The sequence below is a fragment of the Larimichthys crocea genome, chromosome III, assembly GCF_000972845.2.
Source record: "Larimichthys crocea isolate SSNF chromosome III, L_crocea_2.0, whole genome shotgun sequence".
Taxonomy (NCBI): Eukaryota; Metazoa; Chordata; class Actinopteri; family Sciaenidae; genus Larimichthys; species Larimichthys crocea.
The window spans coordinates 26576741-26695970 of NC_040013.1; the positions used below are offsets into that span (position 1 = coordinate 26576741).

General features: G+C 42.7%; 1 protein-coding gene and 2 long non-coding RNA genes across 12 annotated transcripts; 2 read left to right on the forward strand and 1 right to left on the reverse strand.

Annotated features, from left to right (window-relative positions):
- The first annotated feature begins 1365 nt into the window (after nt 1–1365).
- On the forward strand, nt 1366–72892 carry mef2cb (myocyte enhancer factor 2cb). Of its 9 annotated transcripts, none has more exons than XM_019275952.2 (12): nt 1366–1629; nt 9554–9685; nt 33603–33830; nt 43582–43785; nt 58495–58638; nt 58834–58971; nt 61495–61675; nt 62540–62587; nt 67521–67693; nt 69111–69240; nt 69626–69761; nt 70002–72528. In XM_019275952.2, exons 3-12 carry the CDS (start codon nt 33777–33779, stop codon nt 70348–70350), a joined length of 1557 nt encoding a protein of 518 aa, XP_019131497.1. In that variant the 5' UTR covers nt 1366–1629; nt 9554–9685; nt 33603–33776; the 3' UTR covers nt 70351–72528. The 9 variants fall into 9 exon arrangements, with proteins under 9 accessions (XP_019131497.1, XP_019131500.1, XP_019131501.1 ...); XM_019275955.2 differs by having other exon boundaries at nt 61498–61675; XM_019275956.2 differs by lacking the exon at nt 58834–58971 and having other exon boundaries at nt 61498–61675; nt 70002–72892.
- LOC113745622 (uncharacterized) lies at nt 70785–75214 on the reverse strand. The gene is made up of 2 exons (XR_003462260.1): nt 75075–75214; nt 70785–75030 (listed from the first exon to the last, which is right to left on the reverse strand). It is a non-coding gene; the product is annotated as an uncharacterized LOC113745622 (long non-coding RNA).
- A 1643-nt stretch (nt 75215–76857) lies between these two features.
- On the forward strand, nt 76858–117855 carry LOC104926806 (uncharacterized). Of its 2 annotated transcripts, none has more exons than XR_002042970.2 (4): nt 76858–78459; nt 95664–95759; nt 114142–114240; nt 117525–117855. It is a non-coding gene; the product is annotated as an uncharacterized LOC104926806 (long non-coding RNA). The 2 variants fall into 2 exon arrangements; XR_797236.3 differs by lacking the exon at nt 76858–78459 and adding an exon at nt 80706–81075.
- Nucleotides 117856–119230: the final 1375 nt, after the last annotated feature.

Sequence of the window (119230 nt, forward strand, 5' to 3'; positions counted from 1 at the left end):
CTGATCGTCCAAATATATAGGGGCACAGGTAGTCATGGTGACAGAAATCTTCCAAAATAAACAGATTAGTCGATTATCTGTGCCCAGAAACATGTAAACAATACAACCGGATCGATACAAAATATATTTGACTGTCAGAAGAGTGTGAATATCTATCATCAAGGGAACACCACTGTTTTATCTCTTCTCACTGTGGATTTCCTCTTTTGGATGTATTCTGGGAAAATACCAATCTATATTCTACTCATCTTTCCTTCGTGTAATCAATCTCCACATTAGCAAATTGGTTGATTTAAAGAGGGATATATAAAACACTAATTTGGGTATATCGTTCAGTGTCATTATCTACATTAGATTTTGGCATCAGGTGTAAGACCCTGACTGGAAAATACTTGATGAAAAACACAATTACCCCTGTGCCTCCCCCACGAACCTCTGCTAATGTGAAAACAGTCACAGAGGATATTACGGTTTAAGCTTGTTGATACTTACGTTGTACTGAATGTATCATTTAGAAAGAGAAATGGCTTACAGTCATGATGCCAACAGCTAAGGTAAACTCCAAACTTTTTTCTTGGATGCAGACGTATGATCTTTATCAGGTATTAATGAAAAAATGACATTTCCTGAGCATTGTGGTTCTTTTAAAAAAAAAAAACAAGACCGTAGGCGGATTTTAGTCATAGATATACTTAGTTAAATGAGTTTATAATTACCAAATTATAGGTGTATACCATTGCACCTGGTATTTTGACATTTGACAAGATGCTATCAATGCCGGCTAATCGCTTCCATTGGATAAGTTATTTATGATTCCCAAAGATTATACTGATGCCGGTTATGAAAAGAGTGACAGTGTTTGTTACAACAAGGTTTCTTTAATGTGTTTTGCAGCTGTGATACTCTAGGTCATCAAATGGAAAAAAAAATAATAATAATAAGCTTTCAAAATGAGCTCCGTCTCATGATATCTTTTCTGTCAGATTCTTACAGAAAGGTTAAGGAAACACAGCGAAAGTATGGATATTTATCTCCACCTGTAGCAACTTTCAAGAGACTAATGAGAAGAATGTTGCCTGTACAGTCGAGTTGCGGATGTGTGAAGGGGGGGAAAAAGGGGAGGAGGGGGGAGTCTTTTTTTTGCCACTGTGAAGATGGCAGCATTCTTCGGGGGGCAATAATCCAAGGCATATATGCCAGTGCTGACAAAGGTCTGGGGTGAGTGTGTGCGTGAAGGGGAGGAGGGGGCTCACTGATCCCTCAAAGGCTAAATTTACCCAGGAGTGATGGGAACAGGTGGATTCAGTTGGGACAGAGGGGTAGGGGTGGCGGTGGGGGGGTGGTGGTGGTTTGGAAAGAACCAGACCTGGTTTCAGTTCAGACAGCGATCGGGGGCTAACACACAACCCAAATCGGGGGTTTCTATTCAAAGCCAGCTGGTCTGGCTTTATCACATGCAGGACATTTATTTTAAGCAATTTGTCTGTATTTTTTTGTTGTCTTTTTGTCAACTATCTCTTTTATTTTCCTTTAATGTTTTATTTTTATTTTTTGTAACTATTTGATTGAGCTGGGCCTTAGCTGGTGCCGCAGGGTGTAACTTCCTGGGGAAGCAGAGAAACGGCACGGGTGAGTTTTCACAGTACACCTATTCCCTTCCTTTTTCCCTCTCCTCTGGATCTCGTTCTGCCAGTGGAAAACCTGTCTCCGTCAGGATTTTGAATCATACTCGGCGCAGTGGGTCGTGACATGTTTAACAGATTAAGCCGTAATTTTGATATTTGAGCTGCTCAGTTTCGACTGCTCTGAAATATATTTTGAAGTGCTCTTGCCTAATTGTTTCATTATAGCCTCGCAGGTTTTATGAATGACGTCTTTGTCATGTAGCCCAATACAAAAACGACTGTACCGCTATGAACAAGGCCAAAAGATGCACTTAATTGGTGTTTACTTTGAGTTTTTCCTGCTCAAAGTAGAAAGACACCAGAGACGCTTTAACACTGCTGAAGGAGGAGTCAGGTCCCAGCTGTTGCCAATCACCTCTGTGGAGAACTATAGCTGATTGAGGCTCCTGGAACTGTGTGTGTGTGTGTGTGTGTGTGTGTGTGTGTGTGTGTGTTTGAGTTTTAAAACTCTACATTTTTATTTCTCTAAGGCAAGACAAATGGTTTAAGCCACTAAAGTGGAACTTTATATTGTGTAGTTTCTCTGTTTCTAATTCTTCACAGTCAGTTTAGGTTACTGGTACTTTTAAGGGTAATTGCTTAGAACATCTCATTGCACAATCTGGAATTATCAGTGAGAGAAAAGAGCGTGGCCTTAACATGCTGTTTGCTTTAGAAATGACTCATTCCCTCGAGGTAGCTACCTAAGTGGCAAACACACACTTCAGTAGCAATATGTGTCACACAGTTCGGTGTTTAAGTAAGACATATTGGGCAAACTTTTCTAAAACGAAGGAGAAACTTTTGTCATATCAAATGAACAGAGAGCGGTTTATTCCTAACCGAATGGCTTCGCAGGAGACGGAGACAGAAGAATAGGTCTCTACTATAGGGCACGTGTCCCAAAACAACTAGATGGAATTTCATACTAAAGCAAAGGCTTTGTTTGATTGTAATGAGTGGTGGACGGCTGTTGGATGTTTTCCTTCAGCATTTTAACTGTAGCTCTTGGATGAAATAAGAGAAGTCATATTATTCCTGAATTTTATATCTTTGTATACCGAGTACATTTGATTTATTTTTTTTTGCGTCCCATATCTTTATTGTGCAATCTGCTGCCACAAGTACAATTAACAATAGTAATGAAGATCAAACTAACAAATCAAAAGAATATTCAGAGAGTGATATAAGTGGACATGTACTCGTGTCCCCTATTTCATACCTGGTGAGAGTTACTGTCCTCTTGCTATTAACCTAAAGAGGCAGGACGTGAGAAACTTTGACCCAGTTTACAGGAACCACTCGGTCCTCACTTATTAGCTTTTCTGCCCCTGAATTCCACGGCTTTGATGGTCAGCGGAGCTGAGGAAGCGCGTTGTTTTCCTTCTCTGTAGGGTGGCGAGCGCTCTTACGCAGTTGCCTCTCTGCCTTTGAAACTCTCCTCATCCTGTCATTTCACCTTCACACTCTGCTATTAGTTTCATTGTTGCTCTTCTTTATGCAGCATGAATAGTAAGAGAAAGTTTATCTTCTCTGCCGACAGCTGAAATGTGGACAAAGATGAAATACAAAGTTAGGATGGTTTCGTGTTTAATGTCATTCATAATACAAAAGCTGAAAAATCACAGAAATATATCAGAGGCAAAGAGATTTGTGGTTACTGCTTGTTTAGTTATTAGTGGAATATAATTTAATGGAATGGAGTTATGCTGTCTGAGGTTTCCACTGGTGCTTTTGTGTAAATTAATAGAAAGGTTAAGATACAGCACAGAAGTAATTTGCAAGAGCAGTAGTTAGTTTCCATGGTTATTTGGTGGGCACCACAGATCCAGATGCTCTTGAGTTACCCTAGACATGTTACTGTAGAAAGTGCATTTCATTTTTTAAAACAAATTATCACTGAACCGAGACCTATTACACACATGGAAGCAGTTTCAATTGCGATGGCTTGGAAAGTACAAGTATCTTTGTTCCACTGTAATGGCTTACAGTAACGGCATGGTAATTTTGTTCTTATTTCCCTCTTTATTCTCTCCTACTCTCTTTATTATTTCATTTTGGAAATTTTCCAGCAGTAGTCCGGCCTCCTGTATGAAAACTCTCTTTCCATCTACCCCCCTGAGCACTGTCGAGGCCAGAACACAGTATGACGCTCTGCCGTCACTATACAACGCCTGTGTGCCGGGGCCGCCTAAAATCTACAAAACACGAGTGCTGGCGCGAGGCAGCTCCTTTGATCTGCAGCTAATCTCAGTTGCCTGCCTCCCCTCTGATCGTGTCTGAATAAGAATGAGTCGGGGTGATCCTGGAGGCACAAAGAGCTTTAGACGCTGCCGCTCGTCTGCCGAGCTCCACCGTGTAACGCGGGCCTGCGCCCGATGGTCGCTAGGCCTCGCTATCACACATCAGAGCTGGGGATCCCTCATTTAGACGCACATTATATTCCGCTTGCTTTTCTTCACAGTGAGATGCTATCAGCTGCTTGTTGAGAGTGTGGGAGAAGTTGCATAGCCGTGCTGAGTGATCTTTAATTGTCAAGGGAGTTGGCTGAGGTCAACAGCTGCAGGAGGGACTTCTGCTGTGTAATGGTTACTATGGGAATTGGAAACTGTGATGACTGTAAGCTTTTGTGTTCTAGTTGAATGTATCACATTGGACCTGTCAGCCAAACACATTATCAGTAAATCTTGGAACTTATAAAACTGTCGTCTCGTGTTGTTAATGCGAATTCTTAAGAGATCTTTGTGTGATCTAAACTCTGATCTGAAATCACAGATCACGATATTTTACATCAACGTTAGAATTGTTGTGGCTGCTTTAGTCTGTCTTGCTTTAGTAGGGGAGGTTACACTATAAATGCCACCAAATGCATTGCCAATCCCCTCCAAAACAAACCACATTAGTGTTTTCTGATCCGTTTCCACAACAGTGAAGACATTGTTTGTCAGTGCCTCTCTAAATGCATGTTATATTCATATGACTGTTTTCTGAACTGCCACCATTATGGGAAAAATGTCTTTAGGTTTAGTCACAGAACTTACTTGGTTACGGTTAGGTGAAGATGGTGAATTTAAGAACTGTGGCTTCAGTTTAGGGAACTATCGTGGTTATGGTAAAAGGAAACCAATGTTGACAGTTATAGAAAATGGGAAACAAACAGTGGTCCCCCATGTGAGAGTCACATGCTGCATAACGTCCCGCTAATTCCACCTTTGCTCCTAAATGAGTAAGACTGTCAATTTGCACAGCCACAAGAGGTCCTTGTCAGGTAAACGGAGACATGGAGTCATGTTAGGCATTTAGACAAACAACCAATCATGTCATTTTTATGGTGAGTATAAATACGGAACTGTAAAACTGAGACTAATTTTGGCTTACATTGTGGCTTACTGTGTTTCAAATCATTTAAGCTTTCACGTGTCGATCGTGGATCTTACTCAAACTTGGGATCTATTGTATTTGTGCACATTTACCACTAATAATGTTTCAGACACAGCTTCTGCATCACTTCAGGAAACACCGGTGGGTACCCCTTGAACAGAGAGAGAGAAAGAGCGAAAGAGAGAAAAGTAACATTGGCATCTTTCCTTTATGGGCACAATTAGAGAAAGGGCAGCGGGAACAATGAAATAACTGTGCCTGCGTTGGAGCAGTTCATAGGGAATTACTTTTCCAACCATTTAAAAGGAGGAAAAATCATTAGCAGAAAGCGATTTTCTTCTTTCTTTTTTCCTCACATGAAGCAATCTAGTGGAGACAAAGAGAACTTTGAGCCCTTGATATACAGACAGAAAGTCTGGAAATGACACTCTCTACAATAGAAGACACGGGAAGAGGAGTGCAAGTGTCAGGGATTAAAATAAAAAAAGGAAGTCAATTAAATAATTCAAATGTTTGTTTGTGGGATAATGGTTACTGATATTTCATTTCTGTTCACATACCATGAATTTGCTTAAATGCTTAGATAATTCCTCTAAATGAAAATAGTATTAGGCTATTCAACAAATTAAAAGCACTGTACTGTAGGGTTAAAATAAAAACACAAACACTAGTTAAACATTATTTTGGTGAGACCCTCCAGCTAACCCATGCAGTTTATACTGAGAAGGATGCAGAGCTCCCCTGCAGGCAGCACATTTAATTACACAGCAGTGTCAGAATGTACCTCTATGGGCAAAATGTGTTTCCCATATGTAGCAGGTGGCGCACTGATGGCACCTGTCATGTATACCTTTACAACATACATGACATTAAACATGTCGATTGTAAACTCAGGAAGCAGTCTCGACAGTCTCATCAAGTTAATTAATCTACAGATATCTAATCAAATAATATATCTAGTCAACAGCTGCTCTTTGGATTCTAAATATCTAAATGTTATTTATTTATTATTCTTCATTAAATTCACGAGGTGGCATAGTCTGCTCTTTGAATTAAACTAGATTCATATAGAAGACTAATAAAACTTTAATAAGTGGCACAGCCTCTTTTAGCTTAATAAGTGTGTATGCGTGCGTGTGTGTGTGTGTGTGTGTGTCCGTATCTACGTGTACATGATAGTAGAACAAAGTGAAGAAGCAACAGGTCTGATGAACAGCTCCCCAGCGGCTCTGTGTCTCAGCTAGTCAGCACAGTCACAGGACCATGGGGCTTTTCCTATGATGTAACTGGAGCATCGGGCAGAACAAAGGGAGAGCTTGTTGTTCAGCTTGTGCCTCATCCATAATGCATAAAAGGTGTACAGACAGAAAACTGTTGGTTAAACACGACACATGCAAATCACCAGTGTCGTCTCTCGTTTGACACTGCTCTGCAAGGGGTCGTTATGTGGCCATTACCGTTTCAGAGGCCTTCTGGCTTTGTTATTATTACATTCAAGTCTGTTTTGTATGGTCTGATCCAACAGGGTCCTGTTCGGAAACTGTACTGTAAGGACAAGGAAATGTATGAAATGGTACAGTGGATTTCATGCTGGCCAGACAAAGTTAATGGCCAAACCACACAGAGAAACTGCGTTATTGAAAATAAGGCTCTGTATGGTTTCACTGAAAAATGAGTCATACCATTATGGAACACAGCAGCTAATGATAAGTAGACATAAGTTCTTTCTTTTTTTTTTTTTTTTAATTCAATTCTTTCTTTTTTTCTCTCTCTTACTTATAAAACCAAACCTATAAATCACTGAGGTGGCTTTGGGTTTACGAGCTGTCAAATCATTTAATGTCCAAGTCAAAAATATGTTTATTGTTGAGAGATTCCTTTAGTATTTAACAGAAAAGCAGATAAATCAATGAAATGACTACTAGCAGAAACATGTTTACATATAACGTGTATATTTTTATCAATATACATTATTATATATTTACAGTTTGCAAAGACGCCAGTTTATATGACTCAGAAATAGTTTAAACAGACTGCTTTCTTTCAGTTGTACAATCATCAAGGTAATATTGCAGCAATCTAAATTTAGGAGGAGGAATGTCACCTTTATATTACAAAAAACTAATTTGAGTGTACAAATAAATACTTCGCCAGAATCATGAATTTCTTTGTTTTATGTATTTTGTAATATGAGGACATATGATTTCAGTTAATTAAAAGTGATTTTCTCACCTTTGCTCCCCTAATTATACTGTACAGTGGTACAATTCCTGCGACTGTAATTACTGATGATATTGCCCTCTGAGTTTCATTATAAACCTTATTAATAGGGAGCTCCAAATCATGTGTAATATATCGCTTTGGATAACTTACACAAAGACCAAGCGCAGAGCGGCAGGGAAATGTCTCTCATCTCTCCTGCAAAGTGTGAGATGACTTCTCAAGTAGGTATGTGTTTCCTGAGCGTGGAATCCAGACGTTCAAGTTGTATAGCTCCTGTATGAAATGACTGAACATAAGATTTTAATGTTTAAATGTGTTCTATTTTTAAAAAATATATAAAAATGGGTATATGATATGTCGTATAAACAACATACATGGCACTTACACCTTCAGATTACACATTAATATGATTTATCAGGCTGGCCTTATATGTCATATATGACAGTTTATAAATATATCAATCAATATATTTGTATATAATTTCTTCATTTACTTCTTAGTTCATTTATTTAATTAAAAGGCTAAATATGTGGAGCAGAACTTAATGATATGTGATGGTGTAGATACTTTTTCAGAGGTGTTTGCATCCTGTCAACATTTCACAAATCAATATATATATATTCATAATAGATGTTTGTGAGATATGAGTATTGGGCGGCCCCTCAAACACAGATATCTTCCTTTAAGTTTAGCCTTAAGACGGACACACACACAAAGACACACTAATGTGCAGGAGTAAGATCTATAGATCCCCAGCTGAGCCTGTGAGTTAAACTGGCCTGCAGGTCTTTCTGAACCCCCCATGGGGAGTTTGGGCGTCACATCATGTAGCATCAATCCAGTGTCAAAACAGCAAATGTCTCTCCAATTCATTAGGGAAGGAAACACAGGAAGGATGACTGAAAGCAGTAAATACCAAAATAAAGCTAGAAGCATCCTCAGACAAAATCTGACATACAACAAATGTGTCTCGTAGTGCTTCCGCAATAGCTGGCTAATTCTCAGGAGCAGCGAGGCAGAGTGCTTGACAACATCATCTACTGTGACAGGCAGATTGTGTTTTCACGTGAGCATGATCGACAACAGATTGCAGCGAGCCCGGGCTGTTCCTGTTTGCCCTGGAAATGTGTTTGTGTTTATCTTTTGCTTGAGAGAGGCATTCCTTTCTTTCCCCCTCCGTTACAAAAAAAAAAACACACACACACACACATACACACACACACAAAAAAACAAAAACAAAAAAAAACCACACATTTTCAGGCGAGCTGTTCTGCATGTGTGTGTGTGTGTGACACATGCTCTGAAGTGACTGCCAGGAGAGGCTTAAGAAACAATCCAAGCAAGATCAATATCAGCAAACCGCACTTATGTGTTTGACTTAACATGCAGTCGCAGTTTCCCCTCCTCTCTTTTTATGCACGCCTGATGCCAAACCTCACGAAATTGCATTTACCCAAAAGCCTAAAGTGTGTGTATACACACTGTGACATATTTGAAATTACATAATTGTTTTGGCAAACTGTTGATTTTTCTCCACCAGGCTTTGATGAGACTGTCAACCCGCACTTGACACACACACACACACACACACGTCAAAACACAAGTTCAGGATTGCATGTCCTAAGAGAGGAGGGAGGGACAATGGCTAATGAGTTGAGCAAGGAAACTTTCAGATAGCAATAATCTAGTTTGTTGTCATTAAGGCAAATTAGCTCAAGATAACACAACCTACAATATTTAACCTACACGCTCGGTGTTCTTACACACTCTTATTGTGTACCTTACTAAATTTACCAGCTGTACGAGGCATAATGTGACAAACTCCGAACGACATAATTCAATGTAACAATAATCTGCCTATAATGCTTTGAGCTGTTTCAACCATATTCAGATTCAGAAGACTCCCACTTGGTAATCTCAAGAGAAAAATATACAGTGGGTCTTCCCTACTTTGCATTAAATGTGTGAGGCTTCACTATAAGTTTATCCCTGTAGACAAGTCAGACAGTCATTTATGAATATGCATAAGCCAGTGTTTTCCTCGTTTAATGATTTTTCACCATTCAAATATATTCAATCCACCTCCCCCTCCGTTTATTTCTCTCTTTTTTTCATATAACCATTAAACACATGTGCGCACACACACACATACACACACGCATACACATGTTAACATGGATCCTGCTCTCTATGTGCAGGGTGCATGCAAACAATTACCATTTTTCTGGCAGGTTCACTCTCTCTTCTCCCTCCTCACACCCTCCCTATGTTGCCTCTCCTCCCAGGTGCCAACCAAAGACAACCTCAAGCATTGTGAACACTGAAAGGACCTCTCCAATGAATCGCTGACAGCAGCATAGAAAAAGCTACGAGACTGAGGGGCACGCGAGGCGGCAGACGAAGGAACATTGAACGTGGTACGTACGATCACGCAGGCGCCCATAGGTGTCCATATGTCAGTGACATACTTAATACAATTGCTAGTAGCTTACGCTCAGAGGTCTGAAAGAAGGAAATTGTATCTGTTAAGGGTGTCAAATCTGTATCTTTCATACATGCTGATATGTGATGCCATTGATATCTGCCATGTTGCATTTATGAACCCAGTGTGTCTAACAGACTACACCCTATTGATTATTATGGAGGTCTCGAAGGCCAGAGGAAACGCTATTAAAGATTAAAGGGTCAGGTGATGTGAAGGTGGTATCCCGAGTCATCAGATACCAGTGGCTTCAGTTACACACTGTAATGTCCGCCCGTCAAGAAGATTAGCCAGCTTGATTTATTTATTAACTGATTTCATGTCCCGCCATTTCCTACCCTGACTGACTGCCTGGGTGGGTGGCTGGCTGCATACATGGCTTATGCTTCACAGGTGAACTTCAAAGGAAGGGAAAGATTAGGGTGCCGCTGGGTGTCCACTTACACTTCACGCACTCGGTTGTGACAGGCGTGTACTGCAAAGCCATGCTCATGGGGGATGTTTGTCTGCATTTAGACCAGAAAGTTTATGACAAACATTTTTCTGTAAAATGAGCGGATTTCCTGACACGGAAAATTTATGGGGCTTTAATTTTTTCTTTAATATGGAAATGGTTAAGATCATGAACTGTATGCAAAACTTTGGCCATCCAAAAATATTGCTAACAGACTTCAAACACCAGTAGTCAAAACCTAGGATTATATATTTTCTCTTTTTTCTGAGGCTGGATTAATGACAAACTCAAGAGTGAGACCTGATGGTGCATTAGAGTATAACAGGCTACATTCAAGACAAGCCATTAAAAGCCTTTAAACTGATACAGCACCCATATAATGTGAGCATAATAGAAGCACAGTATTACAAGGCCTATCTGGGATACATCTCTGTACAGAAAGCCATTGCGCTGCCTGTCTGCGTGCTTATCTGAAGTGGCAAACTTGCTGTTCTAATTGTTATCTTCACACTAATAGAGTGGATGTTTTGAAATCATTTTGGTTGGATGGATAAAGGCTTGGTAATTCCCCCATGCTTACTGTCTGTGTCAGGGCTTATCTGCAGGAGATAGCTGGGGTCCTGGAGAATGATTGGCGGTGTGTGCAGGAGGCGGAAAGTTTGTAGTGACTCAGAATGGAGGCAGCATTCATGTTGGCTCACTGAACAAGAGCCGACTTTTTATTTTCATATAATAATTCTTAAAATCTGTTTTTCCTTCACATAAAAGGTCATGCATTTTGTCTTTAAAGCTTTTTTTTCCCTAAATGTTTCTAATAACAAGTGAAACTATTTCAGGAAATTTGCTGTATGTCCCTAACCTGAAAGTTTTAGCATATTTCCCATTTAATCTGACATGCATGAAGTCTGCCCCAACAAAAACATCAACTCAGATCTAGCTGTTTAAAGTCTGCTGCATATGCTTAATGTTCTCTCAGTTGGTTCATTAGTTAAAGCACACATTCCCCCATCATGTTCCTCTAGTGGTCCTCTCTGAGCAGTTAATTGCGCGTCCACTCTATCGGGGCTGTGCGCGATAATAAAGCATTAAGAGCCGTGCCTCTTTCATTAAAGTAGAGTTGGGAAATGTGAGCCCGCCCCCTTTTTCTTTTTTTTTTCAGGAGTCCAAAAAAAAAAAAAAAAAAGAGGAAAAAAAAAATCGATTATTTCTCCTCGCACTGGGAGAGAGGAGGAGAGGGTTTGGGGAAAGACTCGGTCAGGATTTGTGGGGAAGGAACAGAAACAAGCCTCTCTAACCATCACCATCAAGACGTCCAAGCAAAGCAGCATATTACCGGCACCACCTCCAAACATCGCCGCTTTACAAACACCGCTCCACCGGGTCCCTCTGCGCTCACCGGCACCTCGCAGCGAGACCAGGCGAAGCGTCCTCGCCGCCTCCTGAGCAGACACTGTCCGATCAGAGAGAGAGAGAGAGAGAGAGGGAGGGAGAGAGAGAGGGAGGGAGGGAGATAGAGGAAGATAGAGAGAGAAAGAGGGGGAGAGAGAGAGAGAGAGTAGTTTTCTCTGACATTATAGAGACTCCTACCACGTACTGTAGGTTACTTTTTTTTTTCCTCCCGGCGACGTCCTCTGCTAAGTTGCGCTCCTGGATTTTAAGTGCGTCTTGGCGAAGTCCGTCACCATCAAGCGAGCGGCTTCAACCTTTCCTTGTCAATCGGCCGGACCAAACAACCGGCGGACCCGCTTGTTGTATCTTTCACTTAAACCCGGACAACAAGATTTCATGCGAAATAAAGTAAGTACCGCGCACACGCCACTTGCCACTCACTCGCAAAACATCCACAAAGACGCGCCGCATCATATGATCTTTATTTTTTTAATCTTCCAGATTGGAAACTTAAAGGGGCTCTATTTTTCACATGCGCGCTGCCTCCTCAACAAAGTACAGTAACTGCGTGTATTGATTTGTTGTGACCCTGATCGACTTATGCCGGTGACAACTATGTCATATAATTACAGGCTGACATCAAATAGCCTGTTTATGGTCTATTAGGAGAGTCAAGGTCTGTCTCGTGTTTTAGGCAGTGTTACAGTTTGTGTCGACCTTGTGTGTGTGTGTGTGTAGCTTTCTCGTGTCCACATGCAGGCGCACAGCTCCAAAGCCACTAGCTACTGAATAGGCTGCCCTCCTTTAATAAAACATAATACAGTGTGTCCTGCGCAATGGGATGGCACAGGAAAAGTTACACTATTAGTTTAAAAAAATGTTGACTTTAATAGTCCTGAAGTAGACAGTTTTTTTTTGCCTCCCCTCAAACAATATGACGAGAAACTTAAAAAAAAACCTCAAAGACAAAGAGGGGAAAATGCATGCAGTTCAGAAGTTTTTAAATTTCACATAATTTGCTAAATTAAAGCATCAGAATGTAGGAAAACTCACCACACATAATATTCAGCCTCACTTTGAGGATATGTAATTCTTTATGAATTGTTGAAGCAGTCTAACTGAGGTGAGGTGGTAAATCAGGATAACCTGTACATAACTTTAATAAATATATGAAAGAAGAACTAAATGATGTCCACGTTCATATTTTCCACATGATAAAACAGCAGATAACAGTTTGAATTGTCTGGATGTCATTTCATGCAGACCACAGTGATAACACCACTGCAAATCAGTGTTTTTTTAGAGACGCTTTGGCGTGTTCAGCCTGAATTATAATTTGTTTTTCCCGTGACTTTGTGATTGTGAGACTGTTTTGACTTTCAGTGCAGCGAGTGACATATTTATAAAAGTGAGTTTAGATTAGTCTGTGGCTCTATTGAACCTGTTGCAGTGAGAGGATTAAGAATGACACCATAATTAACCTGTGGCAACTTTCACAGGTTGCAGTTTTTTCGAAATAAAATTCGATTGATTTATTTTGCACTCAAAGTGTGGATACGAGGCCCACTGAGCTGAGGATGGTTATAAAATGAAAAATGACTACAGCACACTTCATTTTAATTTAGACCGATTGTGGCACTGACTGGGCTGTGTGCATTTAACTCCTGCTCCTTATTATGAGCACAGACGTACATGTGTATTCTCACATTCTTGTGAATTTGTTACAGAGATAAAGTTTTATACAATTTTTGATCGTCGAAATAAATACTGTCCATTTAAAAAAGTTTTTAAGAAATGCTATAAATGTAGAGATGGCTACAGTTTCTCAAAATGAATACAACCAATATGATATTCACAGCACATTTTAACATCTATATGCACTATTAAAATTGAAATACTGTTTATTAGGGAGCACTTTGGAAAAGTAACATTTTTAAGTGATAAAGTGTTGCGGTCTAAGACAGCATATCAACCTAATTTGTGGCTCTGTGAAAAGCGTACAACACACACTCATTCATTTACTGCTTGATTACCTTTCACAATTAATTCAATTTACAATATAAAAAGATACATCCTATATAAATGCAACATTTAAGATACTTTATTAAATTTTAAGAGCAGGTGGTGTCGCAATACTTTTCGTAATCCTTTATGCGGTTTTATATGAGTTGTTTACTCGTGATAAAATATCTTAAAGTGTATTAATCTATAAAAAGATTTTACACATGGCCTTCCCTCTTCTGCCTATCGTCAATGAAGTTGTTCTGTGTGGCCTGTCTGGCCTGTTGCTCTCTTGGGATTTAGCGTTAGGTTAATCCGCTCAGAGGAAGGTGAGCGCTCGCATGTGGACCCACGATTACACACAGAGGACTCTGTCAGCCAAGCTCTGTAATCTCAGAGACCCTGTACAAACACACACACACACATGCACACGCACGCACGTACGCAGTCGCACTCAAACGCACACACACACACACACACAAATGCTTCGACAAAAGCATGGTCTGCCTCCTCTTTCTCGCTGTCTTTTTGTTACGTTCACACACACATGCACACACACACACACACACACACTGACACCCACACTATCTGGCCTGCGCTGCTTTTGTTTCTCTTATTCTCTTAAGACCTCTCCCTCTTGACAAATCATTTGGGATTTTGGGCACTGATTCACAAAACCAACAGTGACAACACACTCTTACCCTCCTCACAGAGAGGGATTAGAAGGTCACGTGTCCCGGTGATTGGCCAGGGCATTGAGCCGATTGTCAGGGCACTTTGCTGTACACCAGGGGCTCAGTAAAGCTTTAGTTAAGTGAAGGGAAGGGACACATTGTGTGCCATGATCAGGGTTTTGCCATGTGTTTTAAAAAGTGCTCAGACAAAATCAACATACGATGGCCTATTGCTTATATCTTAATCATGCGTGTCTGATATAATGGCCGTTATGTGTGTGAGTGCTTATCTGAGTGCTGTAAAATATGTGCTTTAAGCTTGCCTCGTTTTAAAGAAGGGAGTAAAGTACACCACTGTGTTTAATACTGTACAAAAGGCACGTTTCAAGATCCCCTCCTGGAAAACCAGATCTATGAAAACATTATTCTTAATGGAAACATCAGAAGCATTTATGTTTAAGCAAATAATTTAATGGCCCGTTTTGCTATGCTTTAAAGTTTTTTTTTTTTTTTTCAAATATTTTGGAAGGGGTTTGCGGAGTTTGCTCAGTTAAACATCAGTAAAACTCTCATTTGCAGATTGCAGGTTGGCAAGATGTGCAGGTAGATATTGAAGTACTGTAATTGGACTTCATGCCCTTTGGCTCAAACGAGAAGGTAATATAAGAGTCAATTGTAGAGAATCATATTTACCTCATATATAAGGAGCATATAATATCCTAAACCGTCAAGAGACATCCCTGTATATCCTGTAAAGTAATGCAGTGTATTTCGGGGTTTCGCACTTTAACTTAAATACAAGTGAACACCCTAAACACCTCTCTTTTTAGTCAATTTATCTGACACAAATAATGTGTAAATGTTCATCCATTTGCTTAGAATAACTTTTTTTCTTAGCTGCGCATAAGCAGATGAAAACACTTAACTTTAATAATAACTCAAGGGCTTGTTGTATTCCTGTTTATTGCACAAGGCAGGTGTTCCCTCGTTTGCTACATGGGAGGAAAAGTCTTTTTTTCGTTTTCATACATTTTTTATAGTACTAATGAAACGCGCAGGGCCCAACCTCACCATGTGTTTTTTACTCATTCTGAACAGATCTCCCTTTCATTGTCCTAACTGTTGTACATGTTAGAGATGTTTACCCCAGTGTTTCTTTGCCTTAGGAGCTCTGTCTGTATATCTTCATAAGAGCTGCAATTACTCATAAAAACTTTAAAAATAATAATAATAATCTAAAGTAAATAACACAGTCCTTGGAAGGTTTATGGTGGGATCGAATGCATATATTTGAATATGTCCTGGTTTTTGCATAATGATGCAAAGTCTTCTTCTGTCTCTATCTAGTAATTAGCGGTGACGTTCAGCAACTTTCTCTGTATGCTGTAAGTGGATGGGGGTGTGTGGGGTTTGTTCACTGGGGTGTTAAAGATCACAGAGGAATATATAAGCCTTTGATGTTTAATTGTATTGTAAAACACACTTTAGAATATTTCTGCATAAAGTAGACTTCTGGCTGTGCTGTGCTTTGTGTTTGCTGTTTCTTTGTGTGTTTGTCTGTCAGTATGTGCTGTGCGTCTGGGAGGTGTGCGTGCGTGCGCGCGTTCAAGTTTGTGGCATGTCTCTGTTTGCGCGTCGGATTGTTTGAGCTTTTGTGTTTTGTTTTTTTTTTGTCTGAGTTTTTGTGAGGTTGTTGCTGGTGTATATTCAAATGAAAATGCGTGTATTTCTTTTTCTCCTTTATTCTCACGCTGGAGAGGGTTGGATTTGATGTCTTGGATGATGGAGCAGTCTGGAAAACAGTGTCAGTGTGAGTGCTGAAAAGACAAACTGAGAAGACAGATGCACAGAAAGACAGAGAACACACAGAGAAGGGAAAACGTAGATCGAAATCTATTTGAGCTGAAGGCGACTTGAGAGCAGAGCGACAGAATATCTATCCACTGATCAGGTATTCTTCATTTAGGAGTGATGCTTTCGTGATGTCATGCTTAACACACTGATCTAGATGAACAGGATGTCCTGCCTTCTTCTTCCTGTTTCCTGTTTCCTGTTGCCTGTAGGTCATTATGGCAGCAGCTGCCTGCTGGGTGGTCTGTGCTGAGCAGTGCTGACCACACAATCATATCGTCAGCTGCAGCCCACCTAAAGAGACACCCAAAACACCTCGCCATACTTGAGGCCTGCTCCCTGAAATATTTGGACAGGGAAAGAGTCCTGGGAGGAGGGAAGGCTGGAGGAGTGCAGGGAGCAGAGGACTTTGAATGATAAGACATAAGAGAAACATTTAGAGTAGAACAGAGGTTGGATTTCTTTGTCTAAACATCGGATGGTTCAGATCGGGCTGAATGCCTCAGCGTTTAGACTTAAAGGTTAAAATGAGAGTTAACACATTTACAAATGATTTCATTAACTTCCACATCAGACTTTAGTTGCCTTCCTGTGAGATTTAAATTTTTTTATTCAGGATCAAGGCAGCCTAGTCTGTAATACTCCATACAGTGCGCTCTTAACATGCTTTGCGGTAAATCCAGAATTAACCGGGAATCCTTTCGAGTGAGTTTTTGGGGTTAGTTTGAGGGGAAAAGTGTTTGCTTGTCCATGAGCATAAATCTAGCAACAGAAGGCATGTTCCATCATAAAACACACTGCCTGACCTGTGAACGGCGAGGGGGCAACTTTTTACCCCTTAATATGTTTTCAGAGAGAGACCCCCCGCCCCTTCATCATCTGTGTGGCACACATTTGGACTGCACCCAATGCCAAAAAAAAACAAAAAAAAAAGAGGTGTGGAGAAGCGAGGAGAGTGAGCAAAAAAAAAAAAAATGTAGAAATGTTTTCCAGTGGCTGTAATTTATCTTTGTCACGAATGCAACATAGCCGAGTCATTCTGCAACATAGTCCGGTGAGACGCACAGAGGTAGCTCTGTGCCTTGGCCTCACACAAGCTCACATCCATCTGAAACCCCTGCTCACTCGGCTGCCACAATCTGCGCCGTTGCCGCCGCCGCCACCACCACCGCCACCACCTCCTCCTCCACCGCTCCCCATCCACGCTGCTGCTGAGCTTCACACTGCTATCGCGTATTTTTAGCAGATCTTGTGTTCACTCTGGATTCAGAGGAATAAAAGTCCTGAATTTTGTGGCTTTTGTGTGATGTTGCTTTTGTAAAAAAAAAAAAAAAAAAAAAAAGTGTCACGCTAAATTGCCAATAATAGGCAGCAAAATTGATAAATCCAGCTCTTTTTTTTCCTCCTCTAAGGAAGAATATTACAGTCTTGACTATGATGCTTATTTTTCAACCATGGAGTGTCAGATATCTGGGCAAAGTCTGTAACATCAGGAGGTTTCGCTGCTCAACTCCGAGGGGACCGGGCTGTTGAAAATGCTGTTAACACCATCTAAGTCGAGAAACAGCTATATAAGAATCCGCGCTCAGTGCTCTCCCTCTTCCGCAGCGCACACAGCTTAACCAGGCGGTGTCCTGCCAAAGTCCACACCAGTGTTCCTTTCCACTGTCATCTGTGCCATTCCCACACCAAAGGCCAGCCTGTAAAAGAATGCGCAGCACAGGACTGTTTTGAACGCTTACATTACTTAGCTGACCAAAAGAAGTCGAGGGGAAAGCAGGACAAAGAAATGCAGAAAAAGAACAGGGGGGGAGAAATTTCAGCTGAAGTGCATCTTAAATCAAACTTAATAACACACAATAACATACAGCAATATGATGTGCCCCAAGGGTGGAGAAGGGTGATGCAACGCCCCCCCATGCACACCCCTTTTCTCTCACTGTCAATTTATTTTTTTTTCTTCTTACATTTCTTTTCATCCCGGCTCCTTCTGTCCCGTGATGTATGGCTTTTTCCTACAGTGGCTCTTCCAAAGTGCAGCTCGTGATGTCATTAATTTTATTCATACTTTATGGATGCTCTGTCTGGAAAAAAACGAGAGAGAAAAGGGAGAGGGACGATGTGAGGGAGAGAGGGAGGAAGAGAAAGAGAGCGGCCTACAGAGAGAGAGAGAGAGAGAGAGAGAGAGGAGAAGAGATGGTGTTGCGGAAGGAGATTTTCAGTGCAGTTGCATGTATAATGAATGAGGGGGCACTTTGTTTGAAACTCCAGCCCCGGCGCTTCACTTCAAGGTTTGCTGGGCAGAGTGGGGCCTTGTGATCTCATACCAGCCACTCTCTTTATCCTGCCAATAGATGCTTTCACCTGGCACTGTGGTTCGACCCAGTGGAAAAACAAATAACCTTGTGTGTGTATAAGAGAAACACACAGAGAGAAAGAGAGATGGGGGGGAGGTGGGAGAGAGAGAGAGAGAAAGCACTGACAATGGAACAAGGGGTTGGGTGGAAAGGGTGAGGAGTGGGTGAGAGAGAGGAAAGAGGTGAGTTTGTATAACAGCAGCAGTGCAATGACGCCCAGACGATACTGAGGAGAATACTGGCACCCAGCCCACACTTCCTAAATAGTGCTCTCTACAGAAATAGCTCAGCCTTGATATTGACTTTTGTCTGCTGTGTGTGTGTGTGTGTGTGGATGCGCACGTTTGAGCGTGCTCAATAGGAGGACAGAGATGGTTTCATTGTCTAGTGAGACGTTTTTTCACTTTGTTAGCGTCTGTTGTTAATTTTTGTGTACTTTGATGGATTTGCTCTTCCTGTGTGTGTGTGTGTGTGTGTTTTTGTGTGTGCGAGTATGTAAGTGTGTGAGTAAAGGAGTGAGCCACCTTTTATTATTTGGGATAAAAATGGCCTCCGTCTTATTTTTGGCCCTGTGCTGGACTCATGGTTATATAAATAGCTGAGGAAGTGCGGGGGATACCTGTCGTGGCTCCAGCCTCCCTCCAGCAGAGTCCCAGCGCCTCCACGTCACATCCATCCACCACCGGCCCACTGCGGGCCACGGCGGAGCAGCCCCCACGGGGACGGAGCAAACAGGATGGGACTCAAATTGAGGGTGTGAGAAAATCAGTCTCTGGAGTAAAACATAAACAGGCTTGCACTTCCAAGCACGAGCAGCCTGGCTTACGCTGTCAGATTTAGTGTAAATTACAGATGAGTTCATTTCTTTCTACAGACACTGAGCAGAGTGTAGTCTTGAAGAGAAGATGGCAACGCTCGATCGAGTGACTTCAAAATGAGAGCTGTGTTTCTTAGACACTTACTCCACCAGTGTAAGGTCATAGGGTGGTTTTCTCTCCTCTCTGCCATCTGTATGCTGAGGTGTCTTGTTAATTTCATTCCTGCGTCTCAGGCATATGCCATGCGAACAGCACTGAGAGTGTTAACTTTCTCTCTTTGCCTCACTGTTGTACACTGTTTCCCTCACATTCTGCTCGCACTTTCTTACGGGATGATATGGCTCCATATTTTTGAGGGTAATGAGAGTTTTGGAATGATGGGGCTTTCAATAAAAAAAAAAAAAATGTGTGAACCAACTGTTGTTTTACTGATAATGATGTGAATTTCAGAGTCAAGCTGACTTATTCATACAGCTACATATACATCTAACAGTTATTTATTTCTGATCCGTGGTCAAACTATGATTTAATGTCTCACTCCGGTTATTCCTTTTATCTTTTTCTTGGCATCATATTCCTCCATTGAGCCATCTTATTATTTGGTCTAGTTGAATCCACATTGTCACCCCCGAGATGCTCTTTTATCTGTTTAACTGTCATCCGGCACAAGTGGGTTGAGTCTTTCTAGTCGAAAGTGGAAAAACAGTGCATGTGAAGCCTGTAATTCTATTAAACATCAGCATCATCCCCGTTGCATATTGTTCACCCTCTAAATGAGTGACATTCTACATCTTGGCCCCTCATAATAGGGGCCCCGTAATCATATTGGGGGCAGAAAAGAAAGAGAGAACTAGAAGGAGAAATCTTTGAAAAGCTTTACTGCCCTTGGTGGACTGTCTCTTTACACGGCGAAAGCAAAAAATCATTCCCTTTTCTCTTTTTTTTTCTTCAATGTGCGTTTTTTCTCCCTTTCTCTGTGAAGGGAATTGTGCTGCCTGTTATTAATGTGCTTTTGACAGCTTAATTTGATAAGCGGGCTACTTGTTAAAGAAGCCTGGGATTGTTCTCATAGAAAGAACACGCTTTTTTTTTTTTTCTTTCTCCCTCCCATGTTCTTCAAAATGCTGCCGCACAGTCTGTCGATGACCCAGTTCTGAGAGATGGTCGAAAAAACAAGGAAGAGCAGTGCAAAATCCACAGGGAAAAGGAAGGAGAAGGAGGCAAGAGGGTAGCGGGAGAGGGAGAGAGAAAGATAGAGTGAGAAGAGATACTATAAGTAAGAAAGGCACTTGTGGGAAGTTAACTCGAATGCTTTTCTTTCTTCTCTCTCCCTCTCGCCTCCTCCTCCTTTACTCTTCCTCCTCCTGCACTGAGCAGCCTACCTTTCTGGGCTCCTCTTCCCTGTAGCCTAATCGGAAGAGAAACGCTGGGAACGATAACGGGGATTAGCTTCCACTGCTCGCCAGCTCCCCTTGGTTAAGTACACGTGTAATGAGTTGTTTATTTGGGATAATGCACAGTAGGCGCAGCAGAAGCCCAGAGCTGCCCTCCACCTCCCTCCTCCTCTGCTTACATAGACACACACACACACACACACAACAGAAATATGTACATTTTAGTAAATCTATAACACATGCAGTTACGCAGCGATGTACTTACAGCATACGTGGTGTGAACATTGACGTACGCGCAGGTATGTGCAAATACATACATTCACACACTCCAACGCTCCTACAAACACACCCACCCATGAAAATTCCCACACACAGCTGTGATGCAGGTCACTTGCTGTGCAGTGTTGTACAGAGGGAGAAAAACAGGGAGTTTGGTGTGTGTGTGTGTGTGTGTGGGTGGGTGGGGTGACGTGTGTGTGTGTGTGGAGGGGGGGGTAACGTTCTCAGGCCTTCCTTGGGTCAGAAGGCTAGGGGATTTTTCTCAGGGTGAAGAGAAGGGGAAAGAAATTGAATGATATGAGAAAAAATGAAGGGAAGGAACCAAAAGAAGGAAAAGGGATACGCTGTGCCCACTAGTCTGCACGCGTGTGTGTGTGTGTGTGTGTCTGATGCTCTTGTGTACGTGCACAAAGTTTGCGCATACGTGTGTGTGTGTGTGTGTGTGTGTGTGTGTGTGTGTATGTGAAGTGGAAAAAGCTGTTGCCTTGTGGAGGGGACGTGCTCTGCTATCATTAGCTGGGGGTGGCGGGGTTGGTGGGAGTAGGAGGGGGCAGGCGAGGTTATGTGAACGGTGCAGCTGTGCGCGCAGCAGAGGGATTTGAGTGGAGGGTGGAGGGACGGAGGGGGGACTCCAGGCAGCCAGGTCCTTCACTGAACCACCAGCTCGCAACACAGAGGAGAAGAGAAAAATTCAACCGAGCAAGCGAGCCCTGTGAACCAAACACAAGTCGCCGCCGCCCCCTCTGTCCGCCATCCCTCCATCCCCCACTCCTTCACTCCTCCGCTCCTCCACTCTAGCCCTTCACTTCCCAAATAGGAAAAAATAAATAAATAACGATTGATGCTTGATGGCAAGGATAAGAGTGCAAGAGAGAGGAAGAGGAGGAAAACAGTCATGATTTATATATAGTGTAGGTTATGCTTTTTCTGTGGTTTTACTCTCCTTTTTTCCGTCACCGATTCAGTCAAAATAACTTTGAATTTTTATTAATAATAATCTTTCAAACTGCTGTATTCACAATACAGAACTGTTGTTCGAGTTTGCTGCCTTTTTGTTCAGGGGGATTTCCCCACGACTTGACGTACAATTCCAAAAATCACTCAAATTTGTTTAAAGCATCCTTCCCCGCCTCTCTTATTTTGCTCGCTGAAAGAGTCGGAGCCCACGTAGCGAAAAGGATGGCGCGGCAGACGAAGACCCAAACTTGCTTGTCAGCCCGTGTGATCAGTCGCCGTAGAGAGAGAGAGAGAGAGAGAGAGAGAGAGAGAGAGAGAGACAAGGCAGAGGTGGCTGAGAGACGACAGAACACAGAACGGCATCGGCGTGCACTGCTAATGCATTCAGCCTGCCACCGTATCCAACAACAAGGAACAAATATCACACAACTCACTTCACAAGATGTTCCTACAACAACAACATCAACAATAACAGACACATAAATGCACGCACACGCGCGCAAGTCACACACAGGCGTGCGCACATGCATAAATAACCACACGCAGCATGTTAAAAAACCAGCCATGAGGAACAGGAATTTGAAAGCAAACAAACAAGTCAGAATGTAAGCAACTTGTCTGAGACTTTGTGACAGAAAAATAAATGAAAAACTGTAAAAAAAAACAAAAAAAAAAAAACATGTTTTGTTTTATGAGAAGAGGAGCTAAATTGCTGTGGTGCACCAGGAATTCAATTTCTTTTTTATTCTTTCAAAAACAAAGAAGTTCCTGTCAGATTTGAGCTGAAGCTGCGGACTATGTTAAGCACAATGGTGACTGCTGGGCTAAAAATAGAACGTGGTCAAACAGCAGTAGTGCTTTGGCAAGAGGGGTCATCTCCATGTGATACAGTGGCCTTCACTGTAGCCACATATTGAAAGCAGAGGCACTCTGCCAAAGCTTGTAGCTTCACAGCAGTAATTTAATATTTGTTTGTCTCTATTATTTCATTCTCCCCCTCTTTCCTTCTCCCTCTCTCTCTCTCTTGCTTATGGGGGTTAAGTAACAGTAAGCTTTATCAGATTACTGGGTCTGAGGTCTCTTTCAAACCTCTCTTTGCCATCTTGATTTTGTGCAGCTGTGCAGACTCTTTAATCATACGCTATCTTTTTTCACTCGCCCTCCCCTCCTCTCCTCCCTTCTTTCTCGTCGTCCCTCCTCCCTTAACATATGTTAATTGGCTGCTTTCTGTGACAAATTACGAGCGCTCGCTTTGATGAGGTCGGGTTGTGATGGTGCTGGGAGTGGAGTACAGTGGAACTGCCAGACCCTTGCCGGTTCCCCCTTAACCACTCCAAAAAGAAGCGCGGCACCCAGCCGATGACTAATGAGAGGCTTGGACTGGGTCTGGCCCGACTCTGGCCTTGGTGGGGCCACTCCCCTAAACAGAGGTTGATCTGTAGGTACCGTATGCCGCAACACACCCTCCACAATCCATACAACCTTTTGCCTCATGCGCCCCGCCACAAGCCCTCCTCTGGGAACTGTAGAGCCCTGTTAGTGTAGTTCAAACTGCGTGCTGAAAAAAAAAAGATTCTTATTTCTTAAGACGTGTAAATATTATGTCATTTTTTTTCATCACAAAGATTGAAGGTTTTCAATATAGATTGCTTTTTGATTTAATTTGCCTTTTATATGTTTGAAAGCCATCCACATTTGACAAGAGTAACACAAAGTATAGGGTACAACTTATGTCTCAAGTTTACATTGTGTGTGTGGGTGTGTGTGTGTGTGTGTGTCTGTGGTGAAGAGAAAGTGCCTGGAAACATTATACCAGCCCTGCTTAAACAAACACTAACAGTGGAACAATCTCTGTTTAATGATGCACAGCGTCAACAGGGAAACAATGCTCACCAATAATCAGCACAATCAGCTTGTGGTAACCAGAAAAAAAGAGGAGTGAACCTGACATCATCCCAGGGAGGTTTTTTTTTTTATCTTTTTAAGTGTTGGGTGGGGTGGTGGGGTGTCAGATTCTGACTCTGTCTCCCTTCAATCTGTCCTACAGCTTCTTTTTGCTCTCTCTCTACCTCTGTCTCTCCTTTCCGTCTCTCTCTTTCACTGTCACAATCTCTCTCTCCCTACTCTACGATCTAGGTTACTCGGTTTCCTAGCAGAGCACAGGGACCGGAGGAAGAAAAAAAAAAAAAAAACAGAAGGTCGAATCTATGAAGGACATCCTTGTTGAAGTGTGCAACCTTCTACTTCTCTGCAAATTACCCACACGCTGTGCATAGACTCAAAGCAGTGCTGTGGCTCTCACTTCAGCTCGGCAAGGCTGCGACCATGACACATAATGCTGCTGGAGTGTCATGGCAGGGAGAGGCAGTGTTCTTTAGAGTGTTAACTTTACAATTTGTAGTCTGTATTTTTTTTCTTCTTCCATCCCTTTAAGGCGTGCACATGTGCGATACAGAGTCATGCTAATTATGACAAGTGTCTGATTGATTTTGTCTGTATTTGAGTTCATTAACTCTGTAGAGAGGCAAATGAGATCACCACTGTTTGGTTGTTACGGTCAAACCTTAAAAAGAAAAAAAAAAAAAAACACAACTTTACATCATAGTTTCGTTGTGGGATCCAAATTTGCTGATCAGGCGAGACATGGAAAAATAGTAAATTCCACAACTTCCCCCGTAGAGCCGCTCCATTCCAACATGCTGACTTGGTTACAACAAACAAAACAAAAAAAAGAAGTCATTTTAATTTGTGTCTTCCCATCAGCAAGTATGCAGAACAGATAATGACCCATAAGTAAGCGAGCATTTCCAGACACACCAAACTGACGGACCCGCACGGATGCACCCGCACACACACACACACACACACATATGTGCAAAAAAAAAAAAGAAATGGTGACAAAATGAAGCTGGTGAAGAAAAAGGGAAGTGCGCCGGCATCTTGTGGTTGCATGAGGGTTAGCCATGTTAGCATTAGCCTGCGGGCCTTAATTGAGGCCAGGAGGGAGCATTTAATAATTGCTGTCAGAAGATCAAATTTAATTCTCCTCTCTTCACAGCCACCACTGCTGTAGGGTAGAGTGAAACAAATTGTCATCAGAGATTTCTAAATGAACAAAGCTTTTAATTAGGGTGATTAGAATGCTGTGGCAAAGAGAAAGAGTAAGGGGTGGGGTGGTGTGTGTGTGTGTGTGATGAAATCATCAGCGGATCATCTTGAGCCATGATTTTTTGGTGATACAGTGTGGCGTGGGGTGACAGGGGGACAGGGTTGGGTGCATGCGGAGCCGGGGCACGCGACTACATGGGAAGTTTGCTGTGCTCGAACATAAGAGTTTCAAACCTCTGACACAAACACACACATGCACACACACTCTCTGCCCTTCCAGCCCCCCCCCACACTGGAGAACATTGCTAACATCCTGAGACATTGTCATACTCGGCAGGGAACATAATTGGGTGAATATGTCAGTGCTTTGTGTTCTTAGTGACATGACTCCCGGCTGTTCCTGTGGGGGCTGGGTACACTCATTGAAGGGTTTATATTGCAATTCCACTGCAATGGTTCCTTGTTCATTACGGTGTTGCTTCTTCTTTCTTTTTTTTTTTTCTTTTTTTGCTTGTTTTATGACCATAATAGATAAAGCCAGGGGAATGAGTTATCACTTGTGAGTGTGTGATCATTCATGCACATGTGTGTGTGCGTGTTCATTTTCTGTTCCCGTCCCTTCAGTGTCAGCGGTTGGTTACACCTGGGTCCTGCGACGCACTGGGGGCAACATGTGAATTGAGACAGTGGTTTACACTCCCTGGAAAACGTGACCTGCGGCAGAGCTTTTTTAAAACGACTTTACAATGACTGGAAAGAGACAGAGACAGAGAGAGAGAGAGAGAGAAGGGAGACAGAAAGAGAGAGAGAGGAAGAAGTGAAAGAAACTGTGGCAGTGTTGATAAAGTGAAACTTAAGAGGATTTATTTGTGTTACATCAGATGTGCATATGCACCACTTCCATATTCCAAAACCATTTCAGTACCTCTCTTTTTTTTCCCTTCTGCCCAACTTGTGAACACTGTTCTGTTCCACCTTGCACTGTGTCACCTCTATTATGTTGATTTTTTTTTTTTTTTAAATCATCTTTTCTATCTCTACTTTATACTTGAACGAGACCATTGCCCTTCCTTATGCTCGTGCCATGGAAAGAATGAACGCACTGAATGGTGATTCATTCCAGCCTTTCCGGGGCCTCACCAAATTGTGGCTCGCCTGTGCTTCTGCTTTTTCTTCTCTTCTCCTTTTTTTTTTTTTTTTCTGATACCATTTTTTTTCCAACTTGGCACAAGGGTGAGTGTGTGGCAAGTTTGTCATCGCGGTCCCTCAAAGTTTATTTGTTTATCAGTCATAACTATAAGCCACTGTCACAACACGAAGCTGCTGACAATCGACCGGGAATGCCTTTTTAACCACGGCGACTCTTCCCACCTATCCCTGTCTGTCTAGCCTCGCCTCGCTTTCATGTGTGCCCTCTTGCTCGCCTGCCTTTGGCCTAGCAGCTGTGGCTTTACAGCCCTTGGCCTCCATTCAGAGAGGGGGGTTGACGTATTGTGTCAAGTCATTTTGTCCTTGGGGAAGTCAGCAATGGGCTATGGAAAGATGGCTCTCACCTGTCTCCATACTGGCTCTGACGGATGGCTACCTGTCTCCATTGCAGCTCTGATGGCCCAAGGCCCCTGTTTGGTGGTGCTGAGTGAGACATGCAGCTGCCCAAACGAAGGGCAGGGCTCCGTACCACCTCCATTTCTACCCACACATTATATTACCTGATACGATCACACTACAGCTGGTTTCATGAACAGAAACATTTCTAAATCTAAAAATACAAACCTGAATGAGTCATAATCATAAAGTGTTTTAGATACAAATGAAAATACAGCTGCATACAGACGCGTAGGAAAAACTCAAATGTCAAACAACTAAATTTAATATCGTTAGATGTTTGTCTTTGAATTCACTATCAAAAGAATACTTACATATACACACAGTATCTGAAAGTTCTGTATAAAAAAGGCCACATCATAAGTCATTTTATCATACACATGATATTTCCACTACTGGTGTTTGTATTTCTTCTGAAATATTAACAAGGTGAATAACACTTTAAGAGGAAGTGATGTAATTCTGTTTAGAAATGTTTTCCCACGTAACCGGTTTCGGTTTGACTGCTGTCGCGACGGAAAGCTCATGCTGCTGACCGCTGAATGAATTCCCAGTGATAAATATAAAAACGTATTAATGCTCAAATTATTATCTCATATTGTGCCACACCAATCATGGGGATTTACCCCAAAATATACTTTTTTTTTTTTCAACATCTTAAGTTCATTTGTTGAAAAGCTAATACAGTTTATATTTAGGCAGAATAAACAAACCCGGTTCCCCTGTTGCCTCATTAAAAAGATTTTTAACTTAAATATTTTTTGTCTTTTGATTAAAGTTCCCTTATAAATATAAGTATATAGGCCTCGGTGATGTTTTAGGGAACTCAAAGTAAGCGGAGCGTTTCATTTTCAGAAAACGTACAGCGTTCTGTTTATTTGTGTTTGTCTACCGTTGCTGATTGGATTTTCATTTCAATTCGTGTCCCGCGAACCGAGTGATTTAGGGAAGGAAGCACCTTAAGCACCTTTGATTGTCTGCGCCTGCTGATGTCACGTCCTTCCGCTGAGCTGTCTGTCTCTGTGTGTGTTTCCTGTCTTTCTGTCCTCCAAGACCCCGGGGCAGTGCTGTTGGATTGAAGGATAAGAGGGGAAACAGTGCTGGCAGAGTCTCATTAGTATGAAAATCAATTAAGTTTCAAGTTGATGTATAAAGTTTCAAGTTGAGAAATTGGTTGAACTGGGTTTGGCCAGAAATTGAGAGCTCATCTTGTAGCGCTTGAGCTGCTACTTATAACAATATACTTTGTTCCATAACGTCAATCACACTTATGAGTGCTTGACAGAGTGTATAAAACTTGTGCCAACCACAGGCTATTGGCTCACTTTCCTCCTCATCAATAGACAGGTGTCTCAGTTCAAAGGCACACAGAGATTGAAAATAGAATACATATGAAACTGTCTCAGTCTCACTAATGATCCAACTAAATCATGAGCTAATGGAGAGAGACAGGTGAAGACATATCCTCCGACACACACATAAGAACACACACACACACACAGTACAGCCTCTCAAATTCAAGTTTAGCTCACGCTCACTGGGAAAAAAAAAAAAGAAAAGGGAATGAACACATTATAAGATGATCCACCGCTATCACTCTAATCCCCAGATGTACATGTTGCTAATCTCTTTAGCTGCTAACATGTTAAATTAGCCCCTAATATCTGCTGAGATTCAGAGCCACAGAGGCCCACCTACGCGTGGGCTACCGCCCAGGTTTAGGTCACTCTTCTCCCCGAGCACTCGGAAAAAAAAAAAGAAAAAAGATACAGACATTAGAGTGGGGAGGGGGCGGGGGCGGTGGGGGTTGAGGGAAGTAGCAGTGATAGCCATTCGTCACCCTGCCTATCTCGCTCTGACAGATGGGTAGTGCGGCGTGCCACATAGAGGAGTCACTGCCTGTAATGACATTAGAGGCACAATGAGACCTGATACACTTTTTTATTTATTTTTTTCTGTTCCCATCCTGCCTGGCCATCGACTCTCTCCTTTGCTTGATCCTTCCACTCCTCTCATTTCTGCTGGTGTATCTCCATCCATCCTGACAGGAGATAAAGTGCTGTGTGTGTGTGTGTGTGTGCCACTATTTCCAAATAAAGCACAAACAAACACACATAAACGCACATGACAAACAAACGCATCCACATCATTTTATACACCGGCGTGCGTAAATGTAGCCGCGTCTGAAAAACACAAAGAAGAAAACCTCCGAAAAATCTACACATCTGTAAGAAAAAGAAAAAAAAAAAACGTTCTCGAGGAAAAAAAATAAAAAAATATTACACATGACAGAAATGCTCAAGTAAAAAAAACGGTGCACTGTGAGTGTGCACTGACATTCGGATTGTATTTGGAAAACCATATTAAAGCGCTTTTTTTTCGTCCTCCTCTTCAAGGAAATGGGAGTTTATTTAAAAAGAGAGAGCGTTTATTTAATGTACCATACACCTCCTAAAAGGTTTACTTACTGCAGTGTAATATGTTATTTCAAATCCTCACAACCACATTTCCTAAGAGGGGGAAAAAAAAAAAAAAAGAGGATACTGTGTTATATATATATATATATATATATAATATATATATATATATATAATTATATATATACTTTTTTTTTTTTTTTTTTTTTTTTTTTCGGACACATGCCGTGATTACCAAATGTGTTGCAGATGTACCATGAGCCGAGACTGTGCTGCCGAGGTGGGGTTTCTTGGAAAAACATCGCCAATCCTGTCATGATAAATCACCTTCCCCAATTTGCTATAACGTGTAGAATTAGGATTCGAGAACATCAGCATCAGCAGAATTTTACGGACGATGCATTCACAGGCACGCTAGTTTCATTTTTTTTTTTCCTCACAATTCTCTAAATGCAGAAATAAACTGATGGACGATATGTGTGCAACTCTTGTTCTTGGAACTAGGGTTTGTGCACTTTTCTTCTCTCTCTCTCTCTCTCCTCCGCGTTCACAAACAAAACTCTGCAGCTGTCTTTCAAAGTGACGAATTAGTCCCGAGCATGAGTCAAGGTAAAGTTCCTCTTTTCGTCGCCCCCTCGATTCAAAGGAGTCGTCTTCGGTGTCTGTCCTCAATAACAAAGCCACATTAACAAGCACCCTACAGACCGTCTATTAGAATGTGAAAAAGCGCCATGTGCTGTATATTAGTTTTTAGTGACTAAACACTTGGGAGAGAGGCGACCTAGAATCAAGCCTTGTGGTGCACTGAGTGTATATGTTCTCATCGTCCTCTCAGCTCCACTTCTGAGACACACAGAGAGAGAGAGAGAATGCTCATTAGATCTATGTGCTGAATCGCTGCTCCCTCTCCATCTCTCCCATCCTCCCCCAACCTTCATCCCCCTCTCTTCCTCTCTCTCTCTCTCTCTCCGTCCGTCTGCTTAACAGATGGGAGGGTCGTGGATACAGCTCTTCCCCTCCCCCTGGAGAGGCCTGGTGCCTGTTCAAAAGATCCCTCTTTATGCTTCACTCCATTTCCCTCTCTTCTCTCTATTTCTCTGTTTTTTCTCTCTCTCTCTCCACTCTCTTTCTCTTTCATTGTCACCTCTCTAACTCGAAGCACAGAGAGTTGGGACTCGGGATATAAAACAAGCAGAGGAGCAACTGTTGTCCTTCTGTCTGCTCGGTGCCAGCGTGCTCTCTGACCTTAGCAGTCTCCCGCTCCGGCCTCCGTCCAGTTACCAAGCTAGTGTGAATGCAGGAGTACCGTTAGTCAGACTCCACGGAGAAGATTAAGAAACTCTGTTGTGTATTCTTAATTTTCCACAGCTCATTCCCTCTTTCCCTGTGCCTTACTTTGGGATTAGTAAATTGGCTTAATGTGTGCAAGCTTGTTAGTTCTTTCTTCTGCCTCGCTCCGTCTTCATCTTCCCTTCTTCTTTCTCTCTCACCTCATTTGCCCTCTCAAGGTCAGGTGTCAGTGTCAGTCCCCTGCGAGAAATTCCTTCTGAGGATTACTGTCCCGTGCCGCTTGACCATGTCCACTAAGCCCCCGCTTGTTTCCTATATTTCCTTCCATTTCACTGTCTTGGCGTCATGAGGCTAAATTGGATTGAGTGATTCAGCGGTAATCTGTTAAGTTAAGTGATGCTCTATCCACCACGAGGGAAGAGAGATGGAAGGGAGAGGGAAGGGAGCCCGATGAGGAGGTGGGTACTCAGTTCTTATCCAGGAGCTGCCTGGCACTCATATGGGACGGGGGCGGGTGTGAGGAAAAGTGGGGGGGGTGGTGGTGGTGGTGGTGAGAGAGTGGGGAGAGAAGTGGGGAGGAGGGAAGGGAACTTGCATCGTTGTGTAGGAGGAGGTAGAGGAGGCGATAGTGAGAAGGGATGGGGAGGGTGGGTTGGTTGGCTGGCTGGCGGGGCAGGGGGGGGGGCGGCACGGGGCTAAGCAGCAGCAGAGCCTCACCTCAGGGATCGTTGGCTGGTGCTGGGAGCCAAAAGTAGGGATTAAATGTTCAGGACACAGGCTTAGTCTTAGCGTTAATGTTACGTAAGGCCTAAGGTGTTGCCCCAGCGGTTGTTGACATTGAGAGGTTCAGCTCTGCTCAGTGGGCTGTGGGAGGAACGAGGAGGAGGTGGAGGCCAGGAGGCAGGGATCACAGAGGTAACGCCTCTTTGTTTGGAGCGATGCCCGGGCTGGGTAGTGTTGAGTACAAAGACTGGGAGGGGATGATGCTGTCAGCCTGTGATTGAGGTACGCCGGCTTGATTGATATCCTTGTCTGGCTGTCTTGTGCCAAGCGCCTTGGTGTTGGGCTTGTAATCCTAGTTTGTCTGACAACATCCTTCTTTGTTTTCTTCCAGAGGGCAGCTCTTTGTTTTTCTGTCTATGGATGGGTGTGTTTGCGCAGAGCAATGCTAAAATGTTTTGGATAGCCTCTTCAGAGCTGCCACCGAGTTATTTTAGATCTTGTTATTATTATGATGGTGCAGTCCGGCTGTTGTCCTAACTGCCAAATGATGCATTTATGTCTGTATCTCATTTCTTGCATAAGTGGGCGTATTCCAAACCATCATGAAGTTTTTTTGTCATGCATTTTATCATTGTTCAAATTGTATTGTCTCATTTTGTTTTTCCTTTTTTTTGTGATCAAAGTTTTTGGCAGCGAATATTCGACATATAAATCAATGTGATGTTTTTTTTTTTTTTAGAAAGTGAATATATTTTCTAAATCTGCGTTATGCATATGGATGACGAAGACCCACATCATCATACTAGTATTACCCTTTTGTAAGAATCGAGCCTGTGCTTTCTGTTGCAAATAAAAAGATCTGCTAGTTATGTACTTCTAATACAGGCCCTGGTCTGCCACTAAGAGCCACAGTATCCCTGGATGTCCCTATTACTCACTTTCATTATCAACGTCCTATTCTCTCGTACAAAGAGGTCAAGTGCATAGCAATGTGCTGCGCTCACCTCAGGGGTTTAGAGCTTTCTTGTGCTTTCTCATGCATGTTACTCAATAAACACATGGATTCAGGTTAGGGGAAGATGAAAAAAAAAAGAAAAAGGGAGAAAGGAAGTGCATTACAATGTGCATGTATGTGTGCGGGAGAGTGTGCAAAGGAGAGAATATAAGAGAGTGAGGAAGAGAGCAAGGGTGTATAAGAAGAGAGAGAGAGAGAGAGAGACTGAGACTGACATGTCTTTTGGTGAAGCGGTGTCGTCTTCCACATCAATGTCTGATGCTTGTGCTGCCAGGTGCCGGAAATCTGGTTCAGAAAGGAGAGAAGAGAGAAGAAGGGGAAAGTAGAGAAAAAAAAGGCAGGGTAGATGGAGGATTTTTTTTTTTTTTTTTTTTTTTTTTTTATGTGACGGCGCTGACAGCTCCCCTGCATTGCACTGAGCTTAAATAATGGGATGCTCATTTGCATAACGAGGGACGTTATCACCTCTACTGTCAAAAGAAAACACAACAACAGTTCTTCTGCTCCTCCCTGAGATAGATTGGGTTGGCCTACTTTAGCACTCTGGAGAGATGCACTGGAGCTCTGGCTTAGCCAAACTCACACAAGAACACACACACACACACAAGCACACACACACCACACACACATGTGCACATTCACACACACACACACACACATGTGCACGGACACACAGTCATTCACTCACGCAAACTTTTTGGAGCGCAGCTTTCTTCTTTGCACATGCAGTCCAGCTCATCAGCTGCTGGCCTCCACTACTCAAACACGGGTACACACACACACACACACACACACTCACTCAGCTGTGCACACACATGAAAATGCACAAGTGCACTTATTCAGATGCTCCTCAGATGCACTCATTGACATGCAATGTCTCCAGCTGGATTAAGTTGAAGTTGGAATTTTGTTTGATTTGATTCATGTCTCTAAGAAACATCCCTTTACCATGTTTCAAAAGATCACTCTTGGCACTTTTTTTTTTTCTTCTCCTTTTCTTCTTCTTTTGTTTTTCGACTTAGTTTTACCAGAACATGGCAAGACTGTGCTCGTTTTTTTACATCTGTATTCCATCCTGCGACTCACGTCTGCCATTTTGGAGATGAGCGCTTCCACTGTCAATACAGTGCAGTTCGTGGGAAGAAACAAAATGTATTTCTCAGTCTGGAGGTAATGTTACAGTGTTGGTGATTAGAGCGTTTAAGTTAGCAGCACTTCCAAAACACTGTCAAACTCTCTGTGAACGAAGCGAGATCCTGACAGCGCTGTCTCCTCTCATAGTCGGTGCCTGGGAAAAAAAAAAAAATGCAAAAACTGATTTGCATGATATCGACAGTGAAAAACACAGCGGCTCTCACAACATTGTTGACAGATTCTTTGTCTTTCTTCACCTTCCCTTGTGGCTGCCATGATGCCACTTTTATTATTTTTTCTCTCAGTATTTTGCCATATTTCATTTCATTTAATGCTCATCCTCTCCTCTCCTCCTCCTCCCCTCCCCATCTCTTTCTTTCTTGCAGGTACGGATGCTGGAATCTTTGAGTTGATTGGAACAAATAGAAAGCAGAAGAAAAAAGAGACAGATAAAGAAAGAGCGGAAGAGTGAAGAGAAAGAAGAAGAAGAAGAAGAAAGAGGAGAGCGAAGAAAGCATAAAGTTCTTTAGAAAGAGGAGAGAAAGAAAGAGACGGGGACGATGGGGAGGAAAAAGATTCAGATCACGCGGATTATGGATGAACGCAACAGACAGGTAAGTCCCTGGGGGATGGGAGGATGGATGAGTATGAGGGTGGGGGAAGAGGAGGGGTGGAAGGGGGAAGGAAGGAGAAACACCCTACACCCCACATAGCCCTCAACAATGAAGGTCTTCTGGGAGTCTGGGCAATATGTGAACTGGGCGACAGAGAAGTGTATGCGGGGATATTGCTTTGGGTGGAAGAGTTCCATTGGCTTATAATGGCAGTCTTGTCTCCCTGCAATCTAACAAAACAGCGTGAGGGCACCAGGAGGATTATTTTTCCCCCCCAAAAAAAAAAAAATTTGCATGAGAACATTTGTAATTCTGAAAACCCCTTTTTGCATACAACTGTCCGCTCTAGGGGACTCCAGGTTGTGGCCTACACCACATAACTGTAGCACCCTTCACACACCCAACCTCTAACACCATGCCACCCAGTTTAGCTCACTGGCAGTGGAATATTACCGGGTAGGGGATGTTAACACCGTAGAGGCAGGGTGGGAGAAAACATAAACAAACAACCAAATAGAGATGGGATGGTCTAAAGTGACACACTTGGACTGGGCCAACAGGGTGGAGATGAAGGGTAGCCCGGGAGACAAACACTGTATAGGTATTTTTCTTGAGCTAAATCGGTAACAGTAGGACTGCTGTAGCTTTCCTCTGCACAGCACAACAGATACACATTTAATTCATAGCAATCGTCACATAAACAAACCTAACAATGGAATTACTGCAAGACACTTCTTAACAACAGCTGGCATTACTTGAGCGAGACATAATAAATTGCGGACAACGTGATTCAAGCAGACACTACCGTCTGTGGCAGGAAATAGATAGAGACAGAGCTCTCTCACTGCCCTCGAGGCCCTACAATTGATCACTTCCTGTGGCACGACTGACCACTGACACTTTGTCAGCTTCCTGGCAGCCCAATTGGATCCATACGCTGCTAACGTGGCCCCTGGATCACAGGTCAAACACAGCACGTACACACACACACACACACACACACACCTTGTCCGAACACAGAGCCGCTTCATCGCTTTCGCCACATCTTTATCGCTCGACATCCACGATAATAGTCCACAACCGTTTCTCACGGTGCGCTTTATCAGACACACAGTCATTTTGCAGCCAGAGTAAAGTGACATAAAGAGGCTCAAAGAATCGATTGGTCTATACCGGAGGAGTAATTGAAGCAGTTTGTGACCCCTGTCGTGACTTAGCTCAATGAGTGTAATTGCAAGTAACAAGAGGATAGTGAGTGAAGGAGGAGTGAGAATGTGAGAGGACCTGAGATAAAGAAGAAACTTCCAGTCATCATGATTTTTCAACATGCTCGTCTCGAAAACATGGTGCCATAGCAAAACAAGTGAGAAATATAAGGAAAATATTAAAACAAACATGCATGAAGGGTGTGTGAAAGTATGCATCTACGTGCTTTATATTCTGATTTATGTATTTGTTATTGAAGGAGACAGAGGAAGAGCAAGGAGGAGGTCACAGAGTTTTAGATGCTAAGGCTATCGTGTTGCAGCAGCACCCACACTTCCTCCTTACTGTTATCTCAGCCCTTCTCTCTCATCCCACCTTAGACTGGGCCCGCCAGTTGCACCAGGCACTCCGGCTCCTGCGGATAAGGAGGGAAAGAGGGAGACAGGAAGGACACCTGAGGGGAATCGATGCCTGAGATATCCGGGCTTTACTTACAGAGAGAGGAGGAGGGAGGGAGAGGAGAGAGAAAAGGGTTCAGGGAAAGGAAAATCAATATATCGCTGGATTTTGTTGTTTTGATCTGTGAAGAGATAGATGACTTATTTAGTTGTTTGTTTAAGTCGAATCGCGGTTCTTACTAATATGATGTCATCAAGTCATGTGGAAATCACCTCATGCATGCACAGGCATATGGCATCTAGTGTCATTCAACCTACGCCCTAGATAAATGACATCAACACATTTTGCAGAGGCATCACAAGACGGGGACAGAGGCAGACACAGAAACTTAAATTTTCTTCTTAAAAGGAAAAAAAAAAACAAAAAAAAAACGGAAGCTTTGGATTTGCATATTTTCACTTCCTTTTTGAGGAAACGTCCCAGAGCCCAAGCCAAATAAACACCAGAGGAATCTGTATAGTGCTGCTTTTAACCTCACATTTCTTACATACTTTTAATGTTTTATGTCTAAAATGTTTTTCCATCTTCTTAAAGCTCCTTCTGTGTTTAACAGAATAATGTTTTAATGATTTGTACGGGCTGTATATTACGTAGGAACAGCTGTTTGACATTTTATGAATATCTAAGGGCTCATAAAGTTGTAGAAAACAGAACGTGGTGCAATTCCCAGTTCAGTCCAAAATAACAATTTAAAGTGATTGTTACATTTCCCCTGATTCTTAAACGTCTACATACACACATCATACTGCAGTCCTCTTAGGAGTGGCACCACTCCACGTGGCTGTCAACGCTACCTTGCCACCTACAGGGATGCACTGCCTTCCCACCCCTGCCCTCCCTGTAGCAGCGGTATCATAGTGGGCACAGGGCCTGACTCTCTCTGGGCGGCCACTTTGGGCTGCCACCCCCAGGCCCCGAAACACTTCCCCAGAGCAGGGGCAGAAGGGCCAGGCCTCCCTGGCGTTGACTGGCTGCCCGGAGCTCTGGACAGTGGGCAGCAGTGTGTGAGCCCTGGCTCCAAGCCCCCCGACCACTCAGACCCTCTCCTAGCCTCGGGCACATGAAAGAGCCCCCTGTGCCATAAACTCATGGGCTGCACACAGAGAGCAGACTCTCTTGCCCCAGCTAGCACACACATACACCTACAGTACAAGATATATGCACAGGTGTGTGTGTGTGTGTGTGTGTGTGTGTGTGTGTGTGTGTGTACACACATTGGCATAGATTTGAGACATAGCAGATTATACACTCAGACACACACTTAGATGTTGTATTTAGTGTCTTGTTTATGCAGCATAGACAAATGCATGCTTGTAAACACATGTACACATTTAAAACACATGTATCTCTCTGGAGTTGGTCTTGGGGATCGACTAATTTACTGCAATTGGCTCTAATTAGTGTTACCTCTCCAGCCAGTACACTCAGCGGGCTTAATTTAGGATGACTTGTTTGTGCAAATTTGTGTGTGCGTGTGTGTGTGTTTGTGAGAGACATGTGGTTTCCAACGGGGAAGGGACCCAGGGCCAAAGGTTAAACATGGACCAGGTCATCAGTGACAGGAAGTAAAACAACAGGATCTCCCAACTCCCACAAACAACAGTCACACTAACACATACTTGGCTGAAGATAAGAAGATAAAAAAAAAAACAAAAAAAACAACACACACACATTTCGACGTCCTCCTGCGTATGCCGCTTCTCTTCCCTCATCGTGTTAACTGCAGCGCTTGCAGCTGAAACAAGGGGTCTTTTTGTTTCTACGACAAAGCGTTCTTCTCTCCAATCAACAGCACTGGGGTGAGAAAATGTGCAAGTGAAATTAACAGCAGGAAAATAATGAGGCCCACAGGGTAGCTACTCACCCCTGCACCCCTCCTCTAATTCCCTGTTTCCCACCTTCCACCGTCTCCTTCTTATACCACAGCGAGTGGCACTCCTCTCTGTCATATGTTCGGCGCTGCGAGACCTCACCTGAAAAGGGCTCACTAAGCTCTCACCTTCCCTCTGCTGTATTTTTATTCTCTTTTGCCTCCTCAACTTATTTCTTGTTTCGTTCCCTCGTTCACATGTTCTTCACATGGTTCATTTTGCTCTCTCACCTCGCTCTCTTAATTTTCACTCGCGAGAAACTCTTAATGGCTCGTCTGGCTTCCTCTCTTTTCTTTACTTTGCCACACCTTCAAAGTAAAAGTCTAGTAAAAGTTTATTTAGTACATTTTGGGAAATGCAACAACTGTAACTGTAAACTGTTGATTAATAATTACTTTTCTAAAAAAAAAAAAATTACATCTTCTCATCATATTTCTCTGCCTTTTTTTACTACAAGTAGAAGAATCTGAGCTGAGCTTGTAATAAGAAGACTTCATTTAGTGAAAACCGGGGTTAATGGGGTCTTCTTGCAGCCGAAATCACTAAAACAATTAGATTCATTGGGACGTACAATATGTGAGAAAATCAGTTTAAACCAATTAGCTCCTGTTTTTGTGTGTGTGTGTGTGTGTGTGTGTTTAAATTGGTGAAAAGTGAAAACAGTTTGAGTATACAATGTCAGCCTTAGTGCCGCGGCAAAATTGTATCCACCTCAAATGAATGACAGGAAAGTTATTTTTGTCATTCCGGCCACTAACTTGGGCCTTGTAATGCAACATCCACTTTTTTTTTTTTTTTAGTCAGTGGGTATATCCTTTTCCAGTTGCGGTTTTACAGCATAAACAGGAGCATACAGAGAAGGAGCCTAGCCAGCCATTACAGTGCTGTCCTGAAATGTAATTACAAGCTCTGGTAAGAAGAACAATCTAAACTGGCGTGTATTTTAGGGCACCTATAACTAAAATTGGCATAATTAAGACACCAGTCAATCGGTTGTTCAGGTTAGCTTTTAACTACTCAAAGTGGACACTTTGGATTCAGACACTGAATGAAGAAATGTTTGGAGTCTGCAGCCTGCTCCTGCTGCATAATGAAGGCACACTGAAAAAGGATGATAAGTGGGGTTTTGAGGAGAGAGCAGAGCATAGCATATATTAGAGGTGGGACAAAGCCTCTTTTGTCGTAATGCCCCTCTTAACAGCTTCTTTGGCTGTGAGGCAGAGTTCAGGCCCAGGTCTTGGGCTCCTCTTATTCCTTTTGCGTAAGCCTGTGTCTTCCTGCTTGGCCCCTGACAATGGGATAAGTGTTTGTCTCAAGACCAATCGTGCTGCTCCATAGCTGACTGACATTTGTGTGTGTGTGTGTGTGTGTGTGTGTGTGTGTGTGTGTGTGTGTGTGCATGCGTGTGTGTGTGTGTCCCCGCATGGCCATGTTTGGTTTGCTAACCAGCAGTTTTTGGTGCCTGTCTCTCCACTCCTCCTCTTCCTCCACCTCCTCCTCCCCCAGGGAAGCAGGCAGGAGGTGGGAAGCAGAAGCGAAGCCATTGTGAAGGGGAAGCCACTGGCCTCTTCCTGTTATGAGAGGAAATGCATACAAATGTGCTTCCTGTGCGTCCGCCCCCTCTCTTCTCCCTCCTCCCTCCCTCCCTCCCTCCCCTCTCACCCATGTGGCAGAGAATCAGCCACTATCCCTCCTTTTCTTTTTCGTCCCTCTGTTTATCCTGGGCGTTTTTCTTCGTTCTTTTTTTTTTTTGCCAGAGGAAACGTAACTGGTTATTTCATTTCATTTCTTTTTTTTATTGGTCATTTTCCAGTGATAGCACATATACAATTACATATGAACACACAAACGAAAAAAAGAAAAGAAAAGCAAGAACGATTGAAAATGTACGAAGGAGAAGCATGCACTGGGTAACATGTTTAGGTGTTTTACACGGGGTGTGTGTCTGAATGCATTTGTATAGGCATGGTCTGAAGCTCTCTTGGGATAGGTTTGTGGAGGAGGATAGGGGTGAACGAATAAGGCTTGTGTGTCACTACAGTTTCTCGTCATGTGCCAAAGAAATTGAGAGTAACGCTTGATAACAGCGTGTACATAAGTAGACTTTTCTTTATATTTGTAGTAGATGTTGAATGATGGGAGGCTGGATGTGCTTTAGTCTACTTTCACAAAGTCAAAGAAAAGAAATAAAACCTCTTCGTGAGCTTTTACATAATTAAGTAATCTCAGAGAAGGTTAAGCTATTGTTGTGAAATTCGCTTAGGATTTATAGTTTCCAAGGTTTCCAAGCTAAATATTAATATTCATCTTTTTTTGCAGGAAAAATTGGTGTTGGATTGACAAGTTTAGCCTCTAACAACTTGATATGAATACGTATCTTAGAAGTATTCAGTGACAATTCGAAAGTGTCTCAGATTTCCTTGTGTGTGCATGTTTTGTTTTTTTGTGTGTGTGTGTGTTCATGTGAAGATAGGTTTCACACCATGGTTACCAATTTACTGTGAAAAGACACAGTTGGGTTCACACTCACACACACACACACGAAAGTGTGTATTGGTCCCTTTTACCAGTACACACATTGCAAATGTGCTGTAACGTCATGCTCTCTGTTATTAACATAGTGGTGTGTCTAACAGCACCCACTGACCAAGGAAACAAAGATTACACCCACACTGACATACGGGTGGTTTACAATAGGGTTCTCTTTGGTTTAACAACAAATACAGAGGACTCATTCAGCGAAAGAAATATCGTCTATACACCAGCATCACAATTCTGAGTATACATTAGAAACGGGATATAAATAACTGTGGTTTCTGCACAGTAATAATTCCCTTATTCATAATAAACTTTATAAAAGAGTAGCACAAGTTCATATTTTATTATTTTCTGAACATAAACTAGAACGTTTTCACTAATGGACAACTATCTGTAAATGTTTATAGATCAGGTGTGCCATTCACAGCATCAGTTTTTCAAGTTTTCCATCTGAGTACAGAGCAGTCGGTCCTCGAATACAGGTCCAGGGCACTAGTTTACAGCTGCTGTGTGGGCCGACAGAGCTGTTTTGAGCTTGCACAGGAAAGGCAAGGGGTGACATCACCAGCTTGAATGTTGAAGGGCTAAAAAGGGTCATATGACAGCGTCATGTGAGGCCGTGACAGAGTCACGACTGAGTTACCTCAAGCGGTGAAACTGAAGACTGAACATAAAAATTGCATAGCTGAGATACAGTACAAATTAGCACATCCCACATGATGTTTTCAGCAGTATTTACCATCAAGACGGCTTTTATGCTCAAGCCAACTGTCTTTTAAAAATGTGTTTGCGTGTGTACTTGTTCAAGCAAGCATGTTATCTGCATATATGGTGTATTTCTGGGTGTATGTGCATGCCGTTGTGATTTGGAGGTAGCAGGTTGTACGTGTCAGATTGAGATGTGGGGGTGCGGTGTGATATTTATGTAGGTGTTATTGTTTGGTCAGTTAAGGCTTTTCATAATCACACTCATTCTCTTCCCGTGGTGTTGTTAAAGTCAGTCTATGTGTGAATTTTAATATGTGGGAAATGCATACACAGTTCCTCATTTAAAGTGTGAGGCTCAAGACAACTTTGATTGGATTCTGCTGTTCATTTTTTTTTTTTTTTTTTTTTTACATATTGAAATAAGAAGCAGCAAATGAGCTTGCTTGTTACCTTACACTGCTGTGTTTGTATGTGTGTGCGGCCGTGCAGATATCTGCAACGGGGTCCGTTGATATGTAAGACATCAGAGCCAGCATGTGGACCTCCCCTTTGAGAATAACAGCTCTGGACCTCTGGGACTCACACCCAGCCCACTGTGTGTGCCACGTGCCACCTTTTGAAACATTAATGGCCCCAGTAGAGTGTGTGACTGAGTGAGTGGGTGATAACGGAGCTGGGCCGGCAGCTAGCTGTGTCCTGCATTTGCCCCTGGTGCCCCCTGCATCAAAACACCAGGGGAAGACAACACTCTACATGTCCTGTTCCTGAATAGTCTGCTTTGACCTTATGTCCTACAGTCCTGTCATCTTATTTACTCGCTCATGTACGATTTGTACTGTAGCTCTGCTGTTGTAAGGCTGGCAGACCCCTTTAGGGTGTGCACGTTTAGGTTTTGGATGCTCGAGCTCAGAGTGGGTTGGATATGACAATTAATCTTATTCACAAGATACCTTTTGATCTTACAGCGTTAAGAATGAGGCTTGTTTTTTTCTCCACATTTCGGTATGACTGTGTAAATGTCAGCATGGTATTTAGAGCCCAGGGGAGCTTTTTCGCCTCATGCCGTCGGTGAATCAGATGCGTGTTTATGCCGAGGTACAGAACCTAACATTGCACACACCGGTTTGTAAGGAGTTAGAATGCCGCGTCTCTGGTTTCAGCCTCTGATGTCTGACACATAGCTCGGCGTGACGCAGTGACATCACTGGAAAACTTTGAGGTGGGGAAGCTGGTCCAGGATATGATAGATCATGCGAGGTTTTGCCCACACTCGGGTAGAGAGGGAGACAGAGAGAAAGACAGGGTGGAGGTGAGGGATAGTTTGATATTCAGTTTCCCTGGTGCATCCTGGGAGATATGATTTCAGGAAATCCAAAACTATCTATCAATATCCATTGAACCCTATCTCCTCTTTCAGACCTCGGAGTTGTAAAGAGAAAATGTGAAGGGCAATGCATGATAGATTTATGCCACAAATCTATTCATGCATTACCCCGATCTACCGCACACAGAGAGAGATCTCTTCTTTACAGGCTTTCTTTGTCAGGGGTTTTATTACTTACAGTTATATTCTTTATTAATGTATTCAGAGCATGTTTAACCAAGTGTTGGGAGGTTTTCATTCTGTATTTTTTTTGGCCCATTTATGTGTCAGAAGAGAATAGACAAACATGCAGTTAATCAACAAACTGAGATCATTAGCTACCAGCTGGGCACAGTTCTGGCAGCATTTCCTCTCTGTAAAAAGCTTTGTCGATACAGATCTCCAATGTAAATAATACACACAGTCACAGAAGAAAATAAAAGAAAGTTCAATACGAAAAAAAAAAAAAAAAAAGCAGTGTTGCTCTGAGAGAGAAGCTGGCAGTGGCACATTTTCTCGTTTTCCCATACAGCCAAAGAGCTTACACACATGGCTTGGAAAAGAAACCAGGTGCAGCTCACTGGAATTAACTCACTTTCACTGCTCTAGTTTTGATCCAAACAATAGAGGAATAGAGGCTGTTCTATTTTGACAATGTGGGCACTTGTATGCGTGTGTTATTAAAGGTACCAGTCTTGGGCCTCACACACACACACACACACACATACACACCCACAAACAGAGAGAGAGAGAGAGAAAAATGGCCCCCTTAGAGAAGACAATTTTTGTGGTTTAAGTTGAGTGCATTGTCACTATTTGAGCACACAAACAGCTTCAAGCACAGGCAGGGAACCCATCCGTTATTTATATCAATGGCTTGTTATTCACTATGAGAGGTGGTTAATTGGGCAATACAACAACTGAACAATGTGTATTAGCGTCACTTTAAGAAGATAGTAGGCCTCAGCTGTTTTTTTGTTAGATTCAAATAGTTATAGGTATGTGTACTGTTTTTGTTCAGAGAGAGACAGCGAGCGCGGTCCGGGCCATATTAAAAAAAAAAAGGACGATTCAACGTGACTTACAGTGTGTTTCATGATGAGTCTGTGTGCTTTGATGTACAAACAATAACTGATCTTCTTTACCGTTATCTGTCTGAGACAGAGAGTTTTCAGTTCCTTAAATTCAAGCCCAGCTTCTTTTTTTTTTTTCTTTTTTCCTGGTATAGTGGATGGACTGTTACAGTCAGAGGGTGTTGAACCATCAGAAGACTTCACTTTCCTTTAATCATTTTTTTTTCCTGGGAACTACTTTTCTTTTTAAAAAGGAAAACTTATTACACAAGATTCCTATCTATACCCTCGTTACAGAATGAATATGTCGAGGGTTGGGGACTTTTTTTTTTTTTTGCCTATAATTAAATGATTACTACAAGTCAAAAAAAAAAAAAGGTTGATTTGATTATAGGGGTGCCTGATTCAGTTCAGTGGCACTCTATGTGTGCACATAAATCTTCAATTGCTCACTGTGAACAGGAATTATTTATACATTGTTCTCACGTCAGCTAATCATTATCCTCTAATTTCTTTTATCTCCTTCTACCTAGGTGACATTTACAAAGCGAAAGTTTGGCCTGATGAAGAAGGCGTACGAGCTGAGTGTGCTGTGTGACTGTGAGATTGCCCTGATCATTTTCAACAGCACCAACAAGCTGTTCCAGTATGCCAGCACAGACATGGACAAGGTCCTGCTTAAATACACCGAGTACAACGAGCCCCACGAGAGCAGGACCAACTCTGATATTGTGGAGGTAAGTTACAAAGTAACACAGACGGCGCACACACATGCATGCGTGCACAGACACACGCACGCTCATGCAAACACACAGAAACGCACAAGCAGACAGATGGTTGCAGCATTCGTGACTCATTCAGCAACCCTTACTTCTCTCTTTTGGTCTTCGCATCTAACTAAGTGTAAGTGCAAGAGATAATTGTTCCCATAGTTTGTTGCTTCTCCCCAAGGGTTCAGTCCCAATTATCAGTCTCTATTAAAAAATCTATTTTAAGATTCACAGTAAATCATTAATTTCAAGAAAATACATTTATTTCATTTGCTACTTTTTGCTGTAAACATAGCAGCCAGTCATTGATTTCAGACCCACCTCTGTGGTGTGTCATCACCAGCCCCTGCCTTTGGTGTCTCGTCACCATTGATGTTCTTCTTAGATGAGGATGTTGATCTGACTTGCTTTGGACACATGTCGCTAGTTTGGCTCAAGGCGATGTTAAACAGCGCTGTCAGGCCAGCCGCTAGGCAGGTAGATAAAGGCAGGAAATGACGCTGGCACCCTCCGGGATCCTTAAGCTCTCAACGTGAACCCGTTATGTAACATTTACACTGCAGCTCTGAAAAAAATCTGGTGGGCCAAACACAGAAGCATGCATGCATTCATGCAAAAGGTTACCTTTTATTGTGCACACATTTTACTCTCACACCATGCTCGCTTATTAAATTGCACCTGTCCCACACAGTAATGTTGAATAAATCACATTTTCGAACTGCATGAAAACGACACATACAGTATATTCAGTGTTCTTTGTCTGCCTTGTATATGGATTTTCCTAAAGCTATATGGTGCTTATATTGTGTTAAATATGCATATCCAGATGGCATTCTTCTTTTCTCCAACATTGCATTAAATAGAAAATTCATTTAATACGTTTTGTCTGTAATTCAGCATTAAAATATTTGCGTCATGAATCAGAATATCCTAATACATCTCACAATTTGAACACAAGTTCAACAATTATCAAAGATATAGCCTAGTTTTTCCAAATATTTAATATGAAGCTTGGGTTTTTACATATTATGATAGATGTAATATATTTGACAGGCTAGAAAATCTCCGGCGTGTCCGTATGTACTCCCTTGTTTTTAATGTTATGCATGCTGAGTTTGTAAATGGACGGGCACCTGATGGCAGCATAATGTTAATTTGTTCGAGCAACTTGCTAACAACACTTTAAGTCTTTCACTGTCGGCTCAGGATTAAAAGAGACCGAAAGGGAAAAAGGGACTGGTGAGATGCACTGAATGTATACGCTTAGCACACGTGCACCTAAAGAGCCGGTTGGCGAATCTAGCGCTGAATCAAACAACACGGGACACGTTTTTTATCTTTTCTAATGGGTGTTGCTGGGCTTGTTGCCCACCCATGGATGGTCAGCCCCGCCGGGAACACTCCTGCTGTTCCAGATGGCACCACGTTCCTGACTAACAACCTTTTGAATTTAAACATTGATATCAATTATCTTCTGCTTTGGAAGAGAGTTGGTCTTACATCATTCCCATCTTTTCCGTCATATTGTTTAAAAAACAAAAAACAAAAAAAAACATATTGTTAACTTAACAGTTGTCATTATTGCTGTTGTTCCATAGCCGTTTCCATTTGGTGCTGTCAAATATGTAGTGTGTTAATGCAGCTCATGCATCAAGAGATACAGCACTCAACATATGAATAACCTTAATGACGAAAACAAAAAGAATGGACTGGGTGCATTATCGTGGACAGTATGTAGAGGCACAAATAAATCCACTTGACACAGAATAACAGCTTATTATTTTTGCAATGAGATGCATGTGCTCTTATTCCCTCACTAGAATTCATATTATTGAGCCTTTTTTTGAATTATTAATGTGACTGAGGCTTTAACTTTGGAAGCTAAGGTTCACAAAATCATTTTTTTTTATAGTTATGATATGTTACATATATGCCGTGTCCCCCAAGCTTAGTTAAAGTTAAAGAAATCCATATGAATTTCCACAGTTTGCTCAAATTAATCATATCCAAGTATATCAGAAGGGATGGAAAAATAATCCTCTATGCATTATATCATTTACATTAACCCATTTAGCATCCTCTCATATCCCTAGTGTGTCCATAAGCACTGCACCAAGCCCTTCAACCACTGTGTATTACCCTGCCCCGGCTCAACCCATGAAGAGAGCTGTCACATGTTTCAGCAAGTGCCTGTGACGAGAGCTCCGTGCTTTGAAGCTCTCTCTTTAACTGTGTCTCCATTAGAGAGCAGAGGATGGCTAACGTGTAAACAGCCGTGTCAGGGGAAGACGCTAAAGAGCCTAGTGGGGGGAAAAGAGTGCTGTGGAGCACTACCTACACTGTGATCCCTGGAGGACTCCGAGCGACTCACAGCGGGGGAAATCGATCTGAAGAGGCCTTCAGCCTTAGTTGCAGCGTACTAACGGGATTGGCCACAGGGCTGACACCAGCACGTTTGGCATGGTTGGGAAGGTGGAGCGGGGGAAGCGAGGGCGGGGGGGAACTGGGGGTTGGATCTCTCCCGCCGAGCCTTGTGTGCCGCTGCTAGGCTACGTCACAGGTGCAGGAACGTGGGTGGGATGTTGGGTTTGGCGGGGGGAGGCAGGAGAGAAGCGGACTTCCTGTTGAGATGGCAGGATGATGAGGAGGAGGTCAAGAACCAGATGAATTGGTTTGGATTTAAGGGTGTTAGACAATATCTTAAGTCCCCCCCCTCCTCCCCGTGACATCTGATACGTGACACCTTTAATTTCAAATTTGTAGAAAAGCTCCCTCGTCCTTTGCAAGTGTACAAAAACGCATGCATCCTTCCTTCCCTCTGTTGCTGCTGTGCCTGAAGGTGTAGTGGGTGGAGAGACAGAGGTAGGGGAGCGGAGCTCAGAGTGTGGGCGGCTGGCATAGAGGCCTGCTACATTAGCAATAAAGCTCTATGTAATTAGCATGTCTTTGGTTGATAATTAGCGTTGTTGAGAGAGTGGCACTGAGAGTGTTGCACAGCCTCTCTAGCTACAGCATGTTTACAAGAGGCTGGAGGGCTTTTTTCTCTCTCCTCTACTCTGTTTTTTCTGTTCTTCTCTTTTTTAAATCCTCTTTTTTTTTTCATTGAGCGTGCACACATAAAAAAAGATTTCTTTGCATTATGATAAATCCATGTGTGGGTCAATGGGCATATATATATGTGAGAGGCAGAAATGTGGAGATGGAAAGAGAGAGAGAGGGAGAACGAAGAGAGGAGAGAGGAGTGGTAAAGAAGGTCCTGATGACTCACTTGAAAACAGTCTCAGCTGGGAATGACACTTCCACAAATATCCGCGAAAAGCAAAAGAACCAAGGAACCAGAGCTAACCCTCCTCTGAGCACAAGTTGTAAAACAAAAGAAGCGTCGCTAATCAAAACGGCTACAAATAATTAGTGTCACGTTCACAATGCACGACACCCAGAAACCCACAATGATCACATAAATACAGGGACGATTTAAAACAAACTGATGATGCTTTTTAATGATTTTCATTTAATCCCGAGCCACACGTATCGCCACATAGGATACAGTGGCATCTAAACTCACAGAGACTCCCCCCAAGAGACTGTATTAAACATGTACTACTCAGTGTTATCAGCTGCTACACAAACAAGTGGGGAGGTTCACTTAATTAATGCTAATTGTTCAAAAAGAGACATCTAAGCTCATCTAGGCTCTCATAGCTTGATGAAAGCAAACACACACACGGGCAGATCTTCCATCACTGGATGTCCAAGTGTGTCGTCCTGGCAGGTCTACAGTACTATCTGTAGTCTGGCTCCAGATAAAACAGTCAAACATGCAGATAGATTTCCTATACTTGCTGTCTGCCAGGCCGGTTTCCTGGACATGTGAACGGCATTAGAGGAGAAATGGGAAGCCGCGTTGGGAAAATGACAAAAGAATAGATCCATCTCTCCTTTTCCCTCGTTTTATTTCTGCTATAGAACAATCACTTTGAGCTCTTATTGGTGATTTATTGTGCCAGTATGGGGGTTTGTTAATTGCAATAGCACATGAAAGAGTCCTTTCTTTCCCCTCCCGATGATTGCAGCCTAAACCTAAGCGGAGCTGGCTGCTTCTTGCTGTAATTGAATGGCCCCAAATCCAACAACACACTTGGGCCGTGCCAAATCCCTGTTCCACAATGTGTTTGTTTTCCCCTCTGCTGAAACAAAGAACACAGGTTTGTGACACAACTAAAGGGTTAGCGAGAGAGCTGTGATAGGGAGCTATACCCCCACAATGCCTGAGTGGAAGGATGCATGTGCATATTTAGCACGTATACACACACACCCACACACAGGTACACACAAACTCTGCACTCCATGGGTGTATGCATGTGTACATACATGGTGACAATTGGCCTGAACCCTGCAGCGCTGATGGCATTGCGATGACCTCAGCCAGCGAAGCACACTCCGTTGCCATTGGCTCAAGTATCACATGGAATGGCACATGGTTCTTGATACCGAGCTGACCCGCCTGCCTGCTTGCCTACCTGCCAGAGGAAAGGCTGTTGGCCAATCCCATTTCCAGCAGATTAACCTAATCTGAAAGTTCAGCTCACCCTGTAATCTTAAACGGCAGCAGCAGGGATCTGCCTCACCACCTATCCTCGACTCATTTCTCTCCCCTTCTCTTTTTCTTTTCTCTCCCTCCGTCCCTCACCTCGAAGGAACTATTGAATGAGAGGGGGGGGGGTGGGTAGGGGAGGGACAGAGGGATGGATGAGTGCGAGAAAAGAAGGAGGGAGGGAAAGAGGGATGGAGGGAGGAAGGCTGGTAATTATTTCCAAAGGTCATTCTGTTAATGACTACCCGCTTGGCTAATGAGATTCAGCAAAGCTCCCTCACCATGTTTCACCCTGCGTATGTTTCACCCGTGTGCTGAGATGTGTGAGAAGCACAGGTGTGATTTCAGCCCAGTGACAGTCCACTGGAGGGAGGGAGGAAGGGAGGGAGAGAAAGTAAGGGGGAGGAGGCGTCGGGGGGGTGTAAATGAAGAAACATAAAGAGAAAGTAAATCAAGCAGGTATGGCCGGGAGTCGGCAGAAAAGAAAATGAGTAATGAAGCATATCCACACAGTTCACTACATGCGTCGCACAATGTTTCACTTGGCAATTTCCACACATTTCGAAAAAACACTCTAAACGCCTCAAAAGTGTCCGTCTTCATTAATTTGAACGCCTGTTCCTGCGCTTTCTCATACGATTCTTGCAAGTCAACAGGACATGTGATCTCCCTCTCTGAAGTTCCAGTGTGCTCATGTTCTTGCCTCGCTCTTGTGAAAATATTTTCCAGCATGTGTGCAATTCTGTGTGCTTATTTGGATTCTAAACAGCACGGAGAACATTAGCCTTAAGGAGTTTTCTGTGTTGATCAGCTCACTGAATGACTTCTTCTCATGGGCTCTCGAATACTGTGCTAATTACTCCCGAGTTGGATGCCTTTACTAATTTATCCTCTGCGTCTCTTGACATGTGTCAGCATCCAAGAGAAATATAAGGGAGTCATATCATATCTCCTGTCTTACAGTTGTCCACAGTCATATTTTTTTTTGTGGAGTCATTTTTAGGGGTTTTAGGATAGGGCACATGTGGTGTAACATGGAGTGGAGGTAAGGGGTGGGGCTGTCACAGCGATCACAGTGTCTCAGTGTTTACTGGTGACGAGGAGATCGGCGACGCGGCTTGTTTTTCCTGGGGAGGTTAGGATTAAGGTCTGAAGCTGCTTTGACTGACTAAGTAAATTAACCTTGTGACATTGGCAAGCTAACAGTGTAGCAGTTTGTTAGAACAAAGATTCTAATGACAGTCCGTGCACATGCTTTAGCACATCTTCAAAAAGGAAAAAAAAAAAAAAAAAAAATAGAACGCCGCTTCGCATGAGGTTAAGAATTACACGCTGGAGAGCGAGCGAGAGAAACCCGCTGTTGTAACACCAGCAGTAACTTTTCACACACCTCTACTTTCAGTTCATACTTTTATTTGCAGTGTGAATAACAGTGGTAAAGTTGGCTCCATGAGTCTTGCGCAGAGTTGCACACAAGCTTAAAAGGTATACCACATTTTTTCACCATCACTCCGGTCTTCAAAGTCTTGTAAACTCCACCAACAGAGATGTGCCTTTGTCCTCCTCCTTTTCCTGTCCTGTCTACACCCCTCTTTGACACGAAAATTGTTTGTTCGTGCACAGAAACGAGGCGTCCATGTTTCCCTCTGAATGTATTCACTTTTAGACACTACGTCCCTGTCTCGCTTCAGCGTGATTGGCAACATGTACTGAACTCACCACATAAAAACCAGTTTGTTGGAAGGTCGAAATAAAGCACCACCCCCTAAACAACCACCACCATCACTCTCTTTTATTTGATGTACTCTTTTTTTTTCTCTCTCTCTCTCTCTCTAATAAATGCCTCAAAAAGTGGTAGCGGTCTAAAAATAGTGTGTGGTGAAGCTAAAAATAGTTGCCTAGCTGGCGGTCCTTGCTGGGAGAGGGTAGAAGAATAGGCATGGAATCTCTCTCTCTCTTTCTCTCTCTCTCTTTTTCACTCCCCCTCCTTCCTTGTGTTTGAAACAGGGTGGGTGGGGGTTGTTTTTGAAACAGAGGAGTGAGTAAGCGAAGTGTCAGGCTATTCATTCAACCTCCGTCTCTCTCTCTCTCTCTCTCTCTCTCCTACCATGAAGACTTGCCCTCGGCGACCGCATTCATAAGACCATCACTCTGAGACCCTGCGGTGTCCTTAAACATTTGATCCCTTGGATAAAGAAGTCTATTATTTAATTCACTTGTTTTTATCCCTCCCTCCCCACACACACACACACACACTTTAGCAAACAGAGGCTACTTTTATGGTAGTTTTCAGAAACTTACTTTTATTAGAGAAAATACTGTAAAATGATCTATGTCTGTAAAATTAAGTAAGTTTTAATCGGCAGATTTGTCTGTGAAACAAGTGACAAACCCTGATAGCTATCGCCCTCACGAAAACAAGTTAACCAAGTCTCCTAACACAGCTCAGCATTGTCTGCTTTAAGTTTTTCGCCCAGCACACTAGAACACATCTGTGTCTGCGGCGACAGCCCTCAGACATAAAGAGAGCAAGTTTACTGAGCTCCCATTTTATAGACTATATGCTTCCGCTTTTTAAGAGAGGCTAAAAGCAAGATGACACATAATGTATATCATCTATAGGCTGAGCGCATCAGACGACCGCTGCCCAGAAAAGCAGAACCTCAGACGAGAAATTAAGTAGCACTTGGATCTCTGTCAGAGGTGTTTTTTAAGGTCAATATACTGAAGCGGAAGTCTGAGGTACTCACACAACAAAACAAAACAAAAAAAGAGGTTGTAAAAATAGACTGTTTGAAATGTGCCAATATGTGGTCCCTGTGGTGTGGAGCGGTGAAAAAGGCACGCCACTTCTAAGGCCACGCTGCCAAAAAGGCAAGGCTTTTCCACTACACAGCCCAAAACAATTCACGCCAGCCATTAAGATGAAATGATGCCTTGTTCTTTGAAACTATTTGTGGAAAATTCAGAATAATGAAGATCTATTTTTATTGATGGCATTCCCTGCCCTGCCTGGAGCTTCCCCCCTAGCCTCAGCCCCTCCCCTGCCATGATTGCTGCTTTGGACAGGGTGTGGAAACTCAAGGTCACAGTATAGAGGTCAACCGGCTGGTCATTGTTACTCAAGGCCTCCCTCAGGCTCCCTTTTCCTGCTGTGGCACCACGCGATAAGAGACAGAGAGACAAAAGACGATAAGTGACGATTGGTGGGGGGGGGGTGACAAAGAAGGAACAGAGGATAGCTGGAGGGGGGCTTGACGTTTCACCCGTCGCCACCCTGAGAGAACTGTTGCTATCCGATGAACTTAAAGTATATCATTTGAAAGCTTTACTGATAATGTCACAGTACAGTCACATATTAATATGTGTGACATTAAATAAACTGCTCAGAGTGTAAAGCGAGTGTTTTTCCACACACAAATAAGCCTCGACAAATCAATTCTTTAACAGAATCAGAAATACATATGGACATATTCTCATTTCTCTCATTTGAACAGAGACGTATTAGGCAAGTGGAGTGTAGACGGGATGAAAGATTGGTAGGTTGAGGGTGCAGACATAAGTGCCCTCTTTATTCAGTTTCACTGAGCTGGCATTGTGTCTCATAATGTCTATCTGGGTAATTATACAGTGTAGTGACTAGTTTGAATGACCACTTTGTTCCCAGGGCCTGGATGCTGCTGTAGCAAACAGTGTTGGATTCTGACATGTGCTTAGTGTTTGTCTATTCCATATGGGAAACACTGCACCATCTGGTATTGTGCTGTGTCCTGGCTAGCTAAGACTGTCTGTCTGTGAGTGGGCTCTCGTCTGCAGTGGGCTCTTCTTAATGGTGATTTTAGCACATGCACCATCAGAATGTGCACAGTTCGGAGAAATGTGGAGGAAACCTTGTTGTGCATAGTTCCCTTTTTGTCTTTTTTTTTATCTCTCTCCCTCACACTTACTTTTAACATTATTCTCTGTTTTTTTCTGCTCTACTTCTCACTCCCTTTTTAATGTCGAGTCAATCTAGTAATCCCTAGACAGCTAGTAATTACACAGTTAGCCAGCGTTATTACTGAACACACGACCACTTTGCCTAGGGATGATGGATCCCAGACGCCTGCCTTTGATTCCTGATTATAGTGCAGCAGGGCACCAGGAGTAAGGGGCTTCAAAGCCACCAAATCACTGAAAAGTCATTGATGCGTCGTCTCAACCAGTGCATAGGGATGCACAGATGATGACTGAAAAAAACAGGCAGGGACAGACTGTGATTTGGGGTCCCATTCCTCAGATTGGTAACCTACAAAATTAACCATCTCCCCCCTCACACACACACACACAAACATACACACAAACACACACGCACACACACACACCATGTAGCCATCATCCATGGGCATGCCCCTCGACATGGTCCTGGCATGTTCAAACCACGCTTCATGAAACTGTGGCCTTCTTGCCTTTGGTCTGCCATCTGCTTCCAATAAGCTAAGCCAGCCTGATCCCTCTGATGTTCCCTCCACTCTGAAAAGCTGAGAGAAAGAAAGAGTGAGTGAGAGAGACAGAGAGAGAGAGTGAGGGAGAGAGACAAAAAACGAGAGCAAGTTAAGAATGAGCCAGGCAGACAGAAAAGGAAATAGAAATACGAAGAATGAGAGCACATCTCAAACATACTATTATCCCCATCTCTGCCGCCAGCAAGGCCACCCTGAGCGTGCATATTGTGCCGTGGTACAAGGAGGGGTCTTAATCCACAGTGGGTCCACTTCATGACCACCTCCATCTTGTTATTTGTGATGGGAAGGGACAATGTTTCTCCCCACAGCCACACACCTACTGACACTGAGCCACACTTCTTCTTAACAACCTGCCCTGACCAAATTGAGTTTGTCAATTGGTAAAAGCAAAGGAGCTCCCTGTTGTCCCGTGGCTTTCCGAACTTTTACTCTCCGTGCCACCTTTTCCCCATGAAAAAAATCACGGTCCAAATCGTAGGTTTGTACGCCAGTGTGAAAACCAGTCGAAGAAAATGTACCGTGTGTGTTTTTTTGGGTTAACCCTGCCGCTTTCTATTCAGACTTTTGCACATTGTGTGAATTTAATTATTGTAGCCTCTAGCTTTAGATGACATTTTCTTGAAGATTATTTGGGAGCCCTTTTTAAATTCCATTGTGATTCGCTTTTGGGTCCTAAACCAGTTACTGAAATGACTGTAATGCATACTGTAGGTGCAGCCTGTGGTCACACACAACCTACACAAATTCTCACATTCTCAAGGCAGGTCTGTACAATTTGCATACTGTCATGTCTTCAAGGAATATCTCTGATAGTCAGAGTGAATCAATCTGTTCTCTACCATTTTTAACATTGTGACAAACAGAGGCTTAGATCCCTGCCAGGCAAAGCTGTTTATTCCAGCACCATTTTATTATATTTTAACAGCACAGCAAACATGATTAACCATAAGTGGCACAGTTATTAATGCCTTTATATTGTGCTCGTCTGTCAGCGACTTGTTTTCCCTCAACTGCTGTGATATACTGCAAAACCATAAACTGCTGCATTTATTGGGGGAAAGCTCTTTGTTCCCTGGTGCTATACTATCTTCTTTCATAGTCATCAAAGACTTGGTTTTGCTTACAATAGTATGTGTATTCTGAAGACCATACAGTGTTGGCAAAGATATAAAAGGCCTATTATAAACTGGCTGTTTTTGTAGACTGTTTTTGCCCTGATGCTGTCAGCCGTTGGGTTGAAGACATTGAGAAACATTCATTGGCCTGTCTGTCGCCAATAGCCATAAACACAATATTGAATGTGTCGTACCCTTCAGCCACTGCCAAGATAACTGCGGAGGGGAATGGTCAGCAGTGAAGCTCTTTCCAAACACAAGCCATCAACTAGGCCGAGTCTATCAGAAATAAAGATGTACCCATCAAGTCAACAATGTTTTGACTCCGCTTTTGTTGAAATGTGGTAGTATTGTGGAAAATGAGGGGAATAGGACAGAGGTAGGGAGACAGAAACAGACTGAGCAGCAGACTGAGACAGAAAGATGGGGGCAGAAAGACGGATAGAGAGGGTGAGCAGGGTGGCAGAATGCCGAGCAGACGGATCCTGGTATGGCAGGAGCTCTGGGCAGGCGTCAGCTGTCCCTAGCAGACCCCCTGGGGCCACTCAGAATTCACACCCAAATACCCTCCACAGTTTGTCTCTAGAGCTACATGAAGTTGTCACCCACACCCCAAACTATGAAATTAGCGAACGGCTGGACTTTTTCCTACAGTTACAACACCAGAGAATTAAAAGTTTTCACAGATAGGTTATGTGAATCGGTTCCCTTGTAGCTCATGACTGCTTCACTTAACCTCTGATCATCTCAGTCCAGCCCAGGTTTGCCTCCATAGCCTTGCTTAAGACCTCTAGCCTATCTTAGCCCAGCCTAGTCTAGGCCAGCTTAGTTGAGGGTGCAGAGCTGAAGGGTACCGATGAGACGGGTGTCTAAATATGTAGGACGCCGTGTCTATGCTGTGCCTGCTTCACACAGGCCCTGTGACAAGTCGAGTCATGAGGGAGCATCATGAAGAAGGAGTTTAATTAGGAGCAAGCCTCCAAAGGGGCCACAGAGAAAGACACAGAGCCAAGCAAGCATACACAGCTTTTTTTTTTTTTTTTGCAGTCTTTCCTCTCTGTCATACTTTTTCTCCTTCTTCTCTTTCACATTTACTGTACTCTCTGTAGCATGGCCGGCGAGTGTTCACGTTGTAGTAGCATTTTTCTCTCTTTCTCGTCACTATTCACTGTTTTTTTTTTCTCTCTTCACCGTATGTCAACATTTTGTCATTTTTCTCTGTTGTGTTAACCTGTAGCAGGAATACAGGGAACTTTGTTCCTTTTTTGTATTTCAAAAAACGGTTTGACTTACTGATGAGTACAACAAAAAAAGAAAAAAAAAACATTTATTAATTAACGGTGAAAACATGTCACTTTTGTAAACACAGTAAAGTGGCTATAAACATGAATAATGTTGTATAAAAAGTTTTCCTTTCATGCCGGCAGTCATTTTGTAGGAATAAAATAATGAGCACTCCGTTATGAAACTGGGAATCCTAGTTACTTGATAAATTGAATAATTTTAATATAAGAATGATAATTTGGGTGAATATTTTGTGCATAAAATACTTGGCACAAAGTGTTTTTGTTTAATCCTCCTCCTATTAGCATATTCCCCAAAGACTCTATTTTCATGCCAGCTCTTCATACCCATATTCCTCTTTCTCTCAATATAAGGGTAGCAGCTCTTTCTCCAATGATCATTATTCTCTCAGTCATTTTGAAATATATCTCTTTGATGTGCTTTCTATAGTGATGATGATGATGATGATGATGATGTCACTGGATAACAGACTTAAAGCCTTGTTTGGAGCGGCAGTCGGCGACTATATGGAGCAGAGCCATGAAATACATAACAAAATCAGGGCACAGATAAAGCGAGGGGCTATTAGAGAAGAGGAAAATATATAGGATGACGAGAGTAGAGCAGCAGGCTGGTGAACGCGAGAGTGAGAGGCCCTTCTATGGCTACAAGAGCACTCCGACAGATCTGATTGGCTGTTGGGTTGTGTGTCAGTCTTTGGCAACAGGTGTGATGTCTTTAAACAGGTGGGAATAACTGGAATGAGTGGCATACCGCCCTTGTACCGCACCCTCAATGTGCTGAGCCCTACTGGAAAGCTAAGCCTGGGCCACATGCTTCAAAGTCATATACCTCCTGCACACAGCACACCATGCCCACCCCCCCCCCCACCTACCAGAGCACCAGCTCAGTTGCCCCATATGGGTGTCACCTTTACCCCAGCCCTCATTCAACTCTCCCCAGCAATGCCCCGCCGCCACTCTTCCCAGAATGGAAGTGAATCTCGCATGCACTCTGTGCTGGTGGCGGTAGGTGGTGGAAATCTGCAACTACGAAGAAGAAGGAAAGTTGTTTTTTTGTTTTTTCTCTCTCGCATGCAATCTCATGTGAACAGAGAAAGGCCAGTGGTTCAGCTCTTGTCAGTTCGATATGATGCATCGCCAAGGCCAGAATGAAACTACACAAAAGAAACAGCAAAAAAGTTTTACATCTTACGCCTTTGCCAAAAAAGACAGCGTGCTAAACCTCTGCAACCCCTTTGTTCTTTTGACTCATCCACCTCAGATAGTGCAAGAGTGCCTGATTCACTGTAGGTCTGTTAGAAGTTCAGATCTCCTGCATCGCCTCGGTTTGATTTGTTTGGTGTGATTTCCTGAAGACTGTCAAAAGATGTGAGAGAGACGCTTTCAAATTCAGAATTCCAGATTTTCCACTCTAGGGGCCAAGTGAGGATTCAGAGAAAGAAGAGGAGAGCCAGCAAATGTTGACACGCTTACAGTAGCTGCCTCGCCACGAGACGCCTCAGGAATCAAACAGTTATCGCGCACACACAAAAGAAGCCCTCTAAGTTCACTAAAACCACACTGGAAACAGGCCTTTGTTGTGCTGACATGAGAGATGACTGGATTGTTATTTGTTTTCTAAGCAGGCAGATCGCTCCCTGTCACTCCTGCTGCTGGTTTGTGATGGAGTAGCTGGCGCTCGCATCTCTCTCTCTCCGTGAGTGAGTACTGACGGAGACAAACAAATGAGAGGAAGAAGTTCACCGAGATTAACTTATCTTAGCATCTATCTTCCTCCCTTCTCCTCCTCGGTCTCTTCTTTCTTTTTTTCTTGACGCTAACACCCACTCTCGCACACCCACACATGCACACACAAACACAGACTCATTCCCCTCTTCCCTCTCCCACACACACACACACTACAACATATGCAGAGAGACAGAGACACACACACACACACACACACACACACTTGATCAGCATCAAATACAGGGTGTGCTAAAGTAAATTTAATTACGTCTGTCTGATATGGAGCTTCAGATGAAAGTAGGAGAAGCGCAGTGTGAAGCGACGACTGCACAGACAGGAGCAGGCCCGTGATATTCCTCCTGTAGACTAATCTCCCTTTATTAAAGCCAGGAGGAGAGAGGGAAGGGGGGGAGGGGAGGGAGAGAGAGAGAGAGTGAGAGAGGGGTGGAGGAGGGTGGTGGTGGAGGGGGGTGCCTTTGATGAGATCTCTAACTGTCAGCTACTGTACTTTTCTTCTCTCCGGCTCTGTCTTTTACTCTCACTTTACGAGGCAAACGAACGCCAGCACCTATCGGCATATGCCCGACTTGCTCAGGCAAACACGTGCCGCCGCGCTATCACACACAGTAATGCGCTCTGAAACCTATCCCTGTTGTTATGGTTGTCAACAATATCTAAAAAAGGACAGAGGCAGCTCTCTCTCTCTCTCTCTCTCTCTCTCTCTCTCCATCCATCTTGCGCTCTCTTTGTCTGTGTCTCTCATCCACTCACTCGGAGGGAGTGGTGAGCGAGCGGGGAGCGTGCTTTTCTGCCTGTCTGCTGTTTTCTGGCCACTCTAATGGGGGCAGGTGGCCATCAGGTGGCCAAAACAGAAACTGCCACATTTTTAATAGCACATATACCACAGTCATGAACTCAAGCACCTCTCACTGTATTTTAATTCTATTTCACGGCCGACTGATGATTATGGTTATAAAAATTGTTGTACTTTTATGACTTTGCTCTTTCCTGTGTAATTACGAGGCTTTAAGGTCCCGTGATTTGGCATTTTGATCATGTGTTATGTCTTGTTATTGGATGCAATTAAAATCCTTTGTGCCATCCTGAATGTTTAGCTGCATGTTTACTCGTTCACAAAGCAGCCAGTGTATCCTCGTGTCACCCCACACACATTGATGGAGGTTAGAATGGAGCCTGCCAAAAAAATGATTCATCACAGTACTTTTTGAAATCTGTTTATTTGAAAGATATACTTCTGTTACAGAAATCTCCCTCTAATTGGACTTGTCTTTTGTCAGGATCAATTCTAAAAAATGTGCCTCCTCACAGTTCATCACATTTGTCCCCTCCCAAACTGCTCACCTGGGATACTGTTCCCTACCCCAAAAAAGCCCTTCAACTATGTTGTACAACTGCTCTGTTTGCAGACATTGAGAAAGAAGGGCCTAAACGGCTGTGACAGCCCAGACCCCGACGCAGACGACTCGGTCGGCCACAGCCCCGAGTCCGAGGACAAGTACAGGAAAATAAACGAGGACATTGATCTGATGATCAGCAGACAGAGACTGTGTGTAAGTACCTCTTGTTGAACCCCGAGCCTTCCTCTCACCTTTCTTTCCTTTCTTTCCCTTTTTGTTTCTCCCCCCTCCCCTTATGCTTTCTGTCACTCCATCCTCGTCTCCTCGTTTTCATCCCATCTCTTCGTCCTCTTCATCTGCGTCTTCCTCCGTCCGTCCGTCCGTCTCTCTGGTTGTGGGACTTGGCAGGCGTTGAGCAAGAAGGAGAACAAAGGCGGCGAGAGCCCGGAGCTCGAGTCTGCTCTCATCCTCACCCCACGCACTGAGGAGAAATACAAACAGATTAACGAGGAGTTTGATCACATGATTAAAGCTCATAAGATACCTGTAAGTACTGGGTTGACACCATGCCGCACCCTCAGCAGCTCTAACAAAATGCTGACTGGCGAGTAACTGTTGACCTAACCCAGCTAACCACCATTGTTTGCCACCAGACTAAATACACAAAGTGAGAGTGAGAGTAAGACTAGATTGAGATTACATTGTATGCTTACAGTGAAAGAAATAACAGTTCTTTGATTTTGCTTGATTACAGTTGAGGAGCGGTCCTCTAATTTGACATCACTGTAACCATAACTAGCAGGCATCTTTGCTATAGTAATTGCAGACTTTCTCTCATGACAAATTTTTAACCTTACTGGGTTCCCTCCTTGAACCCGTTACCCATAATGCCTTGCCTGGCTCTCAGGGGAGGTGCGGTCTGCATGTGCTTTTCCTTTTCCTGCACCAAAACACAGCGCTCAGTCACCCGCAACAACAAGGACAGACACTGTGGCAATGAAACAGCAGCAGACATTCAAACACTCTTAAAGCATATCTCCGTGCCTCAGAAAAAACTCAATTATGTCTCGTCTTAGTGAAACAATTGAAGGCAATGTCGTCTTTTTAAAAAAAAAACATTTTTGTTAGTGGATATATGTCAACACATGTCAACGCCTGGATTTCTATAATATAGTGTTAATTTTGCAGAAGAATCTAATCTATAACCAGCTGCCAGAAACCACAAAATAAAGGCTGCTCTCTATGTAAACTGAGCCTGCCCTTCATTCACAAAGCACCATATTGGAGTGGTTAGTGCTCCAGCCTTACAGAGAAAGAGATAATTCCATGGTAGATGATTCAGAGAAGAACAGTAGTGTCTAAAGCCGCGTGGAGCAGGGGGAGATGTGGTTAGAAGCATGGCAGTGGTTGGTGAGCTGGGGTGGCGTGGCGGGGTGGAGTGGGTTTGGGATCGGAGTTGGGTGGGGATGGGGGTGGAACAGCAGGGGCGGTGGTGTTCGGGGGTTGGTGGGGGGGTTGGGGGGAGGACTCTGCACACAACAAGTGGCAGTTCAGTGTGTGGTCAGGGTGGCTGCCAAGCACTGGGCCTCTGGATTGCAGGGGACTGTTGAGGGGACTGTGGGGAGAGGCGGAGGAGGAAGATGAGTGAAAACAGGAAGGATGGCACCGGTTAAAGGACAGCTTACAGACGGGGCCCTCACACCCAACGATGGGGTGTGTGTACACGGAAATCTGCACGCAGACACGTCTCCCCTTCACTCTCCCCCCACCGCACAGAGAAGTCATGAGGTATAAAAACTCCAACACGGAATCTGAGATGGAAGAAATGACTGAGAGTCTTCAAAAAAAAATAAAACCAGACACAGACCCTCACTGGTTATAAAAGAAAGCATCCATCGCTTTTGGCTAGCCCACTCCTGTGTAAAGTTGCAGTAAAAGCGAAACGTACGGAGGCCCGCAGTGAAATATGGTTAAAGTAATCGTCTCTGTACTTTGAAATAATATTTGGCCTGCAAAAGAGAGAAAATTGAAGAAGACGAAGCAGTGCTAAGGCACATATCCCACTTCCATGTAAGCCAGGCTGATGATCCCCCTGATGCGCTCCCTCCATCACTGAGACACATGGCAGCAATTTAGGGCCCTATTTTCTACTTCCTAAAGCTAACATGCAGGATCAACCACTTCCAGGGCACTCCCAAGGTTAAGCCCTTCTGCCAAGTGACACAATAAACATGACAAACTAGACGCCTGGGGCCCGACAGGCTACCTCTGCTCATGTTCTTGATGAGACTGCTTACTGATCTGAGTCTACCACTTAAAAACACTTTGCATTTAGATCCACGTGACATAAAAATAAATGATTCCTAATTGCACTCAGTTCTCCAGTCTTGATGCTACTTTTGCAAGACATGCTGCAGCCTTTTTTTAGAGAGGTGAAGACAGACTGAATTATCTTTAGCTCTTTTAGAACAGTGGGATGCCATTGGCTTTATTCCCAGTAAACCATAGCCTTCTTATTTTTTAAATGTAATAAGCCGGGAATGCATCTCAGGGTAAAAGCAGTGACCACATACAGTATTTCCTCTGGGTCACGGGTCACATGTCAGTGACAGGAGGAGCCTCCAAAGTAACCTACCTACGCTCCTTCAAGATGGAATGACAAACCATATATCATCTTGAGGTTCAATCTGAGTGACTCTAAGAGGAGTTTTCTAGGCACTTACCCTTTCATTTCACCATCCATATTGTCTTCTAAGCAGTCGTTCTCTCTGCCATTCATCTATGCATGGCTGTCTATTGTTAGCTGTCCGTTCGTCCTTCTTGAACTTGGCTGTCCCTGTCATTTTTCTTTTGTGTTTGACTGCTTCTGGAGTAACACCCTTGATACTCAAAGCATTTTAAATTCCTTTGTGTTCCTGGAGCGTTTCTGAATTGTCATGTCTCTTTCCCTCTTTCTGAGTCCGTTCCTTTACTCGGAGGCCTTGTTTTTTATTTGTTCACTCTCTACAATCATTGGTATCTAATCAAATCTGTTTCCGTGTCTCTCTTTTTCCCCTTCTTTTTTCTCAGCAGGCCGTGCCCCCATCGAACTATGACATGCCTGTGTCCATTCCCGTTAGCAACCAGAACAATCTCATTTACAGCCATCCCGGTGGTTCCCTAGGCAACCACAACCTGTTGCCACTGGCGCATCATGGCCTACAGAGAAACAGCATGTCTCCTGGAGTTACTCACAGACCCCCCAGTGCAGGTAATGCAGGTCGGGCTTACATGCACTCATGCACCTATGTACTTGCTGTTATCCCATCTGTCTGTCTTCTCAACTGTGTGTGTGTGTACCTGTCTGCCATGCTAACAGACACACACACACATCCAATTTATTTTATGACAGCTCCCTGCAACATTCCACCTAAAGGCAATGAATGAATCTTAAGTCATCCCCCCTCCTCCCGTTATATATTCACATATTGCCTGCTTAGCATTTTGCTCAAAGTAAGTTGATGATTTAATATCATATTAAATCCCAGCCCACAGTCTTGTTGATTTAGTGTGAGGTTCTACACACGGGATGTCTGGCCCTATGTATAGGCATTGAGCTACTGGTGACATAAGCAAATCAGGCCTGTTGGTTTGTTATTGTTGTCCAAAGTCCTTTTTCTGTCCCTCTGGTCTGAAGGCTGCTGCCCACACCCTCACCCTGTCATTACAACTGGATGCTAGAAGCGCCAGCACAAACTAAATATGAGTTTTGGCGCTCGCAACATCCACACCAAACCGCACACGTTCTGGACCCTCCCACTCTTCCACCTCACATGGCTTAAAAATAATAATGTGTCATTTTTCTTGGACGGCACCTTAATGTATCCACTCGAATCGTCCAGTTGCACAGAGTGTTAAGGTTTTGAGTGGGAAGCAGTATTACTTCTGGTATCAGTACACATATGATGTACCGGCACACACATACGCCGACACATACACAGAGGATTGTGATTAAATTGAGTTAGCTTCTGAAAGGCCAGCAAGGTAAGAGACAGGAGTCATAGTGGATGTTACGTGGGTGTCTATCCTCTAATGGTTTTCTCTCTTTTTCTCTCGTCTCTCTTTCATCTTTCAGGTGGCCTCATGGGTGCTGACCTCACCACTGGCGCAGGCACCAGTGCTGGTAAGAACGGCCTCCTCTTCTCACACACAGTTGTCTGCTAATACACACACATACACCCACACACACACACACATACACACATACATGGCACCCACTCACCCACTCTGGGCCATAAAATGCATGACTAATAGTAACCCAAACCGAAGTGCAGATTTTGTCCATGATGTGTTGATGTTAGTGGTCGTGGAGTTCATCTGGGAATGTTTGCCCAGTGCTGGGGCTGTGACACATCCTGCCTGTATTCAGCAATAAAATGGCAGAACAAGTGGGGGGAAACACAAATAAAATCTCAGCGTACACTGAAGCAGCAGATTGACTGACAGGCAGTCAAAAGAGATGCAGAACTTTTGAATGTAGAGTTGAATTTTGTCTCTCTGTCTCTCAACACCCATAGCTCCCATTTGGAGCAACTCGTTTTGCCACACAAACTCGCTCCACAGTAACTGCTATCATATGTCTGCAACTAAATTAATTCAGTGTTTGGAGTGGCTCACCATGCCATAATGATCCCGCGGAGAGTGGAGCAACTCATATTTGAGGAACATGTGTAAGGAATCTTATGTGTTTGCTTCTGTGTGTCAATGGATTTGTCCCGGAGGACACATCAGGCCCAGTTTATAGCAAAGCGACTCACTTTTAAAGGGTTAAATTTTACAGCCTCAACGTACAGTGCAGAGTGTAAAAATGGAGAGTGGTGGGGTCAGTGGGGTGCAGCTGGGCAGCCTTGTCTGGTCCCTAGGGCTCCATCACAAGGGGTCAATGCCTGGTTTCTCTGTCTGGTCACTCATCTCGCACACACAACAGGACCATTTGTTGTGGCGTGTGTTCCGTCGACGGCGTGCTGCAGAGCATGCTTCAAATGTAGCCTTTGTGTCACCGCGCTGAAGGAACAGAGGCGCTCTGTGAGAGCTGTGTGTCGCTCAGCAGCAGCGAAAAACACGACGCGGGGAGAGAGTCATGTGGGAGCTAAAAGATTCCATTCAAAGCTCTCTTAAATCTCATCTAAGGGGGGAGAGAGAGAGAAAGAGTGTGTGTGGGGGGGGAAACCCCAATGATGAATATCCACTGATGGTGGAAGCATGTGTGCAAAGTAGAAATAGTGGGAGAACACAGATGGAAGTGTTCTGTGAACTTGGTCAGCCATTTTAATGATGTTCCTCTTAAGTGACTCAGTGTGAGGTGGCCCAGCCACTGTGGCACCACAAAGACTAGTTTAATGTTCCTCTTCTCCTCACCGTAAGTTTTGATAAGCCGATTGTACAAGTAGCTGTCTGGCCCGTGGGTGAGTGTCTTAAGTGGCGTGGCCTAAGTGTCATAGGAGGAGCCTTGTGTGTGTGTGTGTGTGTGTGGTTCAGACATGCTCATAAACACAACACCTCCTTTGTGCCACAGATGTCATGTTTCCACTGTCTGTAAAGAGAGAAAATGACGTGGCATTAACAGTACCTGGGATCCTTCTGTAGTTTGGACGGATTGCAGAAGTTGTTTGTGTCTTGAACCTGTGAGAGTCTGCCATGTCCTCAATTTGCTCAAGTTAAAATTCCACCGCTTATTACCGACCATATTTCCCCAAACAAAAGGTCTCCGTATAATTACATTTAGCCTGAGTTGTCATCTCAGCAAATTATCCCGGCCTGTTTTTCCTTCTTTTTGTGACATTTAAAATAAAAAAAAAATGTCGCAGTTACAAATTCACTCACCGTTTTTTTTTTTTAAAAAGGGAACGAGTCATTTTTGTTGTTAGTTGCCTAGCAACAGTGTTTTCATGACTTAAACTACTTGAACTCTAAACATGTCGTGTACCCGACTCCCCCATGTAGAAAATACAAACTTGAGAGTTCATTTTTCATTACAGCAGTAGCATGAAGATGCTCTATGTCTCAGTCATATTTGAAGATAATTCCTCGGGATTTGGCCTGTGAATCTAATTGAAACACAGACTTTTTGTTTATCCTCTACAAATACGCGCGTGAAACCCAGACGTAGGGGTAAAATCTAAATCACACGAGTTCCCCAGGTAATTCTAGTCCGGTGCAAATAGGGCATGTTACTGAAAGGCTGAGTCATCATGTCTCGTTTTATGGAAATATTGCGGGGACTGTGTACGTGCGTGTGTATGTTCGCTCATTTATATACAGTATGTGTTCAATCTGTCAACTCTTTTGCTGGCTGGGAGTGAGCGCGAGGTGAGGAAAGAGACTGAATATGAGTGAAAGGGAGAGAAAGAGAGCTGATGAAGGGAGCTCCGGACCGAGGCCCCAGCTTGTGAAAACCTCCCACCTCCATTTGTGCAATTATGTAGCTGTCATCTATGCCCCAATCAGCACTCTGCCCACCAAAGCACTGCGAGGAATTAACGAGAAACTCGTGTCACCTCTCACCTTGATCACACACCAATTACTCCCTCAAATGGGTTAAGACACCACTGGTCAAAAATTACACAGAAATACAAGCTTAAAAAGCGCACACATGCAAGAGCTGACAACAAGTCAGGTTCAGCAGATCAAACGGCGCGTGTCTCAATCTTGGCAGCACCTCTCAACGGTAAAGGCCTGCAAGTTGTAAGCATGAGTGTGACACCTTAGATCAGTTGGAGAATTCAGGGTTGAATGCACATTTGGCCAAACCGCAACGGAAGAGTGTGTGTATGGGGAATAGAACGGAGAGCGCCTGTTAGACCACAACAGGACATCAGAAATTTGTTCAGTAACAGTAAAATGTACATGAGTTTAACCACACCTCTCCTTCGCGTGTGTGTGTGCGTGTGTGTGTGTGTGTGTGTGTGTGTGTGTGTATGAGAGAGAAAGAGAAAGAACGAACACTCTGGGGAGGGGGGCCTTGTTAAACAAATACATGCATCTTGAGGTGTGCTAAGTTGTAACCATGGCACCAATAGAGACAGATTGCAATCCTCTGTCAGCTCTGACCTCAGAGACCCACACACCTCAGAAATAGCCAAAAAAAAAAGCTGTTTATCTGAATCTCAGATCAGGTGTTGTTCTCTACGTGCGAGTTTTATACAGCAGCAAAAGCAGAATCCTGGCCCGAGCGGTGTTTCATATTTTGGTACTTCCTCTAAACGGTTGACGCCGCAGCTCGACCGTGCAGGAGGAGAGTAGAAATGTACGCTGGGTGTCGGGTCTCCAGCTGATGTTGCACTCAGTGCATCGCTCTAGAATATAACCGTCCTGAAATCAGAGTGATCAAGCAACAGAACAGAAAGATTTGAGTCACAGTTTTCCCTTCATTAGCTTAATTAGCTCAGGATTTTACTTTTGAAGTGCTTAAGGACTGACCTCTGCCACTCTTGATCATAGCCATCTTGCAGATAATTGACTGGACTGCAGCCATCTCCACAGGGTGGCAATAGACAGATGTCTGATTAACTGTCACCAAGACGGAGTCCGTGTCATCTTGACCAGAGTGTGTATTAATGTCTCTCTATAGCTCAATCTCTTTTTTTTTTATTCATCTGTACAGAAACACTGATGTACTTCCTGCTGGGTTATTTACTAAAGTGTGTGTATGTGCGGTGTGCGTGTGTGTTTTATGTGTGTGTGAGGTCTCATTCATCTATCTCCACATGCACCCACTCAATCTCACAAAGGGCCAGCCATGAGAATGAGAGAGCGGGAAAACTGAAGAGGCAGCTGCCTCTTTGCTAATGTGAGACTGACACTGGAACTAAGAGGGTCCAATACAAAACACACACGTGCATCCATATGCACGGCTCATGTCATGCAGCATGTCTCGTGAAGTCATACTGCACTTACGTACACTCAGTGTGACATAAAAATGATGCTTAAAGGATCATGCGCATGCAAATTACACAGCAAAACATACAATAACACACAAAGTCTATGCTGTGAAGATCGACGCACACATCACATGCGAGCGGCGGCACAAACACACACACCAGCAGTCTCGCACACTGTTTTTCTCGTTTTCTGTCAGACGGCCTCATTTTCTCTCACCGCTAGCGGTCGTTTACTCTTCAGATTGTTCAAATTGAGCTTTTGAGACTTTTCATTTCCAAACAACAAAAACCTCGCTCTCAAATTAAACAAAGATCAGCGAGGGAAATTGCCCAGGAAGACATCTGCGACTCATTTTCCCCTGGAGTATATGATTAGGAAATTCATTTATGTCTAACGTATAATTCCTGCCCGTCTTTCAAGTGGGAACGTCCACACAGTGCCCTGTGTTCTACCCCTTGGAAGAAGGAAGGAGAAGTAAGGGGAAAAACAGCCTGCGGGATTGGGTTAGAAACAAAGACTATGTTGCTCGCAAGAATGCTCCACTCTCAGTTTTTTTTTTTTTTTTTTTAATGATGTCGCCGAGATTTTGCCCCACCAGTTTTTGAGGAGGAAATGGGTGCTGCACTTGGCCCTCCGCACTTAGGGGAACGCAGATCTGGTGGCAACCCCAAGGCAGGGTCTTTGTCTGCAAGAACCGCACATGTGTTTAGCTCTGATGGCCAAATGATGGGCCCCATCCTTCTGTGGTCTTGCTACCCGTAATTAGATGTTTTTACACGATTCACTGGCTGTTGCAGGGCACATGTAGCCTTAACTGACAGTGACAGAGGTGGAGGGTGAGGTCTTTTCAAGTGGATGCCTTCACTCTATGACTACCAAGCAAACAGTGGTGATTATCAAGGCAAAACCATCTGTTTGGATTTCTGCTCCACCAGTTTGTGCCATTTCTTTTTTATGAAATATAATTCACAAGTCTGTTCAGACTGGTGAGCTTATCGAATCTCTACCACAGGAAGTGGAGATGAGACAAAAACAAACACAAAAAAACACGTCATGGACAACAGGATGCACAGAATTCATTCAACTTAAACAGGTTTAATAACATGTAGCTGTGTCTTTGGTTCTAATACCATTGAATAACTTTATGAAAATTTAATGTTTCTTTGCTCTCTCAGGAAATGGATATGGGAACCATCGCAACTCGCCAGGTCTGCTGGTCTCTCCTGGAGGCATGAACAAGAACATGCAGGCAAAGTCTCCTCCACCCATGAACTTAGGCATGAACAACCGCAAACCTGACCTACGTGTGCTCATCCCCCCTGGTGCCAAGAACAACATGCCCTCCATCGTGAGTAATCCTTCTACACCTCTTTTCTTGTCATGGTTTGTCCTTTCCTACACCTTTTTTTTTGCCTTCTATCTACCCATACCCTTTCTGGTTTGCTGTTGTTTACTTCCTTCCATGTCCTCTGTGCGGTTTTCGTCTCTTTCATATCAGACTTGGGTTGATGAGGTAATGTTTTGCGATAACTTTAGGTACATGACATTTTTGTTGTTTTCTCATGTGCCTTGGCAACTTCTTCAACAAACACCCGAGTCTGATACAATGTCAGATATATTTCCTCTGCTGTGTCTGTTGGCGCTTATAGGGCCTGATATTTCTTTCTCCTGACTTTCTAATAAGGTGTCTTGTAGTTCTTTTTTCATATTAGTTCTGTTTCCGTTGGCTCAATCCTACAGCAGCCCCATCCCTTAGATCCACACTTAGCTCTCACTACTATATTCTCACTTGCACTCACTAATTTGAATTTATCACCCTCCACTTTTAATGCCATCAGTCTGAGGATGTCGATCTGCTATTGGTAAGTCAGACTGCCAGTCAAATTTAAAAATCAAAATATCCCTAAAAAGGGCCTGAAGAATCTGAAACTTTGAAGGTTTTCTAATCAGAAACTGGATATGTAGCTCTCGAGTGCACAGACTGAGAGCGTTACAGTCTAACCTCTTCATTTGCATTCAATTTGTGCTATCACTACTGAGATTATTACATCCAGATACAGCGTTTTTGAGAAAAGCAGTCCCGGCTCTAGAGAAACTTTCACCTTTATTGTTGCTGACTCTGCTGAAGGCTCCAATGTCACCCCGCATGACATTTTGTGAGGGCACATAGTGCCATCCAGTGGTGTATCAGTGTAAGAGCAGCCTGGCCTCTTTTCTGCCTCGGCCCCCCTGTGTATCTACTCCTCCCTTCCTTCCTTCCTTTTATCTTTTTCGCCTGCGTACAGTCGTGCGCTTCACACGTACAGCTCGCAGCTTTTATTACTCCGAATGTAAAAATGAAGGGCAACAAAAGAGTACACTTTCATTTCGCATCAACCCCCCCCCATTCTTTTTCTGCCAAAGCCTCCCCTCTGCTACAGTAAAGTGCCTCTCCCTTGCCGTCGCTACCCTTGCGTTGCTGTGGAGACCGATGGTGTTACTATAGCGACAGTGGGCCCTCGGAAAGGGTGGTAAATGATAGGGTTGGCAGGGTTCAGCCGTGCCGCATGTCAAGTGATTAATTTCCCCAGAAGTTGGCATCACATTCATTCTCTCAGCATCTGTTGAGCGAAAGAAAGAAATGAAGAAGATAAGAAAAAATAAAAAACTTTCTTGGTTTATTGCAGTTTTTTGTTTGTTTTGTCTGGGAGTTGATTTCATGTTCTCAAGCCTCTCCCATCTCTCTTGCTCTCTCTCTCTCTGTATCCTCCCTTCCTCTGTCACAGAACCAGAGAATAAACAACTCTCAGTCTGCTCAGTCATTGGCCACCCCTGTGGTATCAGTAGCAACTCCCACTCTACCAGGACAAGGCATGGGCGGTTACCCATCTGCCATCTCTACTTCTTATGGTACCGGTATGTACAACGTATATACAGTACATTCACTTCTAATGTGTCCAATAGGACAGGCTCATTATCTGCAATCATATTATGACATATTTTATATATGTTACTCAGTGTTATAACCAAATAGCAAATGAAGTTTTGGTTTATATCTTCGTCTATAATTATAATTTGACTCTTCTCAAGTGTACAGTATATGTTTGATTTAAGTGTTATACAACAATCTAACAGCAGAGGGTGCTATTGTCACACCAACTAACACTGATGAGAACACATTCATGTAACATCACAGCAGCATTTAGCTGAGCTGCACTCTCTGTGCAACTTTGTTTGAACTCCTCTGAACAACCTATAATCTCCATCCTCCTCTCCTTTGTTCCGGCGTGTTTGTACACAGAGTATTCCCTGAATAGCGCAGACCTGTCCTCCCTGTCTGGCTTCAACAGCGGCAGCTCCCTTCACCTCGGCTCAATGAGCGGGTGGCAACAGCAACACATTCAGAACATGCAGCATTCAGCCCTCGGCCAGCTAGGGTGAGTGCACTGAACTTAATTTGAGGTGTTTGTGTGGATGCATGATGTAACACATCAATGATCACTGTTTTCAGCCTTTTTTTGCAAGGTCCAACACAAAAATGACACCCCTCTGTATTTCTAGCAGAAGTATGTGTGTATGCATGCTTGCATGTTCGCGTATGACGGACTGACTTAAAGATCACCTCGATTCTTGCTCTGTAATTCTGTAACCCCCTGCGTTTCCTTTCCCTCCTACAGAAATTGCTCTAGCTCTCACTTATGTCAGGGTTCAAATCTCTCCCTGCCCTCTGCTCAAAGCCTGCACATCAAGTCCGAACCTGTTTCTCCTCCTAGAGATCGCACCAGCAGCACACCGGGGGGCTACGGTGGCGGGGTACCAACTCCCCAGAACCCCTCGTCCCGCCAGGACTCGGGACGCTCCCCCGTTGATAGCCTGAGCAGTTGTAGCAGTTCCCACGAGGGCAGCGACCGTGATGAGCACAGGAATGAGTTCCACTCACCTCTGGGACTGGCCCGGCCCGCCCTGGATGAGCGCGAGAGCCCCTCCATCAAACGGGTGCGCCTGTCAGAAGGATGGGCGACATGATAGCTCTGTCCTCTCCCCGGCAGTGCCCCGAGTTGCCCTGAGCCCCCGACAACGCAGCGTTACGATGCCCCCCCCAAGTCAACTCCCTCCTTTTTCCTCCTCTCACTCGATATCACGAGTCACTCACCACCCAACCCCATGGCCTCTCTCCTTTTATCTCTTTAACGCTGAAGGAAAGAAAAGGGACAGCCCTTTTCCAAAAATATGTTTGTAATTTCTTTTTCCTTTTTTATTTTATTTTCTTTTTGCTGAGTGTGCGTGTGCTATACATATTGACATTATATAAACCAGTGGGGTGTTGTTATGGGGGTTTGGGAGGGTGGGTGTTGGTTGGGACGGGATCTGGGGGTATTTTTGTTGGGGAACTATGCATAAATTGTATTGTGTGTGGATAAAAAGAATCACGTATGCATATATCTCTACACGTGTGTGTATGTGTACATATATGCATATCAACAAATAAACAAAAAAAAAATAGTCAGGTACTCTGTTTCATAAAACGTACTTACACTTTGCCTCAGCGATATATCAGTGACTAGAGACAAAAAAAAAAGAAAGAAAAAACAAAAAAAAAACATTAACATGAGAGTGAGTGTGTCCAGTGGAAAACACCTTAGCACTTGAGTTGGACAGACAATACATGTGTACAGTGTCAGTTTCATTGCTATATACCTTCTCTGCAGTTCTCCCTTGCAAAAATGTGTGTTAACATTAGATGATGTCATGTTGCAGGTTCAACGTATTTATGTAAATAGAGGGTCAAGGGGGGAAGGGGGCAGGGGTCAAAAGGTTGCCAGACATTACAAGATTTATTTACTCACTAAATGAAAAAGCTATTATGCAACATTTGAAGGATTGTACAGGTAAAACAGGCAGACCCAATGCTAGACGTGTGGAACCTTGATTGGTGATTTTAGCGCTCCCCTTAAAAGACCGGAGCCGAGCGAGGACCACCCTTTGATCTAAGAGCTACGTTAGTATAATCAAGAAAACTCTGGATCTAGTATTAATATTCAGTGTTAATAAACGAAAAAGAGAAAAAAAAGGAAAAATAAAAAACAATTGTACGATACACTTGCTTATATTTTCATATGAAAGGAATACAATGCAAAGCATTTTTGTGGCTTTTTGTAGTTTCTATAAGCCAGAATGTGTTTTTTGATAGCTTTGCTAATAAGAGATGGATAGTTCACCCAGATGGGGGAAATGACAGGGCTCTGACGCCCTAAGCCATGAAAAACAGACAGATCCGATGCTTTGCTGAACTGTTTTATCTTTGTAGAGGTTTGTTTTTAAACGTGCATTTCTAATTATATATAATAATGGTAATATTAAGAATCTTTAAAAAAAAAAAATCTGTGAAATTAACATGCTTGTGTATAGCTTTCTAATATATAAATATATATACTAATGATTTTTTTTGTTGGTTTTCTTAGTGGAGTTTTTATGTGCAGTTGCACATGTTGTCTGGTTTGTTTCATTTTGAGCCCTGAACAGTGCTGTTCAGGGGTGTATTTAGTCTAACCTTAAAAACCAGCTGGAAAGCATTGCCAGGGTTTGTGTGACGGAGGGAAGACAGGCCTGAATGCTGAAAAAAAAACGACAACCTGTTAGTGGAAAATGTCAAGAGACTGGAACTGAGGATGACACAGAAATCAATGTTGACACATGATGTACATGATTGTCATACTGATGAGAAAATATGACCGACCCTCAATCCATGTCTAGATGCATTTTTTAATGCATGGGATATTTCATTCTTAAAAGCCTAATTATCTAATTTAATATAGTTAATCTCATAAAACATGTTTTTTTTTTACATCATCTGCCATCTCTCAAATCGTCACCACAATCCTAGCTTGTGCTCGAGACGTCGCACAAGCCCCAGACACAATCTGTAAAAATTTTCTTTTGAATCATATTTTTACGTAATAGAATTTTCCAAAAGCGCATTGTGAGTAATTATTCCCCGATCATTTACAAAACTTAATTTAAGCCCGTGTCATCCTGTGACTCCTCATGTTCCACTCTTCAAAACAGGACTCCACATCATTTACCACATGTCACTGACAGCTCAGCGTCAGACAACACGAGGACAGATTGATCATGCTGGTATGAACGAAGCACAATTGTTTATTTGAAATAAATAGCTGTTTTGATTTTTTCTCTTTTTTAAAACAATGAAACTAGCCACATATCTCTCTGCCTCCCACTCCCGTATCTGCTGTCACTTAAGTGTTATGATATTTCTATGTGCATATTTCATGCAGGTTCACTATGTTGTTACTGTATACAGTCTGTGTAGTCAAACAGGGGCAGAGCCTCTATAATGGTGTTCTTCTCTTTTTTTAAAATTCAATACAAAAAAGGTTGAGAAAAAAATAAATAAAACAAAATAAAACATGATGTTTCAGGCAGCATAAGTGTGGAGAAACCAAAGCCAGTGGCATTTCTGTGTTGTAAACTCAACTTTTATTTTCACATTCATTTATGGTTTTTGCAAGCATTGAAACAAAACAATAAAAGAATTTGCTCAAATGTACAATCGGTTTCACATTTCAATTTCAGTCAGTCAAATGTAGCGTTGGACATCAAGCTGCATTGTCGATACAAACCACAATAATGTACCTGTTTTGTCCCCTCCCCTGTGCATTGCATTGAAAAGGTTTTTACAGTTTGTCATTTCAGTCAACAGAATAATTCAGGCCTGATCATGTGAAATGCATGCTTGCTGTCCACTTGATCGAAACACATTACACACTTATTGCCGCGCTACAAATATAATGCCAACGTGTTCTCATGGTTAATTACAGTGCTGTAGTTTTGACGATCATTTTAACCAAAGACATGAAGAAAACTTGTCTTTATTATTATTTTTTTTTTCTTTTGTTTTTTTTTTCTTTTTGTGTTTGTTCAATTTGAAGCCATTCTTTTTTTTTCATCACCTGTTGATCAGTTGTTCTTTGTCATTATTATTAATAGACTAAATGTTGGTACCTCAAAATTGACCCAAGCAGTACCTCAGCTGATGTTTTGATAAAGTCACTTGCAGTGAAAAAGGGGAGACCATACAACTGTACAGCCATGTGTAATAACCATGTAATACCATTGCTTAAGGTCCCTATATTCAGGTGGGATTCTTTGTTGCTCCACCGTGTTTGTGGTTTATTTAAGTTGTATTCAAAAGCTGAAAAAAGGAATTAAAAAAAAAAAATTAATATGTTACAATGCTTCAAAAAAAAAAAAGTCAGTCTGTAGTATCAAATGTAGCTTGTATAAACCTGAAAATGGGGGAGGTTTGGAACTAATGTTTTCTGGAACGCAAGAGCGGCTTTCAGCGGCATAAGCTGGCCTTTGTCGCCACTTGAGACTAAGATGGTATTAAATTAAATCCACATCTCTGTAACTCAAGGGACTTGATTCAGCTGTATGTAGTGAAAACGTATGGGGATGAAATAAAAGTCTCCTCTGCTGGAGGGAAAGGCTATTTGTATTTTGCAGAGATTTCAGTAAAGTTACTGGCTTTCTTAGTTATCCTGATGTGACTTGGTGTGATTTCATTGTGTTTGACTTGTTTCTGCATGCATCTCTCTTTAAAAAAAGTTACCTTCATACATGGAAGTCAGTGCATGGTACTACAGCAGCAGCAGCAGCAGCAGCTTCACTTTAAGACAATATAAATGATATGACATTGAAATAATGACAGCGGCATCGTTTGCACATTTGCTTCCATATACATTTACAAAAAATGTGGCATCTTAACAGAAATATTCATACTGACGACATTTATTTGACATTCAAAGCCAAAGTTTATCTTACTTAACATTACAGTGGCTCATGCTACACACAGTATATAGACCATTATAGTCACATGTTCATAAACAATGCAAACACAGTGATCTGCTCCTACAAATCAGAAAGATGTGAGAAATGTTCCCAACAGACACACACACACACACACACACACACACACACACACACACACACACACACACACACACACACACAAATGGTCTAGGCCCATACTCCAGGACTGAATAAAAGAAGAAGAAGAAGATGGAAGAAAAGAGAGAAAAGCAAGAAAGAGGAAGAAAGAGCTCATTCAGTAAAAATCTTTCCTTTTTTCTGGCTCCTTCCTAACAATCAGGTGGGGGTGTCTGACGCACAGAAAGAGCTGTGCACAACTGCGTGTTACATTTAAATGGCTGACGCATTCCTGACTTTCTGAAAATACAATAATCAATAAACAACAGTTACATTTAATAAGAGGTGATTGTGTGATTGCAGCACGTTGTGGAACATGCAAACACTCCTTCTCAAAGATTACACACATTTCTCTCTGGAGGCCTTTGTGTGTTTCGCGTTTGGATGTTTTTTTAGAAATGATCAAATGTTCCCTTAAACGCACCTCTGGTCACTTCCAGAGGAGAAGCATAAAAACAGGCAGGTTAAACTAAAACAGATGCTTCCTTAGAGAAACCTTCAGGGTGAAATCCGATAGCGAGCTCTACGTACCTGTCCTGTTTCCCCACTGTACGCTATCCAACATTTATCAACTTCATTTTAAATGATTTGTGCTATTATATATATGATTTATTTATTTATATATATATGAGTTATTTATCTCGTCTGAATCTGGTTTACGCCTTCCACTCAAACATATTTAGAAACACACGTCACCTTTAAATGAATCAGCCCCGTCAGTTACATGAAATGATTTTAACCTTTAAATGAATCAGCCCCGTCAGTTACATGAAATGATTTTAAAAGGGGAAAAAACTGTGTCATGATCCGTTTACTGACATGTATAAAATAAATGTAAGCACTCGTTTTTATCATTTTATTGTACATCTGTTTTTTTAAATTCTTTTAATAAAAAAAAAACGAGACAAAAAGCAAAAAGTCGTTCTGTCAAAATATCACAATTAAACAATTAAACTCCAGTTTTCTCTGCGAAAAAATGAATGAACACTCATGAACATATGTGGTATCGCACTCTAAAGACTGGAGTCGATTCTTTTACTTTTAAAAGACGCAAAGTCAGAAAGAAAATTTTAAAAAACTTGAATGAAATGAGTATGTTGGCTGATTTTTCCTTATAATCTCACGCGTAATGTAACGCACCTTCATCATCATCATCACGACTGTTAACCTGACTGTGCGCAAAAATCGAACACAACGAAATCCCAAACCTTTCACAGTGTGGAGCATTTTATAATTATTCTCTATAAACGCTTTAATATAATGAGAATAATATCATTTATGATTTATCGCATTCAAAAGTTACTTTATATGACTGTAGATTTCATTTACTGTGTTACTGCAACATCCAGATGAGGATCTGTGTGTCTCAAACATTTACAGTTGATGGTATTTTTTCTCCTGCAGCGTATGAATCCTCTCACACTGGTGTTGGCTTACTATGACGCGTTTTCGCAGGTTGTAATTAGGCCGCACTCCATGAAATCCCTCCACTGTTTCATGACTTTACACCCGTTTCTGTGAATCACAAGGGTTCATTTTAGCAGCCAGTGTTGAAGACGCTCTGAAGGCACAATATCATTTATCAGACGTCAGAAATCATCAACAGTTCTCGCAGTTTCTCTAAAAAGGTCAGACTGATGTGAGACACGTCCCCCGCTTGAGGTGGCAAACAGGTTATGTCTGATCCATCTCATGTTAAACTCCAATAAACACAGAGAGGGAGGTCAGAAAATGCGTGAAAATATGAAAGAACGGGCAGAAAATATGCATTTTAATGCAAATAAAAGATATAATACGGCATATTTAAATTTAGTAAAAGCCTAAAGACAACCTTTAAGTAACGGAAGTGCATGCCTTTTATAAATATGCTCCAATTCAGGCTGTAATTGGCGGATTTTGTCGGATGTGTTCAGACATGTCAAAGTGAGCTGTGTGGCCATTTAGACTTCGACAAAAAAAGGTGTTTTTTTTTTAATATAAGCTCGTGCACATGCATGCACCGTGTATGAAATTTGATCATCTGCGTCATTAGACGTATAGGTGAAGTGGCGGGGCCAAGCAGGTGTGTGCGCACACACTCCAGTGACAGTGGCTCCCATCACCGACATTCTCAGAAATCACCACTAGATGTCAGCACTTAGTCGTCTAGTCGAACACCCACCCATCTCCCCTCCCTCCCTCCTCCTGCATCATCCTCCATCCTCCATCCCTCCACCCCTAACCTTCACACACACACACACCCCCACACACACTCCTCCTCCCCTCCTCATCCTCACCCCCCCCAGTTTTCCAAATCCATCCATGTAGATCGAACAGACACAAATAAGCCGGTGTACTCATCTAATCAGCAGCACGGACATTTCTCATGGTTAGTGTCAGAGTGAGGTAGAGTAATGCTCCCTGTTCATTTGAATCTGTTACAGTTTAAGATCCGATTGTAAAAAGATGGAGACTGTCTAGTGAAAGTCAAAACAACAGTGATGTAATAATAATAATAATAATAATTATTATTATTATTATTATAATGATAATAATAATAATATAAAACAATGGCAACTCTTCCTGCACATGCATGCTCTGGACTTGTCTGTCTCCTTAAAGGACAGACGCACGGTGCAGAGGACGCTTCACATCTTCACAACTACCAGGTTCACTATTCACAAATAACTTGGTGAACTTGGAGGTGTTTCATTTCTCCACTTTCAAAAACGTTTCCAGTGACAGACGAAGCTCGACTGTACGTGTCTATTTCAAACTGCACCGAAGTCTGACGTCTGGCCTAAAACTGGCAGAATGTAATTAATTTATTTTTAATATCTGACATTTGTCTCACTCACTATTTCTGAAGAAAAAAAAAACACGCTCCACGTTTATTTTACATGACTCGTTTTTCAGTGAAATGTTTGATTAAATCTGCTGGTAAATGTTTGGATTATCTCCACATGAGAGCATTTTGATCTAGATCTAAAAATATGAATAAAAAACAAATGATTTTTATTTCATTCGTCCCTGTTTTTTTTTAAACCACCTCATCTCATCTGTCTGGAATCTGTGAACCTGATGCTTTTTTCTTTGGACTCGAACACGCGGCCTGGTGGCTCTATTGTGACAAAAAAGGTCGTTAAATGAAACACAAGCAAAAGGTTTAATTAACAAGAGCAGAGAGAAAAGCCCCGAGTCCATAAATTCTGTCTCTCCTACACAAAGATTCAAATGAGGATGAGTGAACAGCGCGCTTGCTCAGCCTCCTCAGCCTTCATTACAAACTCCACAGTCTGTGTTCAGGAGCACACACGCAGTTGTTTTAAAAGATAAAGTGACAGACGTCATGTGATTTGGAAACCTTTCCAAGAAAGAAGTGATGCTGACTAATTACGCAAAGATGCTTCTTCTTTTTTTTTTTTTTTTTTTTTTTTTTTTTTTTGGTGAGATTAAACCCACCAATAAAAAGAGCTTACATTAGTTTTATTAAATCATCTTACAAACCAAAACCTTTCCGGAGCCCTTCCTATTAAAACTCACGTACACATCATTAAAAAGCAAAGAAAAAAACGACATCTCACTGGAAGAATTAGTTTGATTCGTCTGTAACAAAAACACCACACACCCTTTAGCACTCTGATCATCATTTACGAGCTTGCTTATTTTTCTTTTTTAAAGGTGTGTGTGTGTGTGTCCTTTACATTTTGGAAGATAAGTCATAGAAACGTGGGCAACACAGCAGAAGATGATGAGCAGACTATCACAGCTCCCATTGGGCAACCTATAAGTAACGTAACATTCTAATATTCCAGAACAAGTAATGCGTAAATATTACTTTTTTCTTCTTCTTCTTTTTTTTTAGAGTGAGGAGCCCAGCATAGGTGGGGTAAGGGACTCCTGTGGCTTTGAATATCTTTACGTGGAGCCAGCCTGACCAGTGGTGTTGAGCCACGAGCAGTTTAAGAGCAAGGTTCAATGACGAGGGGAGTAGCCTATAGGGACTGGATCTGCTTTGGCTGATAGCAGAAAGTTTGCCCTCCTGGGAAAGAAAAAAAAAATCGTCCCATCAACTTGATAGAAAACGTCGAATGTAACCAAGCATCGACTCAGAGCTGCGGCACCACTGGATTTTGTTAATTGGAGGTAAGTTAAAAACGCATGAGTGAAGATTTCTCTGTGAACGATGCAGCAAGTGTAAACGAGGAGGAGGAGGAGGGGGAACAAAAGACAAAGTAAAAGTGCTTAAACGGAAATGTCTGTCTTCTGTTTCATATTATTTGATTATTGTAGATGTATTTCTCTAAAGAGCAGCTGCACTTGCAGGCGCGCGCTCCGCCCTGGCACCACTGTGCGCGTTCACGGACGCCGAGGAGACAGCCTGAGCAATTGTAGCCTAAATGTCAGCGCTGCGTCACTGGATTTCTTACAAACTTTTTTTTTTTTTTGGTTATTAGTTTCCGCACAAGCCGTGTCATTCTCTCCTTATGAGCCCACAGCTCGTGTCGATCTTAAAGTATCACCTCCTCAGTGTTACCTCTGAATCAGCTCTATTGTTTGCCCACCACAGAGCTCTTTGTTCATGCATGCTGCATTTGAGTATTCAAAGGCTTACGGCGATTTACATCATTCAGATTTTAGTTTTTTTTAAATATCTAAGCTCTTAAGACCACAGTGCCGCCGATGTCGCTCCACTGCTGCAAATATGATATTAACCTACAATATGAATATGAAGTCTGAGATTTTAGGTGATGAATGTCATCGCTATAAGACGCAAAACACCTGCGTAAACGCAAAGGCATGTCAAGATAAACACTGAGCGTTAAGTATGGAATGCAAATCTATCCACTGAATATGCATCAATATTAAAAATAATACGCACACCAGAGCCAACGGCGTCGGAGAATTGAGAATGGCGGAGCGGGTCGTCTCATTACGCATGGGCGGCTTTCCACGCAGGAGCCACGGTTCCCCTTCTCTTCATGTCTCCCCTTCTGTCCCGTTCACGTTAACGAAGCCTCTTGGAAAAACAAACAAGACTATGTTGGCTTTCAAAACGGCAATCAAACACCCAAGAACTGGCTGGGGGGGAATTACTCCGACTGCAGCCGGGCGGACTATGTAGTAAGCGGGATTTGCATATTTTGATGCGCTAATTGCCTTGATGTATTTAAATATGGCTGCACGTAGCTGATATGCTTGTCTACGTCATTGAACGTGCCCTCGCTGTTAAACTAAAACGTGAATCCGGTTGAATCTAATGGATACGCCTGCAATTAGGCAAAGGGAGGGGGGGCTAGTAATGTAAGAAAGGATGCTTTGCGTTCCCAGTTTGCTGTCTCTTCAGTCACATGATGATTTTATGACACTTGATTTGTTTTTTTATTTCTTTCTAAGACATTAAGTAAAATAACATTTGGGATTTTTTTTTTCCTTTTTAATAATAATATCTGAAAATTGTTCAAATAATAGAGCAGGTGTAGCCTGACGCTTCTGCACCAAAGACAGAGAGGAGTGGTGTGTTCTTGCAGAGTCAAGCGCTCCAACTCGTTTTTGCAGGAAAAAAAAGTCGAGCTTTATAATATATTCACAAAAACCAAAAAAAAAAAAAAAAAAAAAAAAAAAATATGTCATCACCAGGAGAATTAGCTGAAGACACAGGGTACTGGTGACAAGTAGGTCACCTCGTTCTAACTTTTTTTTAGTGTGTGAAAGATTTCTCTTATCTTTCTTTCTTTCCCCTTCTCTCTCCAGACTGTGTGTTACAGTGTGTGTGTGTGTGTGTGTGTGTGTGTGTGTGTGTGTGTGTCCACTTTGGGAGGGAGCACACGCGCTTATGTGTGAGTCTTATAAGATTACCTCTTATTAGGCTACTGGGAGCAAGGTGAATTCATAAGTCCAGTATAGGCCTGTGCTGTACACACAGATCCAATCAAACCCCTCTGAGTGAAGTTTAAAGTGATGTATTTTTTTTTCCTCCCTTTTCTTTTTTATTATAGACCTGATTCTAGACTTTGTTTGGGAATTGCATATAGCAAATCATTTCCCCACTGTCCTGAAAAACCGGTAAATGCGTTCCGTTTGTCAAAGCGTGTTAGCGAAGCGCCTGCAGCAAATTCATTACCACCCAACTGCGAGGCTCACTTCGTAACCTGGTCAGGGGAAAAGGAGGGAGAGGTCCACGCCAAACCGCGAACAATGCTGCCTCAGTTCGTGCGTGCAACAAAAGAACCGAGGGAACTTGTTTGAATTTCAGAGCACGTCCTCTCCTCACACAGAAGGATGGACTTTACATCCCCTCCTCTCCTCCACCCCTCCCTCCTCCTCATCATCATCATCACCCCCTCCCTCCTCATCCCACCCCACCACCAACAGGGAGAAAAAAAAAAAAAAAAAAAAAAAAACTTGCACACTCTGAGAGCTCAACTGTGCATGCACTTTTCTATTTGGTGCTTGTAGACGTTATGGGAAAGTTGTCTCTCTCCCTCTCCCCATCCCTCCCTCCTTCTCCTTCTCTTCGTCTATCATGTGCTTGGGATATGCTCATGCTTTGCACAGAGCAGCTGAAGCACGCCTAATGCAGGCTACTGAGTGTTAGCGGCAATTTTAAAGTGATGCCCCCCCACCAAATAATACGGCTGGGATATTTGAGGGGAAAATATACCACATCACGGTACACACGGACCAAACCGAACAGCGTTGTTCTTCTCCTGCCTGGGACGCTCTCTGGTCGGCTGCAGTGATTTGACTCACCTTTAGGAAGTAAGTGCAACTTTTGTGGCTGATTTAATAAGCTGCGTAGAGGCAATCGTGTGCGTAAAGGTTTCCCTTGTGCGCAAAAGTGAAATATACGGTTATCGATAGGAAATATAAAAGCATTTGTAGATGTTTTGTTAAGAGTTGATAAGGACAGATGATTTGTGGTGAGATTGTATGTATTTAGAAGGGAATGTGAAGTTTGTGACTGTGAATGTTTCCTCTCACACTTTGGAATTAGGGCGCACTGATAAGACTTCTCTGGCACCTATAAGAACCTATAAACTCCAAATGACTTGGTAAAGTCGGCCTCAGCTGTATGATATATACGAATACTGACTACGTTAATATTGTGCACTTTATGGCCGGCTTCTCTCGTTATATTCTGCCTCCTGCAATCAAGTTCACTTTGGAGTTTATTCGGCTGTGTTCCTGAAAGCAGATGCGTCTCTGGTTTATCTGCTTCCGATGCTCTACTTTTTGAAAACAGAACACCTCGTTAAAACTGATCTTGCCTGAAATAATCGTTATTATCAGGCTGACATGAGGCAGATTTTTAATATCGGTGAAGATGCTGTCTTCAGTGAGCGTGTACTCGATACACTGTGAGAAATGTGACTTCGGGAGCGAGGTGTTTGAGCTGATTTCAGAGAAATAATAAAAAATGGACACATTTACGCATAACGACACGTCAGACCTAAAATATTGCAGGATATTTTTTTTATCTTCATCAAACGAGTTGAAATGTTGTGCTGACACAAAAGTAAAAAGTTCGCTTCATATTGAATGAACGTCACCTTAATCGTCACACAATGTCTTGAAAACAAAGCGTTCATTGTGTTGTTTATCCAGGCGTAATTACGCACGAAAGCCTCGTTTGTTCAAATAATTCAGCTGATAATACGAACAGAATTCTGCCCTTTTTATATTTTTGGCTTCTCAGCACTGTATCGTTAACCTTTACGGAAATACACCTTATTATCATTTCAAGGGGATCAGCAGGTTGTAAGTTTAAAAAAAAAAATGGTGTGCTGTGATTAAAGCGTGGCCTCTGTGTGGGAGGCCTATTCTGAAGCCTCCTTTACCCTAATGAGGTGTGCGTTGCAATGTTCATCTTAATGATATCAAGTTGGCCTTACGTTAATCATTCATCAGATCCAAATCAGGGGAACAGATTGATTGTGAACGTGGGAAATGTGACGATGCAGAGAAATAAAGAGGAACAACACGTGCGTAAATTAGTGAATTTGGAGTATTTTCCATGATACGAGTGACATTTGGACAAATCCAGACTGCTATGGCTTGTGTCATGTGTCGCAGGTGGAATATCTTATTCAGAAAGGGGCTGACAGAAAACATAGACTCAGAGTGCAGTAGCTGTGAGTGAACATTTAAGGGTGCTGTTTATAGTAAGTCCTTAATGAAATGCACAGGCCTTGTGACTCATATTTGCTCATTAAAACACCTCTGCTTTGCCCCTCCCACCGACGAAACCAGAGTAAACTTGAGAAGCAAATGTAAAACTGTAGCTGCAAGTGAATGAGACACCTGAAGAAGAATAAGGAAAAAAAAGCTGATGATGCCATCCACAAATAATACGGTGTTAGTTTGTCACCACCTGATTGTTCCCTTCCTCTGTCACACACACACACACATGCAGACACACATGAATTGAGTGGATTACTGTCAGAGGCTAACTTTTCCTCCCCCCTCTCTCCCTCTCTCTCTCTCTCTCTGAACGGGAAGTGTTTTATGGTCCGAACAGAAAAATCAAACTTGTGCACAAGGTACTGACTCGGTAACCTGCAGTCGCATGCTCCTGCGCATGATCCATCACATGTTCCACTGCCTGTTATTGTTGACTCAGTTACAAAGATCCTATATATTGACCCATTTGTGCTGAGCTATCGGTTAACTACTTACATTTCTGTGGGAAAAGTGAGCGGGGTTGACACGCGGACACGGTGTGAAAGCGCTTGGGCTTTATTTTTTTTATTTTTTTTCGCGTGAGGCGACTTCGCCAGCATGAATATCATTGTGGTCTATACGGTTCGGATGCGACGATGACAAAAAGAAAAAGAAAAACACACACACACACACACGGGGCTAGTAAGGATTTCGACGCAAAACCCGAGTACGTGAGAGCAGCTGAGCTCCTGCTGCGGCTCCTCGTATGTGAGAAGGAGAGATATGAGCGAGCGAGCAGCGTGTTATTGCGAATAGAAAATACAGCCTACATTGGAAAGACAGAAGACGCTGGCGCTCAGGCAGCTCCAGGATGCTCTCTCTTCATTGAGTTGTATCATTTTCTTTTTTTTATTGTTTAATGGGTGCTAAATCTGATCGCATCTTCTATTAAAAGCAGTTGAATCATCGCTGTCATTCTGTGCAAAAAAAAAAAAAAGAAAAGAAAAAAAAACATATGGTTTCCCTGTCATCCATTTTCCATCCCTGTGTGAGAGAAGGCGTGCAGACGAGTGCTCGATGCAAGGCGGACTTATTCCAGCGCGCTCTGTGTAATGGATGGAGATTGTGCATGGATAGGAGGGTGCATTTGCGATTTTTTTTTTTCATGACATCATCGCAGTTACATTGTCGTGGTCCGAGGCCTTTGACCTCACCGGGGTTGGTCCATATTTTGGCCACCCCCAGCCCCCCTATCGTTTGGGGATGGCCCTTATTCCCCCACTCTTTTCAGACCGACCGACCATGCAACCTGCAGAACGGACCCTCTGGCTCAGAGTCACCGGCTTTATCTCTCCTTTAAGTACATGCTGGATGTGAAAGGACAACTTGACACTCTTTTGGCCAAAGAGAAAGCTCCTGTCTTTATAATCCGAAACATTTGCGTCGTAATTCCCTGTGCCGTTATTGCACTTTCCACAGGAAACCGGATTTCCCCCCGTCTCTACCGTGTTTCTTCTCCGCCGGCCTCACAGGATATCTATTGCTACTGCCACAACGACTTAATAGAGGCGAAAGAGCCTTTTGTGGGATTGGAGCTATTTGCATTGCAAATTAGGGCCCCTGTGCAAGGATGACTGCACCTTACCCGCGATTTTCAAGGCCTGCTTCAACTCAGTAATATTGGTTGATGTCAAGTGAATATGACATTAACATTGGGAAAATATATCATTTTTTAGAAGAATTGCCGCCTTTTTACACCGGGTGTATAACAGTTCGGGCTGTGCAATAGTGGCCCCTCTATGGCAAAAAGGGAATATGAGGAATATAATGCACAATGTGACTTGAAAAAAGGATCCTGATGACTTTTGCCTAATGTATTTGAGTTCTGAGAGACGGAAACTTGGAGACCAAGAAGAGGAAATGTACATGTGGATTATTGCTGAAGATTTGGGAAGTGGGTTGTTATCTTTGGTTATCTAGCTGTATGAGTGTTCTGCTCGTCATAAAGCTAGATAACCGAAAGTAAAAACTACTTCCAGACTCGTCGAGGACTTGAGGAGGACTCATGACATATTACTCAATTTTCCATCATGGACCACAGATTGCAGATGCCTGCTGTTTATATAAACTGATTTTTTATTTTGAAATTATTTTTGATTTACTTTTAAGTTGAAGTTTGATATTTTCACCTGGACAGTTTGTGCACTTTGATTTAATTAATAACTTTTTCAGAGAGCATAATGTGTATTATTGTTGTACACACATGCATGCGCGCTCATTCATTCCACATTTAAACACTTACACACACTCTCTCTCTCACACACACACACACACACACACACACACACACACACACACACACACTGAACTTCCCTCCAGGCCAGATATTGCATGTTAATATTTATAGCCTATTTGAACCTTTAACGTGAGGTATGATTTTACATTTTATTTAATTTGAATGAATTTTTCAGCGTAGGCTCATCTCGAGCATTTCATGGGAATGAAAGAATGACATTTAGGGCTTGTGTAGAAACCCACGTGTGCGCCTCCATGCTTTTTTTATTTCAGCATGATCGAGTCCGGCCAGGAAACGGCGCTGGCATCCCAAACAGTAATAATTAGGACGTATACTGAACTGACAAAAATGGAGAGAGAGAGAGAGAGAGGGAGAGAGAGAGAGATGTGGGGAGTGGGGTTAGGAGAAGGAGGGAGGTGGCAGAAGAGGGAGGGGTGTGTGTGAGGGGATTGGGGAGATGTGTGTGTGTGTGTGTGTGTGTGTGTGTATGGGGGGGTCGGGCCTGCTTAATTGATTCCGTTAACCGCAGTGCAGGAGATGTGAACGACTGGACGATCCCATTCCCACGCTCGGTGGGGCAAGTGGCAATGCCATGCCCCGGCCCAATATGACAGACAGCGCCGTGAGGGCCTGGAGGGGCTGGGAGGGAGGAAGGGGGGGATGGGGGCCGACAGGGGTCATGAAAAGACGTCAAGTGCACCAGACTCATCTGCATCCCCAAAGAAAGAGGCGACGTTTCCCAGCCCCAGCCGACGCAGCGCTCCTAAACTTGGAGTAGTAACGGTCTTTGAATGCGTAATGTCTCGCCAATTGTACTGATAATGAGGACTTTGGGTCATTATCTTAAAACTATGCGGGTTTATGAATTTGAAAGGGATGTGCTGCAACTATGTAATCCTGCATGGCCCCACTTGAGCGCCCCCCGAATCCAGGCGTTGTGCTTCTTCTCCTGAGAATTAGTAACACCGTAGATAATGTTGCACAAAGAAGTCTGGGTCATTTGAATAGGTGACATGTAGGTGCATTGTTTGTGTTTGAACTTGACCGTGGACAGAGAGCGATTTGAGATTAAGGTTGCTGGAAGAAAAAAAAATGTTAAGAGCATTAGTAGGCGACAGAAAACTGTGGCACAATTTAATAGGTCAGAGGACAGATATTAAAAAATATGCAGCATGTTAGGATGAACTTAAATTCATTTAACGCTTACATTAAGATTTTTTTTTTAACACTTGCAGCTGTGTGGCACTTATTTTATCGTTAATATTTTTTTTGTAGCTCATACACACAGCCTGAGGTGACTGTTGGATCTGTCAGATGATGTTGTTTCCGGCGTAGACCACGTGTTTAAAACAGGCCCGATCACTTAAATGACAATTAGAGAATACATTTCATCTTCACTCATTATACCTGAAAGAAAAAAAAAATCAAGGTGTGTATGTTTCATTTTCACATTTCAGATGATCTGATTAAGTCATAGTTCAACTTCAGCATATGTTCAGAAATCTGTGAAGGCTTGGCTATTTTGCAACAGAGGATTATTCCGAGTGCAGTGTTAAACAGAGCCACAGTGGCTGAATTCAACACCGCCTTTTTGCTGAAAAGGTCTCTTGCCGACTTTCTCACACCGTCAGACAAAACTAGTGTCTCTTGTTCCCGACCCCTGTCAAAGACGGCATACAATACCGGGTCGTTTACCCGAAAGAAAATTTGAGAACACAATTTGGGCCGAGCAGCGCTGAATAAAACAAGTCTTATTGTCCCCAGTTAAGTCGATTGAAATCGTCGTCTAGCTTTATGAAAGGGTACACTGTTTTCAAGTCTGGGGGCCACACTAAATGTCAACTCAGAGTAGGGAAAAAACGTAGGATCTGTAACTAAGCCACCGTCATTCACTAAAATATCCACAGCAGCACATCCACTATGCTTCTCTTAACTTGTGCATAAATATTTTTTTCTTAAAATCTCATTTTAGGATTTCTTCACTCAAGCAATAAAATTGCAACAAAATATACTCTTGTATGTTCATATTTAAGTTTATATCCATCAGCATGTTTTTAGAGGAGGTTAAGTCAGTATACACACGATAAACTATATCACTGGCTTCCATGTTACAAACCTGTAGGTCCATCCTTCAAAGCATCAAGTAAAAAAAAAAAAGTCCACCCAGTCAATAGGAAATATAATTCAATGAGATGATGCACTGTTACCAGGAGAGAGAGCGTCATCACGAGTCTCAAACAGCTGCAAATATGCACTTGCATGCATCTCCTCCTCTCAGACACTTTCAGTATCCCTGAGCTGCATGGAGGAGAGAGAGAGATGCAGTATGGGTTTGACAGCGGTTTGCATGCTCTTTACTGCCTGTCTCTGGAGATGGAGTAAATCTCAGCAATTTGGCTCACATTAGTGCTTTTTATGAACACTGACAACCACTGCTTCCTCGAGTCCTTAAACATAATGAACTGTATTCTCTCCCTGTGATGATGACGTAGCTTCCATTCAAATTTTAAATCTACCTGATGGTGTAAAGGTGCATTTCTATTCTTCCCCGTGTCTCTATAAATGAAGCTGAATTGTCTCCTGTGAGGTGGCCAAAACTATGCTTTTACAGTACAGGTCTATTATATATATATAAATGTATATAAAGTGTCTCTCCGTACAAACATGTTGCTGAAAAAGAAAGGCCGTGCCATTCATTTCACAGCTCCCCATATCCTTGTATTTATAAATACAGGCGTGTGTGATTTGACTATGCGTGTGGAAATGGGTGGTGACAGTCCCCTTTTCCTTCTCCTTAGTAAATGGGGGGGCTACGTGCTTGGCTGTGCCCTTCCTTCCATGCTCACGCATACAGTGCGCCGCAGCCATTGTTGTCACGTGATATGTTGAGTAACAAAACCATGGCGACGGCGGAAGGTGTTTTCATATTCATTGGATGGGCAATCAGCATATTTTATGTGAGCATGCCCAGGGTTTTTATGTGCTTTCCCCATGTGCCTCTGTGCTGTGTATGGCAGGTGCAGTAGCAGGTTTATAATATGTATCGGCCCAGGGTAATTTCTGTGCCAGACAAAGGATATGAATATAGTCGTCATACGGGTGCCATTTGTTAATACATGCGTTGCATGGCAGTATTTTTTTGCTACTCATTGCGCTCTTCTCCCAGATTGTTTTGCAATAGCAAAAGTGGTTAGATATATGGCTTCTTTTTCAGGAGGACAAGTTGTCATATTCAGAGCTACCATGAAGCATCATCTGCAGTATTAGCCAGCTCCAGTGCAAACTACTTTTATCCAGGTTAACTGAGCAGAAATGCAGAGCTATTTTCATCCTCCTGAGTCTTGTGATGGGAGCTGAGAGGCTTCGTATACATGTGTGTATACTTTCCCGTGCATTTGTCTCTGCGATTAACTGACCCAGGCGTCCCGGATAGCTAGTGAGGCCACTACATCATGTTGATGAGGGGGTGGTGGTGGTGGTGGTGGTGTGGGGGGGAAACAATAGCTGTGTCTCAGTCAACAACGTCTGTCTGTCTGGCTTGGGCCATGTCTCTCTCTCTCTCTCTCTCTCTCTCTCTCTCTCTCTTTCTGTGTGTGTGTCTCCTGGACATGAACTTGAACTTGAGACAGGCAGCCAGACACCATCTGTGCACCAGGGGTAATGAATTCAGTGCATTCATGGCTGTGGAGCAAGCCAGGCCACCGCCACCCATTGATGAGCAGATGACCCCTATAGTCTGAGTTAGCTCTTCATCACTAATAGAATTCAACAAATACCAGCTGGTAGTAAGGGGAGTTTATTTTTGACTGTTAAAGAGGAGTAAGAGCAGTGGTGGAGCTCATGTGTGCAGGATGCGTACTTCCAGTGCGTCTGTTAGCTGGTCAGTGTTTGAGCATGTGTCCATGAAGCCCTGCATGTTTCCCTTCCTGTTTATCTTTGTCTCACTCTACAGCCTATGCAAATGAATTGACATACACCCTTTTCCTTCCCATATACTGGCCCTTCCCCTATTAAAGTACTGGCCTGCTATTTTAACAGTACCGCCATGCCGAATTTATTGCCTTGATAATTGAAAGGGCCGGTTCAGTATTCCCCCTGATAAAGGGTAGTAAGTGAATGAGGCATAAACCTTAAACAAGCCAGGCACAATGTGAATTCCTGCAGGCCCTCCTTCTCCTCCTCCTCCTCCTCCTCCTCCTCCTCCTCCTGCTTCTCTTCCTCCAGCTCAAGCTTCTGTCACAATCACAAGCGCACACACACACACACACACACACATACACACACGCATGCGCACACACAATAAGGCTTTTCCCTCTGGTTGGTGTCGCCACGGCAACGGTAGGTGAGATCACCGTGCGCATGGCAGCATCAGCCCCTGCCAATGCAGGACAGATTCCTGGTTTCTGTGAGTGTGTGTGCGTGCGTGCGTGTGTGTGTGTGTGTGTGTAGCGTGCTCTACGCAAGAAACTAGAATGCCACCCACTCCCTGTCTCCATGGCTCAATGTAGACACATATGATAGCGTTCAAATGTGTTTCCTGTCAGGTAACTGCACATACGCTGGTTAATTGAAGTTTGGCCAGTTTTCTCCATAAATTGAGGTCATAATGTTAATGTAGCTGCCCGCTGAATTGTCAGAGTGTGAGGCTGTGGTTTTACGTATAAAGCAAAACAAAGTCTGAGATTCCACAACTGGCCTTCTACACACACATGCTGACACACACACACACACACACACTCAAAAGGTGTCACTGGCTTCATTAATGGTGTCATTGCAGATTAACGGTGATCTGATCGACCTCCTTTCATAACAGACCAGCCAGCCATAACTTGCCAATAATCCACTGAGGAATGTCATGGTTGGGCCCTTTTTAATGACATCATGCATGGCCACTTGAGCGTCTTGTGGGGACCAGCGGGCATGCTGTGCTCTGCCACGCTGTATGGCCCTCCCCTTCAGCTAACTGCGTGGATCTGCATGGCCGACATGTTAGACAGGCACCTTAGGCTCTTACGTACTGTCAAAGATCTGTTCTATGCGTGATGAGATGTGATTGTGTTTGATAGTGTATTAGTTGTGCTGCCTCTGTGGTGCAGATTTGTTGTTGTCTGGAGTATTCTGGAGTACCTCTAGTGTTAAAATCATCTCTTTGATAGTTATTATATACAGAATAATACGCAGCCAACATAGATACAAAGTCAGACTTTTACACTTTTTACATTTACTAAAAACGAGTGCCAGAAAACGTGTCAGTGAAACACTACTTTCATGAAAAAGATGCTTCACGTCTAATTTCAGGATTATCTGTAAATACAGTCAGCCTTTTTAAAATTGTGAGCCTCTGTTTATTCCCCTTATTGTCCATCAAGCTGACAGTTGGAAGATGAAAGGCTGAAGCAAAGCCAAAATTTGGTTGTCCCAAAATTGATACTGCTAACACCAAAGTCCATTTTTCAAAACCTGCCTCATTAATCAAAAATCTCCATCATTATTCTTCACAGTCTGCCACAGCACCTGTCTACATTTCTCTTGTATTTTAACAGTATGCCATATCCCCCCAAAACCACAGAACCTGACCGCTGTTTGTCAATAAGCTTCAATCCAGAGCCAAGAAAAAAAAGGAGATTTTGAGATAAGTCAAACACTCCTACAGTTGTCTTACTATTCTGATTCATATATTCACATTCATCTGTTGACATTATTGAGATAACACAGTGGTTATCGTGTCTCAGCGAGTGTATACACACGTAATGTAAAATAATTTATCTAATGACAAAGTATAAAGAAATCGATGTTTTATAATACCCCAAAATTTAAGATAACTTGGCTGCTGCTTTAATGATGTCAGTGAATGACATTGATGTCATTTGATGACGCTGGCAGTCAACACACGTTTTTATTTTAAACCTAACCACAAACGCTGGAGGATTTTTAATAGAATATGTATAAAATGCACACTGTACCTACATTGCTGATGATGATAATAATGCCAACAACTGGTACAATATACTTTCATCAGCTATGTAGCTGCATGATTACATATCAGCACCGTGGCAGCAGCAGTGCACAATAAGGCTGTATGCATAAATGCTATTTTTGCTCGACATGTCTAAAGCTGGCTGTAGCCTGTCTTCTAGGATATCTGTGCTCCGCTGGCTTTTTGATTATGCAAATATTATGCACTATAAATAAATTAGTATAATTGCATCTGAAATATGCTTTGAATCTCTCTCGAAGATGAAAGGGTGTAAATAATATATTTCGTGTCACTGCATTATTCATTTTCTATTAATTACAAACATGGGCCGCTCAGTCTCAACACGCCATATGTCTATAGTCTACATTTAACTGGACTGCACGTTGTCTTTTTTCTTATATACAGTACGCTGTATGTAAATCCACAAACTGTCAATATCAAGGTACTTGTTTCTAAATTATAATGATAATTGCCTCTCATTGTTTTCACTCACAATTTTCCATTAGGAAACTCCTATCAGCATAATGTAGTTTTCAAACCTTAATTGGCTTTTATTGTTGAAATGATAATTAATGTTTGAACAAGCGCCGACTCCGTAAAACATAATGTACCCTGAATTCATGGCCTGAACATCCAGATTTTTTTTCCCCTTTTCTCATGTTATGCATAAGCACGTCCGTATTAAGCACCATTTCATAAGAGGAGGGGCTTCAGAAAACATTAAATAAGCATAAATACTGTAGACGTGCCGCCACTACAATTAAAATATACCCGTCTTCCCGCTCTTTGTAAAGCATATGGTATTGAGGCCTAGATGCAATTTGAATACGGGGAACCATTTGAAAAATATATGCTGTTCGGCAATTAAATTATATGGGCACTCGGACTAGGGAGCCAGTAGCAGTGCATATAGAATAGTGAGCAGTAGTTGCTACGCTCGCATTAGCATCTGGCCCTTTTATGTAAATTTGATGAGAAAGGACTCATGCATATACGCCAGGGCTGGGGTGTACTCGCCTAATATCCTTATTAGAGAGGGGTAAATTAAATATTTATTAGGGGGGCTAAGGGTTAGGAAGGGGGGCCTGTCCTGTGTTGTCGTGAGGACCCGAGGTGGAAGAAGGGGGAAAGGAGGGAGGAGGTTGGCTTTCTCTATGAGTGTCTCTCTCTGCCTCAAGGTGCCACCATCTTAAGGCGTTTGGCAGTAGTGAGAGTGTGAGGAGGGTAGACCTAAAATGTCCGCTGGCATAGACACGCGCACGCATACACATTAACGCATACAAATTTCTGTGTGCTACGTGGACAGGAACGCAGAGCTCTGAAAGTCAATTATTCAATTACTGTCGTCGGCAGCTATGCATGCCGAGTGTTTCATTTGCATGTATTAATTCCCTCGATTACTGTCACCTACGAGATCGGCGTGTGTTTAGCTTTCTATTTCACGCCGTTTATTAGGTACGAGCGCTAACACTGGCACCATGGCCATGAGAACTAAAACGGTATTTGCTAATATTCAAAAGGATTTCAGTTGACCTTTTCTCTGTATTTTTAAGCCAAGAAACAATTTGTGGGTTGGCTTTTTATTGAGTTTAGTTAGATGAAACATTGTAATTAGGCACACAAAGCATTCCTATTTAAAGCACATGTATTTATGTGCTCATATACAGTGTTAAACGCTTCATTAAATTATTGCAGTGCTGTAATTTTCATCCAGAGCTTGCCACTTTGAAGTTCAACACATTGTACATGTACCAGTGTACATTCTTGAACCTTATAGATAGAGGTGAAGCTTTTTACCTTTTGTGTACAGTTACTGCACAGACTCACTTTTTTTTTTTTGAGAGAGAGCGTAGGCGATTCTTTTCTTTAAACTGTTACACTAAAAATGAAAACACGAAAGCCGCACAGCAGAGAAAGGAAGTCGCCAACAATATTGGCAATTTATGTTAATCAGCGCTATACTGTCCCCTCCCCTATCATTTTCTGTCTCCTTCTGTCTTACCCAGTCCCACTGTCACATACACACACTGTAGCTGACCTCTTCTATCTGTTAATTATCATAAATATGCTTAGTGAGGCGGCGCACACACACACATACACACACACACACACACACTGTTCAGTGAGATACAGACACAGCATTAGCATTCCCTTTCATCCTGAAGTGCTCCTGAGGCATAGCACGAAGAAGAATGTGCAGGAGATTATTCAAGATGAATTATAACACACATCATCCCCATTTTTCGGGCATCGACACACACACGCAGACACAGATACACACACATATGTATATGCCGTTAACCAGCTGAGGAAAGTATGTTATCGGGGGGTATTTGAGTGTTACAATTAAAGTTTTTGGTTTAAGACATTTATTTCTGCAGGTGCATGTATGTATTTGGAAGTCATCAAGTTCAAATATAAGAAGTGTGTCGTATGCGTGTGGATTTTATGTCTGCATGAGCCGTGTGTCCTTGCATAGTCAGCCTGTTGTCCCTTTTTTACATGCATAAAGTATACATACAATATCAGCTGTTCCCCATTTCCTACCTCCCTGTTTCCTCTGATGAGTGGTACGCCCCGGCGTGCTGCCAAAGAAGTGAGAATAATTAAGCGGCTGCGTGTTTGAGCCTGGCGTTGGCTAATGGATTGTTACCGGGAGGAAATGAGACAGGCAGCATGGGGGAGCTGGGTGGCAAAACAGACCCCGACTTTGGATAATGAAACACTGAAAGCCACCAGGGTGGGGAGTAGAAACACCTCTCATAAAGGAAATGCTTTTGTTCTATGACTGCTTCTTTTTGTCATATAAGTAGGTGCCATTGGTGAGGAGTCGCACAGTGTGAGAAAGGCACAGTTAGTTCTGCATCACTGAAATCAAGATATACATACAGTTTTTTTCCAATTTAAAATTTCTTGCACCGTGTTTCGAATCAGCGCAGCTCACTTAAACATAATTTTTCCACTCTATCAAAATAATCCTCGTAGGTAGGTCTTCCTCTTTTTTTTTCTTTTTTTTTTTACATCATCGCATGCTGCCTGTGTCTGTGTGATTGTGTGCGATATGTACACATATGCAATTTGCATTAGATTTAGCATCATCTGCATCACCACACCGCTGCCTTAGAGAGAAAGCAGAGGTTGATTCTTGGCACTGTCGTCGCCAGTGTACTCCACCCCCCCCCACCTACACCCACCCACCCCCAACACACACACACACACACACACACACACGAAGGCTGGAAGCAGAGTGGTGGTGGGGAGAGGAGGGAGCGGAGCAGAGAAGGGAGATAGAGGAGCAGGAGGGAGATGGGATGAGACAAGCCACACAAGCCGCAAAGGGAAAGGGGTGAAGGTGGAGGGGGGAGTGCTGTATAGTTACCCTAAACCCTGCCGTAGGGCTAGAAACACACACACACACACACACTCTGGTTTGCCACACAACCACAGAACACACTCAGAACAGTGTAGAACATTGCAGTAGGGAGTATGAGAATATGCCCCATAAATAGATATCCTAATTGTTTCTTTTAATTCATTCTTCTTATTCGTGTTAATTGAATTTAAAAGGTCATGAACGTCTGACATCCATGTTTTATTTTTCAAGATCCTTGATTTTAATGGAGTGTTGTAGTTTGTATCTAATGAAATAAAGCTATAAATAAAAGCAAGAACTAAATCAGAAGAATCTTGTGTGGTTGCATTATTGATTGTTGCCATGTACAGTAGCACGCTGACAATGTGCGTGTCAGTAAAAGTGCACGTGTGGTTATGTATGGATGTGTGTGGGAGTGTGTGTGTGCGCTTTGACATGGAGCTCTAATACAGCGTGGCATCTGTCAGTTTGATACTGACATGCTCAAAGTATGCTAGCAGGAAATAAATCCAGAAGAAAGAAACCACGCACAGCAACATACTGTACATTTCTGCAAATATCCTCCTAATGAGTCATGAAAATAAAATGAACGGTTACTGACTTTAGATAAAGCAAAATCAAAGAAATAATAATAATAAATCTTTGTAGTGTCAAAAGTGCACTTTTTGCAATTCTTCTTCACCTACAATATTTTTGACATCTGACCAGTTTTTTTTATTGGGTTCACTTGAACCTATCTTCACATAAGGAGAATGTCAGCAGTCACATCTATTGACAGGGTTAAAGGACAAAAATTAAGAGAATAAAAAAAACAACAAAAAAATCCACAATTGTTTAGGGATGCATTCAAGTTCATCGGCATGCTGCCGCCAGAGGTCAGAAATTGGGTCTTGAACTAACCATAGACAGCTACAATCTATAATGCTTTCATTTGACCTCAAATGGACTTGTCCTTTAGCCTTGACATTTGACTTTTGACCTCCTTGAGAGAAGGCAGAGGTCACGGGTGGTTGGGTTCAACAACATGGCTGCTAGAATAGTGTTAGCCTGGAAGCCAATAGTACTTGGACCAAAATCATCTCAGGTTTAATATGAGATATTTAAGTATCATATACATCAATCATGCAACTCAAGACTGCTGCGATAACATTTAAACAAGGTTTGATATTAATATTTTGAAGTATGAAAGAACATATCTCCCATGACCTTCAAATGATCTGCAAACCAGCTCCTCATGTGCCATTAAGGCCCCAAGTTTGATTTGCTATTTGTGGCAAAGTGTAAAGGTTGAGACGACATTTGCACAAAGTTATTGCCAATTTGAATCCCTGCAAGTAAACTAAGCTATAGCAAATGCTACCTCTGTTTCTTTTTTTTTCCACCATAGAACTGTGCATTTGCTTTACCCTCCTTACTTTTTAGTGGAGACGCGTTAATTGTGATTTGCTCAGGCGGAGTTATTGAACATGCAAAGGTTAGCTCTTGGTAAATGTATTCACTCCCTGCATGTGTGTGTGTGTGTGTGTCTTTCGTTGCTGCAGTGATGGAGAAAGGCAGCTGTGGAGAACTGCAGGCAGCAGGAAGTAGAGGTCAACACGAGATCTCTGGGATTTTGCTCGCCACTGGACCCACATGAGGTGAGCTTGGGTTAATACACCAAAATGTGTGCGTGTGTGTGTGTGTGTGTATACAGTATTACAGTAGCCTATATAGGCTGTATGTGTAGGCATGTGCAATACAATGACAGCATTTAGTTTGGTGTGTATTTGCCCGCTATGCATCTTTGTATCCAACAATAACAACCCAAATTTAGCCTAATCACGCCAAAACTGTATTTGTGGATTTACTGTGACCTTCAGTAATTCAAGGACAAAAAATACAACGTGTCATTCACTCTTTAGTTAAATACACAAACCACTTAACTGTGAATTATTTCCTCTACAGTTAAATGTTATTTAACAGACTAATTTAAATGCTCAGTGTATTGTAAGTATTGTATCAAAAACAGACACATTTCTTTGTTGGCAGGGGTTTTGAGGAGTGTTTTCCCCCCTTCTGTATCTATCTCTGCTGATGTGTGAGTCTGTGTCCATGTGTGTCTGTTTGCCTGCAGCAAAGTTAGCCCATGTGTGTGCTGGATAAAGGCATAGATGTTAGTAGTGGTCCAGAGGACACAGTAAACAGAGTAACAGCGGTTTGAAGGGAGTTCAGGCGATGTGATCGTGGGCAATATCAAATCCCATGACCCATTCTTTGCCCTGTGGTCCATACCAAAGACAAGAAGCACAGGGGAAACAGAGGTTACTGTTCACTGTTCATCTTCACAACACACACACACACACACACACACACACACACACACACACACACACACACACACAGCAACAATAGCCATAACCAGGAAGTGATTTCAAAAATTTCCTCTAGCCATTGAAATCCATGAGCTAACAGTAATTGCCCTCCGCCCCTGGCTTTGTTTGCGTTGCATGCAGGACATCTTGCTCTATCAATTAGACCGCCAGCCATTATTACATGTGACATTTGATGTAATTGAAGAGAGACAAACATTTTAATGAGCTGAGCTGAGCTCGCATGACGAGGAAATATTTATTAAATTAGCTGGCAGCAGTAGCCGATTACCATATGTGCTTTCTTTTTTCTTTTTTTTTCAACTTTGACCCCATTCTTCTTACAACTCGCTTGAAATTATTGACATCCGTCACTGTCAGCAGAAAATAAATCACTCGGTACCTAAATGTTTATGCCTCTTGATGGTACAATACCACACAGTGGCACTCTTGATATAAACCAATACACCGAATGAAAACACCACAGTAACTCCTCATGCTCTGTGTTGAGAGTTTGCAGAGTCAAAAGTTTATGTCTTGGCAATGCTAAAAAAAAAAAAAAAAAATAAGTGGCTGAAGAGAAGAGGTGGTATGTCAGCGCCCATGGGCCTCAGTGTGCGGTGGTGTTACTCGTCCTAATTACTCCCAATACTCACACACATTTGGTGGACTGCTCAGAAGGGCCAATTAGAAGGGCAGGGCAAGTCACTGGGCAGGAAAAGTCAGCACTCAAGTCTGTAGCCATCTAGACTATACCACAGAGAGATGGCGTCTTATAGTGAACTCTGCAGTACATTTCAGCAAATTACCTTTTTGTATAGGATTAACGCTTTTGCCACTATAGCACTGGCTTCAAATGGAATATCTTGGTGTTTTTTTCTGCATTGTTATTTCAACACAGCTTCAACTTTCAGCATTGTTGATAGTGTTAATCAGGTTGACCAAAGATGTTAAAGTGAAAAGCACAAGCCCTTTTGTGAAAAAGAGAAAGTTGTTACCCGAGACTTCAGAATTGTGTCACTGCATAATAGAGGTGGCTCAACAGCTTTATGTATGCAACACTTTGCTGAACCACATTTAAAAAGCTCACTTTTGAATTTAGGAAAATCTTGTTTTCATCAATAGTTTTCACTAGAAAAGGGCAACATTCCATGCAGCATCTTTGGGAACATTTTCTATACACTCCCTCTGCTAAAAGCCCAGCCCTTAAAGTGTGTCAGGGTCATCAGGCGCCTACATCTGACGTTGCATTATTTAGTTAGAAAGGTAGGCTTTTTTTTTTTTTTTTTACGAGTAACATCTAACCCCCCCCTCCTCCATCAGCCCCGTTGCCTGTTATGAATATGTCAGGGTCATGGGTTTGAAGCTGAAACAGAAAAGCAGGACAGCTTTTCATCTTTGCAGATGCATCTGAGCTGTGACAGTATCAGCAATTTTTTTCCTACTTGGAATGTGAACAAGGATTTTTCATTGAAGGGTTGCATTCCTCGTTGCCTTAGCACCATTTGTTAAATATTAAGATAAGCACCCGAGACATCCCAGTATGTTTACTGTACAGTATAGTTTGTTTACATTGCATTGCCTCATTTCCTATGCTATACTCATAATCATCTATCAGACATGCATATTTGGAGTACAGCTGCTTACTATTATAATGCCAGCGGGGGTGAGTATTTATAATGTGGCGCCCGCGTTCGTGAATATAAACCCTCCAGTGTTGTAGGCTGCCTTCTGTATCATCAATGCTAGCCCACAGCGATTAATGAAGTCGTCTGCATGTGCCTGCATGATTAAGGAGTGCTAAAGTGTCAGTGCGTGTGTGAGAGCATGTGTGTGTGTGTGTGTGTGTGTGTGTGTGTGTGTGTGTGCATGTTGTCTGTACAGATAAAACAATAACGGAGAACAAAAGATGCCAGCATACAGGAAGACTTTTCAGTAGGTGCAGTCACAAACATCCAAAGGAACAGTTTTGCACGGTAAAGATGGCATAGTAAATGCAAAGGCATAATTCTTTATGATCAGAAAATACAATTATAAATGATGACTAAAACCAGAGATGTGACTGAGGGGGGAAAATAGCACATTATTTATGAAAATATTGCAGAATATGTGAAAGGTATATTTTTCTTTTCAATGATTTAGTTTCCATCTATAATTTTCCTATTTCCTATTTGTCAAGTAATTCCATATTTCATGCTTGGATGCAATCCTTTCCCCGTGCTATATATTGCAGATGCTCATGCCTCTTAGCGATAGCACAATATGTCCTTTCCATGGTTGTTCAAAAATTCCACAAAACTAGAACATACTCATCTCTTTTTTCTTCCCCCTCTCTCATTCTGGTGCACTACATTATCACTGGTGTACCACAGGATGAGTCTGGTATTTGTGGAATTCTCTGCTTATCAATTTATAATTAAAACAGATAAAACTACAGGTTTTTTTTCTTCATAAATGTAATATCCAAGTAGCTTTCAGCGGGGCTGTGTAATAGCACTGCGTAGGGAGGGTTTCTTCTGCATCATCATACAGTCAGAACAAAGGATATGCACATCGTAAAAATCATGCAAATGAATGCAAATTGCTGGCAGCAAGGAATAGCGAGGTGGCAGGAGGGGAGTTTGTATAAGCAGAGGGATGCCAAGGACTTTGTATACAACACTTGCTGGACAATCTTCCTTTAAGTTGTGGCAGATAACTAAAAATATATTGGTTTCAAATCTGATTCTAAATTTCTTCTGCACAGTGTTTGGCATAAAAAGTGAGACTTTGTAGAGTTTCCATTGCTTATAAATATCAGATAGATCTGTTTACTCACAATGACTAAACAATATGTAGCTTTGTATTGTTTCCTTTTTGCTGGAATTTCATTTTTTTTTTTTTTATGATGCAACAAAATGCGGCGTTCATTCAAGAGGCAGTACCGAAACACGGTGGATGTAAATGTGGTACGATGGCTGCAAACAGCTTCGCAGTATGTGCGTGTGTGTGTGTGTGTGTGTGTTGAGATGATGCAATATTTTGACCATACCGCCTCAGAGAAATGCAGAGCAGGTATTAGTAACACCAACACTAATGAAAGTCTCCTCTCCACTTCAGCCTCCTCACCCTCCCAGTAAAAACTTCATCAAACATGTGACATTTTCAGAAGTGTGTTCAGTAACTGGGGAGGGAGGGGGGGTTAGGTAATGACGAACTAGGTCAGTCTCCATTTTCCTTTTGCCTAAACAGGAAAATATGCTCATATGTTGTTGTTTTTCTCTTGGATATTTGATTTGGTTCTCACAATAAATATTTAAAAACACTAGTATGGTTACTGCATCAGGATATTACCACAAATGCATCAGCACAGAAAGTGCACAAAGAGTCATTTTTGTACTTTAAAAAGGTAAAAATCAGTCTGCTTACATCCAGAATTATAAATCATCATTTCTATAATTCATAAGAATACAGCACAGCATTCCAGTGTGTTCAAAGTGTGTCTGTGGTGTACAAAATATCATCACAAATTAATTCAAAACTATTATTCAATCCTAATTTGGACATAAATCCAAAGAAATATGTAATAAAATCCTAATAGAAAAATTGAATCCATTTTGCAAAGTACCTTTTTGCATGAAAATAAATCCTGCCACATTACTTCATTTGACAAAATGCTGATATTAATGTAGACATGGTTTAAAATGTCACGTTCAGAGCGTTTCATAGCCGTACAACAATCAGTAATTTGTCTCAACTTGCATATGAAAAATCATATTTAAATAATGCCGCCCTCTTTCAGACACCCCCCACCCTATCCAAACACACACACACACACACACACACACTCATACGTGGACTAACCCGCAGACACAATATGGTAGGGGAGAAGAGGGGGAGGGCACAGACAGACATTCACAATTGTGCATAATGATGTTAACATTCCTGCATGTCTAATGCAGGGGATATTGAGACAGACACTAGCTGGTCGGCGGTCTTGCTGTGTGTTGTGTGTGTTCACGGGTATAAACTGTAGCAGTGCATAATGATGTATTAATTGTGGCCTGCTCTCGCTCGTGGTGTTTGGGCTCCTTGCCGAGGTTACTACGTGGCCTTTTTGCGATCGTTAATCTTATCAAACATATGCAAGATCACACTGCATTTTGTTTTCTGGGCTGCTCGCATGATGTAGGTGCGATGTAATCTGGGTAAAAAGGAACAACTCTTGTTATTGCTCGCAGGATTGCAACCAGTTGACATGTTTGTTGTTTCTTTTCTCGAACGATGGTTCATTTCGGAGTGATTAACCCAGATTTGCACAGCTGTTTAAATAGAACAACTCAGCAAAGGGATATTTGGTGTGTATCAGCCAGAATTTTAAGAAATAAAAGCTAAATTGAAAGAAATGGCATGGCAAAAACAATTTTAAACATCCTCAGTCTGAATTTTCTGCATTCACAAGCTTAAAAAGGAGTGCCTTAATTTCAAACGCATGCAACATCAAGTGATCCTTCAATACCGTTTTATTATTTTTTTTTCCAACTTCCTCCCAAATGGAAAGACACAAACTCGGAGGGAGGGGAATTGAATATGAAAATGGAGTGCCGACATCATAAAAGATGGAAACAAAGAGGGACAGACAGCATACACTGAGAAGGACAGGCAAGAGATGAAGCTCATTTTTCTGTGGGCACCCAGTGGCGTCTGCATTGCAGATCGCTGAAATCCCCCTCGAATGCGTCCCTGGGCTTAAGGGGGGTGGGGTGGGGAAGGGTGAACAAGGGATGGGTTTATGCTATCTCTGCTTTAGTACACTTTGTTTTTTTTTTTCCTCCCCCCACCGAAATATATTTTTTCTGTCTGCATCAAATGTCAAGTTAATTTCCTGGGTGCTATGAGGGATGTGTCCTCCCCTTTCGGTATGTGTGGCAGGGCGGTGGATTGTGGCAGGGTGGTGTGCGTGCCGGTGTGTTTGTGTGTGTTCCTGTATGTGTGTTTGTCTGTGTGTGTATTGGTGAATGGGGAAAGGGAAAGGGGCATGGCAAGGCAAAGAGAGAGGCGAGAGGTGGTGGTGGGGGGGTTCAGTACAGTATCTATAAATTGGCTCTCTCTGAAGAGCTAGAGAGGTGTGCTGAAAGTGTGCCCACATATGTGTGTGTTTGAGTGTGTGCGTGTGTGTGTGTGTGTGTCTGGTTGTGTAAGAATATGATCCAATTATTAATAGATGCTTTTGTCAGTGTACCTATGCCCATGTGCCTGTCCTTATTTGTGCATTCACATGTTGAGTTCTTTTGAAGGTTCATCTGAATTGAATACTAATGTAAAAAAAAAACAAAAAAACATACTATATATTATCATAGATGGTCAGCAATTCAATGCTGAATTACTAAGTAGTTCAAAAGCAGAAAATCTTCCTAGATTTCCGGGTATTTCTCAACATCATAGTCATGTGTGGAGAGAAATTTGCTTTGCCTCTCTCAGCTGTGCTGAATTTCCTGGCCGCTAACGAGAATGTCTAAAGCTCATTACCAACTGATATCTGGTAGCATATTATGCTAAAAAAATCCATGCATATCAGTCTCCTTTTAACCTAGTTGCTTGGCAATAGCAGTCTTTGTGTCCTTCTACCTTCCAAGGCTGGGCCATATTTGATTTTTTTTTTCTTTCCAGGTTTTCTCCATTATCATCTAATAATTGTGTCCCTCTGATATCCTTATAGGTACTACTTTTAGATATAAGCCTGCCTTTTTGTTTCTCCTTTTTCCAACGGTAAACACAGATGTAGTTTGCGCGTAGCTTTTAAGAAAATGAACCGTGATCCAGAGTTTATATGTGTGTTCGAATGCCTTTTTGAAGTGCAATTTTTTTTTCACCGCATGTGTCTAACCGTGCGTGTCTATGCATGCGTGATCATGTGTGTATATTTATCTGAATGATTTTGTGCATTTTTGCTCGCGGCCATTAAGTGTATGAAGCCAAACTGTATATTTTGTGTTGCAAAGTGTAAAATGCCTTATTGCAGAGAAGGGGATTATGCATTTGTCAGTCGTGCTTACACTGATGTATGCTCCTGCCCCACAAATGTCACATCCCATAACCCAGAAAAATTACACCAGTCCCACCTAATTACGCATATTCATGATGCTGTTTTGCATAGTGCTGGTAGCATACTTCTGTTACAAGCCACAGAGCTGAGGGATGTGGTTGAGTGAAAAGGCTTTCAATCCACTGATTCAGTGCGTTTCCGCCACAAGCATCAGCTTGATAACGCTACTTCCATGCCAGTTTTTTTTTTTTTTTTTTTTTTATGATCTGGAGACCATTATGGAGAGAGAGTTTTCTCTTATTTCTTGCAGTCAGTCATATCGCCAGTGCCTGCAGCATGTTCAAACCTAGTGGGAATTTTTAATAAAGAAATTAGCTTTGTCCTAGATTATGAAGGTCATTTTGAAAATAGATCAGATTCAACTAATGGTTTTTGAAATACTTTGTCATTTATACACTCTGCTCGGTTTCTCTTTTTTCTCTGTGTGTTTATGTCTCTCTCTTACGCTCCTCCTCTGGTAAATGTCATTCTCCTGGTCACTGGTGATGAACAGCATGTAAATCAGAGGGCGACAATGCTAGGAAGTGGAAGTAGGGATGGGGATATACAGGGGGAGAAAATCCAAATAAAGTTATGACTTCAGAAGAAAAAGAGGGGAGGAAGTGTTGGAGAAAGCAATGGAGGGAGAGTGAAAAGACAGAGAGTGGAGGGGTTGTAGTGGTTGGCTCAGTGGCTTATTGTTGCATTTGCGGAACAGACTTAATCAGACTTGGCCCGGCTGTAATGAAGGAAAGGGTCCAAGCTGTGCCACTGCTTGGGTAAACAGCGATTGTTTCAGTCCAGGGTTCCCAAACACGGGCAACAATGGTACTATTGTCCCGCCAGCTCTTATTAAGAGGCGAACCAGAGATGGGGTGAGGAGCAGAAGTGGGGAAGGGAGGTGGGTGAAAAAGGGGCAAGAGGGGAGAAGGGAGGGGGGTGAAAAAAAAGAAGAGGTGTGGGGGAGAGCAGGAGCAGGTGGGAACCTGACAGGAACAGAGGATAGAGTGGGAGGGGGAAGTGGAGAAAAAGAGAGGGATGGAGGGTGATGGTGAGAGGTGCTTCTCTGATCTTGATCTTTTTTTTCACACTCGCATTGTGTCGTCTTTTCCCACCATCTTCCTTTTGTTTCCATATTCTTCTACCTTCTCAGCCATCATCTCTCGTCCTTGTCTTTCCCTCTCGTCCTTTTATCCGTACTTCCTTCCTGCATCATCCTACCAGCCACCTACTCCATTCCTTCCATCTGTCCTTTGTTCCTCTTCGTTTCTTTTTTTTTTTTACATTTGGAATGGTGAGGGGATGCTTTGCCTGTCATACCACCTTTGCATCACCTTTCCCATCCAGCGCGAAAGAGAGAGAGAGAGGGGCAGAGAGAAGAGGAGCGAGAAAGAAAAAGAGGATTGGGAGGAGGGGATGAGAGGAGCAGAGGAGAGAAAAGGGGCCGGAGCGAGACAAAAAGAAAAGATCACGCTGCTTCCTGGCTTAATGAACATGGGCAAAGGACGATCACAATAGAATACATTATGCTCTTGTTAGTAGCAGCAATCAATTAGCAGAGAGCACACCACTGGCACACCATCTTTCCTGCTCGGGCACTGGCTCATTCACAGCCCAAACGAGTGGCCCAAGGAACCCCCTCGCCTCGCCGTTTTTCCCACCGTCAATGCCCAGCGGCCACAAAAGCTTTGATTTAATTCCTCACTGTGAAAGGCGACAGCGTTGAATTTGCATTTCCGCCACATTCACTCCACATTATTTGAAATATTAGTCAGGTTCTGCTACAGTCAAAAGGTCTTGGCTCAATGTAAAATGTTAGTGTGTGAATATATGTACGCATACATACACAGTATATTAACCAAAATTAATCCCCAACCCCAATTTTATCTCCATCAGCTATACCAATAAAAGCGTAGTGATTCTGATTGGACTTCTTTAATGGAAAACTGTCCTCTGACAACACACTGATGATTTTAAAGCTTGGCACCACATGATGGGAATCAGACATGACAATGTCTCTGTGACTGACACTGATAATTGCATACCAAATTGTCACTCAGGTCCCATCAGCAATTCATATATAACGGTAGGGTGAAATTCCTTCATCCTTCTTCTCCCCCTCCCCATGTTTTCTTCTTCTTCTTTTTTGTGTCAGCTGGAGGAATAGCTCTGGATAATGGCAGCAATCTATATTGTGAAAGAGGCAAGAAGTAGTTCTGCCTTAACACAGGCACAAATCACCACTGTCTGGCTGAGGATCTGTAAAAGTGTTGGTGATGAGTAGAACACACTGCTTTCACTGAGGAACTTTGCTGTGATTCCAGGCAGAGGTTAGAAAGGGAGGAAACAAAAGGAAATGACGGAAAGGGGGAGAAAGGAAAAATTGTATTAAGAGTCAGGATGGTTTTTTTTTTCTTTCCTGAAGACAGAGCGTACTGAGAGGAAGATGGCCTCAGGTTTTGGGTTCAAGGATTCTGTTGTTGCTGTGTTTGTCAGGGCATTTACACTCTATAGCCATCTGGAGATTGCATGTGTTTGTGTGTGTGTGTATGTATGTGTTTGTGTGTATTTCAGTCCTTTTAGTTCAAGTGTTGAACGCAATTTTCTATTTAGTCTGGATGCAAATTTCCTTCAGAACAATGTTCGATGTTTGTCATGGTTATTCGACCTTTTTCACTTTTATCACCTAAAAGTTTATTTAAGGTATCAGCTAACAAACACACCATGATGTTTAGTGAGTATCTTGTGGACGGCAACAATGGCAATATTGCTGTATGTAAAGAAAATTATATAAATACCTCAATCAATGGTTCCTCCTTGTTGACAAGAGATGTCTTTTTTGGCCCTAATCTTGCATGTGAAATCTTTGTCTTTATAAGAACACAAAGACCTGATGTCATCACAACAATTGAATTCATATCTCAGTCACCCTTCATCCACTGTACAACGTAATGCTAAAATTTAAAAAAATATATATATTTTTTGTATTATGATGTCTGATTTCGCCTCTTTGTTGTCCTTTGGGATCCGAGCTTCTGTGTTTATATTACCAGGTTTTTGTTAAATCCACCTACGCTTACCCATAAAAAACAACCGCCCCCCCGAAAAAAACACAAATGATTACATTGTACATGAAATACAAGGCTCCTGCTTACAGGTCTGTAAGAGCTGCTTCACTAGTGCATGGATGAATAGAAAACGCATCACAATGTACATACTTTCTCTTGCTACCTCAGAAGCTGTAAAGTGGATTTTATCTCTTTTAACATTGAGTGCAAGTGTAGAAGTGTTTTGTTGGTCTTCAAAGTGCCTCGGAATAGTGCACGGTTGTGTTTTGACCTTTAAAAGAGAGGGGGGTAAAAAATAACATTGAGTTTTCCTCGGAATCTCACTGTATACTGTACGCATGCTTGTTTGTTTGTATCTGTTGGAATATTAAAGTGCAATGCAAAATGCTTATAATGTATTCAGTGTTTTAGGCTGCAGAGGGCATTGCGTTCTCCATCCACTTTGAAAGTTGTTCGACATCTAATGGATGGGGAGCAGGAACAGTAACGTAGGGCGTGATAGGGAGGGGTGCACACAGTGCTGCAGAGAGGTTTTGCTTGAATTAGTGAAGCCAGATTAATTAGTATTCACTCGGGTTCAAATATGTCAACAATAAAAACAGTTTCATAGTTGTTAGATGGAAAGAGGGTGCCTTTGTTTTGACAGGTCCTTGTCACTTTGTGAAATCTTTTGGAAATCACACAACACGAAAGATAAAAACAGCCCGTGTTCTGCCCTGCATTAATCTTTCAGTTTGGTCTTCTTAAACTCATTTTCTTAAAACCTGGTTTTGAAATAGGGTCATCAGATTGTTAAGCTTTTCTCTCTCCCTCCTTTGTTTTCGGTAGTAACGTCTGTTCTTCACCTCTTTTCTTCTTGATTATCTCCCTTGGTCTCTCTCTCTGCTGGGTTTCCGTGTACAGGTAGTCATGCTGTTGACATTTGTGTCCAAGCTGGGCCCGGTGACATGGCCTTTACCACCCCTCGCTGGGTTTTCCCTTCGCCATCCTTACCCCCTACCGCCATTCTTAACCCACCAAGTCCTCTTCATCAGTGTTCACATGAATGTGTGTCTGTGTATTTGTGTGCTTTGGGACCATCCTGTGTGTACAGTGACTGTGTGTTTAAGTCATGTCCAGATCAACCACGTTTATGCTTGGCTGTAGCCTGTGTTCACAGTAGGGGACATGGTATGGAGCAAGCTTCTTTCTCTGCTGGATGCTGGGTGAGCAAATACAGTCACTGCAGGCTGGGAGGTAGTAGGACACACAAGTGAAAGTGGATAGCTCACTTTAATGTGAAAAATCTATCTTCAAATCTTTTTGTTGTTGCAAAAGTTTTCACTTTGAAGCACAGCACTAACTTTATCATAAATGCAACGGCCGTGAAATCTCACCGACATTATTCACTATAGATGCTTTTAGGAAATATTTCGACTACAGATTTTGGGAAGAGCTATTATGTGCACACAGACACATTGCAAAGCCTCATTGTTCTTCTTCTTCTCAAACACACATGCACAAACACATACACATACAGACGTGCTCACCGTCCCTGCAGCCATGGGAATGGAGAATGCTGAGGTTCAAGGTCATTTCAAGTATTCAGCAGCCTGGGGCTCTGCATTGTCAGTGCACCACATCCTTTTGCTCACACATGCACTCAAATGGACACACATTCAAAAAACACATCGTCGGTAGGCGTACACTCTCACTAACACTTGCATCCGAGACAGCGAAATGTCTGTCAGGTGAGAACATGACACTTTCATAGGTCCACTAACATGCACAAACAGTCGCAGGTGTGAATCTTCAATGGAGGCCCAATTATCCATTTTTTGTGTGTCTGTGCCATAGACTGTCCTGTTACAAAAGAGTGAACTATTGGAAAATTTCTATTTTCTGACATAATGTCTGTGATTGTTTATTCTTTGTGCTCTACACTCCGCAGATTGAGCTGTATTGTCTACATTTATCATTGTTTGGCACCGACTGATTACAGTTTCTATTCAATAAACGATTGAGACTGTGTGGAAATAGTAGAGATAGAGTTTCCAGAGACAGAGCGAAGGTGAGGGAGGGAGAGAGAGAGAGCAGCAGTGGGTGTGATTAGCTCCTTTGTTGGAGGTCTGTTGAGCTTCATTGGCTCCAGAGAATAGGTTCCTAATGAACCCAGCCAAGCTTGGACCAAACTTTGTGCTGAAGACAAACTAAGTTATGGTGGTCTGGCAGAGCGCTGAGGGCGAGCCGACTGATATACAACGCCTGGACATATGGTCCCCCCATCAGGGCCTCTCCCAGCCACTTTCTCATGTCCTGGCTTCTGTGGTGTGTGTGTGTATGTGTCAGAGGGGATGCACACAAGAAGAATATTTATAGTGTGATTTTTTTTTTTATATACTTGTTTGATAACTCATTGGAAGAGAGAAACCAAGAACTGGAAAAGAAACACAGGGAGTGAGGGGGTGCATAGGGGGGAGAGAGAAAGAGAGGCTGGTTGATGCTTACTGAAAGCGACAGAGGAGAGAGGGCTGCAGGCTTTGTCTTTCCAGCTGACCCCAATACAAAATCCTTTCTGACACGTCCTACAAGACATGGAGTAACTGAGCAAATCAGGCCAACCTGGCTGTGATGTAGCAGTGACCACACCATAACAGATGCAATATGGAGAACTACATGCTATCTCCATGAACAAAGAACTGAAAGGAAGAAGTCACGTTACAAAAGTGCTATACATTTGCTTAGAAGTGACGGGACAGGTCTTTTTGTGTGTTTGTGCATGCATCTGTCCGCGCATGTGTGCCAGTACGTGAAGACGAGGCACAGGTGAGTGCGGTTTGAGGTTAATTGTTTGGGTCAGGGTGGGGGCGTGGGGACGGATGGCTTCCGTGTCCCACCAACAAGGCTCTCGGTAACTGAGCTGGCGAGGGGGAGAATGGGCCCACTACAGGGCCACACAGCAGGCTCAAACAACACTTATTCTACTGGCCAAACTGTCAGCCAGAACAACTTCATTGTGCCCAAAATTGGAGTTGAAAGCAAGGCAGAGACTTGGGAGGGGTGGGGGCAGTGGGAAGGTAGGGAGAAAGAAGGGCAGGATGCAAAGAGAGAGAGAGAGGGGGTCTGTGGGAAACCGGGGGACTGGAAAAGGGGGAGTCCCAGAGAAAGTGCAGTCTTGGGGATGAATAGGGTCAGACGGTGTGAGTTCATTTCAGTGAGGAGAATTCCCATAGATCCTACTCCAGGAGCAGACGGCCAGGAGCAAGGCGGTGGCTCGAATGAAAATCTATTAAAATGCATTCTGGGAAGAAAGGAGTGCAGCGGTTTTCTATTCCACTGTCTGTACCATATATTGCTCAGCCATGATGTACACAGGTCTTAGACAACTGTGACATAAACAGCTGATAGTACTACACACAGCATTTTACTAATGTGTATCTAGAGTGCACTCACTGAACCGCTGCCCTAAATGTTTTGTAGACCTGAGTACAATTGCAGTCATCTAATACCGCTTCTCCTCTTGTGTTGCTGTTCTGTTCTGTGCAGCCCCTCCCCCATTATCTTGTGCCAATATCAGATCATATATTTCCTCAAGCCTATATGCAATAAATAACTGTGCCACACACACAGGCTACCCACAAGTATAAGTAGACACTTCCCTGCAGGATTTCCCTGCCTTGTACCCCAGGAGGGAATCCAGCCACAGGCTTTGAACTGTGATTTGTATATAGTACAACAGAAAGCCCCTTTAGACCGACACTAAACCAGTCTAAATCAGTCCAACGCTGATTTACGTTACCACTCTCCTCTTTGTCTCTTCTCCTGCTGGCTATTTCAAATTCATCTTCCTGCCCTCGGTAACTACTGCGAAAGGGTGAAGAAGTTTACTTAGTCACACTGAGTTTAGGGAGATGAGGAAAGTCTGTGATTCTGTGTGCGTGTGGGCGAAGGTGTGTGTGTGTTCACTCTCGCATGTCAGTGTGGTTTGGTATACGTACGTGTGTGTGTGTGTGCCTGCGCATGTCCGAAATGTACACACACACACACACACATACAACCCTGTTTGATCCAGAGCTAGCCCTGCAGCTCCCAGAGACTCAACAAAAGGCCTCCTCTATCCATTGTATGAGCTGTGTGTTTCCCAGGAGAGCTCGGGCTCAGTGAGAGAAGGGCCCCAGATCGCTTTCTCCTGACATGGATGTTTATTCGCTCTATGGTCCGGCAGAACACCCTCAAAAGGACTGGCCTTAGCATTTTGACGTTCATGACACAGTTTTTGGAAGAAAAAAAAAAAGAAGAGGGGCTAGAGGGTGTGAGAAAGAAAAAGAGAGAGTGACTGTCTTGACAGATGAACAGACGTGCAAGACAGACAGATGGAGAAATGGACTGTCTATGAAGGTGTTCTCAGTGCACTCATATGAAAAAGAATATTCATGGTGTTCTCCACCATTTTATTTGCTCCTTGTCTTTACACTAGTCAGCTTTCTTGTCAACCTTGTTCATGAATGTAGATCCACCCGGTGGGTGGGTAGAGATTTCCCCCCTGATCTTGACAAGCTCTCCCATCCCTGACTGCATACTAATTTCTCCAGAACTACTGAACCAATGCAAAACAAATACAAATTGCCAGGGCTGCTTTTCATTGCTTGAGAAGCAGGGTCTTAGGAGGTTAGCAGATAGTAGCTGTCTATTGTGGGTCTGTGATTAATCAGATTGTCTGCTATGGACAGAGCGGCTTACAGGGACGTCTGTTGGAGTTGGCTATATGATATCTTTAGGAATCCGTCAATATGTCTGAGTTTAAAATCCTGAGCTAATGAAGGGAAGTGTTACAAAAACGACCCATTCATCCAGCAGTCAATTAAAAGTCCATCAAATGTTCAATGCGATCAGTCAGACAATAATGGATTTTCACCGCGGCAAGTTTTCAGGTTTCAAAGATGCCTCTGTATTTCCCCTTTATAGACAATGATCTGTCCCCAGCTGCTCTCTCCTCACCAGCTGTCTTTATCTAAGACTTTTGAATGCTATCTATCAGAGTACTTCACTTACTCCGGCAATATCTAAAAGTTTCCTTGAGATCGAGAGTGCCTGCGGGGTTGACCATAGATCTCAGCAGAGTTGCAGAAGCCGACAGTTGAAAACAAACATGGTAGGCTGATACCATCTAATCTGTTGAACACCATTATCGTCTAAGATATCGCTATACTCCCCTCTATACCCGCACGCACCCACCCTCCAAACCAGACTTACTCTCTCCCTCTACACCCTTTGAGGTAAAAGCTTGTGTGTTGAGGCTGGGAGTGAATGTAAGCCATTGTTATGGTGTAACCGGACTCCACAGCAGGTTGTTTGATCCTGTTTTGGGCCTGAAAAGCCTTTTAAAAAAAAAAAAAAAAAAAAAAAAAAAAACTTGAACCACCACATCAGCTGAGAGGGTCAGACAACAGACTCTATTTGTAGAGTCCTCTGTCTGTTTAATTTCTTTTTCTTTCTCCTTTGTCATCCTCACTTTGTCTCTCTTTGTCAGTCTAAATCTCTCATCCAGATTTAGGTTTTGAGTCCGAGGCTTTAATTATCATAAAGAGGAGCGTGCAGTCACTCACATACTGTACTTAGACACGAACGTATGCTTTTAGGCACACTCTGTCGCTCTCAATTTCTCACTCTTTCTCTCTCCCTTTTTCTTTAAACAGGATCTTCTTGTACTACTCTCTCTGTACAGACACTGGGATTATATTTCTCACTTGCACCCCTTGCTATGGCAATAGCAAAAGAGGATGTTACTGGAAAGTGTTTAAATGACAAAAGCTTTAGTAAATTGTTTTGTTCACCCACAATACCTCCCGTGATACATCGTAGCTCTTGTTTTGTTCCTGTTTACCCAACATCTTTTCATTATTTACATTACAACATAGAACCATGCCGGTTGTATTGTCGAATGTTTTGGGCGCTGACTTGCACTTCTATGCCTTTGTTAGTGTTTTGGCATTGTATTCTCAATTTATGATCTGTTTGGCGTTCACTGTGGACAATGTGCATGCAAATATCCTCGTCCCATTATGCCGGCTGTCTTTGTATGTCAGCTTTCTTCCCTAAGAGGTATAGATGAAGAGTTGGGGGGGGGGGGTGGAATGGTGCTGTATGTTTTTGGAGGGAGATTTGTGCACACATGCACACACACACACACACACATGCACCCATCTGTGCCCCCCAACCCATTTCAGACGTGAAAAAACTGTACCTTCATTTGCATAAGAATAATTGACACTTCAAATTAGTCTTCCAATCAAAGAGGATTCTTTTTTTTTTTTTTTCTCCAGCATATGTGCAGGCACTGAGCGCTGCCATACTGGAGAATATGAAAGGGAGGGCATAAGAGAGCACGGATGGGAGGGGACGCGTCATAAAAGATTAACCCTTTCATTTCCTCCTCTCAGAGTAGAGGATTTGATGTGCCTTTTTATTGGAAATATAACTTGATATACAGTAAAACAGACTTTTGTAGGGGAATAATAAATGATTTCTTCTCTAAATCAAGCGATCCTATGAGTGCCTGGTGGGGAAAAATGTTTTTTTCTGATTGATAGGTATTTATCTTTGAAAGCTTTAGGTGCACTGACTGTGTTATGTGCACGTTTACACGTCTATATTCACCTCAGTGGCACTGGGCGCAAGCCAAGAGACTGAGTGCTATTAAGTAGAGTGTGTGCGTATATGTGTGTATGAGTGTGTGTGTGTGTGTGTGTGTGTGTGTGTGTGTGTGTGTGTGTGTCAGCACGGATGTGTGTGGATTGAGGGTTTGCCCACATTAAACCATTAAAGCAAGTGCAATGTTGAATTATTGATAATGGCTAATGAAAAGGATCAGTTCAGGATAAACTACAGGCTTAACCATAGCCCTGAGGGCTAACACACACACACACAGACACACACACATCCATCCATACACACACACACACACAGAATGTCATTCTTTTCCCCATGTTCAACATCTATTTTAGGTTGTCTGGGGCAAGATTTAAACTGGTACTGGCTCTGTCTATGTCTCATTCTTCATTGCTCCATCCGTGTTACATTACAACCCATCCCTGTTGAGAGCAATGAAGGCCCCATCACTGGGACAAGATAGCTACTGTATGCTTCCAGGCCTATACTCAGTTGACAAGAAGAGAGTCTTTTTTGAGGCTGAGCTGGGGGTTTTTGGGGGGAGAATAAGGGACATGGGTTCAGTTTTGGGGGGGAAGGGGATAGAGAATGGGGGTTGAAGGTTTGAGGGAGGGAGGGAGTGGGGGGCGGGGGGTCGGCGCCAGCCCCTCTGAGGCGCTCAGCATCCCCCCGCTTATGGGATGGCGGATGTGTCTGGAGGTATCCATGACAACACTGCTGCATGCCAGGGACATACCACGGCAACATGGCCAAGTAGAGTTGGTGTCTGTGTGTGTGTGTGTGTGTGTGTGTGCAGATCCATTAAGGCCCACATATCTCGGTGACATTAATATTCCCTCACTCAGACAGGGAAGCTGCTGCAACCTCAATCAGTTTGGTGTTAGACGGGCATGTATCACAGACAATTTCACCCCAGCCTTTGACTCAAAGGCTCGACATGTATATGCCCACCGTATACATACTCTCTTGATTGACTGATCAGCCAGTCGCTGTAGTTCCACATAGTTGTCAAGCAAAACACCTTCTCGCTAATGGTTCAGCGTGGCACAGCTTTATGCTTGTACTGTATATTCTATATTTTCACACACACACAGAGGTGTGCCCTCACATTCACTCAGGTCATGAAGCACAGGTCAGGACTCACTTACTCTCGAACAAACAGGCACACACACTAACACACACCCTCACACACACACACACACACGGACTCACACAATCACACTCATAGCTCTTGCACAGATCAAGCTGTGTTATAATAATCCCATCTGGGACGACCTGGATTCTCACACAGAAAGTACCCACATAATGATACTCTGATGAGTTCCTATCTATGTGTGTGTGTGTGTGTGTGTGTGTGTGTGTGTGCGTGTGTGTGTGTCCATAAAATAGAGAGGGGGAGAGGAAGGTGTTTTATGTGTCATGGGTTATATACTTTTTTATATTTTAAACCCATACCCCTGCCCACACACATGCACACACACATACACTCACATACACATGCATGAAGAGCCAAACTCCTGTGGGAGTGTATTTTTAACCCTGACTGCCTGTGCATTTGCTGAGGGGTTAAAGGCCCGAATGGCGAATCAAGTAAATAATTCACAGTAGCTGAAACTCTTTCTATGTAACCTCAGAATGAATGGGGGAGGGAGACCAAAGAGACTTAGTTATGAGGTGGCACACAATAGTTCTGTCCAATCCTACTTAGTGTTTTGACTTTACTGTACAAAGTATGGCTAAACAAGTAGGTCAAAAAAGTCATACACGGTTCTCAACATCTGGTTCCATGTGTACAGCGATATGATTGAATATGAAATATGAACCTTGCATGTTTATCTGCATGCCATGTACATCTACAGTACTGAACATTATGTCTGTCCTGTGTTCTTAGGTTGGATGGCGACCGCGTAGATCCTGACCCAGAAACAAATGGCATAATGAAAGGAGTCTCCAGGCTAAAGACGTCAAGGATATTCAGCTGATCTCAGAGGTGACTGCGCTCTCTCCTTTCAAGCGCTACTGTTTCTGCCCTCTTGTTATATGGGGTATATTTTATGAATTTCCTGCTATGGATCAGCAGTCTCTGCATCCTTTTTTTTCTCAGAGAATTCTATATGAAAGTGTCTGTAAGACATTTTGAGTGACATTGCTGCTGTCAAACGGCTGATTGAAGGAGACACAGAGAGAAATGCTGTGCTAATGAAATCGTCTGACCCACATCCTTTAGTGCTATCCATTTCTCTAAAGACACAGAAAGGGCATTTATACAGGTAAACCATGACTGGTCCCTGAAGTGAAAGAGGGGTTTTTCAGAAGGAAGAGGAGCATCCATTATTTACTATACCGGGGTTGCTAGACACTTAGGAGATAATGCAGTGCTTCAAGCATACAAAACATAGAGCCTCCTCGGTGCTGGGGAGGCCATTGTTGTGTGTTTTGAACATGTCTGTTTCCATCCATACTGACAGATGAAAAAGAATATGTCTCCCTAAGGTTCAAAAGCACGGACAGAGATAGACAGAGAAAGAAGGAGAGGGAGAGAATGGCGTGGTTGTGAGATGTGTTATGTGTGTGTGTGTCATATCTTTGTGCATGTGTGGTATTTGTGTACATGTGTGTCTATTTATTCTGTTTGCTGCCATCTGTATGTACAGTACAATGTGTCCAAACCTACCTCCGTCCTAGATTATATAAATGAAGTAGAGTAAACCATGTCTGTACCTGTATGCATGCATGTATGCGTAAGCATCATGTTTCTCCTGTGCTGAGTCTGTATAAGTAGTCTCTTCCAGCTCTGATAGGCTTCAGTCAAGTCTTATTCTCTGCAGATCACCAGCAGCATCAGTTCCCTCCCTTATGGAGAGTAGAGGCATCTGACTGCAGTCTTATGGGAGTAGTTAGCAGAAGGAGAGCATACAACTACTCCACCCTGTTATCAGAGTGTTGGGCCAACACCAGACACTACTTTCTGCCTTTGTCAATTTCCCGAGGGACTCTTCGACATGAAATCCTTTTTTGTGGATGAGGGGAGACCACTCCCAAAAAATGTCTGTATTTTTCCGCATAAATGCGCATTGTGACGCATGACAACTATCCGTGTTTGCGGAACTGGTCTGGGAAAATCTGGGTCTACTGGCACTAAAGAATCTCCAGTATACACAAGATGTGTTTTAAACTTTAAGGAATATTCTAATTTCTAGTTTCTTTTTCCGTGTTTTGGCTGTAAGTGGCTGAGACAGTAGCATGTATCTTGCCGAGACAATGACACTGGTAGACACAGAATGTTAAAAGCAGCTCAGAAATGGATGACCAGTTTTTAGCCAGCAACACCACTACCTATAACCAGCAGTACATTTTATATTTATTCGTTGCCTTCATTCCAGAATACTGTAAGTGGTTTGGATCACTAAAAAAAAAAAAAACTCTTGACAGACATGATGCAATGCCCTCTGGGTCTGCTGAAAAGCTCTATCTACAGCTGTCTAAAAATGCCCATTTCTACAGCCAACATAGTCAATACAATGTTATCACAACTGACAGGCTAATATGGAAACATTTGTAAAAAATTCTGTAAGGCATCTTGTTTATACCAACAACTCTTTGTATACTCCCATTGTATGTACTTATGATGGTGAGGTGTTGCAGTCGAACACTGATAAAAACATTGATCTTTAAATATCAGTTCTGATTGGGCAGGTTTGAATGTAGCAAACGTGTAATGTGATGTAATTATTCCTTGGCATCAGCCATTGATCTACAACTAGAAATGTAACGTACTTAAAAGTTGATAAAACATTTTGCAGCTGTCTGTTCAGTTGAGTCAGTTAGTGTGAAATGCTGCGTTTGGTGTAACCAAAATATTAGAAATACTGAGAACCATCCGAAAAGCCCTGAACCCATGAGCACACACACACACACACACACACACACACACACACACACTGCGGACATCAGCCTTATATATAGGCATTAAACTGCTGTGTCAGCAGAGAAGAAGAAGAGGATGCAGAGAGAGGCACATGTAGCTTTGACTAAGATCAGCTGCCACAGATAGACAGGCAGGCCAGGCAGGCAGTGCGTGCCCTTGAGACAGAGCGGTGTGCTTGAGTTGTCTGAATCCACCTGCCTTCATCTTTTAGAGCTGGGCTGAGTTTGGCTGTTGATGGCCCAGGGACCCCCTGCCAACCCCAAACTGTTCTGTACTGTCAACCAAACATCAGAGAAATTTGTTGATGGAGACAGCCCGGCCAAAAAAAAGTACTTTTATACATTCTGAAGAAATAAACTGAGGGGAGCTGCTGACTTATAGCAACTTGCAAGGGAGGCATCCACTTTCAATAGATTACAAGTGTCTGACAAGATAAATCAGCAAATACATTTAGAGTAAACCTTTAGGAAACACCTCTGTTGAAGTCACGGGATCCTAAAATGACGTGTTGCTTCCCTTTGTTGTCTGATGCAGACAATGACACCATACATTGAAGATTTCATTGAAACAGTTAGGTTTCCCTACTATCTCAAATGACCTCAGCTGTTCTGTACAGCCTATACATCCATATTGGGCCCCAGAATACCTCCCATGCTTGTCAGCAAGCTCTATAGTTTCGGGGGAAATGTAATACCATAATGTCTTTCTGGAGGAAGGGAGTGCCAGGTATGGCAAGAGTAATGGAGTAAGGGCTGGAGGTGCAGGTAACCCAGGTTAGGCTGGGTGTAAAGGGGATCCGATAAGGCGTTCCCCAGACCCTACAGTCTCCCAGTCTCTTCTATGGGAGAATAATAAGCAGCTGTAACCCTGAGACACTCCCAGGCCTGTGTCCTCAGCTACAAAACCCTTTACCGGGCGTCTTATCAGGTTCTAAGGATATCACGTAAGACAATACATGTGAGAAGTGCAGGGAGAACAATGGGAGGAAAGTGCAGTGTGATATGAGGGGGACTAATGTCAGCTGCCATTGTTGAGGCCTTTGTCACCGTCAAGTACACTGGGAACTCACAGCTCACTGAACTCCTTTCATTCAAGAATCTTGCTTTGGGATGTGATGAAACTCTGCAACAAGTGCTGTCCCTCATGCTTAAGCAACAACAAACAAAGCTTGTGTGTTTGTTGAGGATACACTGTAACCAAGAGATCCCCTCTGGCTGGAAATGATGATTTAATCTCACATTTTATTCACTGAAGGTTTTTCATTGAGATTTGATGTCATGCAAATGATTAACCGAATGTTTTTGAATTGTTTTTAATAATTTTCGTATTTCTCTGTGCTTCTTTAGGTAATGAGTCCTCCTGATCAACTAGAGTGGAGCAGGAATTTCATCAAGACAAGAGCTTCAAGATGTCCACTCATAAATCTCACAAGCTCTCTGCTCTTCACATTAATCTTGGACCTGCACTTTATTTCTGCCATCATCTTCTATAAGATTGTTGACCTTGCACTAATATACCATTTTTTGTATTTTTATTTTTTACATTTTTATATGGGAGAATATGGGATAAAAGACTGGAAATATTCCACACATTCAAACTTGTATTTATTTCATGTAATTGATTGAGACTAACAAGTATATTTTCTGACAGCTAAATAAAGTTTTTTTTCCCCTTTAAGTGATGTTTCAGTTGAGTTATTTCCTCCTTTCTGTGTAGTGCTTTGGCACTCCAGGTAAAGAACAATCTGCTTGACATAATTGGGTCCTATTTGGTTATGAAAAGAGCATGCATGCTGATAAAAGCTGGCAGAGTGATCAAAGCAGCGCACGTCCTGATCAAAATCATACACCTGACACAGTTGTAGTTTATCCAGACAGACCTACGATATGTGGGGGAAACAGATTTCAGACAGTACCTGGAAGCAACCCTGTTTAAAATCAGCTCCGATCCACATCGCGTGCTGTCAAATCAAATGTATTTGTATGTGCAAAATATGAAACAATTAAAAGCTAGAATGATTCTATGCGTCTTCTCTGCACCTTTGTTGCATTTTCCTTCCCATACTGCATGTCAGGTTTAAAGAAAAAAAATAGAACAATCTGACTTTGTCTCCCTGTCAAAGTTTCCCAGAAATTTTATTCACACTACAACAAGAAAGCTTTAAAAGTAGGATCCATAAAATCTTTGACAAATTGTTTCTTACGGGAAAGAAGCCTAATTTTTCTCCCTTTTTCCATCTTTCATTACTCTCCATTCATCTTTATGTGCCTCTCCATTTTCCCTTCTCCTTCCTAATCATATTAATTCTCTCTGTCCCTCCCTACTTAACATTCATTCTCACTATTTTTCTCACGCTTACCCCATCTTCATTTCCTTTACCAGCATCACTCTTCCCCTCTTTCCTACAACCGTCTTTCAGTCCTCGTCTTTCCCCCGCCCTTACCCATTTTCCTGCTACCTTTCTCTCTCTTTTGCTCTCTCCCTTGTCTTTCTCTCCCTCTCAGATGTCAGATCACAGTCTAGTCTTCCGCTTGCCCTGTCATCACATTTTTCACACAGCCCCATCCCTTAATTGGGCCTGTATCATCATATCATATCATGTAGAATATGTGATCACAGCAAGAGATGAAAGATGGCCTCCACCTATCCCCTCGTAGACAGACAGACAGACACACACACACACACTGCAGACTCGCAACAACACACACACAGCCACACTCATGCAAACACACACATCAGTGGTCGTATGGGACAGGAATCCAAGCTGATGGCTGTGTCTGTGTACATTTTTACACCTCATGTTTGCACCAAGTTGTCGATGTGATTGTTACAGCGTGACAGGTGAGATGGTGTGTATTCCAAGAGTGTCCAATGATGTTTGTATCAACTGCTAGTGGTTTTTGTGATGAGACAAAGGATGCCCCGGAGCCAGTCGTGTCACATCTACAGGTAACTAGCAAAATAAAGGAAACATCAACAAAAAGTGTCTCAGGAGTACTAAAATAGCTCCAACATGTCTTGGCATGAACTTGAAGGATGCAACACGAAATCT

What these genes read in the sequence shown, in the direction of transcription:
- mef2cb (XM_019275952.2), top strand. Translation starts at nt 33,777, where the DNA reads ATGGGGAGGAAAAAGATTCAGATCACGCGGATTATGGATGAACGCAAC. An exon ending in TGGATGAACGCAACAGACAG is followed by an intron (nt 33,831 to 43,581) that starts GTAAGTCCCTGG and finishes CCTTCTACCTAG; the next exon opens with GTGACATTTACAAAGCGAAA. An exon ending in CCAACTCTGATATTGTGGAG is followed by an intron (nt 43,786 to 58,494) that starts GTAAGTTACAAA and finishes CTCTGTTTGCAG; the next exon opens with ACATTGAGAAAGAAGGGCCT.